The 102,933-nt window shown below is 39.2% G+C and overlaps 3 protein-coding genes across 5 annotated transcripts; 1 reads left to right on the top strand and 2 right to left on the bottom strand.

The window, feature by feature from the left end:
• Nucleotides 1-15,815: 15,815 nt before the first annotated feature.
• On the bottom strand, nt 15,816-18,603 carry LOC121913042 (heat shock factor-binding protein 1). The gene is made up of 3 exons (XM_042435674.1): nt 18,360-18,603; nt 18,214-18,280; nt 15,816-17,025 (listed from the first exon to the last, which is right to left on the bottom strand). Exons 1-3 carry the CDS (start codon nt 18,402-18,404, stop codon nt 16,931-16,933), a joined length of 207 nt encoding a protein of 68 aa, XP_042291608.1. The 5' UTR covers nt 18,405-18,603; the 3' UTR covers nt 15,816-16,930.
• A 1,954-nt stretch (nt 18,604-20,557) lies between these two features.
• Nucleotides 20,558-55,571, top strand: LOC121913528 (solute carrier family 66 member 2). 3 transcript variants are annotated; one of them, XM_042436190.1, is made up of 6 exons: nt 20,558-20,889; nt 21,038-21,287; nt 23,233-23,366; nt 26,386-26,436; nt 36,478-36,694; nt 52,250-55,571. In XM_042436190.1, exons 2-6 carry the CDS (start codon nt 21,085-21,087, stop codon nt 52,458-52,460), a joined length of 816 nt encoding a protein of 271 aa, XP_042292124.1. In that variant the 5' UTR covers nt 20,558-20,889; nt 21,038-21,084; the 3' UTR covers nt 52,461-55,571. The 3 variants fall into 3 exon arrangements, with proteins under 3 accessions (XP_042292124.1, XP_042292125.1, XP_042292126.1); XM_042436191.1 differs by having other exon boundaries at nt 20,558-20,811; XM_042436192.1 differs by lacking the exon at nt 26,386-26,436 and having other exon boundaries at nt 20,558-21,287.
• Nucleotides 55,572-60,176: 4,605 nt separating this feature from the next.
• On the bottom strand, nt 60,177-84,401 carry kcng2 (potassium voltage-gated channel, subfamily G, member 2). The gene is made up of 3 exons (XM_042436561.1): nt 83,956-84,401; nt 76,104-76,989; nt 60,177-62,047 (listed from the first exon to the last, which is right to left on the bottom strand). Exons 2-3 carry the CDS (start codon nt 76,875-76,877, stop codon nt 61,220-61,222), a joined length of 1,602 nt encoding a protein of 533 aa, XP_042292495.1. The 5' UTR covers nt 76,878-76,989; nt 83,956-84,401; the 3' UTR covers nt 60,177-61,219.
• Nucleotides 84,402-102,933: the final 18,532 nt, after the last annotated feature.

Raw genomic sequence — 102,933 nt, forward strand, 5'->3', positions numbered from 1 at the left:
AGTGTAGTAAAAAGCTAAATAGGAAAATAACAACCGCAGTAAAAACTGAACAATACATATAATAATTGACAAATGTAAGATCTTTTTTTCTCGGTGCCATCGACCTTCCGCCTTCAAATTCATCTAATTTATATGAAAGGTAGTTTGATAGTCTCCTGGAGATGTTATGACTTCAGTCTTTTGCTTATTTACATGCCAGAACTAGCTTATTTAACAGAACTAAACTGATTTAATTGACTTTAACTTTTACAGAGAGATAGTTTTGTGCAAGAGCTCTGAACTATAAAGAGCATTACTAGATAAACCTTCTAGGGGGTCTTGGGGCTCCCTTACACATTTCAAATAGGCTACATTTCGAATATGAATCATATAACAATAAAACTGAGATAATGAGGATCTTAAAACTTGATCAGCCACAGAATGGTTAAGGTCAGAGACTTTTTATGGCAAATTACCTCCAATCAAAGAGAGTTGCTTAGGGAGGGGTTCTTCGATGTTGTTCAGCCATCCAACAAGCACTTTGATTGGGACATACAGTACAGTACATACATACAGTGCTCACTACTTCCTGCATTGACACTGAATGTTGGCAGTGGATATAATTCATTAAGTGTGGGATCCTCCAATATGAATGTAATTCCTCGGATACAGTGATGCATTAATTTTTGCTGTAGTGATGAATATTTGTTGTTAACATCATATTGACTTTTTCTGATGTGTACTTGGTTCCAGTGCGTTGATTTATCTGATTCTGGATTATCAAAAGAGAGTGTGAAAAATATATTATATGGATGAACAAATACACTGTTGTATGAATGCTGATTGCATGAGTTATTAGCAACTTCACATTAAAGACTGTTAACCTGCAGGGAAGTTAGGAATTATTTGATAAAAAAAAAAAAGAAAGAATGCTCTAGACATTTTATGACCATAGCTTCAAAATCAATATTTGCTTGCACCTTAGGTTAAACTGACTCAGCCTCACTGTCTGCTGTCCTACAGTGAATTCACTGAAGTCAAGCATACCCGCTCCAGGTGCTAGCGAGAGACAAACAACATTGTCGGTTATTCTGCAAAATATGTCTCTTAATGGCACACGTACCATTATAAGGGAGAAATGTTTTGTACTTTTTGTCTTAAATGAGGGCAGACATCTCCAATAATGTCCCACATAGTTATGTAATGTTTTCAGCTGCAGTGCATGTATTGATTTCTTTTGCTAACATTGTTTTACAGTGGTGTTATTTGCAGAATCCATTGATTGCAGCAGCAATTATTATTTTATTATCTGAGTTTATAATCATAGCAATAAAGCAGATATGACTTGATTTACGTGTTGTCAACCTACTATTTGCACTCCTAAACAACGCTGAGATAACAAAGACAGTTTTATTATTGTCCTTATTTAACAATGCATGGTCAAGTCAATACTTAGGCTACTCATACCAATAAACTGCTAAAGAGTAAAAACAGAGAAATCCAAAGAGGTGGTAGAGTTATTGCATACATTGCATTTATCCTGTCTTCACACTTTTCAATCAGACAGGAAAAAAAGAAATCCTGCCCTCAGAGTTATCTGTCTCTGCAGCAGTCAGACATACAATATATGTTAGTGTATACTGAGTTATAACAGAAAGATAACCTTTGTTTAGTGTTAAATGGCATAAAAAGAGGAAACATGTGTTACAGTCTGATCATTCAAGGTCAGCCAGAGCCTCTCGTTGGGAGTGACATAACCTTTAGCACAAGGTAAACATCCATCACCCTGCAGGACCATTGCAACACACATTTACTGTAGTCTATGGTGTGTGTGTGTCCTTCAATCCAAGGGAAGCATTACTCACTTTGAAAGAGACTCCGATAACCCGATAAAACAGCCTGAATATATAGAATTACACCGCAATACGAGAAGTGAATGGTTTTGAAATCATGGAGGATACAATGATTCTTTCATTTTAAGTAATAATAGAAAAATCCCTTCCTCCTCCTCTCTCCAATCCATCTTTCTGTCTCTCCTCCTTCTAATTCAAATATGTATTATTGAAACGGCATTAATTGATATAAAATGAACCCCTCGCCCTCTAATTGAAATATGCTTTATTGAAAATGGCATGAATATAGTATGAATCTCTCTCCTTTTTACTTCTATGAATATTCATGGGTGTGTGTGTGCGTGTGTGTGTGTGTGTGCGTCCATTGGCAACACAGGGTTGCCACGGGAGACAACCCATCGAGCCTGCCCTCATCCTCTCATCCCTCTCTTCTCTCTTTCATCTCTCCTGTCCTCTGTCACCATCTGACCATTTATCCCCTCACTCTGGAGCTGTTCTGTGTTTTACTTTCCTCTTTTCCACTTTTGTTTTGATTCATTTTGCGCCAAAAACAAATGCAATCATCACTTCACTTTAGTTTTTGTAACATGAATGAATAAAGAAATAATTTGAGACTTGTTAATGTGGATATTTTTTCACAGTGCACTCTTATAATAATAAGGGCAGACTGTGTGTGTGGATCACCACACCTAGCTGTGATTTCAGGCCTATTCCCTCAGCGAGAAGTGATACAATCTTATTCATGCTAATTGATGGGCAAGTTGGCAGCTTGGTAATGAAATTCAAACCCCCATTCATGTCTGTGTGTGTGTGTGTGTGCGCGCGCGCGTGTGTGTATGTGTGTGTGTTTGTGCGTGTGGTGTGTAATTCTGCGCGATGGCGGCCTGTAAACTGTCTAATTGACCTTTCCACGCTCCACAAAGGACGGCTCCTCTGCCCGCCTCCTTCCGGGTGCTGTTCCCTCCCTTCTCCTCTTTCCTCCATCCTCATTTTCCTTCTTTCTCCCCTGATGCATCCGCTCCCCCTGTCCTTCAGTTTCTCCTCTTCATTTTTACCCATCTTTGTCATTCATTTCTTTGTCATCACATACAGTATGTCTGACATCACTGATCTTATCTTAAGTTTAGAAATGTTGCGTGTAACTTCGTCTTTGGGAAGCATGTGTCTTTATTTAAGAGGTTCTAGGCTACATATTTTGTTTATTTGTTTTTCTGTTCATCAGTCCATATTAATACAACTTTGGAGGGTCATGTTTTCAGTGGCATTTCTAAAGCCACTATGTGTAGAAATGTTATTTTTTAAATTATTTGTGCTCATGTTTGGTTGTCATGTCGTGTTATGTTATGTAATGTCATAAAATAGTGCTGGAGATGACAGGAAAAAAAGGAGAGAGAGCCAGATTCAAACAAGGGATGTTGCAGTTCACAGTCAGCATCTTAACCCCTAAGCCATAATTATGTAGATAATTATAGCATCTTTCAAATTTCTCAGATGGCATACGTTTTTTTGTTTGCAGAAACATGAGACAATACCGTCATAACTTGGATAACTCCACCACAGAAGCCGTTTTTGAAACTACCACTGGGTGGCGCCATAGTCTGAAATTTTTGAATTCTCCACAGGGGCTTTAATGTTTTAAAATTTAACTTGTGAACATGACAAAATGAGTAAATTACCTCTCAAAGACTTCTTGGATAGCAGGTGATGCGAGATTGACTAGCAACATGACAAAATGCTTGAAAGTTGAAAATCTGTATATTTCTGTAAATGAGGGTAAAACTGTCCGATATGTCTCCTGATGATATGCCAAAAAACTGATTTTAACTTAAGAAAGTGATGCAGTGAGAGTTTAGTATTTACCAGATGTGGATAAAGTTCTGTGGAGGAGAATATCTGGTAAGTCCATTTCCTAGATAAAAACTAAACCAAAGTGTTGCTTGGAAGTCATGTAGATTCTTGGAGAAATTCTTGAGGAAAGTTTGCCTCCAGTCTTCATCTTTATGGAGGAAGTCGAGGTGGAGAGTTGGTGTACAAAGCATCTGACTTTGATACTCAAGGTCACTGTTGCATCCCAAACCTATGGCCAGACAAAAAAAATCATATTGGATGATTCTACAAAACCCCAGATTACATTCAATCACAATGTCTGGTTTTCTAAAATATCTGTACACAGCAACTACAGTATGGTCAACAATAGTTAACAGTTGTGGTTATTGGTTAATAAATATAAAAACGTTAATTGTAAGTTTGTAACAGGATGTGAACTGCAGTGAAAGTTTGATGGACTACACACCCACCCACTATCCTGACTTCTATATCTTTCCACTTTCTCCATATAGGGAACCCTTTGTCCTGCATCTGGCATTGGACATAAATCAGGAGGTACACAATCATCCAATGTGAACTGTTTTGGAAAACAAGCATTTTGTTCCTTGTAGTTGTGTTCCCTCCATATTTGGTCCATATTCCTTACTCCTCTTCTCTGTTCTTCCTCTCTGCCTCTCCTCCCTTCCTTCTCCTCTCTTCATTTCCCTTCTCACTGGCTGTCAAGGGTAGTGAAGTGTGTGTGAGGGAGAGAAATGATGAGTGAGTGTCTAGGAGACAGGAATGTTGTCCTAGCAGCTAATTAACAGCACTGATGACTAAACACAGTGAACGCTGTGTGTGTGTGTGTGTGTGTGTGTGTGTGTGTGTTTGTTTCAGTTTTGTCGATCGATCTGGTCATAAGGCTCAATCACTCTACTGTACACAATCAGTGTAAGACAACTTTTACTGTCACCTTTTCAGCTTTCTATCCTGCCTCTGACTGAAATGCAGTGACCTTTCAAAGAAGACTGATCAGATTCCTCTCATCTCTCCTTTTGATTGTAATGATTGTTCTTCTCTCCTCTTTTTACTCCTCCTCTCCTCCGTCTATAGCGATGTAATGAGATTAAGGAAAATGTCTTGTGATGACCTTGTCATCACAGGTCAACATCTGCCATTTGGTTTGATGGCACAGATTGAAACTGGAAGTCAGGCAGTGTGAGTCCAACCAGAAGAATCCAGAGTTTATATGCGTCATGAACTGACAAGCATGTGTCATGGGCATAATGGGTGTTTACTCATGATCATTTTACTCTGATTGAATTCAATGTTCTCGTTCCAGAAAGGCAGGGGGACCGGAGCAGTCATTTCACATAGATTAGCTGACAGAAAAGCTTGAGATAGATAATTGGTTTGCTGATAAGAGAAACCATTCCTGAGTAGAAGTGTTTTTCTCAGTCTGCCAGATTTTAAAATCTGCAGTGAAACCTGCTTAAAGGAACTCATAATGTACTAAAGCCTGGGACACACAAGAGGATAATGAGGACAATTTTGTGCTCTTCCCTTTGTTCAACACATGTAATATTTATGTAGAGTGGAAAAACTCTCTCTTATACCCAAAGCATGTGAAAGACCAGTAACCAGTGTTCTGGGTGAAGTTCAGTCTTGTTCAAATCTTCTTGTGTGTGTTTTATTCAAAATAGACAAAAAGCTGTGCAACTGGTCTTTGTCTGGTGTTAACTATGGGTCTCACATTTTTTAACCCTGAGTCCTCTACTGTGTGCCATAATACAACCGATAACATCATTTTGTTAGATAAATTCATATGCCTTTCAAGCTCCATGCCCGCATTTTGTAACACAGGCTTTCTGCCTTTAGTCTCCAAGCCCCACCCCATCAATGGAGCACCCCTTTAACTCCATAAACATGCAAAGCTCATAGTGTGTCCTTGAGAGCTCTGGATGTGACACCACAGTTGGACCTGTTTGTTCCGGTTCTCTTCTCATGTCACCAACATGCACCGGGCTCTACATTGGTTTCAGTTCATTTAGGTCAATAAATAGATGCAGACAGAAACTAAATCAAAATACTTCAGGGATGATGGTGATTGTTCATTATCCATCACAATTATCAGTATTCCTCTGACAAGCTCATATAAGGTGAGACCAGGGATCCATTTTACTAGAAGCAATTTTTGAGTACTGCTTGCAACCATACAACAAAACAACCTGTTCGACAACCTGTAACAGTCACAATCAGCACTGACAAAAATGCTAACAGGACCTGCTTGTTGTTTGAAAAGGTGTCATCTAGGTAGTGTGTGATATTCTCACTGTGAGAAGAGAAGGTTATAGGCACTTTGTCACATCATCATCATCATCATCATCATCATCATCATCATCATCATCATCATCACCATTATTAAAGAGATATTTCCATCATCATCATCATCATCATCATCATCATCATCATCATCATCATCACCCCATCAGCAGCAGCAGCAGCAGCAGCAGCGCTACTGTTACTGCACTAAGCAGCACCAGTCTGCTGGCAGCAAGTACCTCTACTTGTTCACTTTATGCATTTCTTCAGTTTTGTATTTCTCTACCCTTGTTGAATAAATGTGTTTAATCTTTGTTATGAAACCTGCTACGCTGCACCTGCTACATCTTTCCTGGGGGCTTACTGACACACACAGATAAGTGGTCTTTTTGTTTATAAGTTATGTTTGGTTGTTTTTTGGCAGGGCATAAAGCAGTCAGGTGAGGCCCTGGACTTTTATGGAACATGAGCAAGTTCTCCACTGCATAAAAATCAAAGCTAAACATGTCATGAGTACAAAATACAGAATATTGGCAGCTTCAGTCGAAACATATTGACATCAGTACTAACCTAAAAATGCCATATTACCATAGACTTTCTTTGCTGGTTATTAATTTTACAGTTTGAACTTTTTTCTTTTTTCTTCTTTTCTTTTTTCCAGACAACTATCGACTCTCACCTCTCTGTAGATGGAGTTTGCTGGTGGTAATGACCCTGTCTTTAAGCAGACCAATGGATGTACCACCTTGGGCACTGAACCACTTAATCATGTGGGGGACAAAAAAAGGGAGCAGACAGGGAAGAGATAAAGTGTGGGGAGGCAGGGAGGGGGCGGGTTAGGCAACCATGACGATCACCTCGAATTGGACAATGATTCCACTCCAGTGTCTTCACATGGAAAAGGAAGAAGGGGGTGATAAGAGAAAAAAAGAGGAAAGGAGGGAGAGGAGAAGAAGGTAGTCTGACAGATCCTTAATTAGCTGTGGTAATGAGAAAGAGAGGAGAGGGGGAGGGAGGAAGGAGGGAAGAGATGAGGGGAAAAAGTGAGGAAACAGTAGGATCCTTAACATCTTACTGCATCCGCAAAACTTCATTATACATGATTCAAGCAGAGGTCATGTGTGCAATAACTGACCATTCACTAATCCCAGCCCGCCTTAGCCGCTACACCTGTCAATTTGCAATGATCACAGTGGTATCAAAAATGTGTTATTTTTGTAACAATGTCTTCTTGATTTCAGACAGAGGTAGACCAAAGCAAGCGTCTCATTTTTAGAAAAACAATTGTCAATTTTGTCAGCTGAAATGGTAACTGTCACTGGCAGATTTTAGCAGTGGTGGCTAGCTGATTAACAAACACTCCATGTAGAAGACAGTGAAATAAAGAAACAACATTGTTTTTGTATTGCAGTGTAAAGCTACTTAGTCCTACTGTCATAAGTGTGATAAGGAATAATATAAGACCACATTGTTGTTTTGTTCTAACATAAGCCTGATTCACTGTTGAGCTTAAATACTTGTTCATATTTTCAAACACTGTGTTTTCACACTTAACATTACGAGAGTAGGATTAGAACTGAACTATGTGTTTGGCACACGTACAATAACATTATCTCAACTCTCGCTGGCTGTAGCTGCTAGAGTGTAAAAGAATGTAAAGCATTGGACTCCCATACAGTGGGGAAATAATGGGTTTTTTTTGTAATGTTGTTTGTTTTTATGCAAACTGTAACTGTTAGTTAAAGCCCCCCTGTGCTCAAAAATACATTTTTCTTCTTGTTCCTACAATTGGATGTTTGAGCTTCACCGTGCAGAATGATGTATGTGCAGAGTTTGTTTTCACATTCAGCTACTGAAAGTGGAAAGTTTCTCTGTTGAGAATATATTGAAAATATGATTTTTAGGGGCAGGCATACAAGCAGGATTTGTGACATCACAACTAGTTTGGAAGCTGATTGTGGCCCAGTATTCAACTTAAACAAGTGTGATGTGGAAACGTGATCTTTAATGATCTGCTCCTTGGCCCTGGAAGTAAAACTTGGGTATTAGCCAACTGTAAGGTAGTAAGATAGTTATCTGGACATGCTAACAATTGCACGTTAGCATGTCTCTGCCGCTTACAGCACACATTTATGTTCTTGTGTTTTTGGTTTTAGAAAGGCTAAAAAAAGACATTACCCTCAAAACATTTGTGATATGGAGCATTTCTCATACTTCAGCTCCATGCACACTGCCTCAGAATGTAGACAAAGCCAAAACATGACAGACATGTTTTGCCTAGTTACAGATAATCACTGTTTAGGGGAGGGGTTTAGCAAACAGTCATTTACAGATTCTGCTTTCATTCAGGTCACTAATGTAACATTATTATAATGTCAATATTATCAATATAATGCAGGATTATGGCAATGTCAACACAGTATATTGATTATTTTTTCATTGTTTTTATAGGGCAATATTATTGTAATGAAATTATTCACATCACCATTACAGTCACAGTAATGTGATGCCATATGATGACAATATCCTAAAAAAGTATTATATTATAAGGCAACATGTTCCTGTCTCATGGATTTACACATGAACACAAAACGCGCGCACACCTGTTCACACACTTGCTTTCCATCTCCCTGGCTTGTCTATTTCCAGAATGCCCCCAACCTGCACACACATGTCACTGACACACACACACACACACACACACACACATATAAACCTATCTCATACTCAAACGCATGTGAGCACACTGGCACACACATACCTGTCACAGGAGAACACGTACATTTCACTGCCATGACTACCATGAAGCTGACCCAGTTTCCATGGCGACAGAGTCAGGGTTGGTTGCTGGCTGCTGATCCCCAGGACACACCCATGTTTCACTAATACACAGAGAGAGAGAGAGAGAGAGAGAGAGAGAGAGAGAGAGAGAGAGAGAGATGGGAAGTGAGACAGAAAGGTGCAGACAGAGGAATGGAGCGATGAAAGAGTTGGAGAGAGGCAAATGGAGAGAGGATGAGGGATGGAGAGAGAGTCATCAAAGTGTTTTTATGTGGTGAAGAAAAATAATCAGGTCATCCACTCATGAGTGGAGGGAGAAGTACCCAGTAGCAGTACACCATTAAAAGTAAAAATCCTGTGTTTTCAGTGAACTGTATCTAAAAAATTTTTACTTATTTAGACAAGTGGTTTCTAAAGCACCCTTAAAACTCCCCATGTCACCAACATTTGTATAAAACTCCCTTCTTAACCTAACCATGCAAAAGCTCCTGACATCTCAATATATTTGCATGAAAATTGCCCATGTCAAGTGGCAATTTGTTTGTTTTTGTGCAAATGCATGGTGGAACTCCCAAAGCTCCCAAGGTAACAGTATAATTGCATTAAAAACTCCCTACATCACCACACATTTGCATAAAAAACACCCAGTGTGACCACAATTAACTCTAGTTATCATCTACCTCAACACATTTGCATATAAGATATCTTGGGTGGGAAAACAGCAAATGTGTGGTTACAGGGGAAGTCTGTGTGCAAGTATTTATGACATCTGGAGTTTTACTGTAAAGCAGATTTCAATAGGGATTCACCAATCTGATTGGACGGATCAGTGCAGGCGCACATATTGATCCTTTATTGATCCTTTTAAGCACATCAGGTTTACAATAGTGATCTGTATTCAATAAACTTTCCTCATATATGTCGTTATAAAATTCAATGTCTCTGCTCTGCTGAGTTATATATATATTCAGACAGTTTTAGTGCCACAGCAACGCCTGGCCTCATGCAACTTTACAATAAAATAATTCCACTGAGTTCCAAACGGTGAGATATACAGATTTTACAGAAAAGGTTGGACACCATATTGGACACATTACATTAGAACAACCAGAGAAAAAGCTGCTCTTTTATTTTCTTAAAAAAAGTAAATGTGTTCCTTCTTGTGTCACAGCTCATAAGCCTGGTCTAATAATAATCTGATATGTTTTCAGCAACTCGCCACATTTTACATTAATGTTTTTTAAATTACATTACATTATTATTTTCAAGGAGTACATATTTATTTGGTTTTCAGCGATCAGCCAATAGTCAATTTGCAGAAACCTACAATATATGTTGACACAATGTTTAAATTAATTGACTTGACTTAATATTGGCTCATAATCATGCATGACAGCTTGGCTAGCAAACTAAACAAAATGTATAACTTCCTATAAGTAATTCATTCCGTACAAAGAGTGAAAGAAATCTATTCCAGTCATTTCCTCTTTACCCAAACGTCTGTCTGCTCTTTTCTACTACAGCCATGAAACGGCTTCAGTGGCAGAACAAAGTTGGAAATCATTTTCTATTCTTGTAGATATAAATGTATTACAGCAGACAGAAGGTGATCTATGTTACAAAGGCCCTAAAATAACTGCTGGGGTAAAATTAGGCACAGATCGCCGCTGGCACCGTAGAATAGAACAGAATATATGAATGAGAGCGGGGCTCTCGGATGAGCAGCCAGTCTGCATTGACTATGACAAAGATAACAGGTGGTGGTCATTTGTGGTTTGTTTATGTGTGTGTGTGTGTGTGTGTGTGTGTGGATGGAGAGTGAATGAGAGAGAGCGAGAGGCGAAGGTGACAGGGATTTTCACTTCAAAGGCAGGCAGGAGCGCAGCACAGATTAAAGCACACCAGGAATCAAAGAGCCTCGGGTGGTAGGCAACACACAGGTGTCCCCCATATGTATGTGTGTGTGTTTGTGTGCGTGTGCATGATTGTGTGTTGTAGAAGTCTGTCTATTTTTACCACTTATCTCTCCCAACACCTCTGTTGGTTCTTGCTCTCCTCGCTTTGTGTGCGATTCAGGACTTTCAATGTGGAGCTGTTGTCGTCTGAGATGAAGGAATATCTCCCACAGACGAGAGCGGCTCTTTGTGTGTTTGACCTTGTAGATGTCCACAGGAGGAACAACAATTGAAGAACTCTTTACAGTGTGCAGCATCCTTTTGTGCACAAAGAAAAACTACTGCCACTACTGGTGCTCACAGTCCAACTACTAGTACTATTACTCCCACTCCACTGGTAGAAGAAGTCTTAAGATCCTTTACTTAAGTCAAAGTACCAACACAGCAATATTTTAAAATGCTTTATCTGCAAGTTATTACAGTAATGCATTTGAGATAAAAAATACTTCCTGATGAATTTAGATTCCATGTTTTCATTCTCAAATAATGTCCTTTGTAAAAAATGTGTCTAACCGCAAAAAAACTGGTTTGCTTTCATCCACAAATGATGCAAAGTGAGGATATTTTTTTTCATTATGTCTTGTCGTTGATGCCATTATGTCATCATGTACTTTACTACTGGATGAAAAGAGGGTGAAGAGAGAGATAGAGAGAGAGAGAGAGACAGAGAAGATTACAAGGAGTTTGAGATGAGGGGAAGATAAATACAGGGAGGCAAAAAATGTGAAAGGATGAAGGAGAGGCAGAGAGTCCTTAAACAACACACGTTTCAAATCAGTATTTTTCTCCACTCGCTCCTGACAGAGCTGACACGTCTCCTGCTGCAGTATGTGAATGTGTGTTTTCACACCAAGATAGAGATGTGGTGCGAAGGAGGGGACACCTCTAACACACAGTCAGACACAGATAGATAGATAGATAGATAGATAGATAGATAGATAGATAGATAGACAGTGCAAGGATCCATGGGTAATGACAGAAGAGAGGAAGCCACTTTAGACTATTGACATTTACTTTGTGTTTCACCTAGTAAGTGAAGTGTGCAAAAGTAGCATTAGGGTGAGGGAGAAATAGGGCGGACAAGTGTACACACCCACGTGCAATCACACACACACACATACGCACACACACTCATACGCACTCTCTGAAGTGCTTCCCCCTATCCAGTGCAGAGTGGTAACCATGCAGACAGCCATTAGAGTCCCTCTGTCCCTCCCAGTGGAGAGTGCCCGGGCGTGGGCCACAGGGCTGAACCTCTCAGCCTCCCCTCACTGTCGGCCACGGCTCTCCACACACCCACTCACCACTCCACCGCCGGGAGAAGAGTGTGTGAACTCCATTTACTGCCCCAACTGCTAAAGTAGTATCATGCAATGCTAAAAGTGTCCCCGTTGCTCACACTCACAAGGTGCTTGGCACTTGCCCCACCCCCTACTCCATCATCACCCCACCCTCCCTGTATTTCCCCCTTCTTGACTGTTTTTCAAGTATGCACACACATAGCCACACACACATGGGTAAACACACACACACACACACACACGCACACACATAAATACACTTACGCAAGCTGACAAGTATCTGCTCCAGCACAGGTTGCTATAGCAACACGGTCAGCAGCGTTCTTGCTCTTTGGCTTCGCTGAGCATGATAGTGAGACTAGTCAGTGTTTGAAGGACACACTCACACATGCACACATGTATTCCCTCCCGACACACACACACACACACACACACACATGAAATCGTGCAATCACATTCACAGAGTGTGCATGTTTCACCTCACACAAATACAAGAAAACTGTTTTCTCTTGCACATGTGACATGTATGATGGTGTGAGTTTCAGTCATTCACTTATAATATTTCTGGTGGTCTCAGAGGTGATTTGGTGGCTGTAAATTGTTTTACCATGATGAGAGACCAGCAGTGCAAAATATCCCATTGATACATACTGACATCTACAGCACAAACACTGTAAATGCATCAACAATCTCAATGACTTCTTAACATGTGCATTATATGACCATAAATATGTGGACACCTGAATGTAAACCCATTGAAATACTGTGCAAAGGTTTTAGGCACTTTAGATGTTTAGATTCTTATCAATTATACAATACTATCATTGAGTCATACAGAACTATCTTCAGCAAGAAGAAGAATAAGGAGTCCTGCAACAGATGGTTGGCCCCCACAGCCTAAACATTTTGCACAGTACTGTATGTGATTGAGTGTCTCATTCCGAGTCAAGTTCTTCCACATCAAACACAGAAAAACATTTCTTTATGAACATCGCTTTGTGCATTGAGGCATTTTCATATTGAAGAAAAAGAAAGGAGCTTCTCCAAACTGTTGCCACAATATTGGAAGCACACTATTGTCTGAAACAGGGGTCAGCAATTAGGTCCTACGATGGGCCAGTTTTTCTCAGCACTGTATATTGAGTGGCCGACCTTGTACAGACATGGGGCAAACAGCCAAATATGTTTTTAATATGTTAATCTGTTTTGCTTCTTTATTTCTTTTAATTCATTCACGGATCAAATCAATTTCATAAAACAGTTTTAGGGTTTTATCTGACAACAGATGGCATAATTCCCATTAGTAAATGAGAGCTAACAGAGTTACAGCAGCTTATGTTAATACTCATTTGGCAATAATACTCATTTGACTCATAAACATGAACATACATGAGATGAGACATGTAACTGAAACAGTGTCCTCTTCCATTTATAGTTGGAGCAAAGGGATTTACATGAGCTTTGTGTTTATCTACCTGTTAAAGATGTAATTTAATCCATAGAAGGGAAAACTTCTATGACCCGTGGGTCATAGAAGGGCCACTATTTGCCTACCATTGATCTAAAATATCATTGTATTTTGTAGCATTAAGATTTAGCTTAATTGGAAATAAGGTGTGTAGCCCAAACCATGAAAAACAGCTCCAGACCAAAAGTACACAAAAGTATGAGCATAAAATCCAAATTCTTTTGGCCTGTAGCAACTTTTTCTTGATTTTATCTATACTACATTAAAAATGAATGATTTAATTTACGCACATGAAAAGAAGATGTGTGTAAGTTGTACATGCACACAGTCCCAGAGCAAAGAAAATTCAGCACCATGGTCAGCGACAGGCACACTCACTGTAATGAACATATGTCACCACTAGAGGGAGATACAGCTTTATGTCAGAAGCACTATGACCATCAAGAAGTCTCCTCACAGTGGACATGTTTTCTGTGTATTTTCATGTATCATAGCATCTGTAGCTGACTCTGACCTCTGACAACAGTTAGGCCTCCCTATGGAGATAAATAAAATGTCAGATGGGGATGAGAAAGGAATAAAAAAAAAAAAAAAAACGCTTTCAGTCACTGTATCGTCAAATACATGTTTACATTTTCCCATAACGCACCTCATACATGAGTGACAGGCCTCAGTTTCAGGCACCCTTGTGAGCTGAGTAGTGATCAATAACACACTGTAGGCTCAATGCTTAAAAATGAGAAATTAAATCCACATTTTCTCATGTGAAATTCACAATAAGTTGGCAGGTTGGTTGGATTTCTTCTCTTCTGATGTCCTCTGTCATGTGATGTATGCTTACTGGGTGATTCATGTACCGTTGATGCTGCCAGAGCACTGAGCTTGAGAAGTGTTTTAACTAGCTGCCAGTCTGAGCCTATTTTTGTCTTCTTTATCCCTCTTAATGCCTGCACCTGTGAAATACATTGGGTAGAATCCAGTGTTTTTGTACAGTCTGTTTCTTTTGTTGACCATAAAAGGTATTACAATTCAAGATTTCCCAAGTGTTAAATCAGCCAAACGAATGTTTGCAGGAGCAAGGATCCTGTAAATGAAGGCTGACCACCTGATGAAGTGAGAGAATCGGGGAACTTGCCAGTCACTGCTAACACTTTTCAGTTTTTGGCACATGGCTGTGTTAATAATATTAATATGATGAAAGTGATAATTCTGTTTCCTTTGCCTACCGCCTCCTTTCTCAGCTTGATATGACTTAGCACTGCAGTCCATATTGCAGTAACATGTGCTCATTTTCATTCTGCTTAACATGCACCACATTTGTAAGGAGGGAGGACATGTTTAACTGTCTTTGTATTTTCTTTGTGACTTTGACTTGTCTGATGGTCAAAAATATGTAAATTATATTGATTTTTTTTCAGCAAGAGATGCAAACCCATCAAGACATTATTTTATGAGCAACTTTTGAAGCTGTTCCATCGAGCCTGAACACATGGCTGTAGTATGATATACCAGATCAGGTAATGTAATAAAAGAAAAACATCCTGAGAAAAATAAAAATTCAAGATGATGGATTTTAATGGTTCATGAAACAACTGTTAGATGAGAGGGGTTTACTACCAGTCTTAAAGAAAAGCTCTCCTCTTTTCTTTGGCTACTTACTGTATATCAAACTTTCCTTGACCATTGATCTTTGTATTGTGAAACATTTCACACAGGAACAAAAGACCTCCTGCAACACGAACATCCATAAAAACATCTCACATATTGACACCACCTTGGCAATGTGTAGCTCACAAAAATCATAAATTATATAATCTTTGTGTTAGTGTAAGTATGTTTCAGTCAATAACAACAAACACCCGACTCCAACATGTGATAACAAAGTCAAGATGAACTGTTCCATCACATACTGTATTATAGGAAACTACATCTGTGAAAAATCAAACCCATTTTCAATGAACAACAAGACATATATTATAAATAGAAGTATCTGAAGAAAACCAGAGAGCTCCAACAGAGGCTGGAGTGAAGACATATCCTCAGGTTTTCAGCTAAAACTAGCACACAAGTACAACATTTATTGAATAAAATGTCAATTTACTTTACATTTATCTCAAACCTTTGTTACACTGAACTTAAAAACTTTGTCCAAAAGACCTTAGACAAACAAAGATTATGTCATTATGAGGTAAACTGATATAAAACTTAAGTAACTAAGTTCATTTTGTAAGTAAAAACAACAAAAAATTGTGGGAAACAAGAATACAATGTTGTCACCATGCAAATAGTAATGGAAAAGTAATCATTTTGCTGAAATACTGTACAATTTGTGCTCCATGGAAAACTCAACTTGTTTAAAAAAATCTTTATTTGGCTTAACTTTGGTGCACAGTGATAAACTGATAATCTGGCAGACAGTGGTTACACAGGTAAAAAGAAGGAAGACATACATGATATACAGTTGTACATTATATGATATACAGTAGTATTACACTTACAAATAAACTGCATAGATTTTATCAACAATATTCTCCCAGATATGAAGACAGAATAAATTCATCAATCAAATAATGAGATAATATAATCCTTTAGTTAGCATCTTTCTCAAGAGTATTTCAACCTTTTAAATCCCCCACTTTATACTTCATTTTCAAACTGCTGACTGCCACATGATATGCCATACTTTGTCTTTGGTGGAAAGATTTTAATATCGCCCTTTTTCCATGTTTAAAGGTGTCCTGTGGAGTGTTTGACCACCGGTGGCGCTGTAGAGCAACAATGTTCTGACGAGCAGGTCCCTGTATTATTTGCATCAGTTGCTCAACCAGGGCCACATGATGTGCACATATGGACATGCACATCGACAGTCAGTGGTGGTAAAAATTAGGAATGTGACAGTAAACGTAAAAGACCACAACATGTAAACAAGGTTTCAAAAAAGGCCTGGAAAATGTTATATGAGGTAGTAAATGCATTCAATAGGTTTGTTAAGCCTTTGATACAAATAGGTTTTGGTAGAAAACATTGAATGTAAAGAAAACCACGTTTGTTTACAACAAAAACTCCACAAGGTACCTTTAAGCTTCTTGGTCAGCTGTAATCTGACTGTACATGCTTCCAAAACAAACAGTTCTCTTTTTTGCTGTGACAAAAAATAGACATATATATATATATTTCTATCAAAATAAATAATGTGTTAACTGTGATCCAAAGCCTCTCAGAGAGATTCAGGCATCAAGGAAAGAGCATCCACACGTTTGTTATCATATGGTAGCACCTTGGAAAAAGCGGACATTTGGCTAAAACTTTAAAGCGATATAAACTTTACGGGTACACTGATGTCAACACAGAAATCCCATTTGAAGATGTTTGATGAAAGTGTAGTGTGGAACTCTGGCAAAGCACCAGCAAGCCACAGTTTTTGGAGATTACATGGACAGAGCTCATCTGACAGTTGGCCTGCTGTCACTTTGAAATGGCCTGCTCCTCCATACCAGCTTGTGTCATGAGCTCAGCCACATTCTTCTCGAGGCCATCAATGCGTGTTCCCATCTCATCTAGTGTGAAAGTGAAGGAAACAACCTGCACATGTTGTCCAGTTAGAGCCAGACAGTGACAACAACAGAATGCAGAAACTGAGAAAATAATAGCACTACAGCTGTTTGGAGAAACTGGGTGGGCTTTTTTTGTGGTTTTCACAGCTGTAAGAAGTACAATAGTAATATCACCAGTTAGCATGTATGCTAGGAGGGAACTACAGAGTCTAATTAACTGAGGTTTCAGCTGTCTTACTGACTTCAGTAGTAGATACAATTCTTAAATTGGGGGGTGTATTATCTAAGCAAAATTATTTCTAGCATTATTCTGTTTTGACCAACAATGTGATGACTTAAAGTCCCCCTCCTCTCAGAAATGCGTTTTGCTTATTATTGTTTCACTTGGATGTTTGACTGTACAGAATGATGTGTGTGCAGAGTTTGACACTAGAAGGCTGTTTTCACATTGATCTCCTGAAGGAAGAACGTTTCTCTGTGCTCACCTTAATTCTGAGTTTCACATAAGTACATACCAGCAGGATTTATGACATCACAGCTTGTTAGGCGCCAATCACGGTTCACAATGTAACTTACACAAGTGTGATGTGGAGACTTAAAACCTCCAGTGCACATACACACTGAGAATGGACTTTTCAGTGAAGTCAGAGACATCTTGTGTCCAGCTGTTAAACTTATTTACTTTGAAATTTTCATATTCATAGTTTCTGGATTTTTTTTAATGATGGCGAGGGAATATAGGTAATTGTAAGGGTTTTTTGACTAGGTACTTCAACTGTTTTGTAGAAACCCCCATATCACATACACGTTATTATTCCAACTAAGTATTTTTACATGTCCTAAAACATGTCTGCAGGGGGTATTTAATATGGAATCTACAAATGGACAGCTGTATGTGTTTTACCATATCCCTGGTAAAGACAGGGCACTGTTAAACTATTTCATTATGTACAAGGGCCTCAGTAACAAGTGTATTGTAGTATTCAGTCTCGCCCTTTAAACAATTTTTGATTTTTTTCTTTTTTGGTTGCAGCTTGCAACCAACTGAATTAACTGGATAGTTTAAGCAGATATCTGTTCTACAAAAATATCTTAGTTTAACCAAAATGCTGTCACTAAGCTTGTGTCATTTCCTATCACCACATAGGACAGGGTTTTAACAGTTACATGACCAGCACAGTTATAAAAGGATATATTTTGTCTCCAGCTGTCCAGAGATTTCCTGGAATCTTCCTTGAAGTCGCTGCATTGTTTCCTCCATCTGTAAAGACAGGAAAACATCATAAAGTATCAAGTCTAATGTTCACTTTAACGTCACAGCTCACATTAAACCAACTTACCGCCTCTGTCATATCTTTAGCTGCCTTGCAGTCTGTTTTTGACATCGTTTATCCAACAATACACAAACCTCTGACGTCTGTCAGTCTGGGATATAAAGCTCCACCTCACAACCCGTCTATAGGTGAGTGAGAGAGAAAGTCAGTTATCTTTTTAACTCATCTAAATCCCAACTCTATTTCTCCCTTCACGACAGCTGGCTATGACTTCAGTATAACTTTGCAGTAAGTTGAGTTAATGACTAAAAATAGCACGACTTCCGCCTGTAGTATTCTTCATTTCAAAATAAAGGTGACTGTACTTGCTACATGTTATTTCATCTTTCACAGAGAGAATAATAGAGCTTTGAAAAGTATTCAGTCCCAAGTTAAAAAAACTGTTGTGGCTGCTGCTGAACATAAACTCACTTAATATTCATATATTCACATGACATAAAAAGATTTTTCACTTTGTATGTGAGGCCCTTGTAATCTCATCTTTTTTTTAAATGTAGTTTAATTTGTTTATTTATCAGTGACTATACAGATAAACATTGTTACATACAGATCAGAAATGCCACAGATATAATGTATACAGCATCGATGTATTAGGTGTCTTGTTGAAGCTGATTCGCAGCCTTAAGTCTTGGAACTGTCTAATAAATGTTTGTCTACAATGCAAATGTAAAGTTCCCTTAACCAGACAGTCCACCAGGCAGTGGCAATGATGACAGAATTGTCTGTAGTTACCCATTTGAGCCCATACGTTTCCCTACGCTTTTATTATGAAGGCACATTTTTCTGAATTTCCGGTCTCATGCCTGACGTTGACATCCGTAGTGATTTGCATGCATGGTCGCATATGGGAAGGGCATTGTTGTTAACCCTTTGTGATCTGGTTTAGCCTGTCAGACAGCTCACTGTGTGTTCAGTGAGATGAGCAGGAACACACTGAAGCTCTGCTCTTTATATAAGAGATTATCCTGCTTCACAGTGACAGATGACAGATGAGGAGCTGTCTGCCACGCTGCTTATATAACTTTCATTAAACCCTTACAAATCTTTATAATCTGGATTTTGCGACTGTGACGGTCACCGTTCATTCCTGCTGAATCTTTTGTGCACTGTGTGTATCATTAGAGATGGCCCTGCAAAATGCACTATGACGCCTGGTTCAAAAAATACTGATGTGTATTACCAGTGAATCGGATAAAATTAACCAAGGAAAGGAAAAAGGAAGGTTTGGCATATTGCCAAACTACTTTGTCATTAATCAAATGACTACAAAATCATTTCCAGGGCCTTCTGGGCACCTGAGGGCCTGGGTCAGTTGCCCACTTTTCCTAGTTGGTGATCTAGCTTTGGTCTACCAAAGCCTTTACCATTACCTTTTATTTTTAATAAAGCACTATCATTTTAAACTTTGAGCCACTGGAAAGTTTTAGTCCACACAGACAGAAACACTTTGCCTTGTCATAGTAGGAAAAGCACAGTGTGAATAACATTAACAATGGCTCTGTTGTATTCAAGTTACCAGCAACAAATGACAGCGTGACAGTGGACCCTGAAACTCTAGAAGCTAAATGGAATTCAGTCTTCATTCATTTAATCATTTACACCTGTGCTTTTCCTACATGTCAAAATCTCTTCAAATTAAAAGGCATATTTTCGGCAGGATCACGTATCAGTGGAGATACTGCACTCAGGCGATGCTGAGATGCTATTGTCACTCCGGTTACACAAGTACAATCGTGTTAAATGCTTTTGCTGGGAGGCTCCATTGCAATAAAAACAGCAAATAAATATATATAAAAACACATATAAAATATAATAACATATAAAAAGCAATATTTTTTAAAATATATATATAAAAGACAGAATTTAAACCTTATATAAAGTTATTATGCAGACATTTAGCTTATTACAAGAACATTATTTATGCACATATTCAATAATACAGTGTGTATCGCTGGTAATATATTATTCTTCAAACATAAAGCTAAAAACTAAGCATACTCTTCAAAACTGTTGACACAGAAGCTGCAGAGCTGTTAAACAGGCCGTATTAGGTAGTGTTTGTGTGTGTGTGTATGTGTGTGTGTGTGTGTGTGTGTGTGTGTTTGTGTGTGTGTGTGTGTGTGTGTGTGTGTGTGTGTGTGTGTGTGTGTGTGTGTGTGTGTGTGTGAACTATCTTGACTGAGTCAAACAGCTTTGTTTTAACACGTGACGTCTGACGTTTCAGGAAATTAGGGCTAGCTAAACTGTAGAAATACACAAATATGGGCCGGTTAGTGGAGGGGGAAGTGTAAAACATAGGGATCTTGTGCTTCTCTCTTTTGTTTAATTTTTCTTGTCAATTTCAAGGGCTTTTTTTTAATTCTAACGTTACTTCTGGAGTCTTGGGAGTTTCCGCTTTTGAGATAAGTGCAGCCTCCGCGCTAGCATCAACAGAAGTGTTGAATCAGAGAAATGGGAGGTAATGAACAGATTATCAGCTACAGACGGCTTCTCCGTTGCGAACACCACCGCTGCTTTTAGCTGCACAGTCGATACGGTGACTCATATATTCATGTTGTCTGTTGTTCTGAACTATAAAAGTAACGTTATCTCCCTGGCTGGTCGCTTGTGATGGCGTGGCATTAGCTGCTGCCTCTTTGTTTGTGATTACTACAAGAAATGTTACTCTGTTCACACTCTGAAAGTCATCACAAGGAAACCGAGGAGGATAAACAGCGTATAACAGCTCAACATGGAAGATGAAGTGTTTGACCAGATTGTGACCGTGGTCAACTCGCTGGTGTCGTGGGTGGCTGCTGGTGCCATGGTGTTTGGTGGGGTGGTGCCCTACATCCCCCAGTACAGAGACATCCGCCGCTCGCAGAATGCAGAGGGCTTCTCCACCTATGTGTGCCTGGTCCTCCTGGTGGCAAACATCCTGAGGATACTCTTCAGGTATCAAACTACTGTATTCCCTGCCTGTGCTTTCACACTAGATCAGCTTCTGCTGTGTGGTGACCGAACTCCGTTCAAAAATCTTCTCATTTAATGCTTTTCTCACTTATCAGTCATAGTATGTACTTTGTAGAACAAGACTAGGATGTTTAAATAATTAATGGGATATTATCTGAAATTCGGCTGAAATGACAAACCTCTTTAAAGGATAGGTTCGCAATTTTTCTAGTCTGTCTTAAAACAACAGTCAGGTGCCCAAATGAAGAGTGAGAGGTTTTCTTTGCTATAATCATTCCTCCTGTTCATACTGACTTTTAAAAGATCTTCAAATGTGCTTTCAATAAGTGATGGAGGCCAAAATCCACAGTGTGCCCTCATAGTCATTTAAAAGTGAATCCGAACCTTATAAGGCTTCAGCAGTCTTGAGTTAGTCATATCAAGTGGACATCTGCCATGTTTACAGTCTTTTAGCATCAAATTCCCTCTTTGTGTTTCCTGGTTGAGCTGTGGTGGAAGTATAGGAACAAAAAGAGGGACTTTGGCACTAAAAAGACTGTAATGTTGAAAGATATCTACTTGATTTGACTCATTTGGATGACTGAAGCTTCATATTAGCTTAAGATAAACTTTTAAATACATTTCAGCACAGAAGGAGGACTGTTGATTTTGGCCCCAATCACTAACATTGTAAATGCATTACGAAGGGATCTTCTAATGGTCAGTATGACCATTGGTGGTGCAACAGATCATCAAACTCACGATTTGGATCGTTTCACAGTTTTTGTGTCATGGATTGGATCATTTTTTGGATCAGCAAAAAAAAAAAAAAAGGAGACAAATATGACTTTTCTTTGCATATATTCTGTGAAACACTTACAGCATGGAACTTTTGCCCATGGTCTCAAATGAAAACAACATTCAAGATGTCCAATGTTTTAATAAAATCTTGTATATAAAATATTAAATACTCCATTGTTAAATTAAAGTGCAATATGAGGTATGATACCTTTTTCCTTTGAACATGGTAGTGAATGAAACAACAGTCTGTGTCCACATCATCAAAACTTGAAGGTAACTTACAAGCATGAACACATGTCTTGTCCTGCAGCTGAGCTTGTTGAACGAGCCAAACAAACATTCACCAGGGAAAAGTGCACCGCTAACGTCAGTTAGATGCTGGTTTAGTCGTTGCTCTTCAAAATCCCTGTTAGTGACGTGCTGTCCGCCCATGACTTGTAGCTACAGCAGTTTGTTTACTTTGTCTCCAATGAATTAAATTTCGCAATAAATCCGCAGTTCACATGCGTGCCAAACCGTGGGGGGGGGGGTGATCCGTTGGGATCACCGATCAACTAGGAATGATTATAGCAAGAAAAACCTATTTAGTTGTTCATTCAGGCACCTGACTGTTGTCTTAAGACAGATTTGAAAAATGGTGAACCTGTCATTTAAGAGCTTCCATAGGATTAAAACTTCAAATTTGGTTCTCATTACTTGCTGCTGCCTACTGTTGTGAATTGGATTATGAAGCAGGTATGCAATGGCTCGTGAGTCCCTGACAAAAAAGGAGTCTGAATAGCTGTTGCTGAAGTGTAGATTCTCTTAAACCAAGCTGCATCCTTCAGCTGTTTTTAAAGATTTTTACTATTGCTGGCAATCGGGTGGGTGCTTCAGAGAACAGAGGCACAATGGAACTCATGTTGGCCTTGGTGATCCTACTGGGATGATCCTGGCAGGGGTAAACAAAGAGTAATATTGTCTTAGAGGTTAAAAAACAAGACAGCCATCACAGCTAAGTACCATCATTTTACTGAGGCTGTGAGATAACTGGAAAAGCCAGCGCATGCTGTGTTCCTGGGGGCAAAGCTGTGACTGTATTTCATCAAATCATCACTGTGACACGTTACACAGTAAATTCACGCATTCTTCTGTTTTTCTCCGTCAGATTTGGCCGCTACTTCGAGACGCTGCTGCTGTGGCAGAGCATCATCATGATCGCCACCATGCTGATCATGCTCAACCTGTGCACCAACGTCCGCATGGCCACTGAACTCAACACCAAAAGACGCTCCTTCATAGGTCAGAAACCCTGTGCGGGGGCCTCTTTACAGATAAAGCCTAGTTACAACACTGTGTGTGTGTGTGTTGGCTTCAAGTGTAGTGTAGATCTGTGTGTGAAAGAATGAGTGTATGTGAGCAACAGACAGTGCATGATAGAGATATGATGTGTTCATGAGAGTATGAAAATATCCAAGGGAGTGTGAGTGAATGTGTGTAGGCGGTCCAGTGCATGTGTGAATGTGTGTGAGCAAGGTGTGTGCAAATACGAGTGATGACAGAGCCACTCCTTATGTTTGCAATGTTTAAACACTTGAGTTAAACCTGCGTCAGTGCTTGAACAACTGTAAAGCATAATCAGAAGTGGAGCTTTGTCAGTTAACCACACTGAAGATTGTTGTCTGTGACAGCGTGTGCAGACTTTTAATAGATCATTCAGAACGAACTCGTAAACTTCTGTCTTCTAAAGAAAAAACATGATCATATCCATCTGAAGTCGAAGGCTGAAAGTATCAACATTTTCCCTATTAAAAAAAAAAAAGTTAAATTATTTTCAATTAGCTGACAGCTAACTGTCTGATATTTAATATGATAAATGCCAAGTATTAGCCCACTATTAATATTGATCATCAAACTTATCATAATACTAGAAGTCTTAAGGTTAGTAGGTTAAATATACAGTTATAAGTAGCGGAGCAGGTGGACCGGAACGCAGAGATCAAAAAGCAGGGCTGAAGAAAACTATTTCTGAGACTGGGCAGGCAAAAAACAAAAGCTGAGCAGAACTGAACACAAGACACAACTGAATGTGCTGAGCAGAGCAAACTCGACATAATAGAACAAAGGATCCAACAAAACTGAACTGCAAACCAAGACTTAAATACAAACTGAACCAATCAAACAGCAAGGAACAGGTGGCAAGACACAAGGGCAGGCTAGGAGCTAATAGGCTGAGGGAAACACTGAGAGCAGGGCAGGGCTAACGAACATGATTCAGGGCAGGTATGGAGGGAAAAACGGGCTGGGGAGGAGTTCAGGAACATAGGAGGGAAAAATACAACTCAGCTTACATTAAACTGTCCGAGAATACACATGAACGCAAACCCAAGTACACACCACCACAAGCTAACCAAGAATGCAAGAAAGTCCTTCAAACCAACAACCCAAATAATGTAAGCAAGCAAAACCAAACAACCAAAAGAACTGAACAACAGAAGTATAACACAGGAAACCAAGAGAACAAACCAAACATGACACAACATATACAATGAGTTGTTAAACAGTATAGCTATTGATAATAGATCCTGAATGTCTTTCACTGGTGGCTCCTTGTGTAGCTTATCAGATAAGAATCAGCTGAGAGAGAAACAAACATCTCCTCAGTTTAAAACATATTCCGCTTGCAATGAAGTTACTGAAACCATTGTGTCTTTACAGCCTCATAAAGTTACTCAGTAGCCTACATGTTGAAATGTTAGACCTTTTATATTCAATGCACACAACTGATTGAGGAACACGAGGGTGTGTCATGCGTCTGAACCCTTCATCACGTGTTGTGTGCAGCGCCGGAGTTTCCCGTCTTTGCGTACAGCGTAATCCTCCTGCAGGACTGGATGCTGAGCTGTGTCTGAAGAGAGGAGAAGGGGGAAAGCTGGACACTTGAATAATAGGCACTAATGTCCAGCAGCTTAAAGTTAAATGACAAGCTAAAGCTAAATAAACCACAGAATATAAAGTGCTTTCTATTTGCAAACAACCAAACTCGGAGCCTTCTCGTGACTCAGGAAAAAGTTCCAGACAGCTCTCATGTACTCTACAAATTTCTGAATGTATTAATACTGTTTTTCCACAAGCCCCGTTTAGCTCGCTTTAACCACACCGTGTTGCATCAAGCTGTGAACACATGCGTTTCCACTGTGTCCTCACAGCAGGGGAAACTGAGCCTAGTGCCAAACTGACTCTGAAAGTCATGTGTGGCCTTACTGGCGACCGGCCTTGTTTTTTAAAAACTCTTTCTGTGCTCAGCTCTCAGCACTTTTTTGTAACTTGCAACTGAAACTCGGACTTTATGAGTATAGTTTCACTCCTGTCTTCCTGTTTGGATTTCCAGATAACAGCCGTACCTAACAGCCGTTTAACCATGTTGTCAGCCGAATCAGAGCATTTCCTGTTGCTGCTGTCTTGATGTTGAAAGTTTTCAGCTGTTGATTTGAGGAAGCAATAAGAAATGCAATGTCTTTATCGCTGATTTAGTGGCGCTTTGTTAGCGGTGCTGCTATTTAGTAAAAAGGAGACTATAAACAACAAGACACATTCATTAGTTCAGGCTCTGCAGCAGTGTGTCAGCACCAACACATCAGCTATGCATTTACCTTGTCACGCTGTAGAAATAAACCCTACTTCATGAAGTCGCTCGCATATCAGATCTACTGAAAAACAGCACTATATTCAGCTGCATAAACTGTGTTCACTTTTTACAAACTGGTGTACTGTACGGCTGCACGAGTGAATCTCTACAGCATCAAGTAGCAATGCACGGAAATTTCAAAACTGTGTGAAACTGACTTTAAAACCCTTTATGTGTCAAGTTTATGTGATGTGATGGAAAAAAATAATTAGATAGATCTGATCAGAAATATTCAAATCCTACACATAGTACACATAGTGGTTTTAATATAGACTCTCATAAAGATTGAGGATGTTGCTCAGATGTGTTGTGAAAGCTCAATGAGATGCTGTGCCAATATAATTGAACAACCTCTGCCAGGGGAAACACCCTCTAACGGTCTTTGTGCACCAAATGCTCTGTAATCGGTGATAAATACTAACCAAGGGGATCAGTAGTTTTACAGTATCACTAATTATTTGGTACAGAATCATCTGTCACACCCAAGTTCATAAACCTGACAGATCAGGGGTCACCTCTGGCTAAGAAAACCAAAACCAAGCTCTTTTTTTTTTTCTTTCCCTGTCCCTGTTTTTTTTGCCCCCCTTTCCCCCCCCCTTTTTTTTTTTTTTAATTTATTTATTTCGTCTGTAGCAACAGACAGTAAGGACGAGGAGGTCAGAATCCCTAAGAGGCTCTTTCTGGGTATGTACAGAACTTCATGTGTCTGTCATGAAACATCAGTCGTAGTTCATCTGCCTCTCCCGCTCCCATGTCTGTGTCTCGTGCATGATGATGACCCAGTGTGGCTCTCTCCCTGTGCAGACGACTAACATCATTCACAACACGTTTGGATGAAGCATGAACCCATTTCACTCGCATGTAATCCTATTGTTACGTCCATGTTTGATCCACGGGACACATTCACTGTCCCGTCCATTGTAGCCTCTGCTCTGATGCTTTCAATGCATGTTAAACTGCACCTCCTTAGTACAGATGAAGGATAAGATTTCATTTAAAAACTTGTGTGAAAGTAATTTTTTTGGCATGTGTTTGTGCATAAATCTGTCATTTAAATGAAATGATAGTCAGTAGTTAATAGTGATTTACAGCAGACTAACCTGTATTGACTTTATTTAATTAGCCTGATAGTCTAATTTAAGCCACTTACTGACCTCTTGTAGTTTTCTTTGTTTCTAACTTTATGCTGATGTTTTTTTGCAGTTTGAGATGACATAATTATTTGATATTATCTCTCACTTCAGATGTGTTTTAGTGTGTGTTTAATGACTTTTAAAGAGGTGCATGTTCATCTAATCTGCTTGTTTTTTTCTACAGGCCTGAAATGTACCTAAATGTTAAGCATCTTGCTGCTTTTGGCTGATTTATGCAAATGATTATGCTAATGACTTTTTGTCTTCTAACTGGCTTTTTGAAATTGTTCTCTGAACTACACTTTGTTTCGATGTAACAGCCCTTTTGTAGTTGATATGTTGAGAAATGTGTGGTGTGCGTGTTGCTGTGCATGAAGGCAGATTTTGTTCATCAATACTTTGAGCCTCTTGGAATTATCACCGCTTTGTTAAAAAATGAGAACGTACAGTATAATAAGCTTTAAACATAACATTTTCTGGCGCACAATTTAATGCAACATGCACACTGTAAACGAGTTAATCACACGGGCTCACTATGGTTCCGAACTGTGAATCTTGTCACGCTCCTGTGGCTGCAGTGACGTCACAGCAGGTGCAGCTGTAAAAGACCAAATATCAGCTATGACATTGCTCATTGACGTATGGCCTGAAGTGCAGCACTCCGGAAAGTTTTATCATGTAAAAAGACTTGCTCTGTGATCTTGGTGAATCCCAAAGTGTTCAATATTAGATAAATAATTAAGACATTTTGAAATTTAATGATCACATAAATAAGTATAAAATATATAACCTTGAAATTGTATGATCCAATATATATTTTTAAAACTCAGCTCATCATTATGAAAGGTTATTTCATCCTTCTTTTTTATTTTTATTCCAGCAGATTTTATTTGAAAATGTCCCCTTTTCTCTTTTCTTTTTTATTTTACAGTGTTATTTTCCCCAATGACTGTTTTATATCACTTTCCATCACAGTCACTGTCTGTGACTTATAATATCCTTAAAAAGATATTAGAATATTTCACAGTGCCATGGTTATACTACATATTTTGTCTGTTTATTCATATAATTATTTATTTCATAATGCCTTATATCTATTATTTATGTATTTACATAATATTGAACACTTTAGGTCTCCATATTTGAGAGTCTTTGTCACTTGTAGAGAAAGATGAAACCTCTGTAAGACTACATGTTAAACCTAATTGCTCCTGTTTTACAGCTGCTAGGCATCACATGACCTGAATGACCAAAAGCACAGACGCCAAACTAAGACGAAAGAATACTTGATGTCAAACTTGACTAAATGTTAAGCAGGTTTGGAGCATGTAGTGAGTTCACTCTGGCAAAGTACTGAAGTACATAAGTTTGCTCAAAAAGACAGCATGCATGCAAAAAACATTTTTTTTTGAATGTGCTGTTTATGTACACTATTGTCCCACAATGCAAAGGAAACATAGGCAGTACTTCACAGCTGCACAAAATAATTAAAATGTGCTTTTTTGTGAAGTTTAATTGACAGTAGTGTTCTAAAGTTAGTATGAAAGTGAAGTATATTGATTTCTTGTATTCTAACTGCTAAAACAGTATACTTGAAAGATCAATATATACCGTATTACATACTGTGTACAATGAATATGTGGTATAGAACTTGGACATAGTATTAGTGAAGAATGGGCTGTCATTCCCCCATATGGACACTAGATGGCAGTAGAAAACAATATTTGCGTGATGTGAAATGGGACAGAATAATACAAAATTCTCCTCTTAGGTGTAATTAATGTACACTAGATAATAGTGTTTTTTAAAAAATAATTTTCATACTTTAAGAAAAACGTGCAGAAAAACAGTTGTCATTAATCTGTCTGGTGTGTCTGTGGAGCAGGACATTTGCTTGTCTTCAGTGCCCAGGTGTGGTTCTGCTGGCTCAGTGTGCCCACATGTCGTAGCTGACTCCACAGCGCCAGAGGCTCAAACTTCTATGAATGCTCATCGATCAGTGAGCTCTGCTAAGCATCATTAGAACTGACAGAAAGCCATGTTCTTTGATTGCATCTTTGCTGGTCTGAGCCTGCCCATTGATCTGCTAGTGGAAATATCAAAGGTAAACATGTTTTAGTGCACTGTTAAAGAAAGTGTGAACACCCGGGTAGAGAAATGAAAAAACGAAGCGGATCTGTGGATTGGTTAGACACGCAGCTTCACTCTGAGACCCAAAGCATCTTTGGTCAATGTCAGGGCTGTGAGATGGATAAAGGATCAGAGATGCTGCAAAGCTCACTGACATTATAACATCAAGTACCAAACAGGTTTCAGTGTGCAGCCATCAGGTGGAACAGCTTCATATTGTAGCTCTCTGCAGTGACTCACCAGGGTGGTGTTTAATCAGCAGGGCACATTCTCAACCTGTACATTTCTCTGGTTGTTCATTTTGTTCCCTTTATGTTCTCTAAGCCTTAATCATAGCACATATTTGTTGTCATAGCAGCACAGAGTCATTATCACACCAGGCACTTCCATCAAACAGCTGGACATTTGTACCGAGAAAGAAAAACTGAATGTAGCTGACTCTTTATACAACTTCCTAGAATGTCCGTATAAGGCTTTGTTATCATAAATAAGACTGGCTGTGATCATAATTGGTACCTGAGATGACCTCTCAGGTACCTCAACCACAATCACACAACTGGCCACATCTGTGCAGTTTTTTGTTGTAGGCAGGGTGAGAAATAAACTTTTTTGTCCACTGACCCAACAGCCAGATGAATGTTCAAATTTTACCAGCCACTCAATAGATAACCATTGTTTTTTTGGCTAGTGAGTGAAGCAAATCTATCAGCCACTTGCATATTTTACCAGCATTTAGCTGGTGGCGAGTGTTAATTTTGTGCTCTAGTTGTAGGCTTCATAGGTTTAGTTTTCAGACTGTGGAGGAATCTGGGTGTCATAGCAGCTCAGTGTGATTTATATGGAAGAGTGCCTGCTGAAATCCTTTAAGGAGATTAAAAGATCAAATCATTTGGCTGTGTCAGAATCAGAAATGTTGGTGATCACTCACGTGGAGGTAAAAGGGTTTGGAAGGGAAAAAGTAAGATTGAAATATTAGTCGAAAAAGTTCAGACGGTCACAATGGGGAAAGTTGTGTTCTTTCGCTGATGGGTGTGCATGAGTCAAGCTGTTACTTTTAGTGATTTTGAGGACCTAAAAGAGGAAACCTTGATTGGATTTATTCAGAATATTTTCAACATGAATTTAGGTCATCAAGCAAACAAGCAACAAAGGCTCTGCTCCATGATTGTAAATCCTATATGCAAATTTTAAGGCCTCTGTGGTTTCTGGATGTTTGGGTAGCTCTTCTGTTTGTTCCCAGATGCAGCAGCTTTGTTCATCACATCCAAATTCTCATTCACCTTCAGCTCAGTTCAGACTTAAAATTAGTTCGTGATATTTCAGCTGTAAAGGGTGTACGTGGAAATCTCTGAATTTTTTGCATTTATTCCAGCCAGCACATCAATGGCGCTTATGAAGTAGGGACATGGAGACATGGAGGAAAGAATTTTCAATGGGAGTAGAAAAAACAGTTCTACTTCAGTGGGATCTTGCAAAATGTCACTTTACTCTATATATAATGACTAGGTTCGGTTGTTCTTCTACAAGCAGGGCAGTTATTAATAGTAACGTTAGCTTATAGCCACCATAACATAAATTTTTTCAGTACACAGACAGCAATTGTGGACAAGCTAAGTCACACACCAAGATGCTGTGTTGCTACGCTGTTGTAATTTAATAACGTTTGGGTGTAAAACATGCTCAAAATTGGATGCAAAAACTAAGCTGAATGAATTTTCAGCCCACTTTGTCTCTTTGCATGTCGACAGTGTCCTCTTCTGGGACTCTCTCGACCTCAAGAACTGTTGCAGTTTCTCCTCCGTGACACGTCTTAATAGACTTGGATATAGCTAAACGTTAGCATTTTATTCTATTGTCATCAAAAACAATGCATAATGATAGACGCCAAGCTCCGAATAAAATGATGAAATGCTCCTGTGGTTATGTCTGCACCACTGCTGTTTTCCAAATGGCCAAGTGGCTTGGAAGTAAATTGAACTAAGAAAAAGTTTTGTGCAAATTGTTCCTTTACTGTATGTCTCTTCCTAGGCTTGGTAGCAAATTTGTATGACTGACTGCACCCTGAAGATGATCACAATTCGCAGACGTGAAGTACAACAGATTATTTGAAACCACACATTCAAGAACAAACACTTTTTGATAGCTGTCCCAGAAAACTGTGTAGTGAAATACGCTATCCCTGTGCTGGCCGTGGCTTGCTCAAAAACAAATCAGGAAGAATTTAATAAATTTTGCAATTATCTTGATTATGTCACAATGACTGAGTGATCCTGCACCACAGAGATGTTGGACTAACGATGTTAGAGAGGTACATGGCAATACAAGAGATTTCCATTTCTTTCCATTGTCTGGTTATGGCTCATTGCTCATTCTGGTCCCAGGGAGACTGTGGGGTACCTGTAGGTTCATTGGGTTTGGCAGCTTCGAATATATCACCTCATCCTGTAGGTGCAGTTATACCCTCCCTAAGGGCAGGTAGAGGCCTAACTTTCAAGCTCAGTTCTTTTTATATAAGCGACATAGCATTCAGTTTAGGTGGCAGTGCAGAAATGTTGATGTGCTTTGGCTTGGCAGTGAACGCCTATTAGTCATTGTGGAAAAAGGTCTCAATTTCAGAAAATGAAACTCGTTGAAATCCGTGGTTCAATTTCTCGGGCCGTTATAACTGTCTTTTATAATAACGTTCCTGCTTCTCCCACGGGTGCTTCTGAGTGACAGCGAGCCATTATTTCAACTACCCCCGTGGACTTTTCCAGGGCCAGAGCTGAATCTGGCAGTCAGTAAACAAGCGACTGAAATCGCCTAACTTTGACCCATGTCTTCCTACACATGTACCGCAACTCTGTGGGACTTCAAACAGAGCTGTGCACAAGATGTTTGGGAGTCCGCAGGGAGTCTATTGTTATGCAGTTCCAGTTTGTTCCCACACAGTGCCACCACAGCTGCCACTCAGCACAGGGATTAAAGAGGAAGAGGAGAATGCCCCGGGGTGCACAAGCGGCACAGCAAGAGAGGGTGTATGGCAGGGTATGGCTGAGGTACACTGCTGTGATAAATATACTGTACTGGTCAGTGTGAAATGGTGCTCTTGTCGTACCTCTGTGTGACACTTCTCTGCCTACAAGGTATTGTTTTTACATGTGTTGCTGCCCAGTGTTGCAGGTAGATTTGTGTCTGCACATACATAAATAAGCAATGATGACAGTATAGTACTGGCATGAAGGAGTGTAATCACTGAGACAAATAACTGTAAAGCAGGTCATAATCACGTGTTGCATTTTTTTGTTAGAGCCAAAGGTGTTACTGTTCTTTGCAGAATCCCTGGTCACCAAATTAAATTGCAGAGTGGAGAAAAATATCTTTAATTTCTCCCCAGAGGAAATTTCATGCTTTGGCTCTCCTCTTAGTCCCCTTGACAGCAGTGACTGGGAGGAAAATTAAGAAAAGGATTTTAACCTTTTTATTTGAAGAACTAAAAAAGAAATTTGGCAGATAATGCTGTGCTAGGACTGGGCGATATGGATCAAATCCAATATCATGATATTTTTGACCAAATATCTCAATATCGATATTGCGACAATATTGTAGAGATGACTTTCACAAAATATTCACACAATGAGATTTTTGATAAATGATCTTTAGTAAAGTGGATAGAATGACTAAGTGGGTAAAGACAAATACTAGAACAGCTAGAACGGTCTGGTAAGTTCAGAAAATTACATCACTTGTATCACGATATCGAATTAATATTGACATATTGCCCAGCCCTATGCTATGCTCATGTATGGTATTACTGTATGGTATCATTAGTGCTATCATGGAGGTTCAGCTGAGATCAGACCATTCTTAAATTAATTTAAATCAAAGCCATATGACAAATTAAAGGGAGATATCAAAAGTTTGGTGCCGTTTCAGTTCAGTAATGTATAGATAGAAGAGTGAGTGAGGTGGAACAAATTAGCAGTCATATACTTCAAAGGCTGGACATTTTTCGTGACTTTAAATTTTTATTCCACTGCATTTCTGTGGGGAAACGGCACACTTGTCACCCTACTGCCTCTGTCTGACAGCTGTAGTTACAGTAGTAACTCACAAATTAAGGTTTTACAAGCAGAACATATAAGCTAAATTATGCATTGTTTTTTTAACTAGCTAATGTTATATGTAGTGACCAGACCACATGCAACATTTTAACGTTAATAATTTAACTTTCTGAAGGAAACCAGTTTTAACAGTGATGACATTTGGTTCCAAATGTACAAAACAGGGTCTTTTACTTTTGGAGTGGTTCTCCATTATGATATCACAAATGTTAGCTGCATTCTTTAGCCACCTAGGGGCAGACCAAGTACATAACAAGATAATAGACATATTATCACCTTAAACAGTTGTTTCGGCTCACATCTCTGCAAACAAATACTTATTTACATGTTCAGTAGAAACTGCAACATTAGCATTTATTGAGAGTCGTATTTTTCGCCACCTGATGTGTGTATGTATGATATACGCCCAACCTGACTCCTAGTCGTATTATCACTTGCAGCCATTCATCATGTATCGTGTGTTCAGTTCTGTGTTTAGGGTGAAGCTGTGCATGCCTTTAGCGGCCAGGTTGGCAGTGAACGCTGCACTATTGCCCCTGATTGCTTCCCTGTATGTTTGGCTTTTATCAGGCAGCACCAGCCTGGTGCTAGTTGGCCCAGATTCACAGTCCTCTGGCTGTGTTGCCAGCAGGGCTGCACAGCACCACCAGGCATCTGGAGCTGTAACACCTACAGAACAAACAATGCTATAGAGTACACACAGCAGCTCTCAAAGGATATTCTTAGTGTTGATTATACTCAGAACAGAGAGACATGACCCATTACCCTGTTTTTAAGAACTCCTGCCTACATGTCTTATGTTTATCATTGCACAACACACTGTGTTGCCATCCTACATGAATGGTTTTGCAGTGGTAAATCTTGGTGTAGGGGCTGTGTGGAGGGCTCACAGAAGGCTATGACCTGGTTTGAATGGCTCTTTGAGACTGATTCGGTTACCTTTATTGGATTTGTTTAATTTGTCTGTCACAAAGGAACAATTGGATTGGCTCAGTATTGGAAAGCCAGGGTACATTGCTCACATACAGGCCGGCCATGTGTATTCATGTAGAAATGCCATCTAAATGTCAGAATGGGTCATTGTTAATTCTCTAATGAAACAATATTTCATTCAATCATGAACTCAAATGTCATAAACGGTGGTATTTCTTCACTTCTGGTTTGCCAAGCCTCACAAAACAGCAGGGCTGTTTAATTTAGATGGTGAAGTTAAGCCAAGCAGTGCCTCATGTTTTTCTTATTTTTTTGTTTTCATCTCTCATCTACTGTACAGTATACAGTAAACCTCCTTAGAGTGTTTACATGTGAATTTTAGATAAGGAGAGTCTCATTTAAACATAATTAAACAAATCGGCTTTATTGCATTTGAGGCTTGTAGAAATCCCATTTAAGATACAGCAATGCAGCAACATCATTCACTCTCAGCCATGATTACATTTTGATGATTAACTCTTTCAATCTCCTCTGCTAGCACATTAAAGCAGCAGCTACGTATGTATTGTTTAACAGATCTAATTTTATTATGTCGGATGTGTTTTAGCATTGTAGAAAGAAGATGACATAGTATTGCTTATTGTAGCTTTTCCCTCATCAGCTACAGTCAAACTAGCACCCGAGGCAATGGACACTGTGTAGCCTTGAGATACTATCACAGTATGATTAGTATTGGCTGTGCTGCTTATTACAGAAAGCCGGTGTTGTTGTGCTCAGAATCTTTATCTAATCATTTCCTTGGAGAAAGGAAGCACATGAGAGGTGCTAGGGCAGAAGACAGGGTTTAAATCATTCATCAGTGTCCAGATTCCCACCCAGTCCATTACTACTGTGTGGACAATACTATAGGCTTGGCTGACTCCCACCCTCCCCTCAAGGCTTTTCACAAAGTATCCTCCCTGAAGACTCTCAAAAGCTTCTGTTTTACAAGACTCTGAATGAGAGCAAGTCCAGATCATGCGCAATTGAAACGTCCTATTTGTGTCTATGACATATAGTTTTTTTTTTTCCTGAATACGAGAAAGGGATGGTGGGAGTCGTGTGAAAATTCGCAGCTTAAGTGTGAAGTTAGTTCAATTTTTCACAATAAATGAGTTTTTGCTTCCTTTTTATTAACTAGATACGGCTCAAAAAAGAACAGACAGAATTGGTAGATAATTATTTCCTCCAGTGCTGAAAAACGAGAAGTGAGGAAAGGGAGGAAAACTGATTGCACTCATGTACAAAGGAGGGAAGAAGTGTCTCACAACTGAATAAGCTGACTCAAATTAATTGTTTGGTGTTAAAAGACCCCTTCAGTCTCACTCACTCACAGGATAAACAACCACAGTTTACAAGGTGAAAGTAGAAGAGTTTCAGTCACTATTAGACTAACAGGTAGTACCAAAATGTTAAGTCTTTACTGAATGGTACTGATGTAGCATCATGATCTTTTCATACAAAAAACATCTTTGATGACATCAAAAGATTTTTGCAAAATCTGGAGTTGTGGAGTTAGAGAGAGGTGAGGCTGTCAGACCTCTGCAGCCTGCTCTTCATCTCTGCTTGAGGCCAGCAGCTCCATTGTGAATCCACCAGTGTTCTAGGAGTTCAACACTAAATTCTCTTCTCTCTTCTCTTATAAGGCTTGAAAGAGATATTCCAGTGATTTAGTATTATACTGCCGTGAGGTTGGGGAACTCAAGAGGAATGGTTAAAATTTAGATGAGTTATCCTGACTTTTAGTCCCTATGGGTAAACACTAGCTCATTTTTATATTTCCCATAATGAAACCAGCGGTATCATTTGGTTTGACCCTAATTACCTGGATAACACCCACATCTTTCAAACTCTATGCTTCCTGTTGGTAACAAAGGCTTTCTGTTATAAATTTTTAGCTTCCAAACTTTAGAAAGCTCTGACTTTTGTGGTTCTGGAAGGAGCTTTCTAAAGACATTATACAGCTGTTTTCACTGGCTGAATAGTACTCACCATGACCCCTAAACTGTCTTTGCTATGTTGTTTGTCTTTTGGGACAACAGCACTTTTAATATTTTGGGATGTAATGAACATTGAATCATCTTGAGGTCACTGTTGATATTTTTGACTCTTGTTTTCCCCTGAATGCTATCGGGATTTAAACTCAAAAAGTTTTTTGTTTTTTTTTTGACTCAACCAGTAGCAACATTAGTGTGGCTTGTCTCTTCTTTGAACAACTTTGCTTTACTGTCTTTATGTTTACAGGAACCATGCACATCAATTAATGTTTCTATTAATGTGCCAGTTGCTTCAGTTTTCAGCTGCACTCCCTTGTGTGTCTTGTTGTTAAAAAAAAACATTCATTTCTGTGGACTCATTTCTGTTTTCCCTGTATTGTGCACCTTTAGACTTTGACTGGAACTACTTTTGGTCGTGGAGTTACTTCACGGACTACGTGCAGTGCGTGATGGCCTTCACGCTGGTGGCAGCCTACGTCACCTACCTCCTCCTGGACTCTGCATTGTTCGTGGAGTCCCTGGGCTTCCTGGCTGTTTTCACTGAAGCAATGCTGGGCACACCGCAGCTCTACTGCAATTATCAGAACAAGTCCACAGAGGGCATGAGGTACGGATGCAATACTGAACATCCTAAGTGGTCACATTTACAAGCACATAGAATTCTATTCTTTTTTTGGTATTTTGCTTTTACTGGGTAGGTCACAGTAGAGACAGACAGAAGAGATGTTTTGGAATGGGGAGGGGGTGAAATTGATTTTGCAGTTAAACGGTACTTACCTTAGCTGACTGGGCTTTTAGAATAATCTGTTTCACTCACATGCTAAATGGGTTATCATTGCATTGAGACACTTTCCTTTTCCCACCTTCACTTTTAGTTTTCATCATCTCAAACACAGACTCACGCAGCTCTGTGGGAGTATTTTGATGTCAAGAAACCCAGAAAGCAGTCCTTAATATTTAGATCTTTCCTTTTTCCTCATATCAGAAGCAACCTAACAATGCTCATTCAAAGAGCAAACTCATATAATTATTGGTTCCTCACAAGATAAGTCATATTTATAGCCATTAAAGCAGTTATAATCAATATTTTTATATTAACAGTCGATTAAATGACTGTGTGTATGAAAAGGGATTCTTATAGTAATGAACCTAAGAATTATCACCTGAATCTGCAGTTCCCCTCATCTCTACAGTGTTTTTAGCGTCTTTCAGCTAATTGTTTTGGTTTTACAGCCTACAGTAGAGTGAATATTGCATATATTGAGAGTGCATACAGAAAGTTTTCAGACCTTTTCAGGTTTTCCACATTTTGTTATGTTTCAGACTCATCTTAAAATGGATTTTTTTTCTCTTCAGTCTATGCACAATACTCTACAATGACAAAGCAAAAACAGGTTTTTATAAATCTATTAAAAATGAAAGACTGAAATATCCCATTTACATAAGTATTCAGACCCTTTGTTATGACACTCACAATTGAGCTGTGGTCCATCCTACTTCTATCAATCGTCCTTGAGATGCTTCTACAACTTGATTGGAGTCCACCTGTGCCTTATTGAATTCATTGGACATAACTAGGAAAGGCACACACCTCTCTATATAAGGTCCACAGTTGATGATGTATGTCAGAGTGAAAAGCGAGCCATGAGGTTGAGAGAATTGTCTTTAGACTTGGGTGACAGGATTGTGTCAAGGCATAGACGTGGGGAAGGATACAATACAGAAAATTTCTGCAGCATTGAAAGTGCCCAAGGGCACAGTAGCCTCCATCATTCTCAAATGGAAGAAGTTTGGAACCACCAACAGTCTTCTTAGATCTGGCTGCACATGACAGCCTGCTGGGAGTTTGCCAAAAGGCACCTGAACAACTCTCAGACCATGAGAAGTAGAATCCTCTGGTGTGATGAAACGAACATTGAACTATTGGCCACAATTCCCCGCGGCATGTTTGGGGAAACCAGGCACTGAGCATCGCCTCATTAATACTATCCCTACAGTCAAACACGGTGGTTGCAGTGTCATGCTGTGAGGATGTTCTTCTGCCACAGCAGAAAAATATAGAACAATCCTGAGTGAAAACTTTTCCAGAGTGCTCAGGATCTCAGACTGGGGTGAAAGTTTACATTTAAACAAGATGACCCAAAGCATTCCACCAAGAAAACACAGGAGTGGCTTTGGAAAAACTCTGTGAAAATCCTGGAGCGGCCCAGCCAGAGTCCGGACCAGAACCCAATAGAGCATTTCTTTACAGATCTGAATGTGGTTGTGCACCGACGCTCCCCCATCCAACCTAATTGAGCTTGAACAATTCTGCCAAGAACAATGGGAGAAACTTCCAAAAGGAAGGTGTGCCAAGCTTGTAGCATCATTTCCAAGAAGACTGGAAGCTGTCATTGCTGCCAAAGGTGTTTTCAACAAGTACTAAGTGAAGGGTCTGAATACTTATGTAAATGGAATATTGGAGTCTTTTATTTTTAATAAATTTACAAAACACTCCAAAAACCTGTTTTGCTTTGTTATTGTGGAGTATTGTGTGTGGATTGATGAGGGGAAAAAATGAATTGAATCCATTTTAAGATGAGTCTGAAAGAAACAAAATGTGGAAAGCTTGAAAGGGTCTGGAAACTTTCTGTATGCACTGTACATTTAGTCTGCATTTTCCTGCACTTAATTCCTGGCACTTTATTAAATTCTCTTTCCTTTTGTTAATTTTGGGGTTCTTGCGTTAAAGCCCCTGAAACTGTGGTCTCATATTGTACATATCTTAACAAAAATATTTATAACTAAATAAGTTACAAAGTTAAAGTTCAGAAAAAAGATATTTAGGTGTAATTTACTGGGAGTAAAACACTCAAAAACTCTTGAGCAATCAACCCCACAGCTGTCAGATTCTGATTCAAATATATTTCCTCAACTACCTGCACCTTAAGTATAATTTACCAAGAGTCAGTCACATGGAATTCAAAACAAAGCTTGTTGTATCCTTGATTAATGATGATGTCTTTATCCTGATGAGTACTGTTTTATGTATGAGTCCCACTTCCATCAGAGGCAGCTCTGAGGTTGTGTTATACTGTAGCACACCCTTGTGAGTAATGGCTCTAGATTATATTGTCTCACATACGATCATTAACACTGACATGTGCTTATTAAGTATTCCTGGCACCTGTCGAGCAGAAAGTAAGGACAGGCCTCCCGACAACTATTCATTATGCTAACATAACAATTGCCCCTCTGAAGTTTCTCCTAAAATCAATATGGTAATGAGGCATTCTGTCTTGCTGTATCTATTGCTAATGTATCATTTTGGCTCATTAATGTTGATTTGCTAAAAGTCTGTAATTAAAGTCTTTGACGTAAAATAGATTTCTGAAAGCATATACTGTTTCAAGATCAATCCGTGTAGCTTTCCAACGCTGTACCTAAGCCACGGAAATGGCTTTTCCAAATGTATGCACAACTTTAATTCTGCAGCACTTTTAAACAGTTTAAAACAGTCAATGAAAAGCAATGACGCATACACGGATTTAAAAAAGAACCATAGAGCACCACGCGATTAGCAGACAACAGATATCAGTATGTGAGCGAAATATTCAGGTTGTAAAAAAAGTAATTGAAAAGATGAAACTGATAATTTATCTATTAAAAGACTAGCAAGTTTGAGATGACCGCAGAGCACACAGGCCTGATAAAAAGCTTTCTCCCAGTGTGTGTCCTGCCTCAGAGCAGTATGTGCTCCTCTCTCTGCTGGTTGGCTTTCTGCAGCAGACAGATAACAGAGCTCCAGCAGGGCTGCCTGTCCACTTAACCGGCCATGACAGCTCCCACGCTGGGCTTCTCCATACTCTCTCTGTCCCATGCCTTATTTATTTTTGATTTTTTTTTTTTTTTTTTCATTTTGTACTTGCTACCCACCCTACATTTTGGGTACATCGCAAATCTAATTGCATCCACGTTTCCCTCACTTGTGTTTTCTCCTTGCGTCTTAGTCCCTCCCACCCGGGATGCATAGAGAGACACTAGGAAATATGTTTTTAAAGAAATGAGACGTCCTTTCCTCTGAAGTGTCACACGAAGCGACGTCCGTTTCCGATAGTGGCTTCAGCTGATCACAGTTGGATCAGCTGTCAGTCGGCTTTAACAGCTCTAGAGACTTTTGATGGAGTTTTTGTCTGCACACGTACACTGTGCTAATACTAATAAAGGCGCACACTTATCACTGTCAGAGCAGCTGTTTTCTCTCTGCTGCCTGTTACCTGTCTGACAAACACCTGTAAATGAATAAAAACCTGCACTCTGTAATGTCGTGTACTGTGTCCTGCTCAGAGGCGCATGAACCATTTCTACTGACAGAATGCGTTTATATTATTTATTCATTATTTGCGTCCGTATTTATTCTGATTGTGAATTTATTATTTAATAACCCAGAATATGGTTAGTGTTCTTTTGAACACTGGAAATGATCTATCAGCCTAAATGTTTCAGGGAAAATGGAAATTATGTAACTCATATCAAACCCGACGTTCTGGAACTTTCAGCCTCACATGTGACTGAATGGAAACGACCATAAATAATGTAAAATATAAATGTATTTAAAATGTGTTTCTTGATGACAGACAGACTATCCCCGACTTTCATTTGAATTTGATTTTCCATAGTAAAAGTTAACAGGGGAAATAACAGATCATGAAAAGAAGAAACTTTCTAATAACTGAAGAAAGTTGTTTGTGGTTCTTATGTTGATCAGACCTTCAGTTAACATAGATTTACACTATTTTTAACTAGATAGTGAATCAGAAAACAATTAAAATATAAAACTTGGGAGTGAGACACTAGAGTTGAATTTGTTATTTGTCTCCACTCAGTGATGTATCGGATCTATCTGATCAGCTGCAGCTTCCAGTCAATAAGTGCTTTCCAATGAGGAAGCGTGTCGGCTCGTAAAAGACTTCCATGAAGGCTGCTCTTGTGTATCCTCGCTCATGGCTCCTCAGAGATTTCCTCAGAACTGAAATAAGAGCTTTGAGATGGCCTAAAAAATGGCGGACCAGAACAACTTCTGGTTCAAGCGAGGATGGAGGAAATGTGTCTACCAGTGTCTACCACCCTCACTGTCCACCAAGCAGTCTATGTGCTTACAAGAGGAATCCATGCATGGTTTCTCTTTTGCTGATTCATCTCAAAAGTGTAGTGTATCTTTTTGGCCACAGTCTTCTCAGTCAGTTCTTCTTATATCTTTTCTCAGAATGCATTTCAACAAACCACCAGAGAATGCTTATAGACATGCTTTCAGTCAGGGTGCATTAATATAGCTAACAGACCAACTAGTTTGAGAGTGTGTGAGAATGTGTGTGATCACAGCTTTACCCTCAAAATGCTAAATGCTTTCCTGTGGCTGCAATGCATTCTGGTCAGTTTCCAGTTATTGTGGATGCACAGATTGGTACATGTGCCTCCTTGTTGAAAGTTGAAGCAAAATGGAGTCTAGAAAAAAGCTTTTATTCTAAAGGCCTGAAAATAAAACCCAATGATTAGCAGTAGGAAGTATCATGTTGTCTACATTTGACCAACTAACAGTGGGGATAAAATACATCTACAAATTGTATAATGGATGCAGAGATGCAAGGCACGTTGCCAACAGCTTTTTTTAATGTACAGTGTGTTTTTGTGTGGATTATTCCATAAACTCTTCATAGTTTTATTCTGATTTTTTTTTTCCAGTTGCTTAGGCCCAGATTCAGAGTTCCAATGTGCAAAACCTTTGATGTTTAGACCAAAGATTCACAATGAAACGGTTTTAGAACATTGCAGGGAAAAGTTGCAATGGTATAAACTGGCCCGTCTCAGCTTGACTCAAGCAGAGTCGCAGGTGTCTTCCTGGGCAATGCCTGCGACTCGTCAACTCTGCTTGTCAAGTCGCCAGCGGCTGCACTTTGCACTTTAAGGTACCTTCACATTGGGTTCAGCCTCAAGCTGTGGTAGTTGCTGCTTGGAGTAGACTTACAAGCGATTGAAATATGTTTGAAATGTTTTTGGTGTCCCGTGAACTGGTGCAGGGAAGTAGGGTTACAATCATCGTTTTGTCTTGTATGAATGCACAGTAGGATTAAGTGTGGTGCATCATCTTAAATTCAACAAATAAAACATGAAAGTCATTCTGACTTAACAACTTCAAATACAGACTTCTGCATGAATTGCGCATTTTTCTCATTGCTATTTGATTAGAATGTGTTCCTGTTTAATGACAGATCACATTGAAATACTGATAAACTATAATTGAAAAAAATGTTTTCATGAACAAATTATTTTGAGGCCAAAATTACGACAACAGCGCTTTGCATTAGCAGTTCTGCTAAATGAAACTGTTGTGAAAAAGCCAAATCAGTTGTAAAATACTCGACCCAAGGCTGTTCGTTTCGTGACTTTTGCTCGCCACGTCTTTTGTCTCACCCTGAAACATGCTGTGCCAGCCATCACTCAGTGCAGATAAAGCTGCCATAGAAGACAGAGGACATTGTTATTTCCAGTTCTGTTTATTGTTTGTGTCCTCTCATCCCTCTGTGCACAACCTGTTGAGTCTAGCAGGCTGTTGCTAGGTTACTTTACCTCAGCACTCCATTCAAGGCTTCTATGTGTGTGTGTGTGTGTGTGTGTGTGTGTTTGTGTGTGCAGGAGATAGCAAGATATGCAAAAAAGTGAGGACATTTAGCTTCCCTAGTCCTATTTCAGGGTTACAACTTGGGTTAAAATCAGGTTAGTGTTTGTGTTGAGGCTGTTTCGATGTGCAGAAGTGAGAGTTAAGTGGGAATGAATGAATGTGTGTACGTGTGAATGAATAAGTGTGCTAAAGCATTCTGCAGAGACAAAAACAAACAGACAGGAGTGGTAAAGCAGAGTGCCCTTTCCTGTAAGTGCCTAGAATAGAAAAAAACAATCAAATCCCAGCACGTCCGTGTGGAAAAAACATCACGCTGACTTCCTCTCAATTAATGGCCCAGCGAGTTTGCCCCCCCGCTCCAACTGGAGTAACATTTTAGGAGTCAGACTACTTCCAGTATTTGCATATTCAGGCCCAGCTCACATTAGGAAGCTTCATCACTTTATTCATCCTCCCAACGAGTCAGGAGAGGGAGTCATAGCAGGGTAAAAGTTAGAATGAATCATATTGGATGTCCCCTACGTGTATGCCCAGTACCGCTGCACCATCACACGCTGTCAGACAGGCAGTAGCAGACTTGTTTTAGTAATGAAATATGGATGGAGCCAGCATTTGTCCCATGAGGACCTCCTTGAAGGCGTTTGCTATTTGTCTGATGTTAACTCAGCCCCAGGTGTTCTATTAACCTGGCTAATGCTGCTTGACAGCAGTAACTGCTCTGTTACCATAATGGATCCTTAGAGGTTTGGATTAATGCTGTCCATACATTGTGTATGTTATAATAGTGCTATTTTCCATCCCATCCAACCCTCTATATTCGACCCCCAGTGTCATTTTTACCACTCTTTCTCCTTAACTTGCTACGCCTGTCAAGCTTTCTAATTTCGCACCTCATGCATGCAGTTTACAATGATACAGTGGATGTATCAGTCCCGAAGAGGGTTTTTCCTAATGTATAGTAAACAGTAACTCCATGAAATAATGTAGTTTGCTAATGATATGCTAGCTCTTAGAGATAACACTAAGTTACTAGTGTTGGTAGTAAGGTAGTCAGTTGGACGTTTGCAAATCATATTTTAGAACCAGATAACACAGTTAAATCAGTTCTGTACACATTTAGTCTTGTGTTTTTAGTTTCGGAAACACAATAAATGACAAACCACTCTTCAAATACTTAGCATTTCTCTCATTACAACCCCATGCACACCACTTCAACATATGAAGAAATATAAAGCTTGACAAGCCTGCTGCTAAATATCATTGGTAATGATATTTAGAGGATGTTGTGAACGTACCCCATTCTCCTTCTTAGCCTAAGCCTGTTTGTGTACTCTTTGGCTTAGGATAAAGCTGTTTGATTTTGTTTATTGTCTTTTCACTCCTTCCACCAGTTGCAATTACCACAAACTCAAAATTGCAGCCTAGTTAGACTGGAGGAATGGTACCCTCCATCCTTTTTGTGCCATAAAGCAATCCAGCTCTTCTGTTTTGTTCATCTACCCAAGCGCTGTCTCCTACTCACAGACTGCTCTGGTTATCACCAGGGTCCGAAATTGACACCCGCCAAGCGCCAAATGCATGTCGATTTTCTGTGTGGCGAGTAAATCTCGGAAGGCTATCTGCCACACCGGCGGGTAAATGTTTGTACCAAAATAGTCATGTAATGAAATATCTCACATGATGGCTCAGAGGAGGAGGAAATTACTCATGTTCATGCCTATACTGTGTTGACACAAGCAACATATGTGTTTTTTATGCATGTCTAAACTGTAGGAGCACTCGAGACGGTCTGAGCGCCAGCCACACAGTTATCAAGCTCAAACAGTTCCCGTACAGTGACTGGCAGCTCAGACCTCTCATTTTATAGCTCATCCAATCCTCAAGAAATGGAAAAATGGGCACAGTGGAACCTTTAAAAGAGCAAGGGTCATAGAGATACTCAAAGATCATAAATTATAGGTTGACAAAGCTACAGTAGCTGGTGGTAAAAAATATCAAATGCAGCTTAGAGGCCCAGAGAAGCTGCCAGTCTTGCTGGGAAAAGGGTTGTTTTCCTCCCATGATTAGCTGTAGTAATTTGTCTCAAACATTAACTTAACTTTTAAGAAGTTTAGTAGCATTAAAAATGAAGCATGACACTTAATATGAGAATTTTCTTGAATCTTGGAACCAGTTGAAACTGGATTTGGCACCAAGTAGAAAGATCTCAGCCAGTGCTACTGTAAATGAAGACAGATACTCTTTGTGTGTGTGTGTGTGTGTGTGTGTGTGTGTGTGTGTGTGTGTGTGTGTGTGTGTGTGTGTGTGTGTGTGATGGGGGGGATGAGAGGGTGTTGAAGTTTTTGTGTTAATAGTTTTCAGGCTGCTGCTATTATTAGATGGTCCTGAGCCTGCAGAGCCAGAGGTACATTCTGATACTTACCAGCCTGCCATAAAACAACTAAATTACAACAACACAAAGACCACACACACACACACACACCACATTCACATTCACATTCACATTCACATCCACACACAAACACAAAACAGAGGAGATGGGACATCCAGGAGACCAACTGCAGCCTTATAAGGCTTGTGGTCTTGAGCTGCATCCCAGCGTGCTAGATAACAGTGCCAGAGCCTTATTTAGCCTGCAGGCTGCTGTCTACACACACACACACACACACACACACACACACACACACATTCACACATTCACAGGGGCAAAAGCAGCCACGACAAAGGCAGACTACTGATGCTGCCAGGCCATCACCCGCGTGGCCGGGTGCTTGGTGCTGCTGTGTACAGGGCTGTAGGACAGAACAGCTCTGGCTCCCTGCAGCTGGAGACCCTTTAGATCATCTGTCCAACCCGTCACCCTCCATCTGCTCACATCACTCAGGGGGCTGCTTTTTCTTTTCTGGGCTAGATGAAAATGAGTTAATTTGTTTTTCAGTCCTTCAGGGCGACAATCCTGTCGGGATGGAAGTGAAGTCTTATTTTGTGAGGCAGCTGTCTTTGCATTTGTATGCTGTTTATTTTGGCGCAACGCCAATTACACATAATTTAGATGACAAAGAACTGCAAAACGAGCTTCAAAATAGTGGTACCTACTGTCTTATAAAGACAGAGACAAAAATATTAAGTTTCTTGTTATTAGAATCTCACTGCAAGTGCAGCTGAAGTGCTTCGTAGACGAAATGATAATACCTTTACAGCCCAGATCCTGTATATTTGAAGAAAATTGAATTTGAGCGAAGGTATAGCAAGAGTTTCAAACCTCAGAACTCAGCAAATATTTCTACAATGACTCACAGTTTTCCCTCAGTATCACCAGTGCTGTGTCAAATGATGGGGACGATCATGATAACCTCTTTTAAAACATCCACATCTTTAAGTTTGGAAAAATCATCTTATTCCACACACAGTATCTCATATATATATATATAATATATGTGTTCTGTGTCAACTATGTATCAAAAAACATTTTAAAAGAATAAAATAAAACTGAAGATGAAACAAAATGCTCATCTGAAATAAGCAGAATAAACCGAAGCATAAAAACTTCCAGTGCAGTTAAAAAGTGTTTTTATATTCGCTTCTTCTTTCATTTTGTATTCCTCTTCACAGTTCAACACTTTCTCCCCAAAAACTGATTCCCCACTGAGCTCCACAATAATTGCCTTGGTTATACTTTGTGATGATTTAGTTCTGGACTGATACTTGAAGCCAGACTCCCTCTTATGTCTGCATGTTCTCACTGCTGTCTCATAGTAGTGGTTTAGAAGCGAGCAGAATCCTCAGAGATAAACTGAAAGCATAAACGCTGGAGAGAAACGATCAGATAAAGAGAATTTAAAACATTATAGTGTCAGACTTCTCTGTCTGTTTAGATTACACATGAAGAAGTGACTCTTTATTCAATTAAATATTTATACACCAGATACCCACTATTTAATGAAGTAAATACTGGGTCCAAAGTTGGTGTTGGCTCTGTAGCAGTTCATCCAAAATGGCTGAGTGGCTACTGTGTCACTTCAAACATCTGTACAGCACTGTAGAAACCGTGTCAACAGCTACAGCTCCACTTGTCCTCTCTTGTCAGTATTTCTCTGTCAAATTCATTTTTCTACTGTGAAGTTCGAAAATGCCTGTAGTTCTTCACCCATTCGTTCATCTTGGCGTAAAATCACCCATAAATAAATGAGAAAATCTGTTCTTTAAAGCTGTAAGGCAGAACTTTTGTCTCCCCCTCCTGGCAGCGAGAATAATTACAAAAACACTGTCAACACGTCAATATGTGCTGACGTCATAGGCTTCGCTGTAGCCTACTCAGTCGCTGCAGCTGTAAAACAGTGGAGAAATTGCTGCGAGTGTCACACAACCCCCTACGAAATGACTCATTTCACTATCAGAATTTGATCCATTCTATCTGATAACATTTGGAAAGTCTAGAGGAGCCGTATGATTAAATTATTTGATCCCCGTTCAAGTCAGCAGAGAGCTAACCAGAACTTAGCCAGCCGGATTCCCTCCCGACATGAGATTTAAAAACTGTGTATACTGTGAAATACAGAGAGATTAATCTGGCCGTGATAGGTTTAATCAGCATTTTGTGAACTCGTTTGGCAAGGGCTTGAATGTAATGGGCGTTCATTTATATGTAAACTGCAGTTTTAACCTTTTTAATGTGTCTTTTTTTATATTCAAAGCCATTGTTGCTATACAGATCCCCCTGCAGCTCATCGTAGTAAGGGTCCAGTACAGCTCTACTTCACCATCGCTGCCATTTCAGCCTGGATCTCAGCATGCTTTCTCTCTCCCTCCCTCTACATATATATATATATATATATATATATGTCTCAGGGAAGGTGACAAATAAGTAGCCAGACATGTTCTCACCCTGTTCCCGGCCCTCCCTTGTTACCTCTTATTAGGGAGCCAGCGGAGGAATTGATCAAACACAATTCCTGCCTCTCTCATCATTACCTGCAGGTACACATCGTCATAACTCAGACAGCAGTCACCGAGGAACCAGGGGGGAGGAGGAGAGAGAGAGTAAGGGGAGGAGGAAGGGTCTCTTTCCACAGTGCTAACAAGCTCCTTACTCAGAGAGAAGAGGGCGAGGACGGAAGGCGGGGGGGGGGAGGCAAATGTAAACAGGTATAGAGAGGCGAGGTGGTGGGAAGATCAATGGACGAGGAGGAAGAGAGAAGTGCTGTAGAGAGCGGGCTTAAGAAAAGGGAAACGTAGAATGGAAGCCAGCGGGGACATTCAGACAGGCTGCAGGGAAAGAGAAGAAGAAGTAAGAAGGAAGTATGAGGAAAATAGCTAGGTTTGCACAAATTGGTTTTACAAATGTAAAGGGCTAAGGTGAAGTTGGGGGCATGAATAATGCAAAAGGAGATTTCGCTGCAAAGCTTTGCACCAACGAGACAGACAGACAGTTGGGGTTACACTCAGCCCAGCTGGGGAGGGAGAGACACTAGACTACCTCTTACTCTCTCCATCCTTTACATCTGTTAAGAGGCTTACAGAAAGGCAGGGAATCTGCTAACACAAAGGCTCTTGCTTTATCCTGTTTCCTTTATTGCCACATTACCATGTTCCACCTGCTGCTTGAATCAAAGCTTCACTCCATGACGTGTTTGTTTCAGTTCATCACAGAGCCAGTGACAGTTTTTACTTGTGAATTCGCAGGCGGTACTTGACCCTGTCGTGGATTAATGGTTATGAACCTATTATGAGATTACAGCTGTATATTGATCTCTGTTACATCAGTAGGATGTTGAGTTGAAAACATCAGATGTGATGAAATATGTCACAAACATCAGCTTCATGTCAAATGTCACTCTCAATCAATTTATTGGACATTTTATAAATACACCGCTGTTGAGAAAAATGGATTTGATGGGTCTTTGCATGACTTTATCACTCATCCTGTTAATTCTTGTTCCTAAAGGGTCAAAACAAATGTATTTTCTCAGATTAGTGGTATCTGGTCATGCATATACACTGCATAGCATAACTAAAGGTAGGTGGACCTAAATATTATGTAATTATTAAAATGCCAGGCTCTAGTCTTCAGCTTTCCACCACATTTTGGCACTCAGCTGCAGGTATTCGCTCCCATTCAGCCACAACAGCATCAGTGATGTTGCCACTAATGAAGGCCGATAAGGTCTGTCTCACAGTTGGCGTTCCAATTCATCCAAAACACGTTGGATGGGGTTGAGGTGGGTCATGCAAGTCGAGGCCTGTCACACCAAATACAGAAAACCATTTTTTATGCATTTGGTTTTGTACGAGTTGGCATCGTCATGTTGTAAGAGGAAAGAGCTTTACTCCAAACTGTTTCTACAAAACTGGAAGCACACTATTGTCCAAAAAAACCTTTGTTTGCTGTTGCATTGAGAGTTCCCTTAATTGGAACTAAAAAACAAATCCCAAAACCATGAAAACGACAGTTTTGCTTTGGTTTCATCTGTGGGGGTTTTACATATCTGTCTGAGATATTCGCCTAAAACCCACCTCCTGTTTCATTTGTGGTGCTCACAGATTTGAAATATTCAGTATAAAACATTGTATAATGATGTGTTTTTTCCAGAAATGGTGTCCCAGTTACTTTTTAAGTTCCTGTAATTTTCCTCTTTCTTAGAACCACAAATGAAATGTCATTTGTCTCCATTGCAGCATATTACAATGGAGGCGCACCTCACCTCCATTAACCTCAGATGGAATTATTACATTTTTATGAAAAATGTTATATTAGGTTTACTAAGCTTTAGAAAAAAAGAAACACACAGTCTACGACTACATCCAAGACCAGGTATTTCATGAGTGGGGCGATTGTTCATCTAGTAACTACATTGATAGCAAGATAAGACGTGTCAGGATCTATCTGATTCAGCTCAGTGGGTAACAGTGACTGATCAATCACTCCACACATGTGCTTCACAGTAATCAATCAGAGCAAGTTTCAATGTAGGGAAGTTTTTGCAAGTTACAAACAGCCCAATCAGTCACAATCAGGTGCTGATGAATGAGAAAAAAAGCAAGCATTGGATTTGGGTGGAGGTAAAACTTAGACAAATAAAAGCAAAACTATTTGCATGGCTGCGTACCACCAGTGAACCAACCCTTTAAATTCAGTGTAGCACTTAAATCTCTCTCCTGCAATCCTTATTTAAATAGTGCTGACCGACCAGTAAGCGACACGCTTGAGTGAAAGGATTTCAAATGTCCCAGCATGCATTTGTTTGTATTGTTGTAGGCAGGTTGCTTTAGGAAGCACATCTGAAGAGTCGCTTCCGTGTGTGTATGTGTGAACATGAGTGCATTGTAGACACATTGCTGGCTCAGTCCTGTCTTTGTCAGCATTGTGTGTGTGTGTATTCCTGCCTCCAGCAAAAAAAAAAAAAAGTTTATGAAAAAAAGGAAAACCAAGTGAGCTCTGCAGAAGTTGATAGTTGTGTTGATGCTGTTGTAAGCTGGTGTGAAAAAACACACATAACCACCACCACCAGCAGCACTTTTAATGGAACCTTGAAAAACTTTTAGAGGCGATGTCCCCACGTTCACAGCTTGTAGTTGTATCATTTTGAGAATATGACCTGTATATGAATGAGTTATCTGTTTGGACCCAGGGGCTTGGTTCTTTTCCTGTTTTTTTCCCTTCCTTTTCCATCTCATTAGTTGAGTTCACAGTGCTTCCCAGTGCCACAACGACAAACCTCACGCTTCAAGGAACTCTGCCATCTCAAATCACATGGGTGCTTTCCTCCAGTCTCTTCTAAAACAACAACTCTTTTATTTTAGTGTAACTCATCCTCTGGATTCTCTCATGAGCACCCTGTGGACAGCCAGCTAGCTCATTGTGTACTGGAAACATTTACGAGTTTTATGGTTAGAAAAGTGCCACAGGATGTAGAGTTGATGAGAAACTTGCACCCTGAGAAGATTGTTTCAACTTTCCATGGTTGTTATTGTGGCAAATTTACTCTTCCCTTTCTTGCCTTAACTGATGTTGCATTTCTCTGACCCCTTCCGTCATTATTATCATGCACTCATGGTGACCAAACTGAATTTAGACACAGTAAAAATATATCTAGGGGTAAATGAATCCAAGATGCTTGGAAGTTCTGATTAACCACAGTCTGGTGACAAGATGTTAATGCTAAGTTAAAATGTACGGAGCCCCAAAGTATAATCACACAGCCCCTGCCTATCTTAGCTAATAAACAGTGACTAAATTTAGCCAGCTAGCTCTTGTTTGCTACATCAACAATGTCAAAGTAATTCAGAATAAACCAACTAAAGGCTGCTGCTGTGAATAAACACAGTACACAGAAACTAAACTATCCTTTTAATTTAGCTTAACAGCTAACTGCTAAATTGGCTCTTCACTTTAACGCTGAGTAATGATGCAAACTCACAAGCCAGCCAAGCTAGTTAGCTGGCAAAGTAAGTAGCAGTAGGTAGGTGACTATTTTAAAGGACAGGTTCACAATTTTTCAAGTCTGTCTTAAAGAAATGGTCAGGTGCCCAAATGAACAGTGAAATAGGTTTTTCTGATTGTAATCATTCCTCCTGTTCATAATGGCCATTAGAAGATCCCTTCATAATGCACTTACAGTGTAAGTGATGGGGGCCAAAATTCACAATCCACAGTGCAAAAATTTATTTAAAAATGTATCCAAAGCTACTATGAATCTTCAGCCGTCCAAATATATCAAATCAAGAAGATATCTTTCAATGTTAGTTTTTTTAGTGCCAAAGCTCCTCTTTTTGTTACTATACTTCCACCACAGCTCAACAGGGAAACACAAAGAGGGAATTTGATGCTAAAAAGACTGTAAATGTGGCAGCTATCCACTTGATATGACTAACTCAGACTGCTGAAGCCTCATATAAGCTTCAGATACACTTTTACATACATTTTTGCACAAAATTTCGGTCCCCATCACATACATTGAAAGCACATTTGAAGGAGATCTTTTAATAGCCAGTATGAACATGATATGGGCATCTGACTGTTGTTTTAAGACAGACTTGAACATTTTTGAACCTGGAAATTAAAAGATATTTCCAGCAGCCTCTAGTTGGTTGATTCAGAATTACTTTGACATTGTTGCTCTAACCAACAGGAGCTAGCTGGCTAAAATTGGTAGCCGTCATGTGATTGGTTGAAAAGTGAGGGGTCAGTGACTGGTGACAGCACCACTGTCATGAAAAGTAACATGAAATCAAAAGGGTCATTGAAATTTAGAATTTTTGTATAATGAAATAAAAATGAACTCCATTAAAACTCATCGGAGACATCTTATAATAATGAGTTTTGGTAATTTGATAAACATTTGGTTCATTTAGATATGTTACACTATTTATTGATGATTAATTTCATGTCTTTTCTTATTTCTTTAATATTGAACATTGGGGTTCCTTAGGAAATGGGGTCTAAGAGCAAAAAAATTGCATTAGTCTCTTGTATTCATCACTCTTTCTCTTATTGTTTCCTTCTAGTATCAAGATGGTGCTGATGTGGACCAGCGGTGACACCTTTAAAACAGGCTACTTTCTGCTCACCCAGGCTCCCGTGCAGTTCTGGACATGCGGCCTGCTGCAGGTCGGCGTGGACTTTGCCATCCTGTTCCAGGTTTATTACTACAGCCGCTACCCACAGAAACCGCTGTCCCACACCGTCTCCCACACCACTAGTGCCAAAGCCCTCTGAAAGTCTCTGCAAGCTCTCAGTGGAAATGTCAACACTCAAAGACACCAGTGAGGAAGCAATTTAACAGGAGCTGTGGACATGTATAAGCATACATGAGTACCACAGCACCTTGAGATGATGCAGGCTGCTCACCCTCACTGCTATGTATACATAAAGACGCATACACACTCATAAATAAGGCATGAACATACATGGACACTCTGTATTGTTGGTGTCTGCGCCAATGCCTCAAGAACACTTGTTACAAAGAAACTTGACCTTTCTCTTTTATTTATTATCCTACTGACTTATTCTCAATGCGACAGTATGCTTGTCTTGAAATGCAGACTTCTCAGAGAATATATCCTTGAATCAATTTGTGCATGCAGAAATATGCACTGAAATCTGTGCTCAAGGAAACGTGGACCAGATTTTGTCGTCCACATACGCTGATTGTTGCATGGACCCTCTGCCTTAAAACACACTTTCAAACATGGCTTTGCTGCATTACCAGCAATACAAATGTATGAATCAATCAAAAATCATAGTATACATTACTGAATGTACAAAATGGCATTTGTTATTTTGTTGTTTTTTCCCAACACAGTGGAGAAATGCTGGTCTGCTACTTGTTGGGCAGATGGTCACCATGTGCTGTGACACACAGGCTCAATGTTGTAGGGTAATAAAGGAGTTGAACTGTAAGAAACTAGAGGCAATCAAATGTTACCAAAAGAAGAAAAATCCCAAAGGTTTGGAGATGCAGTGCGTTGGCTTTTAAAAAAAACAACCGGTCATAAACATTTTTGGCCTTGAGACTAACAGAGTGATGAGAAAATCCAGAATTGTAAAAAGACATGAGTAGTTTTAGTTGTACGTGTGAAGCCAGTTTTGCTGGAAGAGAAAGTGAAACATCATGAAATACTGACACGATGAGATATTTTCAGCCTGTATGGTTGTTGAAGGCCAATGCCAAGTTTTTTGTACTGAAGCTATAATGACATTTTGTATATTATTTTGATCATTTTCATGCAACAAATTCCAAAAATCTTAAAAGAATCAGTTTATCCCCCAGATCCTAGTATTCTTATGTTGTGTTCAGACTGAAAGTGAAGCACATTTTTTATACAGAGCAATCACATACAAAGTTAATGACACAAGTGGGCTGCAAATTTGCTCAGGGCAGTGCAAAGTGAGGCGCTGATATGTTGGCACATGTTTGAAATCTTATTATATCTTATATTGAGGGATTATGAAACTGCTTCATAAACATACAGACTGGAGGAAAATTACTGAAGTTAGTTACTGATGAGTTCTGAGATCAGTCAGATGCTGACCTGACTCACAAACACAACATACTCGGTCAATGCTTACATTGCTAGATAGCTACGACAACATTCCAATGGTCAACACCAGATGAAATTTTCGTTTACCTTCAGTTTGAACAAACCTTTTGGATGAAAACAGCATTTATACCCATGATCATCATGGAATTGATTAAGCTAGGTTTGCAGCTCCTTAAAAGAGAACTCTGGTTTATTACAACTCGATGCTGCATACGTGCAATTCCAGCAGAATGGGGAAAAACCTCCCAATTTGGGAGTGTTTATGTATTGGTTTTCCCCCGCTGTTAGCCTTCTAGTCACACGATTTAAAAAAACAAAACTAAATTAGCTACTTTTGTTGTGTTGTGTATTTATAGCACTTCACTAACAAGTGAAACCGGAAAGATGTATCTCCTAATAAGTTAATATAAGTTGTTTGGAGGCTTTGCAGCAATTTTGCCACCAGTTTGTCGACACTTCTGTATTGCAGCTGTCAGAAACTCCTGATATCTTTAACTGGGTAATTATAACTAGGAGGCTGACGTGAACATTTTTTCCCACTTGGCTGTTCAGAATTATTGTCTAAACAATATGGCGTGAATGCAGCATTATTTTTGTTTTAGCCATCATTCCTATCCATAAAAATGACATTATAGTCACCAAATTACAGGTAATTGCTTATTACCAATAAGAATGATAGCAGAAGACCCAAATTGTAATGAACTGAAATAATTCTTTATTGTAGGTTCACTGCAGGTTTTACAGACTGATACTTCTGAATATTCTCAGTAAAATCATATCTTCACCTCCATCATGTTGTCAGTGGGTAACACTGACTGGCCAGTTTATTTTATATCACAAATCCAATAACATCCCCTGATATCCCCACTCATGACTCCACATCACTGTGTGGTACTGCTTTGAGCAGGCTGTACTCATCTCCATTTGTCTTGTGAAATTAATTTCCTGTTTAGGAGGAGTATGAGCCATTTAATGTACCCACAGTGAGTCTTTTCTTTGTTATTGTTGCTGTTTTGTAATTTTTCTCTGGGGAGGGAGGAATGCCAAACTGCGAGGTGTACGACTGTCAGCCCTTCACTGAACTGTGTACCCGAGCAGACCTGATTCTGTCCTCCTCTTCTAAGCCTCAAGAAGTGGAAACCTCCCTTTTGTTGCAGTGGGACAGGCCAATAGTTTTCTATGAATATTTCTTTCACTGCTCTTAAGTACTAAAAATTTTGGAAAATGACTCTTTGGCTTCTTAGTAGTGGAGGTGGACTGTTTGTGTTCAAACCTGTTTAGCAGCCCAATGAATATTTATTTTGTTATCCTTATTATTTCTTCTATTCAAATGCCAGTGTGGGATAGTGTGTGTCTGTTCTTTATTCAGGCAGTGGTGAGGGTGGCTGTGTTGTATGGATAATGTGAGATACCTGACAGGTTCTTGTTACGCTCAACAAGATCAAAATGACCTCAGAGTTACACTTTGTTCACTGTTTCATTCCATGTACCTGATTTTACTTCACTTTATGTAACATGTTTTGTATTACTTGTTCATTTATTTTGCTATGTGATGGTATTTTTCTGTTAAATGCCAAGTTTTGCATCGTCTCATCTGTGAAACACCTACTTTATGTACCAAAAATATCATTACCAGTATGTTTTTTATGTTGTGGTTTTATGTTATTTTTCTATTAAAGCACCAGTTATCCACCTCTGTCACTACTGTAATGACATCCATTAACAAAGTATTGGTAAATATCTATCATGGCATTGTTACCCAATAAAGAGGACACAGAGAGACTCATCTATCATGTTTTGTTTTGATGGAGATGTTTGTGTCAGTTATATTTCTTGTGGAGATATCTGCCATTTTCCCATCAGTAGTGGCGCTCTGGCAGACATCAGTTGTCAAAGGCATATATCATCTAAAGCAGTAATTAGCACATAAATTGTAATGTGCTGAGCTTTCACATCAAGTTCTCCACAAGTAGTGTACAGAGAGGGGACAATGCACAAATAATAGATGTACCAGCCCAAAAACGGGGTAAAAGGATCAATTTCAATTCAATGGATTCATAATTTTCTGCTTTTTGATTCTTTCACAGCTCCGTTAACAAAGACATGTCTGTCTCTCAAAGATAAGGCCTGAATAAAATTTTGCACTGGTTTTTCATTTTTGCTGATGTAAATAATTTCATCGCAATAATCTGTTAAACAAAATCATAAGATAATGAGAAAATCTGCACCAAACAAAGAATACTGCGTGAATTGCATTCAACCAGATGGACCCTCACTAACAGACTTGTGTTCTTTATCTCTAATTTAAACTCTGGGTTAGGAGTTTTATAAAGTTCCTTAGAGTTGAGAGCTTCAGTTCCCTGCATGATAAATACTGTAAATGTCTGGTACCAGCTTTTCAAATCCTCCAGTGCCTTCTGCTGTGCACATATTAGTGATGTCAACTGAAAGTTCTTCAAATGTGCAATGCTGCATTGAGCCAGATGTGACGGTATAGATTACTGCACTCCTGTAAGATCACACTTAGTTGCAAGAGCTTTATATATTACTGCAGTGCTGCCTGGAGAGACTGTCCAGAGCTGCTTCATTGGAATCATTTTTTTTGAGCTTATACGCGTGAAGCCTCACTTATTCATATTTAAATATTTACAAAGGATTAAATGGCTATGTATAAGAAAAAAGAAAATTGTTGCACAGGTTTATGCATGCTTTATTGTTTGTATTTTCAAACTAGATGTTTTCACTTTTAGCCTTACAAGAGAAAAGGCTTTTAGGATGAGTACTAACCAAATGAGTTTGGCAAATGTAACATTATGTCAGATAACAGGCTGGGGTTGCAGGTGTTAACTTCCCCAAATCCTATGAAGCTACATGGTGGGAAGGGCTGCTGTTTCGGGAAGTTTTTCCCATTCTGCATTCCCATATCAAATTTACCAAATTTTTCATTAAGCAATATCCTTAGTGTTACTTAACATGGAAACACAGGACACCAGTTTTAATTATTAAAGTGTGTCCAAAAACATTTGACTGATACTGTAGTTCCTGAGAAATCTCATTTTTGTCAGTCATCATGGCCATGAAGAGAGGGACAGAGTTGCTAACGTCACCTTAAACTCTGGTAGCATCCAAGACCAGCTTCTACACAGTGTGGAAATGCTGAACAGTGGATATGCTAGCTGTGAAGTAACCTGTAACCCCACAAAATAATGTAGTATGCAATTTTCCCTGGCCCTCATACACTGATTAAGATTATAAATTGTAGCTACCTACCCAGAAATGCTAACCTTTGCAGCTTATGTTACAACAGATAAACACACTGTTTATTCCATTCCAACACTTTTTTTCTTGGTTTTTGGTTCTGGACAGGCTTAAAAAAAAAAAGAGGACACCCTCCAAACCCTTTATATACACAGAGTATCTTCTTTCTTGAGCCACATGCACACTGATTCAATATGTGGAGAAATGCAAAGTAAGTTAAATTAGCGACTAGCTGGTAAACATGGCGGAGCATTTAGCAACCGAAGAAAAGATATTTTTCTCAGGAGTTGGTGGAGAACAAAACAGAGCTAAATGGAGAATGAATAATGGACTTGGATTCGACAGGTGGACAGGAACACAACTCCATATTAATGAAATGTTGCTTAATGTCTGCTGAATGTGTGGCAACTGTTTGCTAACGTATTAACGCAAACGTCTCTTTGGACCATCACATTGGAACAAGTGTCTAATTTCTCTCGTCTGTGAAACCTCAAACATTGTCTGTCATTGTTATTCCAATATGTGCTGTGGGAACATATTCTGAAGTGCGGTAATCTGAAGATCACAGCCATAAAGTGAATTTATTTCAGGGTGTATTTTTCCCTTTCACAGCCTGATCTTTAGCTTGATCTTGCAAGGCTGGCAACGTAGAGAACCCTTTCCATAAGCTTCTTTCTAAGTTGAACACTTTTGAAGCGCTGTCAGTATTCATCAAATTTACAGTGAAATGAGGCAACATCACCCCTGGAAACAGCATCCATTTATTATTGATAACAAATGTGGGAAAAAAAAAAAAAAAAAAAAAAAACATGAACAAAGCCTCAGACAAACAAACCAAACCAAACAAACCAATTTAGGATGTTCTAAGTGCACAAGCACAGCATGCACTGTTGCAAATTTGAGAGTGTCCTTGTGTGTAATAAATTGTTAAATCAAAGCCTATCCACACAGGACTAAGTTCATTATAATCTTCATTACATTTTTCAAAAGAGGCTGTTCCTCAGGCTATGGATTCATGACGCAAAGCACAAATCCATTTAAGTTGGGTTTCTATTCAAATGATGTCGCACTGCACCATTTGCTCCTCAAAAAACAATATTTTCATTTCTTAAAACCTAAATATTGAATATATAATAATTTTAAGATTGTTCTGTGTTATATTTCCATGCTTTTTAATGACCCAGTTAATCCAGTGACTGCGATTCAGAGTTGGCAGACTAAACATGTCTGTGTGGCATATTAAAAATATCTAAGTCTGATTTGCACTCTAAAGCACTCAGCACTGCTCTTATTGGTTTCAACTTGAAAACAATTTGGTGAAATGGTTTTATAATGTGTCTTTTGTTTTCACAAGGCACTCAAGTCAAAGAAAATGAAGTTCTGCATTTGCAATTAGATGAGGAAATTATGTAAGACTGTGGACAATATTTGCAACATCTGAAATGGGTCTCAGGTCTGTTGTTTTCACTCTCTGAAGGTGGATGTATAGTATTTGCCACAATCTGTCAGCTGCTTTGAAGGGATTCAGCAAACTGTAATTATACCTTTTGGTAAGAGTTGCTTCTCTGACTGAAATAATTATTCACATGTTTGGTCCACCAGTCAATTTACACCAGTATGTGACAAGAGGATTGGCACCAACATCATCTTCATCTCTCCAACAGACAGCTATAACCAGTGCATCCTCAATACTTTTAGCATTGAGGATGGGAAGAAATCATAGGTGATATTATATCCAAAAAATTATAAAATAACAACTTGCAGTATTTTCAGTTTGGGTGGTTATTTACTATATCACAAATATAAAAACTTCTAAGAATTGTGTATATGATTGATCAAAAAGACATAAAATTTTAACAAAAAGTTGTATAGCACAAAAAGTAAGTTAAAATATCTGCACAATTTAAGTTTTTGCACTGTAAAATTATAAGAGGTCATCCAATGACTCATCCTCCTGCTAACCCACAGCAAATGAAAGCGTGGCCATTTTTAGTTACGAGGTTACAGGCCAAAGTGATGTGATGGATGGTGCTACACAAAAGTTTGGGAGGTCACCAAAACCAATAAGAGATACCCTTTTGGAGGTATGAGTAGCCATACCAGATTTCATGGCAATCTGACCAGTAGTTCTTGACCAAGTGTCATTTCATGGTCGTCATCAGTAATTGGAGCACTCCACAGTTGTAATATAATGTCATACACCACTCTAGTTTTCCTTTTTGGGCAGGTTCTGTCTGATGCGTAGGTCATATAATGATGACTGAGCTAAATGCATGACATTTGAGCAAACTCCATTCACTGTTGGAGACTGTGAGATGCGAATGAAAACTCTGGAAGTAAGCTAGTAAGTGGACCTTGAGAGAAGATGTTCCCGATGACAAAAATTAACTTTAACATTCAAAAGTAACTCTTATTTTTATGTAACTGATCACAGGTTGTCAGTGTGCCCCCCTTAGACAAAACTGAGACCACCCACCCAACACCTCTGCACCCCCTGGCCCCCCAATCCCCTCTCAATAGCACTGTACTGTTACCATCTTTACTATATCCCAGAACATACTTTATGAATGTTTTTGTCAATGCTTTCACAATGGTGTGGATCCCTCCTGCCTTTGCAGTGCGTGGTGCAGCTCGTTATGATACCTCAGTCGCCTTCATGTTCACCTTGCTAAACTCCTCCACCAGCCTCCTCTCTTCTTCACGCCTCCAGTCTCTGTATAAGGTGCAGTCAATAAACTCAGCTCCAGGTACTGTTGATCATACTGTGTTTTAACATTTGGCTTTAGCTCTTGTAGTTTCAGACAGTGATGATCTTGGTATCAAAAAATCGCTTTGATTTGCTACTCTAAGTACCTTAATGGCATCCATGAGCTGTGTGTCACAGCCACAACTGCTCCTGCAACTGCTGACTGTCTTAGTAAGCGAACCAAATCAGCTGGCTAGACTACAATATCGCAACCTCCCAGCATGCACCTGTCCCTTTCACCTCACACAGTTTGAATATCTGCTGTGGATAATGATAGTTGTTTATGATCGTTTAACATACCGTATGTGGAAGGCATGCTTCAACATTTTGGGAAATATGATAATTTGCCTTTTTGCAGAGTTAGATGAGAAGATTGATGTTAGCTCATATACGCTAAATATGAAGCTAGGAAATGGTTAGCTTAGCTTAGCGTGAAGATGGAAGCAGGGGGAAACAGCTAACCTTGCTCACTCCATAACTAAAAAATTACGCCTCCAAGTACAAATTAGCAATTGTTTAATACAAACCAAAATGAGTTGTGGTTTTATGCAGAGTTGTGTGCTGGAAATATTTCTTGGGCAGACTTTTTGAACAGAGACAGGCTAGCTGTTTCCCCATTTTTTCCAGTCTAAGCTATCCATCTCCTGGCTCCAATTCAAATTCAACAGACAGATATTTGAGTTTTATCAATCTTCCCATCTAACTCTCCGAATAAGTGTATTTTCCAAAATGTCAAACAGTTCTTTTAAAGCATCATAAGAAAGATCTATCTAGTCATATCAATCCTCTTGTCATTTACATGTCATGACAGACTGCATAGCCCTTTGATAAGTAAATTAATTTTGCGTTATTACATTGAAGATGAATTACTTCATTGCAAATAAATGCCCTGAAATGATGATACTATACATATATGTTTTGGCCAAATATAATACAGAGTGAATGGAGATGATATTGCACATCAATAATACCTATAACTGCATGTCTGACATCTCAGCAAACACCTTTATTTCAGATAATCCTCTCCTTTCAAATGCAGCAACATGAGATTATTAGTCCGAGGTCTGAATAACACATGATTTTTTGATATTAGATTTCTCTTTTGCACAGACTTATCTCAAGTCTGAATCGCAGTCAGTGAGAGTATTGTCTTATTTGATGTCAGTTGTTTAATCATGAATATTATATTGTCACCCATCTTTTAAAGTCAAATTTGTAGAAAAAAGACCTCTGCAGCTCCTCTGTAAGTCTAGGGAAACTCAGATACACTCTGGTGCACAAGCACTTCACACGATCATAGCAGAAACCCAGAGCTCCACACGATAAAATCTCCTCCCTGTTCACAATCCTGCAGCTTCTCAACTTTGAAGTCCCAGCGCTGGGTGTCAGGGCCTCCCAGGCTGCCACTTGAACACAGACAGACAGAGCAGCTAAGTTTGCATGGACACTCTATTCTCTGCAGCCCTCTGAGCAGCCATAGACTTCCTTCGCTGCACGGATGAGGCTGCAGCTTCTGCAATACCATGGTAGCTGTCCGTCTCCTGAGAGTCTTCGCTGTTCTGGGACTTGGTACTGTCCTGCGAGTCCAGCTTCTGCCTCATCGCCCGGTTCTGCTCCTCCTTCAGCTCCACGTAAGAGCGAGAGAAGGTGTGAAAGATGGACGTGACGGGGAATGCCATGAGGAGGATGCCACTCAAGATGCTGCTGAGCGCTACCACCTGGCCAGGGATGCTTCTGGGCACCATGTCTCCGTAGCCCACCGTGGTCATGGAGATCACAGCCCACCAGTAGCTCCCAGGGATGCTTGTGAACTCCTGCTTGGCGCCCATCTCGCTCTCAGCTAGGAACACCAGTGGGGAGAAAAGGGCCATGGCCACACACAGGAACAGCAGCAGCAAGCCGAACTCACGGGTACACCGCCTCACTGTCAGACCAAGCGTCTGCAAGCCTAAGGAATGGCGGGCCAGCCTCATCACGTAAAAGATCCGTAGAGCTCGGAGGACACGGAGGACTAGCCCCACCTTCTCCAGGTAGTTGTTCCCTGAGCCTGCAGGTTTCCCTCCCACTGACAGAGAGTCCACAATGAGGGTGATGTAGTAGGGAAGGATGGCCACCACATCGATGACATTGAGAGGCGTCCGCAGGAACATACACTTGCTCTGAGTCTGAATGAAGCGCAGCAGGAACTCCAGGGAGAACCAGGCGACGCACACAGTCTCCAGCACGAAGATGTTATAACACCTCTGAGAACACTCACCCTGCAAGAAAAAAAAAAGCACATGAAGACAGACATTAAGGGTTGTGTTACATTACGCAACAGACATAACACCCTTCCGTGAGGGAGATATGTGAACTCAAAAGGCACTTCAGATAGGGGTGACGTGAAGACGCAGCATGAAGTCAGTAATTAAGAATCTATTTCAAAGCCCGCTTGATTCGTGGGTTTGTCATTGACAGGGGAGGTTGGCACGTTTGATCTCGCAACAAAAAGGTGATTCTGTTCTTTCACAGAACAAAACACGCCAGAAAAGGTGATGAAAGATTCATGAAGCGTAAAACAAAGGCTTTGATTATCTCATCTAGTAAACCTCACTAGACTGATACATCAAACCTGATGCGATCAAGAGGTGAAAGCTGTACGAGGTGTGGATGTGCAGACAATGTTACGTAAGAAATACAAGCAAACTGAAGCTATACTGTGGATTCTTACACTTACTCAGGCTGAAATATTCTCTCTTCTAATAATAATCTATTTTTTCAAGACTGATGAAATAGCGTTCATAAATATTTGAAAATGTAATTATAAGAAATTACTTGGTTATTAAATGAAATTCATCCCTGAAGGAGAGTGAAAAAAGAAAGTGTGCGAGTGTGCTTTCCATGTTAATGTTAAATATTCTTTGCTTCATTTTGTCCTTTTAACGTCTGTGTGCAGAATAATTAGAATATGCCGAAACAATCAAGAAGTTAAGAAAACTTTCTTCACATACTTTTAAAACTTTTAATTCTTTCTTCTTTGAAATGTCATACAATGCTGTGAAATAAGTCTTTATAAAACATCCTGAATCCTTTCAGACTCAGTTGATATTATTAGGGGACACATGATGACATTAGTAACCCTTTAGATTTTAAGTAAATGCACTGTGGTTGTAAAAGTTATCACCGAGTTTGAATGTGCACAACTTTAAATGCTCAGTCAACAACTCTGTTCATTCCATCTGACTGCTCTCACACTGAGCCTCATGCATTTTTTAGAGTATACACTTCTTTTTGCATAAACCGTGTTTTTTTGCCCTTGGGATGTCAAATTTGCTAAACCCATTAAGGACCATGTAAATCACTGATGGGCAAAGCTGGAGTGGCAGTTTTTCAACACCGCCATCACTGTGGTGGCAGAACTTACAGTAAAAGCAGATGTTTGGGTTAAACACGGCTGGATAAAGATTAAGGCAGCCACTCTGAGTATACCCGGGTCTTTAGTGACTGTTAAAGTTATTCAAAATACTACTTTAAAATTAGTTCTGTTGCAGGCTTTGAGACAATAATATTAACGTTACTATTTGACCTCTACAGTCTGGATGTGAAAGTGCTGTATGATTTCTTGCATTGTAATCAGATGAGATACATCAGTTTTAAAAAAAAAAGTGACACATGAAATTTTAAAGGTGCAATGGATAGCTGACTGGCTGTCAAAACTGGACTAAATGTTGTTGAAAAGTTCATGTTTTTTTTACAGTAAAACCTTTTTTAATTTGCATTTAGATGACTATGGAACAGGATCTTCGGTACATTTTCTTAGCAAGAGCTGGTCAAAAGCAATTAGAAAGTACAATCCTTCACATACAACCACAGTAATGGAGGCTTTTTCACTTCCACCTGCTACCCAGATAAACTATATCTCCGGTACAGAGAGTTTAGTTTCACACAACGTGCTTACTGGGGAGTAAAAACACAGCATGTCATTTTCTGTTACTAAGAGTCACATCAAGTCTAAATTGGCTGAAGTCCACAGTGAAATTAAAATCAGTTCCCTGCCTCAGCACAGCTCCATAGGTACTTGGCCAGCTGCTAACAGGCATTTGGCTTTGTACACTTATTTTGAGATGTGAAATAATCCAATAAGCATGAGGTGAAGATTACAGATTGTCAGCCTTAATTTTGGGGCTTTCCAGCCAAATGGGACCAGAAATTTAAAAACAAAAGCACTTTTTGTTCATATTCCATCTCTTCAGAATGCCAAAAAACCTTTGGACAGGTTATACAGGCTACAGTATTTTATTATTATATGCTGTAAAACATATACATGCTTGTTATTTTGAGTCTAGATATATTATATCATCAGTATCATATTTTCTGTGTCTCTAACTCTTTTTCTGTGTCTCATTCTCTTATTATTCAGATGTAACTGCATGTGTCTGACTCTAATTGCTCTACGAACAGTAACAATGCATCACATTCTTGATGTTTCAGTTATCAATCCATCTGTTGAATCATCATGCTCCTGTGGCAGACCTTTTTGGGAACTACAAAAGTATTTTTCTTTCCACCAATTTTTACTTGACTGCTGGGAGATTAAAGGCAATCTTGAAGTTCGGCTGTTGCAGCACAGAGATTCAAATTCAAGCTGAAATCCGCCCTCTAACCACATGCTGTCATTTCACATCCAAAGTAATAAGAGTCTGAAGCCAAAACAAATAAATGTGCCACTGTCTAAATCCTTAAGGAGCTCGCTCATTTTCACATGCTAACCAGTATGTTTCACACTTCCTCTCAGAGTGTCTGCCTGTGACACATTTGCAACTGATACCTTCCCTTTCCTTGAATTTGACCAATGTATTTGTTTTGTTCTCTGTCAGAGGCTTTCTGGCTGAGTGCATTTTCCACTCCCTCAACACTGAAAAGCCTCTGATGTACGCAGAACCGCGCAGGATCAAATTAAAATCACACAATTATCCGGCTCACCGATCAGGGGACTCTGAACCTATCACAGCTCAAGACAAGCATGTAAACCAAGAAGCGACGGCTCACCTCTGATCTCCGCAGATAAACTTGAGTGGGTGTGATTCACAAACAGGCAGACCTCATATACTGCATCGGTTCTGTCTTCGGCACACCCAGGCTTTTAATGGCTGTATTTACCACTCTCATTTGTTCACCTCACTGGGCTTGACTGTGTGTGACTGAGTGTCTGTGTGTTTGCTCTGTAGCCCAGATTGTGTTTCAACACTTCTTCCTCTCCTCCAGAGAGCATCTTTGTATGCATCTTCAAAAAAAAGGAATCTTACCACAGAATAAGATTGTGTGTGAATCCTCAGGATTTTTGAGGTCAAAGCATTCTCCAACATGCAGAAAATTACCACTTCCATCCACAAGAGATGGCAGATTTATAATGGTATGTACTAAGAATCCTAAGTCAAGGTTTCATTTTCAGCACTACACTGTGTTTTTAATGTGTAAATACAATATACACATAGCTAAGAGCAAGCTGAATACATCTAAACAAGTATGTCTTATTTTGCTGTTGACATAATTGGATGTCCTGGGCTCTCTTCTACATTGTCTTGTTCCTCCTGCTTAAATGCTTCACACAAATATACCTGATTCATCCATGTGTGAATGAGCGCTGGCGCTCCATGCAAAAAAAAAAAAGGTACACCACAAGCATTAGTGACATTCATTTGAATAAAAGTTGCTCACCCAACGCATTAGCCCAAAATGATTTCTCGCTTCCTGGTTTGCTGCCGCATTGTGCGGCCCACTGCACATGCACACTGGTTTAGCCCCCTCTGCTTGGTCCAAGTCATTAGACTTCACATTGGGATGATGTTACAAACATAAACATAGTTTTTCTTGGCTATGGAAATTTTTGGTGAATATAAAACTGTTATGACTGTTATTACAAAATTTTATTCATTGACCTTATTTGGGAACATATATGTACACAGAAATACAAGAACACAAAAATAAGAATAATTTCACACTGCGACCTCCCCACAACCCACCCATCCAGCCTCATACCAAATCCAAACTAGGATCTACAATCCAATAGTTGAGGCATTTCACTTAAAACCACAATGTCATCCTATTGGTGGCACAACAGGGAAAGTCAGGGGATCATGAATGTCAGCAGGGTTTATCCTCTAGGGGCCTCAAATGCACAATATTTCATGGCAACCCATCCAATAATTGTCTGGACCAAAGTGGTCCAACCAACCAGTCGACCAAGCCAGGACTGTCATCCTTAGAGCCATGCTGCTACTATGGCTTAAAACCAGAAATATATTCCCTGTCAGAGGGTTATTGCAATGCTATAAGTAATAATAATAATAATAATAATAATAATAAACTTTATTTGTATAGCACTTTTCAAAAACCAAGTTTACAAAGTGCTTCACAGACATAAAAACAGAAAATGCACAGTGCAATTACAAATTAGAATAAGTTCAATGCAATCAGAAATAGAAACACAGATTAAAGACCATGAAATAAAAATCTTAAGAATAAATAAATGAATGAAAGCATAAAACAAAAAGAAAAAACTCAAATTATAAAAATTTGCTTTTAAAGAGTTTTAAAAGAGGACACTGAGATAGCTTGTCTGATTCTCAATGGAAGGTTATTCAACAGTTGTGGGGCCATTACGTCAAATGCCCTATTACCCTCTGTCTAAAGCCTTGCCCTGGGGATAGAGAGCAACAGCTGATCTGCAGATCTGAGAGTATGAGCAGGGGTATAAGGGGTGAGAAGATCAATAATATAAGATGGGGCAAGGCTGATCAGTGATTTAAAAACAAGCAATAAAATTTTAAAATCAATTCTGAACACGACTGGTAACCGGTGCAGTGAGGCGAGAATAAGGGAAATACAATACTCCCTCATAGGTGTATTGCAAACCCAGTTTTCTAGTCCATCAATTAATATGCCATGATCAAACTGTATTAAACACAGCAGAGAGGTCTAACAACACCAAAACAGTACAACAGCCAGCATCTGAATTCATCCTTAATGTCATTTTATACTTTTAGAAGTGCATTTTCTGTACTATGATGAATTTAAAAACTGGACTGAAACTTTTCAAAAAGTGAGGGATCATTCATAAAAGATATGAGCTGAGAATATACCACTTCTCCTGTACTTTGGCAAGGAAGGGGAATTTGGATATAAAGGGTAATTTTGATATAACTTTTATTTCAAGACAATAATTGTGCATAGCAAAAAAAAAAAAATCTGCAAATTTCAACACATGGTTGTTCAAATTGTTTCAAAAATCAACCTGGCAACATAAATGGATAAACGGAGTTATTTCATTTCCACATGCAGGATTCTGGAAACTCTAATCTGACTATTTATATCCCTTACCTGTCCACAATGCACCATGCCACTCACCCAGTGCATGCTGGGATAGGCTTCAGCTTCCCTTTAGTCAGCAGGGGATTTAATAACCATTAGTGCTTATTTTTTACGTGCTACATTTCGCTGACCTCATGCCTGTCTACTGCAAATCTAAACCCCGTCAGTCAAGTACATTTTTCTGTCCTCATCTTAATTCTTTTCCCACAACCTAATGATGACTTTCATTCAGTATAAAACTGTGACATTGAATGCTGGTTTTGGGATTATTGTAGGTAACCAGGATGCCTGAGAAAGTGTACACAGCAAATCTGAGAAGAAGGATGGTATAGTAAAACCTGCCTGAGGGAGAAATGAGAGCAGATAGAAGCTTTCTGGTTTTCCATCAAAGTAATTTTACACAAATTATGACAAATAGACCAATGTTTCCACTAAGTCAATAGCTTAGTGAGCTGCTGTGTGTCTAATCATTTCTCAGAATGATCAAATAATAATATCTTATCAGTCATTGGTCCACTGTGTCACTACAAACCTGGCTGTGACTTATGGTTTGGTGATTTTCCCTATTTCTGTGTGTTTGTTTGCAAGAAAGAAAGTAACTCAAAACTATGATTTCGATGCTGAATCTTGATTAGCAGGCAAAATACTGTATTCCCCTCACACCCAGATTCAGTAATTACATAATGATGATTACTTTGTCTGGAACTTTTCAAAGATATTCATAAACATGGTCTTTGCCGAGAAGAGAACCATAATCCAGCCACAAAGATTGATCTTTTTTTTTTAATCAGTTAGGATAATTTATTTATTTTTCAATAGCTTGAAAACACCACTATAACTCACTCGCACGGGGCACAAAACCCAAGCAGTTTTGCTGCCTGTCAATATGTATTTATTACAGTCGTTTCTTAAGGCAGGGCAGCAGAACTTCATGGCCGATGTTTTCTGTTCGTTCCTGGACAAAAAAAACAAAACATCCTTTCAACCTGCAACCCAAAAACTTAAGCAGCTTTAAAACTTACATACAAAAGCCAACAATAGACATTTACACATATTAATGCATGCATGTTACCTGCAACTCCTACTCTGCTAATAGCTTGCAGTGTACATTTGCAAATCTAGACACATCAATGCATTGTTCCGTCTTGTACACCTGATAATGTGAAAAGCTGGCCAGCCACTACAACCTTCAACAATAGGAACACTGTGTCTTTACACTTTATGCCCATACGCTGTTATTTATATCTTATTCTCTTAGCAGTGACAATGAAATTCCCCATGGGGGTCATTACAATTTCATCTAATCTAACCTTATCTTAAGTACCATAGATATTGATGGCTGTTGCCCTCATAGAGTGTATGCTCTCACTCTCTCTCTCTCTGTCCCCCCATGTTTAAATACACCACTAAGACTGATGGACATAAAGCGATGGAGAAAGAGACAGCTCATGTAAATGAGTAACAGTGGTCTAGTTTAACGTCTAGTTTTTCAGCTTAAGTGCGTACAGTGTGTTTTTGGTTTATTGTGATTAGAAAGGAGTCAACTCATTTGATCCAAACAGCTCTTACACTACTGTTCCAACATTACAGACAGAGTTTATTTGCATTAACATTTATGAGCAATGCTAATGCAACTCAATTGGGCTGAAAATTATTGTCTTATTGTAAAACACATACACACATTTTGAGTGATATTCCACTTGAGCAGAACACTTGGACATGGGCTGAAAGCTCAGTCTCCTGGGACTCAAAATCCTCTCCATGTTTTGATTAGATTTTGGCACAACTGTACCCTCATATCCCAGGAGGATCATCACTCAATATCCTTCATCTTTTCCACAAAGTAAAGTGCTTCCTGTGTGGTTACACTGGAGAAAAATATTTTTAAAATATTGGATATTACTGGACATCGTTTCAGTTAATGGCAGACAGACTGCTCTATCTGCAAATGTTTCTAATGCAAATGCTTCTATGGTAACAGGAGAAGCATCTTCTAATACTTAGAGTCAATGGCTTTCCCTCTTCATGTGTTGAGAGGCTGTTCAGCTGGATGTGCCAGCAGCTCCACAGGGAGAAACAATTACAGCAAGCAGAACTGGAGTATTTTTCTGTCAGCAGTAACAATCAAGGGATAGGAGAAATACATTATTTAACCTCTTTTACTCTCAATTTTTTGTATATTATCAATGAATCCTGAATCCAAATGGCAATGCACCAGCCTGATAAAACATATGTTAGCTACCTGTGGTGCTATCAGAATGGGGTGTAGATTTAAAGGCAGTAGTGGGGTAATATAATCAGAGCAATATCAATAAGCAATAATGTTTTCAAACCAGACTGAATCACATTACAGGCTAAAAACATCCACACTAAGGAAATACTCTCACATGAACCTGTCACAGCTGACCACTCGTGCTTACATTTAGGTGTTTCCCAATTTTCAAACTTTCAAAATCTCAAACGTGGGTATGCTGCAACTCTTTTTGCATTATTGTTGTACAACACATTATATTTCATAAATTATTTCTGTATGGCCACAGATTCTGCGGTTTTGTTTTTGTTACAGAGCAAATGGCACCAATTTTAGAAACAACATTATATAACTTAGAATTGTGAATTACACAAATCAATGGTAATTTGATGATACTGTGCAGTTTACTTTTAATATGCCAATTTTAAGTGACATACTCTTCTGATTTTTGTGAAGTACAACTCTATACTTTTTATAGCTTCAAGATTGCATTCAGTTTCAATATGAATAGAATATTTTGGTTCTCTTCCTATCTCTACATCACAAAACTGACAGTTGAAAACAGTTTGCTAAAGTTCTTGCATTAAACATGCCCATGGGAATTTACAGTTTGTACTGTAGGAAAGAAATCACTGCTTGACTCACCAGGAATAATTCACAGAGCACTGGATGAGAAACACAAATCATCACCACCATGATGGATTGCACGTTTCTCTGAGCATGAACAGCAGTATGTCTAATTCACAGTCAGGAGGAATGAGTGATGTGACTTGCGTCTTTTCAGCGCAGTCTATGACAAAATTCTCTCTATTTTCCTACAGTTTTTTTTACACATTTCTCTTTCACCCGTCCATACCCTCTGAGCTCTGCTGCCGGTTCCTCTGTGATGATATACAGTATAGCTATGGTTGGGGTGTACTTTAAAGTGGCTGGGATTTATATAAGAATGGAGTGAAAAGGGCTGTGAGGCATGAGCAGAGTCACTGGAAGGTTAGATCCACAACTGGGGCTCTCGCAGCAGATAAATGGGACAGGAACAGAGTTTCTAAAGATGCTTATGTGCACAGAGTAAGCAATTCTGAGGGAGGAAATTGACAAAACACTTGAGATGTTTAATCCCCTATGCATCCAGAGAGTGTGGAAGAGGGACCATAAAATGTGAAATACAATATAGCTTTTCTTTTTATTTGCTTGTGTGTGTATGTGTGTGTGTGTGAGAGAGAGAGAGAGAGGAAGAGAGAAAAGTCTCTCAGCCACTGAATTCTTCTCTAAAAGCCCTATTAGATTAGACAGACGGGCTAAGTGCGCCTTAAAAACTTCTAGTTTTAACTTTCTTCTCCAGCTCAAGTGACCAAGTGCATAAAGATGGCTGCTTCCTGGGTTTAGGTTGCATTGCCCTCCTGCTTCACAGTGTAATTTCATTTAGGCCAGAATCCACATGTCTGAGAGTTCACACTTCATTTACTGTCAAATAAAAATGTTTTTATTAGGCCAGGACTAATTTTTTCAGGTAATCAAAACACAATTTGTTAAAGTAGTTATAATCAATATATTTATGTTATAAATGGGTCACATAACTACCTGTATGTGAAAGGGATTGCTTGTAGTAATGAACCCACAGAAAATGATCACCTGACTCTGCAGTTCCCCTCAACTCTACACAGCGTTTTAGCATCTTTTAGATATTTGTTTTGGCTTTTACAGTCCTCAACTTTACTATGTTGATCTCATAGTGTCATTTTCAGACACAGCAGGCAGCTGTTTTCAGTGAAAATGCTCTAAAAACAGTACACCTACACAGCATCAAACAGCAGACAGATGAAAATAGCGACTAGCTGGTGAACATAGTGGAACATTTAGCTCCTAAGGGCCAGATATTTCCCTCTGGAGACCAAAGACAGAGCAAGAGTGAGAGTGAATGTTGCATTTTCATTCACTGGGTGGTTGTAAACACTAGAAACTACAAATGAATGCTTAACAGTGAACTGTATCCGGTGGATTTGTAAATAAGCAACTGTTGCCAACATTTCGATGTAAAAGGTGATAATGTGTCAGTTTTGTGTTCGAAGCTTGTTTACACAAACAATTAATAAGGGTTAAGTCATACAATTATAGCTCAAGATAGTTACTAATACTGCCAGTTAGATGATAAATATAGCAGCCAAAGCAGATGAGAGTGGCAACAAATTGGTTTGGTATGAACTTATGAATAGCGAAACTGTGTCCCTTCAAAAATATTGAATTCATGACGCCACTGCCTCCAACTGTCCAAAAAATTATTATTATTGTAGGTTTAAATTAATATTAGGTTAACAAAATTAGTTTAATTTAGTTCAAATGGTGGAAGTAGCAGTATTAGTCAAACCAGAAGCTTTTGAATTTGCTGCCTTCATACTGACAACACTGGAGCAACAAGGTTTCAAAAACACTGTGCTTAACAAATACACAATATATTACAATCTACACATAGCTGAGGAAATGATAATTTCATTAGCGTAGGGAGAATCTGTGCAGTTGTAAATGGCCGTCTATCAACACAAATGGATATTGGAATGCTTTGTAATGGTGGAGGATGAGTGGGCGGACTTGTGAGAAAGCGATGTGGTAATCAGCGAAAGCAATTCACCAAGTCGAGGTGGATTCCATGAAAGCGTTCAGCTACGTAACCGCCATGCTTGTCATCGACGTGAATGAAGACGACGCAGGAAGTAAAGCCCACTCACGGCACACATGTGTATGTTTTTCAGAGTTGGCTGCCAGTTTCTTTCTCCTAACATGCTAACAAGGAGAGCTCCACAGCCAGTGCTGTCTGACACCTCAGTACACACAGTAGCACATGATCACACCTTTATTTTTCTTTCTGAGCCACTGTGAGAAGGTTTACTTAATCTCTTTTTTTGTGTTCTATTCATTTATGTGCACACGGCCCATTTACCAGCAAGCCTGTAAACAAAAGTCATGCATTCGTAAAAAGTTTTAGCTATATGTCACCTCACATTAAGAGACTTTGGCGTTTTGGGAAGGTACTCTGTTTTAATTTACTTTCTCTAGTGTTCATGGCTGTTAATAATATTTGAATAAGTGGCAGAATGCGGTTTGTCCTTTCTTCATTTTGCTATGCTGGATTTTTCAAGAATGACAGCCACCTCATTATTCCCATAAACCCTTGCGTTTTGGGGTGGCTTCCTGTGGCTGGTTCGAATGAGGTTCTCACTCCTAATGAACCACACCACAGTTCTCACAGAGGAGGAGCGAGACTGACTTTTTTCAGGCATCTCTGGGTGGTTAATTGGTACCACTGTTTTCAGCTGTCCTGAGTTTGAAACATAGTGTGTCTCTAATCACACCTGTCGCTCCTCTGATTCAAATAATTAAAGCTGCAGATTCATACAAGCATGTAATGACAGATGACACTTAATTGGCGATACAGTAAGATGAGACAGTGTTTAGGCTGGTCTTCGTTCAGCTTTCATCTGCTTTGTTTTCCTGATTGATTTTCCCTTTGAAGCTTATGCACTTCATAGTAACACCCCATTCCCAGCCTGCTGATGGAGACATATCTTTGACAAGGGGTGAGGCTATGGGGCTTTTCTTTAATCACACTCTGGTTTTCTGATATCATTCAAGAGGTGAATTAGTGCGATAAGAAGACACTCTGGAGTGAGATCTCCAAGGCGTCTGAAGTCTCCGGGGAGAAAGGAGGCATGAAGAGGTTCAGGAGGGAGACATCATCAGCTTTCATATGCCTTTTTGCTCCGCTTGTCACAGACTGTGACAACATGTGTAATTAGTGGGAACAAAAGTTTGCGATAGCGATGTTTCTCTTCTCAAGATGAAAGCCAAACACAGCAACAAATGGTGAGACCCAATGAGAGACCAGGGACTGTAAGTAATGAGGATTGCCATTTTATTGAGATGTTTCTAAGGTTCAAACATTGGAATTGGCATTGGCATGGGAATGTATTGCTATAAACATAATCTGATTCTTTTTTTCTTTGGGGTATGTTGTTACTATAATTAAAGGTACAGTATCAACATGTAGTCATATTATGACTCAATGATCAGCTCAATTTCATTTTATGCTGCAGGGTGTGGGGCTTTAAAGATGCCCCCAACAGTAATGCTACTACTAAGCGAGCTATTGAACATGGGATGGGAGTCGTGTCTTGTAAAGCAGAGAGTTGAAATGGTGAGATTGTGGAACTGCCTTATTCAGTTGCCAGAGGAAAGACTGACCAAAAAGATATTTAACTGAGATCGAGCACACAATTATCCTTGGTCGAAAGAGGTTGCTGCAACATTTTCTCTCTCTGACTTGAATTTTATTTTCTGGAATAACTTGCAGTGTAATATAAATACAGTCAAACAAAAATGACTAAAGATCTATAGGGAACAATTGAAGGAAGACATTTGTAAGAAGCCAAAGCTTAGAAACTACATTCAAATCAAAGACAATGACTATACAGAACCATATATAAAGCTAAATTTACAGAGAAGGCAAAGGTCCCTGTGTGCTCAGTTAAGAGCTGGTACTTTGGCACTGGCAATTGAGGTAGGCAGATATAAAGGTATTCCCGAAGAGCAACGTTTAGAGCAACGTGTTTTTTGTGATCTTGGTGTTGTCGAGGATGAATTTTATTTTGTATTTCATTGCCCTTTGTACAATGACTTGAGGAATTGTTTGTTTGAAAAGATCCAATTGAAAACCCTTGATTTGTTTTGTTTGTCTGATGCTGATATATTGAGTTGGCTTTTTAATATGGAGATTTTCGTTCTATCAAGATTTATAGGAGATGCTTGGCAGCTAAGACAGAGAACATTGTATCCATCATAATGGGACATTTCTTCCATGTAAACTAAATGTTCCGAAATACTTTCTTTCTGAATTTGTGGAACTGTACATTATGATCAGTCATGTGGCCATCCTGGTTATAATAAATAAAATTGTGCATCAAGTCAGGAGCTAAAGCTCACTGAATAATATGCAGTTAATACGTTTTATCTTTGTTTCCATACACAAACTGAACAATGGTAATTTTTCTTGATAAACAACATTTTACTGTACACCTAGTTCCTTTGTGTAATCAATAAGAACAGGTTTTGGTTTTGATCTCTGTATTGGTATGATGGTACCAAACCTGGCAACTGCATTGTGACAACACAACTCCAGGAAGCTGCCAGCTTTTTGCCAATTTAACAACCTTCTTCCTAAATTTTGTGAACGTATTTTCTTCAGCAGCAAATCAGACAAGATACAAAAGAGTTGTTGCTAGCTGTTTTTCACTAGCAAGGCTAGTTGTTACCCGTTGCCTCCAGTCTTTATGATAGGATAAACCGATCCTGGCTCTAGCTCTGTACTTAACGCACAGACATGAGATTGCTATCGATCTTCTCATTTTACACTCAGGAAAGTTAAATATTGAACTATTAACAATTTTCCCAACAGGAGAAATTAGGCTTGTCTTGTTTTTCATGGTAAAAATTTTGTGTATGTACAGAGTCTTTGGATTGTCAAAGGTGCATTCCAAAATGCTATAAACAGTCTACATAGCAGCTAAATCCATCTGTTCAAATGAAGCATCCAAGTGAGAATAAAACACAGTATACATGTATGTTTTTTCCATTTGCAGCTCCCACTTTGTTTACTGGTCAGCTGGTCTAGATAAGGTTTTGGTAAACAAGCTTTAACTGTATGGATTAAGACTTCATGGCTACAATTTGCATAATTATCATGTTATGTAACAATGATGAGCTTATTTTATATTCACTTTGAGCTTTTTTCATATTCATTTTTGGAAGCAGGTCAACAGAAATGAACAGCATGGTGAGAATATCTGGGATTTTGCAAATACAGAACTGAAGCCCAAATTAAGAAAAGACTATTCATTCATTTAAAAATGTGTGAAGACATAGCCTTTTTCCCATCTGCAAGTTGTAAATGCTCCATCAATTACCGCATACATTTGGGAGAACATAAATCTTATGTTGCCACGAAGGAATGTATGCTGCAACAGTGAAAGGAACTACACAATAATCTGGTATTCAAGTGAAGGGAGAGGAAGCCTTGTTGTCCCTGAGCCTTCGCCTCTGTCTCTGTCACGCAATTTACAATAAAGCCCAGGAAGACTCTGTATGTGGGCTGCCGCATCAACCTAATCTGAATTTTACTGTAGCAGCTGTTAAGCACACATCCCTAAGGCTGTTCTGGAAAAATAGGAATCCTGAGACCGTTGTTCCTTCTTCATAGAGCCATAACTACAGTGTTCCTCATGAAAATCTGTTCAGCATGTAATAGTTTTAACATTTGTTCTTCAGTTACAGTCCAGTGAGATCATTTATGAAATGCAAGGTCTTACTAAAAAAAGTTAATTTTACTTGCTGGGACCTATAATTCATGATATTACATTACTGTCTTCCTTATTACTTTTCTAACATCGGTAATTGGATCCTGTCCTACCTTTCATAGTTCAGAGATGCCTTGCTTTTGCACCTCTTTGTTTAATCATGGTTCTAAATGATTTTGGTGCCCAATGCTGCGGCCATTGCTAAATGAAAATCCAATAACTCACAAGACTTCATTCCAGAAACTAAATATGGGGAACCAAAAACGAGTTTGGAATTTTTGGATGATTTTAATTGAATGTGTGGATAAGAAAGGCTCAGGAAAAAAGTTATTACTGAAACTGATTATGGACGAGACAAAGTGAACTCACCCTCTCCTCCTCCTCTCGGAGGTCTGGCATGGTGCTGACACACAGCGTCACAGCAGTGATGGCTACAAACAACACTGACAGACAGGCAAAGATCTTCCCCGGCAGGCCAGAGTGGGGGTTCTCCACCATGTCCCTCAGTCTCCGCATGCAGCCCCCCGTATGGCTCTCTTCCTGTAGACCTACTCCAGGAGGCTGCTGGCTCTCGTCGCAGGACTGTGGCAATGTGAGCTCGGTGTCCTCTTCCTCCAACCTCTGCTGCTCCTTGTACTCCTCCTGCCGGAGCCGCAGCTTCCTGAGGCAGCACCAGTCCAAGTTGTTCTCTTCCACGCCCCAGTACAGCAGCTCCTCTTGAAAGGACAGGGCACACATCTCCCTCAGGAGCCGCAACTTCCCTGCGGCCAGGAAAGTGACGATGGTGCGGAAAGCCGATGGACTTCGGTCAAAGAAATACTCGTTGCGGCTGCCGTCGTAGTCGTCACACACATCCATGATCTCGGCCTCATTGCTACAGCTGCGTAGCTTGCCCAGCCTCGTCAAGGGGAACTCATCCAGCGTGGACCAGGGGATACGGTACTTGATGCCCCCCACGTTAATAATGGCTGCCCCATCATCTCCATCCTGTTGGCGGGGCTGAGGCTGGAGCAGGAGCTGGGCTCGCTTGTAGAACAAACCCTTCTTGGAAGTGACTTCCAGTGGGTTCTCCACACGGTTGAAACGGAAGGTGGTGAACTGGTGCTCAGTGCTGCCTGCCAGGAAAGCCACCTCCTGGTACATCCCTAACACTCTGCTGGGGGACCCTGTCCTGCACAATGCGATGGGAGAGGAGCTTCACAGAGAATGTGAGGTGACCAGGAGCTTGTCACCCATTCAGCAACCCAGCACGTCTCTGTAGGACAGAAAACCAAATTCAAGTTTTGGTTACTTTACAACCTTCTTACTTTCAGGGATTGCATCATTAAATCCAAACGATCCAAATTATATCATAGCATGCATTGTGGAGAAAGCAGAGAAATGTCTCAGACAGGTTGTGAGACCATAACAGGTCTACAAGGGTCAGTATGCTTCAACTAAAAGCACTTCAGTTGAAGCATACTGCTACCTTTCCGATGTTGGATTTGTGGGGGCTACGTCCAACATGTTTTGAAACTGTCCAAAACTGAAAATCCAACACTTCACTTGGCTCACTTAATACAGCAATCAGCTGGGTGTGTGGAGGTAAAAAAGTAAGCAGGATTTGAACTCCACTCTTAAGTTTGTAAGTTTTTATCCCCACTTGAATGATTATCACGTCTTTCCCTTCTCTATGATGGCGGGTTTTCCACTCGCACCTTTAAGTGTGGCTTTTCAGAACAGGTAAGTAACCCTTTAGTTGTGTTTGACACATTGTACAAACTGGTTGATTTTGATCATACCCCGGCCTTCACTGTGTTTATAGTCTCTTACAGTAGTTGCATGTCTTCAGATTGTGAAAAGAAACTGCAAACACAGCATACAATCCCCACATGTGAAGAAATCATACACATTGTGTCTGATCTTTTAGCTTTTAAAAAAGGCATCGGCTATGGCTACAGAACCGGTGAAATAATTTACCGACTACTGGCAACAGGCTGTTGGTCCAGATTGGTTTTCCATGCCAATAGCAGTTTGTTGCTCCCTCTTGTAGACCACTAACTGGACATTTTTTATCATCATGTCAGACATTTTAGTGCTATTAAATGGGACATTTTTACTGCATTTGACTGTTTTAACCCAAACCATGATCTTTCCCTAACCCTAACCAAATGGCTTTTGGGTCTAAACCAAACCATTTTAACCCAAACCATGGGAAGGATTGGCGTATCACCTACAAGCAAAAATGTTCTTCCATTCTGAAACTATTTGAATTAGAGCAGGTGATCTTGGGTAATCAATACCAATTTGCATGCGTAATAATTCCATACCAACAATAGACAGATTAGTGACACAGAGGAATCTGTACCAACAGCCACTTCCTTTAAAAAATACCTTTCAGCACAGAAAAATACATTCTGTTAATGAAGACCCACAAGTCAAAACAGGTTGTGTTTTTTTTCAAATACAATTAGTCTAATTGCTCAAAGAAGCTCAAAGAAAAGCAACCCGATGTCAAGCTTTGGCCTGAACTCTAAGCAGAGGAATTAATAATGTTGTTTTTTCTATTTACTGCATCAGCGGGCTGTGGAACAAGACAATTGAAAGCATTGTTTCATTAATTGTTGGAAAACACAAAAACAGTGAAGACCTAATCACTGAGCCAGATATGGACTAAAGGAAAGCATACAACAAACCAGCTGATGTACAACAAATGTGGAGTAAACACATGCTCAGTGTGTAATCCATGTAATGATTTATTTATTTCAGTTTTATGGCTAGAATTAAATAACTGATATCTAGTCCACATTTTCTTTCAAGGACCAAAATTCAAAATGAAACCATAACATGCACAGCTATTAAACCAAATCCACATAGTTGTGTTTCTTTCAGTGTATGGCACTGTACTAGGTATTTAAATAATAAAGCACTAGAGAGAGTTTTCAGTGAGATTTATGTGCTGCTTTTTTGCTGGTAGTGGTGAAAACCACTTTCAGCCACAACATCTGCAACTAACTAAAAATGTATGAAAAGAAAGAACTAATGGCACAAAATGACAAAGTAATAAGGAAAAAGGGAGAAACTTCACAGTAACATCAGAATGATTTCCCCTCGGATGTAGTTAATGGCAGTGTCAGAGTGAAATAAAAGAGCAAGAGGAGTAGGGTTGAACAACTGATCACACTATGCTGATGAAAGCCTCTTACGTCCAGCTTTGGTGTTTTTGCTTCTCTAGAGGTTGAGGAAACATTACCTTTGCACTTATAAAACCTTTCCAAACAAAAATTTAGAATCTAAAGAAGCTACAGACACTAAAATCAATGAAGATCAAGCATAAAAAGGCTCCATCACAGCAGTACACACTAACATGTCATCACTCCCTGATCAAACAGTAAAATGTGTCAGTCTGTGTGCATTGGCTCTTTGCACATCTTTTGAAACAAGCTCTTTAGATCCAATTACACATTTCTGAAGCCATGTTTTCTTTACAAGCTGAGACATTTCTTGTTTTATTTGACTCTGGCATCTGGATGCACAATCCAGACAGCAAGGGCTGTACTGTAAGTATAGCAACAGGCCAGTGATCCTTTACTCACTAAGGATGACTGTGCTGGACCTGAGGCAGTGGGGCTGATGTAGGGAGGTCAGGCACATCATCACAACAAATTAAGAGTGGGACCCCTCCGGATATCCTCAGTTTGCTTATCTATTGTGGGGCCAATCATTTTGAAACAGGCCACATTCACCAGGGGGGAGGGGGGGTTGATCAGAGAGCTGAACCTCTACAGCAACTCAGCAAAGTGCTTCTGACAGGAGCAGTTTATTGAGCATGACACTGCAGCCAGGGGTGGCTTCAGGAACACAGAGAGAATGAATTCAAGTTACATAGGAGGAGCTAAAACCACAGAGGGAGAACATGGCTATTAAGGCTTATGGAGCCATAGATATCTTACATTTATGATCAAATACATGCATGATAAAGGCTTTCACAAGAGGCCTGCGGTCTAGATGAGAAGAAGGTACAGTTCAGTTTTCATTAAAAATACCTTTCAGAATTATTGGCATGTTTGACGAAGTTGAACAACAAAAACAACTTAAGAATGAACACAATATTTACAAATCCTGAGAAAACTATCCAGTTATTGAATTGCAGTTTTTTCATGAATGTTTAGGTTTCTTTATTGCAACTGTTCATAAATGCAGCCAACAATTTCGATGATTGCTGTTCCAGCTTCTCATATGTGAAAATTATCTATTTTTCATATCATTGTAAACTGAATATCTTTAGGTTCTAAATGGTTTATAGGGCAAAAGAATCAATTTGAAGATGTAACTTTGAGTAGTGAGGGAAATTTTCACCATTTTCTGTTATTGTGTAGACTAAACTATTAATTAATTAATTAATTCATTAATTAATTGACATATTCGTGATAATGAAAATAATCCTGAGTTGCAGCCCTGCTGTGTCCACAGTAATGTAATCTTGGACTGTTTGCAGAGGAACCCAATTGCTGTAAAATGTCTAGAAACATGGCATCAATTTATAACATTTTCAGAAAATAAGTTATTTGTATTGAATATGTTATCCCAGTAGATGTAAACTGAGATAATAATCTAGTACCAGAGCTCTTTTTATGATCCAGTTTATCTTTTTTATTCTGTTTTGCTTTATTCATTCTTTAGATTGTTTGTTTAGTGTCCGTTATCTGCATTTCTCTTCAATGTTATGCGTTTTGAAAGACAGGCTTTGACAACACACACCTTTTAATTTAACAAACTAAGCTATGAATACAACATATAATCTATTAGGTGTGATTTTGCTTCTTTCTCAAGTACCTTAAATCCCTCTCATTCTGATTAGGCGAGGTGAGTACAGCATATGAGGTCATGTTCTTTGCTTTTCTCCTCAACACAAGAGGCTTTTGCCACAGACCTGTGACCCTAGATGCTTGTGTGTCAGAAGCTGAGTGTGGATCTGAGAGAAAACAATCGATTAAAAACATTCCCTGGACTTCTGTTTCCTCCTACAAACCTGCTTGAAGACATGTCTTTAAAGAAATGCTTCCAAGGTGGATTGAAATAAAACTGCAGCTGCTGATGTGTCAAAGTCACCTTTCTCTCTTTCCTTCTTCAAAAAGAGTACCTGCAGAATAGCACTTTTAAATGCTGCATTGTTCTTTTACCACCAGTTGCTCGTGCAAATTTTATTTTACTTGACTGTTTGCATAAATCTGCAACCCATGCATCACTAATACATCCGCCTTCCCACATCCACTCAATCTTCATCTCTGTAAATCGCCTGAAGCAGAGGTCTATTTTGGGACACAGTGATCTTGAGTGACACTCAACCATCACCTCACCGGCCGCTAAATGACACTGATTGGCCTCATCAGAGCAACTTTTTGTTGGGAACAGTAGGTCTGTACTCAAAAATATGAGGACAATTACGTTTTTTTTCCTGCAGAAGCAGTGCAGCAATCAGCGGAGAAAAATGATTTCATAATCCAAAGTGACGCAAAACATCTCTCTTGAATTGCAATAATCATGGAAAGAGTACTTCTCACAACACAATCACACACATAAGAGTCTGAGGGGCAGAGATGGAGAGCACCTTTAAGATTATGAGTCACCAGAACTGATGATTTTGTTGACCAGCTGGGTTTTATCGCACTAGAGAGATGCTTTATTATTGATTCAGTTCACAATGTCTGACATAGAATATAGCAAAAAAGAAAGAGGTGGTCAATATCATTGACTTCTTTCTTCAAAATGACTTATAAATGAACTGAATGGATTAATCAAAGTAGAGAATAATTTCTATACCCCAAAGACAACTCATTTACTTCTTAACAAGCATTAAAAGCTTTAGAAAAACACAACCAAACTTTTGAACTCTTAACTCGTTCACTTAAGAGCTGTACAATTCTTATTCAGAGCCAATTTATGTGCAATTGATCAACCACCTTCACAGACAAATCTGAAGGTGTTTCCTTGCACATTCAGGAATGGAAAACTGTGATGCTTCTTCTCATCAAAGTGATATGGAAAGTTTTTCTTGGTTGGAATACAGCGTAACTAAGGACGCAGTTTTCTGTAAAATATACAGACCTTTTCCCCCCACGGAGCTCACTAACATTTTTGAGAGACATGTTTGTGTACAGGAAGCACCTGCAACAGATATCCGAAAAGCCTCACTCAGTTTCACTGGACAAGTTTCAAGGCTACAGTGCTGGCCAAAATGCGGGCAATGGAAAATGTGTTAAATCAGATGAAGCGTGATTCCACGGACTATTCCTGTATCCAGAGGAACAAGTGCGATTTCTGTTTTAAGCTGAAACCTTCTCTGTGTTCTGTTTGCATGTTTAATTGCTGGTTTGCAGAGTTTCAAATGCATCCTCTGCATTTTCTGCAGAGAAGTCAGCATATGATAACAACGCAAGAAACACAAGACTTGGCTGCTGTTGCAGCACATAAATAACAGGCTGGATAAGCTATAAAAGGTTTGTGTCTATAATCTTGTGCACAGCCTGTGTTTGACTGACACTCTGCTTGCTGGGCATGTTGCACTGGTTACTGTGTTTGTGATGTAAAATGTTACAAAGTAAAATTGTCGCTGTTATTTCAGCTTTTCTTCTTCAAATGAATACATCAAGTTTTCTTCTCTGGGAAAGTCAAACTCAAAATACAATTTCTGTTCATGCCACTGCTGGGAACTTCAGACCCAAACATTCAGTTTCTCACACTTTACATGAGTACTGCTTTTCAGAAGTTTCAAAAGTACCATGACAATAATTGAAAATGAAACCTACGCTTCAAGCTTAACAGTCAGTGTCAATCAGCTGATTCAAAGGGTTGGATTTAACGAAGTGTGAGACAGGGAGGAGAAGATAATGGGCTGAATAAATTGCTGGAAGGGAAAGGATATATTTGATGGTGAGCCTGAAAGCGGAGAATGTGACGTTTGTGTGGAAGCACAGCTATTACGACAGAGAGAGAGTTTAAAGATCACAGAATACAAAAAAAAAGAACAACAGCCACCTTCTTAGCAACATATCTTCTCTCTTCTCATTACTCTATTTTATGTTCTCATCTTTCTTATCTCTTTGCAAAAAGCAGAGGTACAGCAGCAGCTCTCTATCTTGTGTCCTCGTGGCCTGAGAGTCTGCAGGCTCTCTGCCCACCCAACGCTTTCCTCCCATCGGCTCACCTTCAGCTACAGAGGAGGAGGACTAATGAGTGAAATGAGCTGTTGTAGTGTTTGGTTTCAGGGCAAACCTGATGCACAACATGTTGAAAACCAAGGCGATACAGAACAGATTGCCATATTTGGCACAATCTGTTCTCATTAGATTGTTCTTAGTGGTTTCAAGGGCCGGCCGGTGTGTGCTTCTTCGGTACGTGTATATACAACACAGGAGAAACACAAGCATCCGTCTCTATACGTCAACAGGTTAATGATCCCGGCACAGGGAGGGAGTGACATGTATATGGTCAATCCATACCAGAAAGTAAGAGGGGGATGCCGATGAAAAGCATGATGGCCGTTTTAAAAGCTTCTCATCTACTTTGGGTGTAACTCCTTTGCTCAAATATTGACGGGCAAATCCAATTAGCTGCGGACAATCTTCCAGAAAGGTAAGGTTTGTCTAATGAGAGGGGGAGGGGGTTCAGAGTCTGCTGCACAATGACAATGTAGTCTCAGACGAATTTGATCAGATTTGAGGACGATCACTGTTGCCAGTCAAAACATCTGAACCAAAGGTCAAGCTCATTAAACATGCATGGAAACCATCCTAAATGAGAGGAAACATGGTATATTAGCCCTGCAATGCTCCCCATAGGAACACTTTAATAATATCACAGGAGCAAATACCACAAGGACACTTCTGGAGGCACTGAGGGTCCCTTCAGGAACATTATAGAATTGTTATGGTAATGAATTAAAAGTACAATGAGACATTATTAAAGCATTAATTAAGAACTAATAGTCATGTATCTGCTTTATTATAAGTTTGTCAAATGGTTATGAAATGGAAAAAAGGGAAATATCAGTGTACACGGATTGTGCCTCAGTTATAAAAGACTTGGATCCATTGTGTGCTCAATATTTGATAGTACTGATGTTTTTTCAAACGCATTTCACAAACCACAGCCACGTTACGTCATTTCGACTTATTTGTGGCTCTATTAAAGCCAAACGCGCCGGTAAAATGATTAGAAAAATCCTAGTTGTCAGACTTACCCAGTGTGTTGGGCTTGTGTCCATCTGTTTCAGCTTGCTCGCGCGTTCGCACCCCTCAATATGCAGCATGCCTTTAAGTTTTCCACGCAGATGGTCTGGGACATTGTAGTGCAATTAACGCGGAGCTCAATTTGCAGCGCGCACGGAGTTTCAATGCTTTTAAAGTCGCTGTTTAAACGTTCAAAATATAAGCTCGGCGTCTGGCAAGCCCCAAAACAATCACTTGCTCCATAGGAGACGCCAAAGAGGTAGAATTGTTATCCCACATCAACACAGACTCTGTCAGATTGCTCTTCTCTCCATCAGAGAAGACGTGGCAGATGTGCAGAGGTGCGTGTGTCGCTCAGAGCAGGTGAAAGGCTGTTTCCAGCTCACTGATGGTCTCACCGCTCTGACTCTTCATGTGCGTCCGGAGCTGCGCTCCGCGGTGCGCTGCGCTCTGCCAAAACTGCGTTTCTGGGAAACCACGATTGCTTCAGTACAATGTTACAGCGTCAGGGGGAGTGTTTGTTATGTATTTCTCCTCACTGTTATTAGAGAAGCAGGAACTCTTTAATTGTTTTTGTTGCCTTGTAAATCATTTTCCCCAATCATGGAAAAGTCATTACTGGGCACCGAAATGTGCTTTTAATAGATTTAGAAGAGGATCAATGTGGGACGACTAAAAAGTATTAGTCGATACGGGTTACCAAGCTGTCATCTTACATCAGATGAATGATGATCTACTGGGATTTATTTTTTGGATAAAGATAATATATATATATAGGCTATATTATGCATTTTGGAAACATTTGTGCGTCATCTTGTGCTCGTCGAGATGAATTTTTGGAAAGCTTCCCAAACTGAGGGAGAAGTGAAGGAACTGGCTAATAAAATGGGACATGCACAGAATTTACAGCTTGCTCTTGTTAGCTGAATCAAAGATTCTCATCCACTCTGCTTGACATAAAGTCAGAGGCAGACACACCCAGCTGATACATTGGGTTTGGCTTTGCAGACCAGTAGGCTACCAGTTGAAAGCCTGACTCACTGGCTTATCTTTAATTTATCCCAGTCTGTCAACACGACGTCAGCTCAGCTGAGTCTATTCAAAATAAGCGACAGCAGAGAAACAATAATTGCATGAGTCTGATTGATGCTAAAGTAAACACTGGTGAAGGCAGTAGAATCATCCATTTGCAGGATATCTGTTTTTCTAAATGCCTGCTAACAGCTCAGGGTTACAGCTGCAAATGTGGTGACATAAAAATGACTCTTTTAATGATAGGAACCGTTTTCACTGACTAGAAATAGAAACATGGCCAGCTGATTGTGATTGGTTAGAGAAACTACCATTCATTCATCATTCAGAAGTGTCCTTGAGCAAACATTGAACATCCACCAGCGCCAGAGGTGCTGCTATGTGTCTGCCAGCCTGACCTCTGACCACCCTGACAATGAAAACAACAAGGCTTTCCCTGTGGAGAAAAAAAAATCAAACTTTTATTGACTTCACTTATTTAGCACAAAAAATTGGTACATCTTCTAAAATTTCACCAGGATATGCATTTAAAGAACAAATTCTACTCTGTTAAAGAGATACTCCAGCAATTTAGTATTGCGTTTCCATAAATTTTGGTGACTCATGGATTAAGAAATAATAGTCAAAATTGAGGCAGCAGAGGCTGAGATATCCTGAATTTCAGCCCCTTGTATGGGGTGTCAAAATACCTGGATCCTACATTTCCCATAATGCAACTCAATAGCATCTTTTCATTAGACTTTATCTGCCTAGTAAATGCATCTGTATTTAAACTGCATGCCTGCAGTTTGTGACACAGGCTTTCTGTTATAAATCTGAATTCTTCAAACCCAGACTGAGATAACACTGATGACATCATATTTATTTTGTGAGACTTGACAATGGTCCTCCAGAGCCACAAGAGACATTATATAACTGTTTTGATAGGCTGGGTAGCACGCCCCATCACTAATAAACTGACCTTTATATGTAAATTTAATGGAGTTCCTGTTTAAACTCTCAGCCTGAACTTAATCTAAGCACATCTGCTTCAGTCATGTCCATACCACCCAGGGGCATTGAGGCCTATATGTTGCTTGATTGGACATGATGATGTATGGGTCATTAAAATAAGTCAATTAAAGCACCTACAGCAACCTATATAATTTGTACTCAGGTATTGGGAAGTGGCATCTCCCTTTAGTTTTACATTAATCATGCTTGAGAAGCATTGACATTAAAGTGAGCTTGTATAACCTTTGCTGAATGGCAGTTACAGGATGATGGTAACAAGCTGTGACACAACTAGAGAAGCATCATGAATTCAACAAACTGACTCAGTAATGTCAGTTTGCTCTATCTATTTAAAGTAAGCTAACAATGGCAAGAGCGTAGATTTGGTTTTAACATTTTGACTTTTTTTTTTTTTTTAATCGGACGGCACTTGCCCTCTATCTTTCTTTTCTCTTTCATATGCACACATTCGCACACATACACACATTAAGAGCCTGACTCTGCGAAAAGTTTACTGTATTCAATATTTATTGGTTGGTATAACAGGCAAGACTTGTTCTCTTATTTCAGAGATATTTTACATTGTATTTCATTGATGTGAATCTCAGACTAAAATTAATATTTAAAACTGACAGATGATAGATGTTCACAAGAACTGCAATAAGAAAATAAATGTACTACTCTGTTTGAACCAACTCTCTGCTGTAAGGTTTCCAGACTTCACCTGAGTTTCTGTAGCTCTGTGCTTCTTTCAGTTTGTTGACTGATATATCTTTAAATCATCTCAAAAACTTCTACTTGTATTATTTTTCATTCGACTCCTGAACTTATGGCTACATCTCTCACTGTGAGAGGTGTGACAGGTCAGAGCTCACCTAAGAGGCTGCAGCTCACCCGTCTGTATCTCTGCGCTGCTCGGGCTGCTGCTGACAGGATTTTCATAATGAAATGATGCCCACACATTCACAAACAGATCAGTTGGACAGGCTGCAGCTAAATTAGCTTATAAATAATCCATGTTATTATGACCCATATACAATAATTAGTCATCCACTCTTTGAAAAGGGGAGGGATGGGGTAATATAAATATGTGTCCTAATAATATCAAAGGAGATAAATGTTTGGATTGATTACAGAACATTCTTATGAGATAAGCACAGCTGTTATTTACGCTTCAGTTCTTCTTTAAAAAAAGGACCAGATGTCTTAATTCATTTTGGCATATAAGAGCAGTAATAGTTGTTTAATTAAACAACGTATCAGAGCTAACAAGCATCTAATGCCTGAAATTTAAATATGATGTTAGTTTTGTCCAGTTAAGACATTTTAAATTATTTTATGTCTATAATATTTGAATTATAAATTCATCACCGACTCTGCTACAACTACTGCTGCTGCTGGGCTGCAGCTAGTTGACAACATCACACAGCTTGAGGTTAGGGGTTGCCAGATCATCAAGTCGGCTATCCCCCAAATCTCGCTCTTTCACTTTTTATCATAATAATTCACTTCTTGCAGAAAACACACCTGGCAACTCTGCAGAGATCTTATTAGCATCATCATGAGTAGTTAAAATGGCAAGATTGTTTGAGATGGGTAAAAATGTTGGTAGGGACAATTGAGCAAGAACTTGACATTGGTAAGGACGTGTCCCTACCGTCCATACACTAATATACGTCCATGAACATTGGCTAACATTAGCCCCAATAAGCTACTCATTATACCAGACCACGTAAAACTGTAGCAGCAAAAATCCTGAGTGACTGGAGTTGAGAATAAGTGTGTCTTATTGGCTATGAATTCAAATGTTCATTTGTAAGGGGATTGTGTTATTTCGTCCTCCAAAAGCTTTAAAATAAAAGTTGGCAAGCATCCCTGACTAATCAATAACAGCAGTCACACCCACTTTAAAATAATGTCCAGTTTTTAAAAGGCGGCATTTCATCTTTTAACTGACATTTCGTTGACATGCCACTCCCGTCTTCAAGTATAAACCAAATTTGCATCTTTAAAGCATCTCAGGAGGGCAGATGTTGAATCCCACACTGTCTGTAGCTGAATGCTGAGTTGAAAACACTCTTACTTCAATATAAAATAACCCAGTGAGAGGACTTTGGGTGAGAAAAGAACATTAAGATTTGATAGTGAGAGATCCTTTAAATTTGGGAAAAGTTAATTGGAGTTTTTAATAGAGTGGGGAAACTGACGGTCAGCCAAAAGAAAGCCCTTTAGATGTCCACTCAAGGAGTTATGAACTTGGCAAGTCCATTCGTCTCTTCTTTGTTTGTGTCTCAGACTTTAGGTGCTGTGTTTCTAAAGTTAATTCAAGCTCACATAAAGGTAAAAGATCCTCTAGGGCTGCTTTTGTCTGCCGACAGACATTATTAATTTGCCAGCCGTTCCCTTGTATTCAACCTTCTCTCACAGGCCAGACTCCAAACTTTTCTTGTCCAAATGTACAAACTTTTTATTCAAGGTGTTCTCAGTTCATGTCATTTGATTTAACTGAAGTGGAAGTTTGTTGTTGTGTAAAATCATATATAATTTAACCATTCTGAGTCAGGCAGCTATTCAGGAGTTTTCATCCATTATAAGAATAGCTTATACATACAAAACAATAACAACAAATAAAAAATCAGCACAATAAGTTTGCAGTCTAAGAGATGAGTAACTGAGAGTTACACTGATACAGCTATTAGCTGCTCTCCACAAGCGTTTGACAGTGATGAATTACCGTGTCCCAAATATGCTGCATCAGCCTACTGGGTACATAATAAACTTTGACTTTATCATCTCGGTTCCCCCTTTCTCCCTCCCTCCCTCTGGAGGGGGATGAAGTGAATGGGCCGTGAATAACGAGCTGCTAAACATGTGATTATGGTCACAACATGTCTCCAGCCTTGTGTCCTCTCAGGCCTGAAACTATACCAGAGGAAGAGATGTCCAGCCAAGGAAATACAAGGCCTTGTTTTCTCCACATAAAGCAGGACTAAGAAGTGTTTGCAGTTGGTTAATGATGCTTGTTCTCCCTAATGTGCACAAAAACAGGCTTTCCTCTGTCTTTAAGGATCATTAGCCATGTTTTTATTTCAGGGCCATATAAGGCTTGGCGGGCGGCTTGTATTCATTAAATTGAAATTGCCTGTGTAACTCAATATGCTGCTGATCAAAACTCATGAGCTTTCTGTATTAAAAGCAGGGAAATTGAAAATGTTTTGTTTTCTTATGTGGATTATTGTTCCAAAATGAAATATCTCAACAAGTGTTAAATGACACAGATATTCATGTTTCCCAGAAGATGAATCCTAATAACTTTGGTGATCCCTTGGCTTTTCCTCTAGCACCACCATGAAGTTGACATTTGAGGTTTGAGTAAGATGTTATTGCCATGAAATACAGACATTCATATTCCCCTCCAGAGATGAATGTACATAACTTTAGTGATCTCCTAACTCATCTAGGGCCCCATATGGTGCTAATTTGCAAATAGCATGCTAACATGCTAAGCTAAGATGGTGAACATGGTAAACATTATACCTGCTGAACATCAGCATGTTAGCATGCTGACTTTAGCATTTAGCTGACAGAGTTGCTAGCATGGCGGTAGACTATTAAAGGACAGGTTCACAATTTTTCAAGTCTGTCTTAAAGCAACATTCAGGTGTTCCTATGAACCGTGAAAGAGGTTTTCCTCGCTGTAATCATTCCTCCTGTTCATACTGACTGTTAAAAGATCCCCTTCAAATGAGCTTTCAATGTAAGTGATGGGGGCCAAAATCCACAGTGTGTCCACACAGTCATTTAGTGCAAAAATGCATTTAAAAGTTTATCTGAAGCTTATATGAGGCTTCAGCAATCTGAGTTAATCATATCAAGTGGATATCTGCCACATTTACAGTCTTTTAGCATCAAATTCCCTCCTTGTGTTTCCTCAGACAGTGTTTCCCTGTTGAAAGTATAGTAACAAAAAGAGGGACTTTGGCACTAAAAAGACTGTAACGTTGAAAGATATCTACTTGATTTGAAGCTTCATATTAGCTTCAGATAAACTTTCAAATACATTTTTGCACAGAAGAAGGACTGTGGATTTTGTCCCCATCATTTACATAGTAAGTGCATTATGAAGGGATCTTATAATGGTCAGTATGAACAGGAGGAATGATTACAGCAAGAAAAACCTGTTTCAATATTAATTTCGGCACCTGACTGTTGTTTTAACACAGACATGAAAAAATTGTGAACCTGTCCTTTAAGCTATGTCTGAAATCACTCCCCCATTCACTCGTTCACTGTTCTCCATACAACTGACAGTCACTGAAAATAATTATCACATCTATAAAATGCAATGCATTTTATTTTGGGTTACTTAGCAGAAAATGCCATGGACACTATGTTTTGTGTTGTATTGTGGGGTAGTATATAGTGCATAAAATTCACATTTAGAATTTGGACACTCAAATAAAATGGTGGAGGGTGAATACAGCACACTCTATACTTAATAGGGAGTGATCTTAAACACATCCAATACCCAATTTCCCCTCAGGGATTAATTAAGTATTTTTAAAGTATTTCTGATTCAGATTCTGATCCCTCGTCATGTTTACTACATAAAGACTATGTTCTCCTTATGGGATTGCTTTAATATTTCTTAGCTTGTAAAGGTTTAGATCTGGCCCTGCTGGGGGTAGTGATCAATTTTCTCCTCACAATAGCTTCTTTTTCAAGGGCACAGCTGCTCTACCCGAGTGAACATGTGCAGCTTCCTTGCATGATGTAAATTATGAATCATCTAATACCAGGTTTGGCCTTATGATTATGAACTGCCGTCGTAATGAGATGCTCACCTTGTGAAAGATCTCGTCATGATCCAAGGCTGACAGAGATTGCCTCAGTATTAATGACACAAGCTGTTGATATGTATCTACCTGTCAGTCTGCTGGGGCTCGGCTCATAGCTTGTTGATATAGTATCAAGCAGAGACCTTCTGGTAATAGAAAAAGAATAAGTTCAGAGTCTCAATAGGGACATGTCCTTGTATGTTGTGAGTAAAGTTATTGTTGTTTTCCACGTACACAGACTAGTAGTTCTGGTTGTAGCATGCCCATCAGGTAAGTTCAGTTCACTAAAACTGGGGCACTTAGCCCTTTAGTTTGGTACATTTGCGTCAAATGACATCAACACCATTTGAATTCTGATGGAAATAAGTTCAGAGCTACAATGACACATCTGAAAATGTGAACTTCATTCTTCTTCCGGAGACCAGCAGTGATGTGTGCAAGCTGTTTGAGGAACCCACAGAGCAAGTGACCCAAAAACACAAGGATTTATAGCTATGAAGACATTTGATTGTGTTCTGTGCTTGGAAATCAGATAAAATGAAACCTAGAATCCTGCACATTTTCAGCAATTTTTTCATGTCTTCTCCCCAAAACTTTAACTTGTAAACTCTAATTGGAATTCAACAAAGAAAAAGTTCCAAACTTATGGAAATACATTTAAGAGCAACTTTTCAGCAGCTGAAAATCTTGCTTACCTTCTCAACTTGCTGCAGTGATGTAGAAGGACTCCTAGGTGTGTCAGTACACCAGGAGTCCTAGGTGTGTCATGGGTGTGGTTACAGGTGCGATAGGGCACACTTTTTGGCAACCTGGTATTAAGTCAGCACAACTGATTTTAAAACCGAAACATGTTTTATCATTAAATATGAATTTTAATTAAACTATGATAAACCCTGATATCAGTTTTAATTAATTGTTGTTGGTTCAACCTACCCTCAAATGATAGTTTGTAGTCTATTGTGGCACAGATAACTGAGATGAATGGTATGCCTTTGCAGTTTGCATTCCACATTCATTGTGTCTCTTTATGCTGGCAAACACAGCAATGAACACATGTAGTCAGTACAGTGCAGCACAGCAAGAGACACAGAGATCTAAACACAAATAGACATGCAGATATAATTTATCAAACATAATGGAATAGAACTGTTCCATTACTTTTTCATCTTGAGGACCACAGTGAGATAAGTAGTCGCTGGGGCAACAGCTAATGGGGATCGGAGCAGAAATATAGCTGTAAAATAAATGCTTATACAGAGTGGAAAAAAGCCAAATGTCACCTCTGAATGGCACTTATTCCCACATCAGCCTCACAGCCATTTACCTTTCTCACTGCATTTGCCTTTAAGTGAAAAGATATATCTCTCCCTCTGTAGAAGCTTGAAAGGTCTGGCTCTAAGACATCCAGTAATCATTATGAGATAATGAGCCATAATGGTCGAATCAATTTAGAAAGAAGGCACTTTAGAGTTGAATAAATTACATAAATGCATTTCAACGTAAGTGTTTTTTTCCCCCCTTTTCATAGACTTTTTCTTAAATGTCATTCGACTTTGAACAGGAGGTGGGCTCAGGAAATATCAATCAAGTAGCCATATGTGGCTATATGACAGATGATGTTGAGTCCTGCTCTGCAGTCAAGGTTGTTCTGTGTGAAAGATCCCATGAAAAGAGAAGCATGCATGGTGATTTTAATCAAGCATATGCATTGTCATTCATATTTTTATATTAACAATGAACCAAATGACTATGAGTTATGTCAAATCGGTCACTCGTAGTGATGAACCCACCTAGAATTATTACCAAATTCTGCAGTTCCCCTCAGCTTTGAAGGGCGTTTTATGTCTTTCAGCTTATTGTTTTGGTTTTACACCCCTAAACTTTGCTATTGTGGTCAAGTCTCACTGCTCTCATCAACTTTGTGTCCACCCCACTATCTAATACCTGCCCAGCATCAAACAGCAGACTGACAATGTTAGTAAAGAGCTGGTGAACAAAGTGGAGCGTTGAGCAGCTGAAGAGCCAGATATTTTCCTCAAGAGTGGCTGAAACCAAAACAGAAGGAGATTAAGAGTGAATATTGGACTTACATTCTTCTACTGGCCAGAAACACAACTCAAATGATGCTGATGTTGCTCTGTGTCTGCTGGGTGTATAACAATTGGGATTACTAATATGTCCTCATTATCAACTTCATGAGGTGATGAAATGTCACCATTGTGTTTATAGCTTGTTCTGCTGCCCCCAAATGGCCAGCACTCCCCTGCCTTAAAACAATAAATAGATTAAAGTGTTATTTTACTTTCAAGGTTATGAAAAGCTTTCGGGAAGCAGAAGCTTTCATTGGCAGACCTGCTGTAAAAGCAGATGGTCAGGATTATTTGCTAAAAAAAATACCTTTAAGCTGTATTTTTAAAGGGATGAAAACAAATAAAAGCCAATATTTTAGGTGTCTGATGAGCCGAGAAACCTTTGCTCCGAAAGACTGAGCAAAGCGTAACAGCACCCACACGAATTAGACAACTGCTTGTAGATCTTCATAGTCTCAGTGTATTTTATAATGAATTCATATGATTCAATATGAGCATATACACATCGAGAATGAAGTGCTTCACTGTTTCCTTCCAGGAGAACACAGCTGACCACAGACAAAGATGTAGATGTCTGAGAAGCTGTTTGTGGGTATATTTGGAGAGAAAAACAAAGGTCCATTTGTAGTAATCTCTCAGTAAGTGGGGTAGATTGTTTTTATGTGGATGAGGGTGTTGGAGAAAGTAAATGATGTAGAATCTCCAGGCGAACTTTCTTCATGGTATCACATCCCATCAGAGAACTCTCTCTTTATTGGCCCATCAGGCTGACAAGTGCTCTGCTGCTGTTGTGCAATATTGAAGAGAGGGGAGAGGAACAGAGGGAAGGAATTCCCATACCAACTGCCAACCTACAATGCAGTGACACTTGCCTCTTTTATGTTATCACGTCTTCCACAGATGGAAAAATCAAATCTTTACAAAGCTGGCAGTGTCGGAAGATGAAATAATTCTTCCATCCAAGACAGTCAGAATATATGAAACTCAAGGCCTTCTTAATGATGCCTGACTGTGCATCAGCATACATACCATACGCATGTGCATTAACACGTGCATGATTTGATTTGCAAAGAAGAAGAGAGGAATTTGAATTAGATTTGAGCATGCTTTGATTTGATTTAGAGAGAAACAGACAGGAGAGGAAAATGTCAGAGTCCTTCAGGAGACAAAACAGCTACGACATCTAAAGAATGAGGGAAACACAGGACTTACTGCTGAGTTTACATCAGCTGTTTTACAAGCTGCAACTTGCAACAGTCCCATAAGTCAGAAATGAAAAAAAGAACAGCGTGCAGACTCCGACATCCCTTGTCAAACAGTGCTCACAAAGAGGAGACCTGGCAGCATCAGAGAGCAGACTCATCAGCAGCTGGATCTCTGGATGAACCTCCATCCGCTGACTACCTGCACTGCTTCATTGACACTTTCCTGACAACAAAAAGAGCCTGAAAAAAAAAATCCATGTACTGCAAAAACATCTGTCTTAACAAGTTTCATAACGAGCTTTGAAGACTTATTTTTCTCAAAACAAAAATGGGTAGCCAGTGGGTTTAATTTAACTTACTCCCAGTGCAGTTTCCTTTATTCCAGGAATTTTCTGAATGATGGCAAACATTTTGAGACAAGATAAAATGAGGCATTTCGCCACAATAGTTACAAGAAAATGGCATCTAATGTTATAACATTCTTTAAACAACCATCATTTTTGCAAACAGGTTAAATGATTTCACCCATGTGACAAATCTATCTACATTTTGGAGGAAAGATTGCGACTCAGTAATAGACTATCTGACTGGATTAGATGGAGATTTTGGCAATGGTATGACAGAACAGAACAGATAAAGCAGAAAATTGGAAAAGTTGTTTCATTCATGCTTCACCATCACTGGCTCATCAGCTGACTAGTAATGTCCAATCATATTCAAACAGGTATACAGGATGGCCATTAAAACCTGACACTTCTCACTATTACAGTACTCTGCTGATACAATCATGCCAAGGTGATTGTATCTTCACAACCTCCTCCTTGTTTGTAGTTGATTTAACTAAGATCTCTTTCTTTTTGTTACGGGGGTATTAACTCTCCCAGCAGAAGCCTTTTCCATCAAATCTGACTGTGTAACCATTCGCTAGAAATGGCCAATCCATTTATGAAAATGTCTTTGACTGAGCTCAAGTGTTGGCTCATTAAAACCAGAATCACTTCATTTTCACTCACGAGCTTGATGTGACGTGACTGAGTTATTTCTTCCTTTCTGTAAAGCATGAGCTATGAGAGAAGTATTAGTTGTATAAAAAAATCTGATGTCACCTGCTGTTACATAATATGGTAACCACTAAAGAAGTTATAGTCTTCTGATTTTGATATACAGTGAACTGACAGAAAATCAGAAAGCTTTTTTTTTTTAGCCACACTGGCAGCATAGCTCTCACAATGGAAATATTAGTTGGTCAGTTCACAACTTTGGTCTGGACTAAAATATCTCAACAAAAATTTTGCCATGAAATTTTGTACTTTTCATCACCATGAGGTTGACATTTTTGTTTTTGACTGGAATATACAGCAGATATTAGCCATTATAATATTTCATATATATCATATCTGTTGGATGGATTAGCACACAATCCTGTACATACATTCAAGGTTCTCCAACAGTGTAATGACTTTGGTGATCCCGACTTTTCCATTAGCAGTTTTGAGTCAAATGTCTCGATAAATATTCCATGAAATTAGGTCCTGATATTCAAGTTCCCCTGAGAATGAATTGTAATAACTTTGTTTAACTGCTGAGTTGACATGCACTGATGAATAGGTGCATATAGAAAATGAAATGGGATGAAACAGTTTCTCAATTCACTATGACTTTAAAGCGCAGAAGAGAAAACAGTCTGTCAGGTATGATTATGATGTGTGTATATTCTGTGTTGACTCAATTTAATGTATTCTGTTACTGCAGAACATACAGTGTACCCTGAAGATTGATTGATTGATAAAAAATGATTTAGTTATTTAAAGTTAATATTCTAATCATTCTAAAGCCTCTTGGAGGGATGACTTCTCTTCCTCTGAGGCTCTTAGTGTCAGAGCATCTATGTTCGATGCTCTTCAGTGCCGGCACGGCTTCGTTTCCACACACAATCAGCACCCAGCCACAGAGAGGCATACTGGGCGGATTCATGGGATGGCATTGCCTGCCACATTTGTTACTCCTGTCAACAGCTGCAGGAGACATCTCATAAATGGAGTGGGCTGTGGATGTCAGAGGACGCCCGTCTCGTCCCACAGCAATATTCAGGTCTGCCTGTGCCTACACCCTCACCGACCACCACCACCACCAACCCCCACGTCCCCTCTCCACCCGTCTGCACACTGTGTCCTTCCCTGCTCATTGGGACTGTATGACATTGACAGAGGGTCTGAGCTGCACAGAATGAAGAGTGGTAATTTGGCAATTCTGACAATGTAAACAGAAGCAAACAAATTCAGCTTTACTTATTTATTATTCAGACTGCACACAAATCAACATTTGAATATAAATGTGCCAGAGTTAACCAAGACTGACTCATTTTCATCTTGGCAAAATGTTAACAAGACTAAAAGTAAAGAAAGCCAAACTGAAGTTCATGTGCAAAAATTGTTCTCAATCTTTAGCAGTCATGATAAAGTGTAATTTGTAATTTACAAAATAAGCTTTGCTGTCAATTATTCAGGTCATGTGCTTCTACTCTTAAGTCTTTTTTTTTTTTTTACCTATCATTATTACAGTTCTTGGTGTTATTAGTGAATTCTTCCAGTTACTAACTAAGAGATAGATCTCAGATAGCTCTAAACACAAACTACAGCTGAGTCTGATGGGAATGTCATTTGTTTTGCTGATGGACAAATTAAAATTTTGACCAGATGATACCACTAGATAAGAAGTCAGAGGATTTTCAAAGTTCACAAAGACCATGAATGTCATGGTGATTAATCCAACAGTTGTGGAGACATTTCTGGATCACAAATGTGAACCTGCTGGGGGCGCTAGAGCAAAAATCAGGGGATCACTGAAGTCAGTGAGATAAATTGCAGGGTAAAAGAATATCTGTACCCAGATTTGTGCTGATCCATCTTGTATATCTTTATGAAATGTTAAGGAATCAACAAAGTAATTAGGATTCATCTCCTGGGCACCATGAATATCAGTACCAAATTTCTTTACAATCCATCCAATAGCTGTGCAAACATTTCACTAAAAACTAAACATGTCAACCTCATAGTGGCATTAGATGAAAGGTGAGAGGATCACCAAAGTCAGTGGGATTCATCCTCTGGGGATCGTGAATGTCTGTACAAAATTTCATGGTCTGGACATACAGACCGACCATTGGATGAACAACATTTACCATCCCTATAGAAACACCTCCCTAGTGTGGCTAAAATAGTTTCCTACTTGCAAAGCTGAATATTTGATTCAGTTTCAATTTTTCTTAAATTTACGGGTTTCTTCAGAATAAAGTTTGTGTAACAATGAATGAACTTGAGCTTCCAGTGTTTTCAGGCAGACCCTGAGCAAGAACCAAAATAGAAATAGAAAAAGTTTGTCACCCGTGCACAAACAGATGGAATTCATCTCCTTGTTGTACACCCTCTTCCTTTCTGCTTCACTTGTTGAATCCTTAAAAGCTGGAAATCAGATTAATGAAAAAAGGCCTTTAAAGCAGTTTTTTACGATCACAGTAATTGATAGATATCTGTGTAATGAACCTGTAGTTAACCAGACGGTTTGCTGCTGTTGCATTTAAGAGTCGTAAAGTGTTCTTTTACAACAAACCAATGACCCCTGCGGTCATTAAGGCAATCAGGGCTGAGCACCAGGCGTGACTTGAATTGCTGGAGTAATAATAACCTGGTGAAGTCTGGCTTCTGCTGCAGTAAAGCCACTTCTTGATTAATTAACCCTGTTCTGCATGCTTTTCTATCTATGGCTGAGGTATGAGAGGGTGCACCGGGGCTCCCACTGAAGCCTGGGGCCACCGGCTTTATGAGGACTGTAAATCAAAGTGGCAGAGATATGTAATTTTTTAAGTCACAAAGTTTTTTTTATTGGAGAAGATGGAGGATAAATTGTTCTGGTGGTGTACCTGCTGCTGCTTTTGGTGAGAATACAATGAATAAAATATAAACTTCTCTGTTTGTCACTAATGGTGCGGGTGATATAATTCCCCCTGTTATCAAGGTTGGCATCCCAGCTGCTGTGAGAAATGGTAATTAGCAATATAAATCACCTCTAATATGATTATCTAATTAAATACCAGCCATTTAATCAGATCATAATGATGTTTATATCAGCGGTGGGAAATGCAGTTAAACTGTAAAAATGAACAGTTCTGATACCAACAAGAGCATGGAAACACAAACATTTTCTACTGTCTTCATGTCACACTGCTTGTTATCAGGATCATAAACAATGTTTTTTAACTAAGAATGATGGTAATACAAAAGCAAAACAGTATCGTACAGTACAAAGACATAAATGCGGACATGATTGGAATATTATGACCCATGATAATTCTGATCTCCCTGATACAGATCCTGGTTCTAAAGGTGAGCTGGAAGAGGGTCTTAAAAGCCTGTGAAGTAGCCAGTGAGTCAGTGATACCTGGTTGAGCCTTGCGTCCTACAAACACAGAGGGATGGAAGATAAAAATGGCTCATCATAAAACTGTCAAGCAACTCGGTCATCCACATCGGTGAATGCAGTCACATTCAACTGCCACAAATAACACGCTTGCCATTAATAAATCCAACGTGCTGTGACGGAAATACAGTAACTGTGGACAAGCTTCCCTTTTTGACTTGAGATGTTGGCAAGGATGATTTCTGTGGAAACAAGTCTGATGGTGTCTTTCAACAGAAGGGTTTCTTTGAATAGTTGATAAGAAGTGTGTACTTGCTATTGGCATTGTTTTTTGTCTTGCCTCCTACGTCCTGTTCCTCCAAATCTGTTTATTTGGTTATTAAGCATCATGTTCAGCTCCATCTGTTACAGAAAATGTCATCTTTTTGAGAAATTTTGAGGAGAAAAATCTCAGATTTTTATTGTGTCATACAAACTCATCCAAATGAAAAGGACTTTGTCAGTTGGATGAAATGATCTCAGCAGTCTTTGGTTTCACCTGCTTTGCAAATATTCTACCTCGGAGTCAGCATGGTGATGAGGAAGGACAGAAATCCTTTGAGAAAAAAATGATTTGCATTCTAAACCGGTAAAATAATCCCAATTATGACCGTCTCTTACATGTTTTGAGAAGAGGTGATTTTAAGACTCATTACTTGACAAAATGACATGCTAAGATGGACATTTTTGCACTATAAGGAGCTCAGTCGAGCTTTGTTTTCTTTGTAAAGCTCCTTTGGCGCTTTGGAAATCCCTGTTACATAAACAGTGCATAAAGGCACACAGAGCCATAAAAAAGTCTGCCAGTATATAATCTATAAAACCCTTTGATGTTTTCAAAAAAAGAAACTGGAAAAATCAACTACAGTGTATGTCAATGGACAAAAATACCTCTGGTATAGTGCTGTATTGCTGGAGGAACAGAAATTAGCTGAGGTGTGGGATTTTGATTAATATTCCCAGTCACTAATGACTCAGGAGCAGGCTGATAGACGCTTGATAACCCTGTGAGAGACATACAGTATGATCTGGATATATATCATTATGATTTGTTACAATTTTAAAGAGTGTCTTCCCTTTTTAAGAGAGTAATGCATCTACGCAGTAAAGGAATTAAAGGAATAGTGTTACATTTTGGGAAATAAGCTTATTCATTTTATTCCAGAGAGTTAGATTGATTCTCAACATTATATCATGTGGTTCACTCCATATGTCTAAATAAGGACAGTATTACTAATATTGTTTTGTTTTAATATTTCTGTTTTCAGCAGACTATTTCCGATAAGCCTTAAACTATTGTGGGTTAAATGTCATGGCTTGTCAGAGGAAGCAAGTCCATTGACAAATGGTTGGTGCTAGATTGGAGCAGCCACAAGGAAAATTTGCGAAACTTTCGCAAGATTTGTATGCTAACCTTAACCTAACCCTAACCCTAACCCTAACCCTAACCTTAACCTTAACTTTAACCCTAACCCTAACCTTAAGCCTAACCCGCACTTGCAAGACTTCGTCCCTCTGGCTGATCCAATCTAGCATTTTTTACCTTGATGAATCAAGGGGTGGCGGTTAGTTCAGACTGTAATGATGTTAGAACAGAGAGGACTGAATGGTGTAGATTACAACTAAAAAGTGGGAAAAATAACTTTAATAAGAAACCAAGTTATGATTATGAAAGTACCCGCTCTGGTAAATTTTCATGGAAGCTTTTTTATATGCTCATAAAGCAATTGTTGTCAACTTTGTTAAAATCACAAAGGTTTCAACTTCTAAGTGCTGTAGTAAACTCCAGGCACATGCTTCATTTTTCCAGAAAGCCCGGTCAAAGAACTGCTTAATGACAAATTGTATTAAGTTACAGAAGCCGGTGGAACAGAGGCTAACGTTAGTCCAGACATGATGTCAAGACTTCAGCCCTCTATATGAAGTTAGAGCTATAAGTTGATTAATTTAGCATAGCATAAAGAGTGGAAGCAGGGGGAAACAGCTAGCCTGGCTCTGCCCAAAGGTTAAAAAAAGCTCATTTGATTAATTCTTACAAAAAATGTTAATCAGTGAGCTTTAGAGGTACTGGTGGGGGATTTTTATACCTTTTGGACAGAGCCTGGCTAAGTTTTTCCTCTTCTCTTTCAATGGTGAGCTAAAATGTAGGGTTTTTTATGGTCTGACACTTAAATTAATAGTCTGACATTTTGTGAAATATATATATTCACTTTTTGCCGAGAGTCAGATACCAGTCTCATATCTATATGCTAAATATGTAGTTACAGCCTAAAGTTGAAAAAGCTAGCTGTCTCTGTAAAAAGGTAAAAAACTGTTAACCAGCATCTCTAAAGCTCAGTAATTAACATTTGTTAATTTTGTGTAGATTAAAGAAATGAGCTATAACGTACTAATTAGTGAGCTTCAGAGATCCCTTTGGACAGAAGGCTAAGGCTAGCTGTTCACCCTGTCTCTTTAAGCTAATGAACTCCTGCTGTTAGCTTCATATTAAGCATACAGATATGAGCCAGAATGTGAATAGGCATGTCAGGCCATAAAAAATCCTAAATTTAAACTCACCACTGAATGAGAACAAACTGATTCCAGTAGCACTTGGTACAACACACAATGGAAGTTGCAGATAAAATTGACCTGGCCCAGTTTTCACCAGCTCTAAACGATTTATTAAAATAGTGTCCTTCATTTATTTCTGGAAACCTATTAAAAATTAGTGACTTTATTGACCTGTTTTTAAAGTGGGCTTCAGTGTGTGTCTGCTTTGACTAAAAGTTACTTTGAAAAGGAATATATCTTTTATCCTGAACATGCCCTCCAGCAGTCAGATCACACTGACTTGATTTATCATGTTTCATTATGCAGCTTAGAGCCCATGCTGTTATCTATCTTGCTAACTTGCACTAGGGATGATTGATTATCATGCTCGTGGACCTTGTGTAAGGAGTTTATTCCAGTAAAAGCATTTTGAAAATTTTGAGGGATTACATGACTGGAAACATACTGTATGTATCAGGGTATGTACAGTAATAATAAATATGGAGCGTCGTTGCTGCTGTTGAAGCTCACAGACTTCACTGTGCCTTCTGCAACCAGCAATAACCTACAATGGGATTTACTGAGGTGTTGGTAATTTAAAATAAAAATGAATGATGCTCAAGTGTACAGCAAAGTTTACCCCATTTATTTTTATGATCAGCCACGCTTATTTAACAGATTGAAGCAATAACTGTAGATGCTTGGTGCTTGCTAAAATCAGAGTAATCAGTCCCTTTCATTCAAATATTGATGGAAGCTCTCACCGATTTATACCTACTTCCACCCCCTTCTGCTGCCCTACATACTGTACCCTAACAGCTGCAGCATGTCTGAACTCTGGTAATCAAAGGTGTGAAAGATTTGGACAGCCTTTGATCTGAGCCCTGTCATTTTTCTTCACCTTGATTCACCTTTAGATGCACTTTGATGACTCAAGATGTAGAAATCCACCATAAATACAGTAACGTTCTGATCATGACTAAACTGAACAATGGTCACATTTACTGACAAAACACTTAAACATGGAAAAACTACTTGTCTCTATGAAAGATAAAACTGAAGTATATTATGATCATTATGATACACTACATGGTTCCCACTAATCAGCTTCTAGGGAGAGAGATTAAACTTGCTAAAACTGTAACTTGTAGACAATATTGCTAGATATGACTGATGAAAAACAGTCAAATCAAAGCCTCAAACTCACCTTAAAAGTAGCCTGCCTAAAAATATGCCTGCATCTAGAACAGTAAACACTGTAATCTATGTAACGGTTTTATCAGTAATGTCCATTATTCAGTCAGCCCTGTGATACAGGATGAAATTTTGACCCCCGGTGCCTCCCCCATCATGTTCTGTGGCTGGATATGAGTGCAAGAAGAAAAATTTAGTGGCCTAGTATGTGCCTAGTTCTCTGTTTAATTATTATACATTTAGGCAAATCCCAAAACCACTATTGCAAAACAGAAAAATGATCTCAACTGTTACATTTTATGTTAAACAGAAATACTAGTCTTGACTTATCTAAACACATGAATGCAATTACAAGGCTTTCTACAAGGTGTTTTGTACAAAATGTTGACCAAACACTCACAAGCCACCCAAAACCATGTTTGCACGCCCATTCAAATAAAAGTAGCTAAACTAGCTAAACACTCCTTGTAGATGGACAAGCCCTGGGAAGGTATCCTGTATCCTCCATACACACTCTTTTTCTTATTCCCATATCTCATCATTTAACCTCATTTATTCACTCATCAGTGTACTTTTTAACATCTGTACTGTACATGTACTCTCCACTATTACTACCTCAGTTATCACTATTAACTTGGCAATGGGGATGA

The sequence above is a fragment of the Thunnus maccoyii genome, chromosome 15 (assembly GCF_910596095.1).
Source record: "Thunnus maccoyii chromosome 15, fThuMac1.1, whole genome shotgun sequence".
In the NCBI taxonomy this organism is placed as follows: Eukaryota; Metazoa; Chordata; class Actinopteri; order Scombriformes; family Scombridae; genus Thunnus; species Thunnus maccoyii.

Coding starts and splice junctions, on each gene's coding strand:
- LOC121913042 (XM_042435674.1), bottom strand. CDS start 18,404: ATGTCAAAAACAGACTGCAAGGCAGCTAAAGATATGACAGAGGCG. Junction 18,281..18,359: donor CTAAAGATATGACAGAGGCG/GTAAGTTGGTTT, acceptor CTGTCTTTACAG/ATGGAGGAAACAATGCAGCG. Junction 17,026..18,213: donor TGGACAGCTGGAGACAAAAT/ATATCCTTTTAT, acceptor TCACTTTCACAC/TAGATGAGATGGGAACACGC.
- LOC121913528 (XM_042436190.1), top strand. CDS start 21,085: ATGGAAGATGAAGTGTTTGACCAGATTGTGACCGTGGTCAACTCGCTG. Junction 26,437..36,477: donor CCCTAAGAGGCTCTTTCTGG/GTATGTACAGAA, acceptor GTGCACCTTTAG/ACTTTGACTGGAACTACTTT. Junction 36,695..52,249: donor AAGTCCACAGAGGGCATGAG/GTACGGATGCAA, acceptor GTTTCCTTCTAG/TATCAAGATGGTGCTGATGT.
- kcng2 (XM_042436561.1), bottom strand. CDS start 76,877: ATGTACCAGGAGGTGGCTTTCCTGGCAGGCAGCACTGAGCACCAGTTC. Junction 62,048..76,103: donor TCCGAGAGGAGGAGGAGAGG/GTGAGTTCACTT, acceptor TTTTTCTTGCAG/GGTGAGTGTTCTCAGAGGTG.